Below are 105784 nucleotides of genomic sequence, written 5' to 3'. Positions count from 1 at the left end.
CAAACAAATCACCAACTAAGTTAAACACAGCAGAAAATAAATTTGACATAGATAATTTGTTTATAAATGGGGAAAACCACCGAGACAAAACCCCACTGGGTGATTTTAAGGTCACCACTCCCGAAAATCCACTATTATTACAATAAGCATTTACAAGTAAAGGAATCTCAGTACCTTATATCAACCTACAGTTGAACACTTACCCCAATACCTAATTAGACTTATTATGTAGTGACAATCTCTCCTTTCAATGCACAGCTCCCAGCACGTGAATAATCAATCGATGCGCGGATCTCAATATGCGACTTACACACCAACTTGAGAAGGATGTTGATTGCAAAGTTCTTCAGTTTATCAACACGATGAAGATCACAAAACTTCTTGGTTACAAAACCCTATGACGTACAAACGCAGCAGCTTCTTCAAGAGAAAGATGAATCAGAGAAAATTCTGTCTCTGATTACAATTTGCTTGAACAAAAACTTTGTATCAAGTTTCATAAGCTGAGCCCTTAAAATAATCCTTATATATGTTTAGAGTTGTAAGAAAAGAAAACCTAAACAAGTGTACACAGATATATGTGAAATCAGATCTGAAAAACTGATTTTCGTAAATCTTGATAGATAAGTTATCTATCGAGCAGCTATCGAGTATTGGGCTAAAGATCCCTTTTAAACCTCAATAAATACTATTTGTCAAGCTAGCTGTCAAGTTTTAAAGTTCAACACTTTTTCACTTGTTTCTTAGACAAATTTGCATGGCTTCAATAGTTGGACTTGAACTCTTATTTCTTGAAGTATTTAACACATCTTAGATCTATCCAATTGTTTTGTCAAAAGATTAGCCAATTCTAAATGACATATGTGAATCATGTTAGAAATATATGTCATTTAGAATGGTTCACATATGTCCTAATAATTTTCTCTGAAAATGCTCTTTGTATAATTAAGGTAGAAGGCTGCTATATAATAATAATAATAATAACAACTGTAAGGGCAAGAAAATCTTAGAAGCCCACGGCCCATTTAGAATAGTGGTTGAATCATTTCATCTATGGCCCAAAGTAAATATAAAAAAAATTTGTAGAAAGGGAACAACATAACAAAGAACTGGCCCAGTTTGAGGGTTGAATTGGAAAGAAAAAAAGCAAAATACATATATTAGGTGAACCAATCTCCCCTTTACAAGCTTTCCTGAGGAAGTTTAAGCTACAACACCAATGGTATTGTTCACCCCACTTTTCTCCTGATGTTCTTCTTGTTTCACTCCTCTTTTCTAATCTTTTTTCTTGGTCCCTTCTGCAATCTCTCTTTCTCGAATACATACTCCTCCCTTCCTCGCATCTCAACCATCCATTTTCCATCTAACTAGACTCCTCCCTTAACACTTATCCTTTCCTACAGTTTGAAAAAGGTGGTGGAAAGAACTTGCTTAGCTGTGACCTGCACTGTTCAGGTCACTTCCTCATTAATGTAGCTAATAAAGTTGTTGCCCACCATTCAATGCGGCCAAAAGGCCAGATGCAAGGCATTAAATGCGGAGGCCACAAGCTATCCTAGACTTGAAACTTCCCTTCTTGGCCTTTGGTTCCCTCTCTGTAGGCCTTAGAGTGTTTTGGACTCACCTCTACAGCTCCCCAAGCAGCCCTCCTCCTCGGGCCCATGATCCTGGCCTTATCACCCTACATTGCGACTCTTGAGCTTCATCCTTGGTCCTCAAGCTTCCACATACTTCGGCACATAAACTGCATCGTTAGTCCTCGAGCCCCCACAATAATAATAATAATAATAATAATAATAATAATAATAATAATAATAATAGCAGCAAAGCTAGAGAATTTTCTCGGGGGCAATGAATACATTTTTTCTAATTCTTCCAGGGGATATTTGGAGACTAGCAGGAGTTTGCCACACTATATAATTAATTAGCAAGAACTGGGAAGAAACGAGGAACATAACATCTCGAGCCTTAGAGGTTCGAGTTTGGTGAAAAAATCGAGCCTCAAAGACTCGAGTCTTAAATACTCGAGTTCCAAAGAAGAAGACGAACGAAGATGACAATGAAGATGAAGAACCAGAAATGGGAAGAAGAAGAAGCAGAACAGGGGAACCAGAAATGGGAAGAAGAAGTAGAACAGGGGAAGAAGAAGCAGAAGTATGGGCTGATCCGAAAACCTCTTTGGAGAACTCAAATTCCACGAAGAAGAATCCCAAGCTGATCCGACAAAGAAGAATGTGGGCTGAAGGAAAGAAGAACAGGGGAAGAAGAAGCAACACAGGAAAGTAAATGGTGGAACTCGAGTCTTAAAAACTCAAGTTCCACGTGGATTTTTTTCACGTCTACTCCCACCGCTTACAACTCGAGTTTTAAAAACTCGATTTCTATCTTGGAATTCGAGTTTTAGACACTTGAGATGTTAATTTGCTGAATAATTTGCAAACTAGACAACTAACTAAAATATTATAAAAATAAAGCTAAATGGAAAAAAAATTCTTCCACTCCCTTTTTTTTTACCCAGACCATAAAACTGCGTGCGTTCCACACTGTCTTGTATTTTGCAGCATGAATATTTTGGGCCTTTCATTAATCAAAAGTCAGTAGAATTTGCGCCATATATGAAACAATGCCTTCAAGATTCAAGGGAGCTGAAAAGAAGTATGGAGATTCAATATAAGAAAAAAAAAATATGAAGAAGTTTGTTGATAAAAAGCATTTTGGTGTGTTCGATCAGTTTACATACTACTATTTGTAATAGAATATGTTGTCAGTTGAATTATTTTGATTATGTAGCACGTAGGGATTTACTTGTGATTGTCTATTTGGCATCTTAATTATTTTGAAAGCAGAACATGCTTATTTTAGAATTGTGGTAATCGTAGACTATTTTATCGATTATGTAATTGGTTTACACAATATGCATGTTATGAACTATATAAGAAATGTTGTTAATTTTTTGGTATGTTCCAAACCCTACAATATATTTTCTAGCTCATTTTCAAGGTCACTATGAAACACAAGAAAAAGTCTAACAATTGTTGTTTAAGGAGTTTGGAGATAGATTTGATACTAACCAAAATCAGAGAATTTGATGTCTCTATGCAGGACAAGATTAACTCTATTACAGATCCATCTGACAAATTATAGTACCTTGACACAAAGAAATTACTGCACTTATTAGTAACTTAATTAATTATTTCTAATTATTCACCCAAAATCAAATGATAAACCTAGCTATTCTTATCATGAAACAATTATTTTTCAATCAAAATTCTGTTTTTATATGTTAGATTAAAATATAATTTTATTAGTTGATGCAACAATTGAAAATAGAATTGAACGATATTCTCAGTTCTCAACCCCAATTTTTCTCTCTGCTTGATTTTCTGATTGTTAGTTGAGTTCCCAAGATTTTGGAATACTCCAGCCGATACCGAATGATAATGCTTGTTTGAAAGATTGTACGAGCTAGTGCGTTAAAGAAACTCTCATCAGAAAGTAGCTTGTTGTATGTCGTAGAATTAAGACGAGATATGGATAATGTTCCCCAGTACGTGGTGGCAGTACTTGTTGAGTTCTTGAATGGGAAAGCTGTTGAAGTACTCCATGATCAAAGTGTTAACAGAACCAAATCTCTGTATGCGAGAGAGAGCGTACGTGGGTTAGGGTTGATAAAAAGAAACAAACAAGGTGAAAATTGAAAAGCCAGCTTTGTGGTTTTGCAAATAATGCCGTTGGAAGTTGAAACTAGAAAATAAACCAGAGGGTGTTATCCTTTCCCTCGATTTACAGGGAGTAGGAGGAGGCGGTGGTAATACAACTCACTTTTCTTTTTTGTGAATTGCAAATTAAATTTCTGAAGTTTAAGAATGTTTAGGTTTTACACTATAAAGTTTTAGAATTTAAATTTTACCCCTTGAAATGTGGGGTGTTTAGATTTTATACTTTGATGTTTTAGAATTTAAATTTTGTTTCCTAAAGTTTAGAGGTGTTTGGATTTTACAATCCAAATTCTGAAATGTTAGGGTGTAAAATCTAAACACCCTCAAATTTTAAGGGGTAAAATCCAAATCCTAAAACTTCATGGTGTAAAATCCAAACACTCACACCCCAAAATTTTAGGGATTAAAATCCAAATTCTAAAACTTCATTGTGTAAAATCTAAACACTCCCAAACTTTAAGGATGTAATTTGCAATTTACATTTTTTTTAATGGTTTCCTCTGAGACTAATTTCCTCCTAGAAAATAATTATTAAAAATCCATAGTAAAAAAATGTTCATTTTGGGAGCTAGGTTTTCTTTCTTTTTTTTGATAAAAGGTTAGAAGGGATTTCACTTTTTATACCCTTCAAAATTAGTAAATAGAAAGAAAAAAGAAAAGAAAAAAGCTTTTGTGGTACTTTTGAGTTCTGATATAACATAATTTCAACTAATTTAAAATTTGACTTTTTTCCACAATATAAAAATCTCAAATTCCAATAATTTCAATTTGCTAGAAACAGAGTAGGATTTGGGAAATTTGTTATAGCTAGATTCGAGGTTAGCTGGGCTTCCTGTGATTAGAGAATTGACAAAGGAGAGAATTAAGAAAGGAAACAAACTTGTACATTCTTGTATACAGCTTATACATTCTCTTTTATACTCTTCCTTCACTATCTGTGACTAACTTCTACAACTGCAATGTCAACCACTACCTAACTTGCTAGCTGACCATAACTACCAACTGACTTAACTGCTGACTTGGTTGCTCTTGCTGACTTGCTGGCTTAGCTACTGTGATGATCCCAACACAATTAAGCCCAATTATCAAAATCAAATAGAACTAACACTAAAATGACAAAAAACCTCAAAACTATTGGCCATTACCACAACAGAAAATAATAATAATAATAATAATAATAATAATAATAATAATAATGATAATAATAATAATAATACTCCCTTCGTCCTAATTTATTTGTCATGTTTCAAAAACTCAACTTTTTAAGAAAAAATCATTTATTATCTTGTATGTTGTATAAAAATGTATAAGTTTTTGTAACTACCCTCATTAATTTAAATTATTGAAAAAGAATGGTATTGACTTTTTAAATAAAGTAAAGGATAAGATAGAAATTTTATTTAATAATTTTAGAAAGAAGACATCATTTTGGAACATCCCAAAATAGAATAGAGGACCAACAAATTGGGACAGAGGGAGTAAAAAAATTCATATTTCCCCAATTGAACTTGACGAGGAATGAAGTACTCCAGATCGTCCACGGTCATCCACACCAGCAGCCGTCCAAAAGAAAGTATCAAGACGGGAGCTAACGCCATAGTCGTCCATGGACGAAGTTAAGGCCACATCTTTCGTCCTGAAGGCGACCACTCGTCCTGACTAGACTCGTCCACACGAGAACCCCTAGACGAGGATGTACACTGAGGAATTATTAAAGTACACTTCACCATTCCGCAATACACGCATAACTTCCGATGACCGTTGTATGAAAAAATGCAACTGTCAGGTGGTTATGGGAGTTATCCAAGAACCTCGGACCCCCTAATATTCAGGAGAGGTTACAATCTCAATAACTATCCTTAGGACACTATATAAACAGCCACTCAAACCAATGGAAGGTACGTTGAACTTTTCCCAAGAAATTGGAACTCCAAAGATATAGAGGGAAAACTGACTTTACCATCGGAGGGTTCTTGGCCGGCGATCCCAATCACCTTTGATCGTTTTCCTTTGTTTTTCAGGCCATAAAAGAGCGAGTGGTCCTTTCAAATCCGGAGCATCTAGCCTACTGATTTTTCTTGCATCATCAGTTGGCGCCGTTTGTGGGAAAAAACAGAGCAAACAAACACTATTCATTGTGCTTTTATTCGACTGTGTTTTTGTTGTCAAGGATTGCTCTGTCTTAGACAAAAGGCTGAATGGTTCGAACAAGATCAAGGGCTACCAACCTCGGCCACCAGGAGAGTAGGGATGCATCTAGTAATCCCCCTTCGTGATCGCAGGTCAGCGCCTGTCATGCAACCGCCGTCTATTCAACACATACAATCCATGGCTGCCACTATGGCAGAACTGACGCGTTAGAATCAAGAGTTGAATAGGGAGATTAACCTTAGGAGGCAGCGCCAGGATGGGCACACAGAAGGACGGGCACTTAGTCAGGAAGGAGGAGGAGAAAATGTCGAGTCCGAGAATTAGACAAAGGGTACCACTTCAAGAAGAATGCCGCACTTAGAGAAAGAGATGGACCAGATGAGGAAAGCCATGGATGAGATGAGGGAGAATATAAGACGGGTAAACCCAGTGGATGATATGGTTCATCGAACGGACTCCCCTTTCACAGCTTCTATCAACAATCATCCTCTACCTCCGAAATTCAAAATGCCTTCTCTGGACTTGTATAATGGAAATTGCGACCTTTGCGATCATATTGCAACTTTCAAGATGACCATGCACCTTCAAGGGGTCCTGGACGAAATCATGTGCAGAGCTTTTCCCACCACACTTAAGAGACCAGCGCGAGTGTGGTTCAGTAAGATACCCCCAAACTCAGTGGGGTCGTTTGAAGAGTTGAGTAAGTTGTTTGTCAATAACTTCATTGGAGGACAGTGCCACAAGCACTCATCTTCTAGCTTGTTGGCAATAGAGCAAGGGGAAAATGAGAGTCTACAATCCTTTATTACCCGATTTAATAGGGAAGCCTTAACGGTGGATGAAATGGACGACAAGTTGCTGCTGGCTGCCTTCCACAACGAGGTCAATTCTGACTTGTTCATTCACAAGCTCTATAAGCAGGAACCCTAGACTATGGCCGAACTCGTCCATTTGGCCCAGAATTTCATGAATGCTGAGGACGCTATCATAGCCAAGAAAAGAAAAAGGGCTGAGCGCTCGGAAGCAGGCCACCATCGTTACTCGGATTAGGGACCTCATCTTAAGAAAGCTCGGGTAGACGAGAGGAAAGACAAGGATGGGAAAAAGGCAAGTTCCTCCGCAAGGAATCAGCAATATACGCCCCTGACCATGCCACTAGAGTAGGTTCTTATGCAGATCAAAGATGACCCGTCCTTGAAATGGTCGGATGAGATGAAGGGCGATCCCAACAAGCGCAATAGAAGCAAGTATTGCCGCTTTCATAAGGATCACGGGCATGACACGGACGAGTGCCTTGATTTGAAACAGCAAATTGAGAATCTTATTAGACAAGGAAAGCTAAGGAACTTCCTTGGACGAGACCAAAGAGATGAGAAATTAAAAGCCAAGGTGGAAGAATCATCACGTCCCCTGCTAGGAGAAATAAGGGTAATTATAGGAGGAAACTCGACAGCGCAGTCATCCAAGTCAAGGAAGACATATCTGAAGGTGGTACAGAACGTCCAGCTGTCTGGACGGCCTTGTGAGACGAGGAAAGTAGACGAGGAAGCAGGACGACTTCATCACCCACATGATGTCGCGATAGTCATCACCCTACTAATTTCTGACTACATGACCAGAAGGGTTTTGATAGACAATGGCAGTTCTGCAGACATTCTTTATCACCCCGCCTTCCAGCAAATGAGGTTAGGACGAGATCAGCTTCGACCAGTGAGTTCACCATTGGTGGGATTCGGAGGAATGAAGGTGCAACCAGTGGGCACCATCACATTACTAGTGGTCGTTGGAACACATCCACAGCAAATAACCAAGGAGGTAAATTTCCTCGTTGTTGATTGTGCATCGTCATATAATGCAATCATTGGAAAACCAACTCTGAATAGCTAGAAGGCGGTAACCTCTACCTACCACTTGTCCATCAAATTTCCAACTGAGTATGGAGTAGGCCAAGTACAAGGAGATCAGTTGGCCGCCAGAGAATGCTACTTGGCTATGCTAGCGATGGACGAACATGTACAGGCAATGAGTATAGATGGGAGAAGGATCGCGGCAGAACCCACTGAAGTGTTGGAAGATGTCCCTTTGGACGAGGACTATCCCGAGAAGGTTACTAGAATTGGGGCGAGCATGGAAGAGGGGGCAAAGCACGCTTTAGTCCAGTTTCTGAAGAAAAGCCTCGAAGTCTTTGCATGGAATCATGAGGACATGCCTGGCATTGATCCGAGTGTCATTACCCATACCCTGAACGTGTGTCCCTATTCAAAACCAGTACTTCAGAAGAAAAGGATTTTCGCTCCTGAGCGAGACAATGCCATTAAGGAAGAAGTATAGAAGTTGCTCATCGCAGAGTTCATCCGAGAAGTTTATTATCCAGATTGGTTAGTGAACGTGGTCATGGTTAAGAAAGCTAACGGAAAATGGCAAATGTGCGTGGACTTCACTGATCTAAACAAAGCTTGCCCCAAGGATAGTTACCCATTACCGCGCATTGACCAGCTAGTGGACTCAACGGCAGGGCATAGAGTGCTTAGCTTCATGAACGCTTTCTCAGGTTACAACCAGATACAGATGCACGAAGCAGATCAAGAGAAGAACTCATTCGTTACAAGCCAAGGGTTGTATTGCTACAAGGTAATGCCTTTTGGTTTGAAGAACGTAGGGGCAACTTACCAAAGGCTGGTTAACCATATGTTTCGTCCTCAAATCGGGCAAAATGTAGAAGTTTATGTAGACGACATGCTGGTAAAAAGTCAGGATGAGAATAATTATCTAGACGACCTTCAAGAGACTTTTGATACATTGCGGCAGTACAACATGAAATTAAATCCCAGCAAGTGTGCTTTCGGAGTTTCGTCGGGGAAATTTTGGGGTTCATGGTTTTGAACAGAGGAATTGAAGCAAATCTGGATAAAATCCAGGCGATACTGAACATGGAGCCGCCAAAAAATATCAAGGAAGTCCAGTCTCTTACCAGACGAGTCGCCGCCCTCAACAGGTTTGTATCAAAAGCTACTGACAAATGTTTATCATTCTTTAAAGTCCTCAGAAAGGCTTTTGAATGGATGGACGAGTGTCAAAGGGCCTTCCAAGACTTGAAAACATATCTCATGACAACACCGCCGTTGAGTCCGTCTGTAGCTGGGGAAGTGTTGTATTTGTATTTGCCAGTGTCCCTACACGCAGTTAGCTCAACATTGGTCAGAGAAGAGTGGAGAGTCTAGAAACCGGTTTATTATACAAGCCATGCAATGAGAGGGGCAGAAGGATGATACCCAATGATGGAGAAGCTAGCCTTCGCATTGATCACAACTTCTAGGAAGCTGAGGCATTATTTCCAAGCTCACATCATCAACGTCTTGATAGACCACCCCATAAAGAAAGCAATGAACAAGTTGGAAGCTGCTGGACGGCTGGTACAGTGGGTTATTGAATTTAGCGAGTTCAATATCAGATACATTCCAAGGAGTGCGATAAAAGCGCAAGCATTAGCAGATTTCATCGCAGAGTTCACTCCCAGCCATGACGACCTGGACAAAGACGAAGGAATAAAAAAGTGGGTGATTGATGTAGACGGATCGTCCACACTATATGCAGGAGGGATTGGAGTTATATTGAAGTCCCCTGAGGGTGACAAGCTGGAGTACGCAGCCCATATGTAGTATCAAACCACCACCAACGAGGCTGAGTATGAAGCACTACTCAAGGGATTGGAATTGGCTAAGTCCTTAGGGGCGGAGTCGATAACAATCAGAGGAGATTCTCAGCTGATCATCAACCAGATAAATGGAATGTGTGATACTAAAGAGGACCGGATGAAGAAATACCTCAGTAGAGTGAAACGACTCGCACGAAAGTTTTTGGCGATAAGTTTTGTTCAACTCCCCAGGGAGGAAAATATGGAAGCGGACGCCTTAGCGAAAGCAGCATCGTCAGGAGTTACGGATGAGTACGACGATGTCCAGTATATGCCAAGCATAGACATTCTAGACATACAGCAGATAAGAGGAGGAGAGAATTGGATGAGTCCAATAGTGATTTATCTTAAAGATGGACGGCTTCCAGAGGACAGAGATGAAGCTAGAAAGTTGAGAGTCAGGGCAGCCAAGTACGTCCTCATAAATGAAGTACTGTACAAGCGAGGCTTTTCTCAACCTTATTTAAGGTGCTTAGCTCCTGACGAGTCGAATTATGTTCTAAGGGAAGTCCATGAAGGAGCATGTGAAAACCATTCAAGGGCAAGGTCACTAGTCCATAATATCATTCATGCCGGCTACTATTGGCTTACAATGCAGGTAGATGCTAAAGTTTATGTCAAGGTATGTGACCAGTGTCAGTGTTACAGCAATGTACCTAGACGGCCGTCGGAATACCAGCCCCCAATGATGGCCCCATGGCCCTTTGCACAATGGGGACTGAATATCCTAGGTTCCTTCCCCATAGGAACCAGACAAATGAAGTTTTTGATGGTAGGAATTGATTACTTTACCAAGTGGGTAGAAGTCAAGCCTCTTGCAGCAATCACTCAGCAAAACATGAAAAATTTTGTATGGAAGAATATTCTATGTAGGTTCGAAGTACCCAAGGTATTGGTATCGGACAACGGACATCAATTCGACAACACACCCTTCAGGGACTTTTGCAATCATTTTGGAATCAAGAATCATTATTCCTCGCCCTTCCATCCACAGGCAAACGGACAAGCAGAAATAGCAAACCGATCCCTGCTGAAAATCATCAAGACTCAGCCCGAGGGGGCAAAAGGGATATGGCCAGACAAGTTACCAGGTGTTCTTTGGGCTTATAGGACGACTGTTCGAACTCCGACGGGAGAGACCCCCTTTAAACTAGCCTATGGAAGTGAAGCTATCATACCAGCAGAAGTTCATATGACTAGTCACCGAGTAATGAAATATCAAGAGAAAGAGAATGGGGAACAACTTCGTCTTGACCTCGATCTTATTGACGAGGTAAGAATGGATGCGGAGCAAAGGACAGCAAGGTACAAAAATCTTATGGCGAGACGGCATGATGCCATGGTGAAACCCAAAAGGTTCATTGTGGGGGACCTTGTCCTCAAAAGAGTCTCCTTGGCAACTAAGAACCTGGCTCATGGAAAGTTAGAACCCAATTGGAAAGGGCTCTACAGGGTAGTCAACTGCAAAAGGCAAGGGTCTTACTACCTGGAAGCTCTGGATGGGAGGAAGTTAGAGCATCCCTGGAACATAGAGCACTTGAGGAGGTACTATCAGTGATAAGCAGGGACAAGGGAAGTTGGTGGCAATTACAGCTATGATTTGCGTGTTCGCTTATATTTACTGTTGTGTTCTTACTATGGTGTGTATTAAGAATAAAAAGTGCATTAGTTCTTAAACTCTTGCACCATTTTACAGGCTAGCTTACGAAAGACAAGGCTATGTATTTCCTAAAGTATTTTAATAAGGCGCTAGCTTACAAGCATGTGCCACGATTGTGAACAATGTTCATATAATAATATGGTTTGGATTTCTTATGTACTTGATGCATAAACCTAGTTCCCATAATAATGCTCACGGAAGGGGCAAAAGCCTAAGACAAATAGAAATCCTTGGACACAAAAATATTCGTCCAAGCTTTCCTTTAAATAAGGATAAAGCAAAAAGGAAAAAAGCCAAGGCATACTCGTCTAAGCTTTCCTTTAAATAAGGATAAAGAAAAAAGGAAAAAGCCAAGGCATACTCGTCTAAACATTCCTTTAAATAAGGATAAAGTAAAAAGAAAAAGCCAAGGTATACTCATCCAAGCATTTCTCCAAATAAGGATAAAGCAAAAGAGGAGGCCGAGGCAAACTCGTCCAAGACATCCTTTAAACGAGTGTAAAATAAAAGAGAAGGACCGCTCGTCTAAGAAAGAAAGTAGGCGCTAAAGCATACCATTCCAAAGACGAGCGGCTAGTCAAGACGAGTAAACATCTTGCGAGAGAACGAATAAAAAGTGCCTAAGGGGCAAGCAAAAGTACTGGTCAATATTACCGTCCTAAATGGGTCTTCCATAAAGAAATCTTGTAGACGATCATTCAACACTTAAAAAATTGTTTAAAAAGACAATAGCATGGGTGGTAAAAACAATGTATAAGCTCATCCATACAATAGGTAACAGATAAGGTCTAGAGAGGGTAGACGACCACCGTCCAAAAACCCTTATAAAATAAGCTTTAAAAAGCAATTGTTAATAAACTCGTCCAGAACACTCTAGACGAGGTAATTGTACTCGAATACATTTTTTTTTTTTTTTAAAAGAGAGAGAGAACAATAACACTAATTTAACAAATCGTCTTCAAGAGGAAGGGGCATCAACGTTAGGGTCGTCCTGAGCTGGCTTGGTGGAAGCGTTGTCCTCAATATTGACATCGTCTGAGCCTGTCTAAAGAAGAGAACTTGCAGCAACGCCAAGGTTGAGTTTGATGGTGCTAAAGTCAACCCCAGGGAAGTTGTCTATAGCGTCCATCCTAAAATCTTCAAACCCTGCTACATAGTTCGTATCCAGCAGGTCAGTAAACTCCTTTGACACTTTGAACTCCTCCACTGCCTCATCCTTAGCTTCCTTAAGGAGGACACTCAACTCGTCATTCTTCTTTTGAAGAAGGCCAAGACGGTCGTCCTTCCTAGCAGCCTTGGATTTCAGCTCTTCCACCGAAGCCCTCAACTCCTCAGCCTCGTCCTTGGCCTTGTTCGCCACCTCGGCTTACGTCCTGCAGTCGTTCTTGATCTCTTCTATTCTTTTCTCTAGAAGGATCCTCGTCCTGTCCATCTCTGTGGCCTACCTGGACGCAGCTATGAACTTTGACATTGCCTACATGGAAGAACAGAAAGTTCAAAAGATAGAAATAACATTGGGTAACATGGTTAAACCAAGACGAGGCAAAAATGGTCACCTTAAAGAGATCGTGGACACCAGAGTGCTCGAACTCCTTCAAAGACATGTCGTAGCACGCAGCCACGTCTTCGCCTTTCACAACCTCTTGGAATCGTTCCCAAGCCAGATCCTCATTCTCCAACAAATTAGTAGAAATCCTTTGAGGAGGCTGGGACGAATTAGGAGCAGGGGACTTGGACGGAGTGACGCTGACAGGCGTGGACGAGTCTATATCGACGACTAGGACGGGCGGCTGGAAAGGAGGATCAGGCCTAGCAGTTTCAGGCCTGGACGACCCATGCTTGGCCTTCTTCCCCCGACGACTGGGCAAGCATGGATCTAGCTGCCTCGTCGATCACTTCCTTCCCTTTATTTCCCTTCACGGTTGCCATTCCTAAAAAAAAAAATGCGAACATATATACATACAAATAAATAATAATAAAATAAAAATGAAAAATACATATATCTTTAAGAGGAGCACTCACGTCTACGGATGGTTTGTTCGTGTGCTAAAGCTTCAACGAAAGGTTCGAGGCCAAGTCCCCACCTGTGTAGACGTTGAAGGGTCACTAACAAATGAAAGTCTCTCTCGGAATGTAGACGGGCCCTGTGGACGCGATCACGGTGGAACTTGCTCAAAGAAGGGCGTCCAACAGCTGGAAAAGGAAGAAGGAAATTAAGGTTAGACCACTGCTCAAAGATAAAGTATAACAAAAAAAAAAGCATAACATACCTTCTGGACGAAGGTTCCCTAAGTCTCCAGTATAAGGAGCAAACGAGTCTCTACCAACCTCAACAGAATGCCCCGCCCAGAAACCAGAGACAGAAAAATTCTGTCTTCCAGTTTCTGTCAGACGAGGGCAAAGACTTAATCAATCTACAGTCATTGCCCCTAGTTGTAAACTGATGGAAGCCTAGAGATTGACTTATCTCGGAGGGTTTATAGCAATACAAGAACTCATCCACGGTGATAGGACGGTTCCCGTCAAATACCTCCCTCCATAAGACTTGCATAGAGACAATTAGTCTCCATGCGTTGGGGTTAAGTTGACACACTCCCAAGCCCAACCTAGTGAGTAATTCCCTAGCAAAGGCATTCAAAGGAAGTCTAAGCCCCCCTAACAAGTAAGCTTCATAAACACATATTCCAAAACGAGGCTGGCAACACCATTCACCTCGGACAGCTAACCTAGGGTTTAGGTCGTCAGGAATTTGAAACCAACTCCTAAGAGCATCTAACCTCCTCTCGTCCGTCCTAGAAGGAACCTCTATAGCACAACTATATATAGTTTCCTCTTCGTCCAAAGGGGAGGACGGCGGTAAGCTCATCGGGGTGTCAGCCCCAGAAGCTGCCTTCGTCCTAACATTTTCTTGTAAGGTCTCGAGGGGAATTCCTGGGACGCCAGAGGTATATTCCTCTGTTGTGTGACCATTACTACTGCTATTGTTACTGGAAGTATCATAACTAGAAGAGTCGTGATACTCGTCTATGGCTTTGACTATACTGTCGCTAGACGAACAAGAAGCCATTTAGGATGTCCTAGCACTTAAAAAGGAAAGTTTGAAAGTTGAAGTAAAGAGAATACCTGGCTCTAAACGGAAGACACTAAGGATGCTGAGAACACTCCTAGACGAGGTGATGGACGAGGATGTCAAAACAGAAAATCTGAAAAAGTGAAAAGGGCACGAGAGGGAAACCACTATTTATAGGTAGAAAAGTCTCGATATCCACAACGACGAGACCAATGAAAAAACGACACGTGGCACCTGCCTCGAAGGAATGAATCGACGCGGCCAACCACCTATGAAAGTATGACACGTGGTACCCAAAAAAAAAAAAAAAACTCTCATCCTAAAATCTGGTGATACACTGAATGACCCTTGGACAAGGGGCAACTAATGAGGAATGAAGTACTCCAAATCGTCCACGGTCATCCACACCAGCAGCCATCCAGAAGAAAGCATCAAGACGGGAGCTAATGCCATAGCCGTCCATGGACGAAGTTAAGGCCACATCTTTCGTCCTGAATGTGACCACTCGTCCTGACTAGACTCGTCCACACGAGAACCCCTGGACGAGGACTTACACTGAGGAATTATTAAAGTACACTTCACCATTCCGCAATACACACATAATTTCTGATGACCGTTGTATGAAAAAATGCAACTGTCAGGTGGTTATGGGAGTTATCTAAGAACCCCAGACCCCCTGATATCTAGGAGAGGTTACAATCTCAATAACTGTCCCCAGGACACTATATAAATAGCCACTCAGACCAATGAAAGGTACGTTGAACTTTTCCCAAGAAATTGGAACTCCAAAGATATAGAGGGAAAACTGACTTTACCATTGGAGGGTTCTTGGCCGGCGATCCCGGTTACCTTTGATCGTTTTCCTTTGTTTTTCAGGCCATAAGAGAGCGAGTGGTCCTTTCAAATCCAGAGCACCCAGCCTACTGATTTTCCTTGCATCATCAGAACTCAATTATGATTTCAATAAAGATAACATGAAAACAACAAAAAAATCTAAAAATTCTTTGAAATTTTTTTAATTCTGCTCACATAAAGGTGGGCTTCACTTTTAAGCCTCACACATGACTTTTATTTATGTGAGAGAGAAAGAGATGTAATGAGCTATGTGTATTGAATAATTTCTCCAAATTTCTAACAATTCATAGTAATCAAATAAAAAAAAAAGTGCATAAAACTCTCATTTTTGCAGGATCAGAAATGAGTGACTAGTAGCCATCCTTAACCTCATATAGTTTCATTTTAGGAGAGATTGATTATTGAATTTTCAGATCTTTGGCATGGCATGCATTTCTATTTATCAAATCAAAAAGAGTCTAAAAGATTCAAGCATTATGCAAAGTATTCTTGTGAATGATAATATTTTTTTTTGAGTGAGTTTCAACCTATGGTGTTCGCTCTATGAATGATAATTTTAAATTACTGTTTTTTATTTACTTACAAGGAATGAGTTTGATTTATAGAGATGTATACTATATAGAATTGTTATGCATATATAAAAGTATTCGGTTTGATTTTCAATTGTTTGTCAATTTTATTGAGATTTGAGATTCTAAATATTAAATTCAATATATTGCTTAAAAGAATAACTAAATAAAAGAGATTTAATTTTACCGATCATAATATGCTTGAAGAAATGTGGGAGATTTAAATTAATGATATTTTTTTTGTTGGTGTTTTGAATACAGAATTAAAAAAAATAAACTCAATTTTGTTCTAATAAAATATTATCGTTAAAGCATAATATAACGTAGATGGAAGATGCTAATTTTTTTTTTTGGTGTATTTTTGGCATGTATCTATATTTATTGTACTTCTTAAAGTTTAGAAGATGATAAATAACAGTTCTTTAAATATAGCATATTTGACTAAAATAAACTAAAATAGTTTTACCCCATTATTAAAATAATTTGGATTTCATAAAAAAAAATAAACCAAAAAAGGAGAAGAAAAAAATGAGTCCACCGCATTCTAATTTAATAATAATTTTCCCACCATATCTTGAAACCACGCGCGCAGCCACGCCTCTATGAGTTGCCGTAACGACCCAAAACTGCAAAAAATTCAACCCTCTCCCAATTTCAAACAAAACCCTAAAATTGACCCCCCAAAAAAGCCCCAATCATATTACACTTTCCCCGTTTGATCCAATCTCCCATATCTAAACCCTAATTTTATTCCGACCCATTTCGAAACCCTCAAATCCCATTTTGAAAAACCAAAAATTTTCAAATTTTGGCGTGGAATACAGATTCAATATCTTGGTCGAATCTGAAGGATGGGACTCAAGGTTTTGATCTTTGTTCTTCTATTGACAGTGATATCTTCTTCTTTGATTGGCTGTCTCTCTGACTCAGCAATCACAGAGACCTCTCTCTCCACTCGAAATCTCAAAGCTTTGCATTCTCCCACTCTGTAAGTTCCCTTGATTTTCTTGTATTTATGTAATTGGATTTTTAAGGTTTCGGAAATGTGTGTACGAGGTTTCTAATTCTATGTTTGTGTTTGGTTTAAGTGAGAGTGAGCTAGTGGTAGTGGCGGATTTGGATGGAAGAATATATTTAGTGGACACTGGATCAATGAAAATTATGTGGTCTTTTGCGTCTGGACAGCCCATTTACTCGTCGTATCGGGCGGTTCTTAACAGTGACAAAGATAAAAGTAATGGCTCTGAATTGAGTAATAGTGATAATGACTTCTATATAGATTGCGGCGATGATTGGTCACTTTATCTGCATAAAAAGAGCTTCAAGAAAGTGGTACGCAAACTCGCCTTTGTACATGTATCATGTGTTTCATAAGTTGTTCAAATGTTGCAATTATTGATGTTAGTGTTGTTTGTGGAACTTCATAGTGGGACTTCATAAGTTGTTCAATCTCACTTTGAATATTATTGACTACAATAATTCCTTTATGTCAAGAAAGTCCCACATCAAAACAAGACCACATATTTTTTATCTTTTCATATTTAATCTTTTTTTTCTTCTCCTTGAAATCTTTATTGTTCTTCTTGTTTATGTGGAAGTTTTTTGTTTGTTTGTTGCGGCATGGTTGAGTTATTAATTCACAGTAATTCTTTGCACCAGAAAATTGGAATGAGTGCTGGAGATTATTTGAAAAATGCTCCATACATTTCAGAGGATGGAGGAGTCACGGTAGGATCAAAGAAAACCACTGTTTATCTTGTTGATGCCAAGTCTGGTAGATTAGTTAATACTTATAAGTTGGATGGTTATCCTTCCGGATTGGCACCTCAAGGTGCTGAAGAAAACCCAGTTTTATCGGATGAAGATGGTGAGGAATTGGTAGAGTTTGGTGCTTTGAACTTGGAAACAGTTGAGCAGCCACTGTACATTATGAGGACAGATTATTTACTCCAACATTATTCAGCAGACAATAGAAAAGTTTTATGGAATGTGACTTTTTCTGAATTTGATGCTCATTTTAAAAATAAAAAACTAGAGAGTTCTTTTGGTGGGATTTCTCCCAAATCAGAGAATGAATTTAGTTTAGAGTATGGGGGTGATGCTGACTCACAATTGCTATATCTTTCAAAGCCTAGTGTCCTCCGAATACGTGATCATATATGGTTGGAATCTCTTCCTGCATTCAATAGATTAGTAACTGGTCTTTCTGGAGGCAGCCCACTCTCTCTGCCTGCTGCTGAACGCAAGTCTTCCTCAGGGGCTGCTGACCTGTTACAACTGGCTCCTCCCAGAAATGAAGGCAGACAAGTGCTTGCTTTGCCCGCTTCTGAGGATGAGAACCCTGAGGTCTTGATTAGGCAAGGTTCCCAAATAAGGACTTTTATCCCTTTTCTTTCATCTCTTCTGTGCATTATGGGTGTTATCTTTTACCCCTTTTTAAGATTTGGAGAATGGCTTAAGTTGAATAGGCATAGAGAGGAACTCAATATACAAGCTGGGACTCCCAAAAAGAAGAAAACTCGGAGATCGGGAAACAATAAGAGAAGTTCCAATAATCAGAGAATGCCAGATGATATCTTGCCTGAGAATAAAGTTGGCGACACTAAAGGAATTCCACACATTGAAGGAAATGAATTAAAATATCTTTTTGATCGTGTAGATGTTCATGTTGATGGACGTAGGATTGGTAAGTTACTTGTTTCTAACAAAGAAATTGCTAAGGGAAGCAATGGTACCATTGTACTTGAGGGAATTTATGATGGTCGTCCTGTAGCCGTTAAACGTCTTGTGAAGACCCATCATGATGTGGCTTTGAAAGAGATTCAGAATCTTATTGCTTCTGATCAGCATCCAAATATTGTTCGTTGGTATGGAGTGGAAGATGATCAAAATTTTGTTTATCTTGCTTTGGAGCGTTGTACTTGTAACTTAAATGACTTTATTTTCTTATGCTCTGAATCTTTTCAAAGTGAAATAATTAGCAAGGATCAATTCTCGAACTTCTTGGATGAGCATACTGCTCAATTACAGTCAATAAAGGAAAATAACAAGGTTGTTAAATTGTGGAAGGAGAATGGATACCCGACACCCCAGTTGCTAAAATTGATGAGGTTAGTATGATGCCTGTCCATACCTCCCATTTTTTCTTCTCCCAAATTATTGTGTTTTAATTGGTTAAATTCACTAGCAATTGCATGTAGTACCTATCTTTCTGCTATGATTGGCGTGCAAGGTATGGTATCCTACCAATCTGAAGTGTCTCCTGCCAATATGAAGGTTCTAACATAATTTAGTGAAGTTACTTCATACACACGGTGAAAAATAAGCCTCAGAAGAAAATAGTGATATCATTGAACTTTTACATGATATTCAATTAGAATCAACTTGCTCCATTAACTTATTTCCAATTCATATACAACCATGCATTCAACAATATTCCAAAATCTATCTTTGATTTTGATGGTGCCATCTCTTTAAACATTTCTATACAGCTATGTATGTGCTTGATGTTGCATCATTTTATTATCAATGATGACATACAGTTTGTTAGGGTGGGATTGAAAGAAATTTAATGAAAGAATTATCTCTTTTATCATCTGTAATGAAATCAATTAGGATCTCATAAAATTTAATGACATTCGAACATCAACAAGTCCCTGACAACAGTAGCTGTAACTGACTTCTTGTTATATTATTTATCAGATTTCCCTAAATTTCTTAGCTGACTAGCTGGTGAGGTAGGATTGTGCTCTAAGCTTTCTGGAATACTGATAATAGGGTGATGAAAACAGTAAAACACAGCTCCTTACTAGCAGCACCTCTTTTGACAACAACTAGAGTTAATTATGGAATGAAGATGACACTGATAATATTTTATGACTGTTGCCCTCCATTTTTATAGGGCATGGGAGGGAAAATTACCAACTACATCTGATACAAGAGTGATGAACTGTAACATGAGTTTTTAGAGGGTTTAGTTCTTAAAAGAATGTCAACTTTGGTGGCCTTTTCTGATTCTATAAAAATTTGTGACACCAACAAGGGATTGTAGAGAACATATAACAGGTCTTGACATCTTTAATTATTAGGTGACAAATTGATTTGCTTAAAATTGGACTTTGAATTAAGTGGTTCATGTGGGTGATGGTCATTATGTGTTAGCTGTGTCCTGCTTCACAAGACTACCTTTTCCAAATATGATTTTCTTCTTGGACACCCTCCTTTTTGACTTAATTGTAATTCTCCTTAATCAGATGAAAGTATAACAAATTACATGTGAAACATCTTGAAATTTGACAGAATAATCATTTATGCAGAGATGTGGTTTCTGGGCTTGCTCATTTGCATGAGCTTGGAATTATACACCGGGACCTAAAGCCTCAAAATGTTTTAACAATAAAGGAGAGATATCTGTGTGCAAAGATTTCAGATATGGGTATTAGCAAACGTCTTAGCGGAAACATGTCTGCTTTCAGCCAGCATGCTACTGGTATGTACTTTTAACTAGTTCAATTGGTCATGTTTTATAGCACTTGAAAGTTGAAACACACGCATAGATGAAATGGTTGTTTAGGTCAACTATTAGATGAGCATTGGTGACAAATGGAGAGTTAAGAAAAAAAAATTGAAGTTTTTGATGATCCAACCAATCAGCTTTCTATTTCTTATTGCATTTTATATTTGACACACTTTCAGATTAAAATTGTATCATTTGATTAAGAATGGGGACAAGCCCCTTTATTCCACGTTTATTCTTTGCATGCACCAACAGTGTAGGCTTTAACCGTTACTGAATTTTCTGTCTAATTTATCCAGGTTGTGGGAGCTCAGGTTGGCAAGCACCCGAACAACTTCTCCATAGGCGCCAAACGCGTGCTGTGGATTTGTTCAGTTTAGGTTGTGTTCTCTTTTTCTGTGTCACGGGGGGTAAACACCCATATGGGGACAGTATTGAACGTGATGTGAATATTGTGAATGACCGCAAGGACCTGTTCTTAGTAGAGAATATACCAGAAGCTGTTGATCTTTTCTCTAATCTTTTGGATCCCAACCCAGATATTAGGTAAGGCTTTGTCTCTGGATTTCCAATTTTGAAAGTTCTAATGGTTCTATTATTAGCCATCAACTTCAAAATTCTGTGTAGCTTTATAGCTTTGTATATCAGCAGGCCATTGTTTATGTCTTGCGCTCTCTGACTCTCTCACACACACACCATATCTTACCAGAAGAATAAATCTTGGTGGTGAACCAATAATAGTGTGTAATCCTCTGGTTGTATTTTTTAGTGTACTGCAAGAGCCTGCTTATTGATTTTCGGTCTGTAGTACAAGCACAAGTATTGGTGATTGCATAGTAGTTACTCCCCATTGCTAATTGCCAAAAGTATTCACTGGAATTTGAAATGTATCTTCAGTCCTTATATGATGACTTGGCCACTTTATTTTGTAGGCCGAAGGCTACTGATGTATTGCATCATCCTTTCTTTTGGGATTCTGAGATGAGACTCTCATTTCTTCGAGATGCCAGTGATCGGGTTGAATTGGAAGACAGGGAGAATGAATCTGAGCTCTTAAATGCATTAGAAAGCATTGCAGCAGTGGCATTGAATGGGAAATGGGATGAAAAGATGGAAGCCACATTTCTCAGTAACATTGGTCACTACAGGCGATATAAGTTTGACAGCATTCGCGACTTACTACGTGTCATACGGAACAAATTGAATCATTATAGGGAGCTTCCTCAAGAAATCAAGGAATTATTGGGGCCAGTCCCTGAGGGATTTGACAGTTATTTTTCAAGTCGATTTCCAAAACTCTTAATTGAGGTTTATAATGTGATTTGCAGGTACTGTAAAGAGGAAAAATTCTTTCGTAAATATATAAACAGCAGCCCAATTTAATTTACTCCCGCTCCCTTCTTGTTCCTCCCAAACTGTTGTATCCTAGAATCTAAATTTTCCACAGTTATGTAAATATAGATTATATTATATCTCAAACACTTGTGTACATCTGGTAATAAAAAAAAGTGTATGCTAATGTGTGGTGTGTACTGCAGTATCTTTCGATGGTTTCTTGTTGTTAGCGCTATAAAACAGAGCAGTTAGCTCCAGTTGAATTTTTCAGTCAGACCAGCTGGGGCTGGAGGTTATCACAACGGAACAAAGCGTTTGGAAGTACATAAGATCAATCAGACGTACCATCTTATTTTGGTATTAGACCTTCAAGCATTGCTGATGCTTTTTCTTCTTTTTTGGGTAAGATCTTGCTATTTGGTTTTGTGCTACTTAATCAAGAGTTGTTTAGGCTCCAACAGTAACCACATGATGAATTGAGGCACCTTACCTGTTGTGAGAAAGGAGAATGTGAGTTTTTTTCCCCACTGCATTTGAATTACTTGTTGAAGAAAAAAATTGGATCAGGATTCCATTAATTACTTAACTGGAGACTTGTTGAAGCAGTACATTGGCAGTCTAGTGTAAAATCTTTAAATTTCTCAAATGGGTTTTTAGTTTGATTAGCACCAACTTCGACTCACCTTTCCCCGTCATCCCCCAAAAAGCATCCAAAAAAAAGTAGAAAACTTTAATTTCAGAACATGTGAGAACTAGGACCCAAAACCTGAATCAAAGCTGGACTGCCTCAAGTTTTCAAAGTTATTAGACCTTTAATTGTTTTTTTTACAAATGTCCAATAATTATGTCTGAATTTTGAACGTGCTAACATCTGTAGGAAAAGAAGTTTTCGGCTACTACTCTTTCCAGAGTAATGTAATTTTTGTTTTTCCATGTGGTCTTAATATAAGTCGAAAATACTGAATTGGATACCTCTGAATGCAAAATAATCTGCCTTAAAAAAAAAAAAGGGTCTGCATTTTGACATTAAACATTGTCAATATTAATAATTAAAGGAATGGAAATGAAGGTATCTTATCCTTTTTTATCTCTCTCTCTTGAAGAAAGGGTGGGTTTGGTATTTGGGAATTGGGAAGCAGTCAAGCTCACACATTTGGGAAGCCTGACTGTGTAAAAAGATTCCTGACTATCGTACCTCTTTGTCTCTGACTGTTTCTGTTAAAATATCATGCTTTTTCTATGATTTGAGATTTCCCACTCGCAGGCATCATCATCAGAATTTTGGCCATACTGACCCTGCTTTGGCTTCATACCATGGAAATGCCATACTTGTTTATCTTCTTCAATTGTTTAGATGAGAGATCCTTTTATTTCTTCCATGGTTTAATGATTAATATGCTCTTGTAATTGTATTATAAAGAAGAAGTAAAATGGTAGAAGCTTCATTATAGTAGTAGTATCAGTATGTTCTTAATCAAGTTTTGAACTTCTCTTTCTTTGGCCAAACAGGAAAACTCCACCCTGTTGGGTATCGATTGAGGTTCTCAAAAATTTTCAAAAAATGAAAAAGATTCCAACGTTTGCCTCAAACCCCTTCTTTGATAGATAATCCTACAAATGAATTGAACTAATTGTTGGATAATGTTAAAAAAAACTTATACTTTTTTTGCTAAAAAAAAATAAATACAAAAACAAAAAACAAAAAAACAAAAAAGAACATATACTTAAGAACTAGTGAGTAGTGATTAATGATTATACTTTGGACAGCTTTTAGTAAAACAAATAATAATAATAATACATGGGAGAACAAAACGCTGGACCAATGTTGGAACGCGTTTTATTATCTCAAAGAAAACCAAGGCTACAAAGAGCAGCTTTTTGGACTTTTGTCTTCTCCTTTTCCAAAATCAATATAGTTGGATCCCAATGAACCCAACACATCAAATCAACTTTCAGCCGTATCACTGTGGCCTTTGATCTGGATTTTGAATGAGTATTATAGTAGGACATTAGGAGTATTACTATTATCGGACAAAGAAAAACTGTTTGTCCTTTCTAGCTCGTCCACTAATTAAGGCCTGAATCCTATACTATCCTATGCCACATTATTCTTCTCCCAAAAAAAAAAACTAGTGGTATGTTTGTAATTTTCTTTTCTTTAGAACATAATTAAAGATGCGAACGAAAGAAATGGGAAACAAAATTAAAACAAACCAAAAAAAAGGCAAAGTGATATGGATTTGTATAATTGTTGAACTATTATAATTTCTTTTAGGAAAAGAGATATAAATTTTACTTTGAATTTGTTTATCAAGTAAATAGATAATTGGATTGTAGTTCATAAGCATAAACTCTAAACTCAAGCGTTTTAAAATTATTCAACGAACTTATAAACTCACTTCTTTACCCAATTTCAAACGTCATTGTATCTCTATCAATTAAAAAAAAAAAACCCTTAGAAATTTAATTGGGTCAAAATCTCTTAAGTATAGGAAAAGATGACTGAGTTTTTCTTGATAGATTTCTGGCATACATGCAGGAATCTTATTAGCAAGTGTTAAAACAGTTTAGGCCACTCATAAAAGGGCTGTGATTGTTTAACTTCCAACAATATTTACCTAATTTTATATTATATTCACACTCATATCACTGCACATCCTTGGTGCTATAATTACTCCAGAAATATAAATGCTTATAAGATATAAGAAGCAAGAGTCGGATTATAAGTCTCTAAGAGGTAGCTTTATACACTCGTTTACATCACGTGTAAAATATAGACATAATATGAAAATGTGATATTATATGTGAAATTTCAGAAACAATAATAAGCTCTCATATGTATAATAGTCTCAATCATGTAATTCTCAAAAACACCACTGGCATTCACTATCAAAATAGTGGTACAAATAGCTAGCCTTACATATATGATATATCCCATTCTCCTACACCAAAATTTCACTTTGACAGACACCCAACACAACCCAAGCCACAAAGCCAAATCAACCATGGCCATTACCAACCTCCCTCTTCTCCTCCTACTAACCCTTCTCGTGAACCCATTGCAAAACGTTTCGAGTGTAGGCATAAACTATGGCACTCTTGGCAACAATCTCCCATCTCCAAAGAAAGTAGCCCAACTCCTCCAATCCACACTTATAGACAAGGTCAAAATCTATGACACCAACCCAGAAATCCTCCAAGCCTTTTCCAACACCGGCATCGATCTCATCGTTGCCGTCGAAAACTCCCACGTGTCAAACATCAGCACCGAGATTTCCTCAGCAGACGAGTGGTTGTCCACACGTGTCATTCCCTTCATTCCAGCCACTTCCGTTGTAGCCATTGCTGTAGGTAACGAGTACTTAACAACCAATGACAACAAACTCGAACCTAAAGCCTTAGTCCAAGCCATGCAAAATTTACATGCAGCACTTGTAGCTCGAGGTCTAGACCGTAAAATCAAAGTCACAACCCCACATAGCATGGCTATTCTAGCTTCTTCTTTTCCTCCTTCAGCTTCAACTTTTGCTTTAAATCTTATGCCAACAATGACAGCCATTGTTGGGTTCTTAGCTGACACTGGTGCACCCTTTATGGTCAATGCTTATCCATATTTTGCTTACCGTGATAACCCTGGTTCGGTTAATTTAGAGTATGCATTACTAGGAAATGCTACTGGGGTACGTGACCCTAAAGGGTATGTGTATAACAACATGTTAGATGCACAAATTGATTCTACAAGGTCAGCTATCAATGCTTTAGGCTTTGGAAACATGACCATTGAGATTACTGTATCAGAATCTGGATGGCCTTCTAAAGGTGACCATGGTGACAAAGCAGCTACACCACAAAATGCAAAGACTTATAACACTAGGTTGATTGAACGTGCCCAAGCCTATAAAGGTACACCCATGAAGCCTAAAGATAAGATTGAGATATTTGTGTTTGCTTTGTTTAATGAAAACAAAAAAGAAGGAGATGAGACTGAGAGAAATTTTGGGATGTTTAATGGGGATGGATCTAAGGTATATGATGTGGATTTGAGCTGCCAGTTTTGTAGCAATGGAGGGACATTGGGGTTTGGTGAGAAAGTATCTGGTGCAGCCAGGGGTCCATCAGTTTGGTGTATAGCTAAGCCACATTCAGATGACAAAGTGCTTCAAGCTGTGTTGGATTTTTGCTGTGGACCTGGTGGTGTGGACTGCAGAGAGATTTATGAAAGTGGGGATTGCTTTGAGCCTAACAAGCTTCTTGCTCATGCATCATATGCCATGAATGCTTATTATCAGATGCATGGAAGGAACTATTGGAACTGTGACTTCAAAGGCACTGGCCTTGTTGCCTTCAGTGATCCAAGTAAGCACATTACATTTCACATTTTCTCCTAGTCACCTTCATTTTTTTTTTTCCTTGTGCTATTTTGGTTCAATGACATGGAATTTTTCATAATTTTCTTCACAATTATTGGCATATTAATTTGTAATGTGAAAATACAAAAATGATATGCCCCTAACATTGCTTATTTTGGCTCCACCACAAGATCTGATCTCCAAAATAAATGCTTAACTTTTAGTGAGTATATATGGTTCTTTCTGCTTCTATATGTTTTTGTTTTTCTTCTGTCATGCAACTATATAGATGACTAGATGAGTGAAAAAGCATCTCCTTGAATTGAATTGAATTTTTTCCCCAATATTTGCTTGTGGTTCTGAGTACTGACTGTGTTCCGGTTTGTTTTATTATGAATGATTAGGTTATGGGACATGCCGGTACCCTCAACAGTGATTCATGATCAAGAAATGACAGAGGTCTTAATGTGGTTGACAGCTCTCTTGTGTTGTTTGTTAGTACTATCAGTTAAAAGTAAGATGTGAAATTTCGAATATGCTTATTACTAGGAACATTGGATTGATTTTGTCCCTACCATTTTATCAAAAGAAAGAAAAAATATTTGGTCACTACCATAAGTCAAAAAAGTCTGATGCTACTGTGAGAGATTTTGAATATTTTGCTACTTTGTCTGAGAAAAGATGGGCAAAAAGAGTCTTTTTTCATTGGGAGAAGATAAAGATCGGTGCACATGGTTGAAGTAAAAAAAATTCCACGATCAAAGGCTTTTTGGTTGGAAAAACAGTCACATTTTCTGGTCATGATCTCTCTTTTCTTTCGAGGGGTAGCTAGTTTCCACTTTTTTTCCATTTTGACTCATCTGGGCCTGTTCTAAAACTAACAATGACGCATCAAGCCAGACATCCCCTAGCCATGGCTCAAATACTGTAGACCAATAGATTAGCATACTAATAGCATTTGCATCATATTATGAAAATTTTGTGGTGTAAATTGCAAATTACACTTCTAAAGTTTGGGAGTGATTAGATTTTATACTCTGAAATTTCAAAATTTGGATTTTATCCTAAATTTTGGTAATGTTTAGATTTTACACCTTGACATTTCAGAATTTGAATTTTACCCCTATAGTTTAGGAGTGTTTGGATTTTACTCCCTAAAGTTTTGAAGTGTTTAAATTTTACACCCTAAAGTTTCAGAATTTGGGAGTGTAAAATCCAAACAACCCTAAACGTTATGGAGTAAAATTCAAGTTCTAAAACGTTAGAGTGTAAATCAAAGCACCCCAAATTTTAGGGGGTAAAATCCAAATTCTGAAACTTCAGAGTGTAAAATCCAATCACCTCCAAACTTTAGGGGTATAATTTGCAATTTACCCAAATTCGTGTATATTTTAGGCGTAAATGCACTTTTGGTCCCTACATTTTGGGGTCATTTCTATTTTGGTCCCTACATTTTATTTTTACCACTTTTAGTCCCTAATCCAATTAACGCGTGACATTTAAGTCCTTACCATCACCCAACTAACAGAAAATGTTGACGTGGCTAACGGCACAGTAAAATAATAATTAAAAAATCTATTTTGGTATTAAAAATTGCCACGTCAGCGTATAAATTAATTTTAAATTAAATAAAAAAATTTAAAAAAAAATTAAAAGCAAAATTAAAAACAAAAAATTGAATATGAACCTCAGTAACAACAAACCTAGAATAAGAACATGAACATCAAACCCAAAATCAAGAATATGAACCCCAAAGAACAACACCACAACAAATAAAAACAAACCTCTAAAACTCCACACCCAAAACACACAACACCACAAACATCAATTCACAAACCCAAACTTCAAAAACAAAATTTAGCAATGAAAACAAACCCAGAATCAAGAAATGAGTACTTTGAAGAAAAGTGATGTTGAGGTCACGGACTGGGATCATGAGGACGGTGCGAGAGAGATCGGCGCCGGGAGGGAAGTGGAGAGAGCCGGCGTGGTGGTTGAGCTTGGCGAGGCGAGATCCGAAGGGGGTGCCGGAGATGTTGTACTGGATGAGACGGTAAACGTCGACGACGGTGGCGGCGTCGCAGAGCTCAACGCAGGTCACAAGGAAGAAGACAACGGCCCTCTCTGCGTCGTCACTCTCAAGGCCAAAGCCGTCATCGTCGATGGCGTCAGCCGCGTCGAGGAGGACGAGGAACCGTTGGACCCGTCGATCGGAAGAGACTGCGTGGCCGAGCCGGAGAAGATTCTTTTGAGCGCGGCGGAGTCTAGGGTTTTGAGGAGGGCGAAGGAGGAGTTTGGGGCGCTAGGGTTTGTGGGGTTAAGAGGGTTTCAGAATGTGAGGGAGGTGTATGAGTGGAAAGGTTTGAAATTGAAGGTGGATGAGACTGATTTCGGGTTTGGGACTCTATATGAGATTGAATATGGGTTACTGTGAGTGAATTTTTGTTTTGTGAATTTCAGGTGAGTGAATGAGATTGATTTCAGGTGAGTGAATTTTTGTTTTGTTACTGTGTTTGTTTGAGTTCTGGATATGGGTTTTTTGTTGATGAAGTTTTTAGTTGGATATTTCCTTGATTCTGGGTTTGTTTTCATTGCTAAATTTTTTTCCTGAAGTTGGGTTTGTGAATTGTTGTTTGTGGTGTTGTGCGTTTTAGGTGTCGAATTTTAGAGGTTTGTTTTTATTTGTTGTGGTGTTGTTCTTTGGTGTTCATGTTCTTGATTCTGGGTTTTAGGTGTCGAATTTTAGAGGTTTGTTTTTATTTGTTGTGGTGTTGTTCTTTGGTGTTCATGTTCTTGATTCTGGGTTTGATGTTCATGTTCTTGATTCTGGTTTGTTGTTAATGATGTTCATATTCAATTTTTTGTTTTTAATTTTGTTTTTAAATTTTTTTTATTTAATATAAAATTAATTTATACGCTGACGTGGCAATTTTTTAATACCAAAATAGATTTTTTAATTATTATTTTACTGTGCCGTTAGCCACATCAGCATTTTCTGTTAGTTGGGTGACGGTAAGGACTTAAATGTCACGCATTAATTGGATTAGGGACTAAAAGTGGTAAAAATAAAATATAGGGACCAAAATAGAAATGACCCCAAAATATAGGGACCAAAAGTACATTTACGCCTATATTTTAGTATAAGAACGGACTTGTTCTATTTCCCTTACTTTCTTTTTAAAACAGTTTAAGTCAGATTATTTATTTTTACACTAAATTTTATTAAAATATCAAATTTTCTTTATTTTTTATTATTATTTTTTCACTCACAACAATTATCATTTACTCTTTTTCTCCATCCTCGAGATATGTAAACAAAGAATAAAAAACTAAATACAAAATGAATAGTGTCAATATGTATTTTTACGTAACTTTGCAAGACTTGACATGAATGAATTTTGGGTTTGAGTGGCCAAAATGTAATATATTTTCTATTATACAAGCACTGATGCGAGTGCTCTAATGCAGCGTCTAGAAGCCACAAATAAAACATGTCCTAACTTAACTTAGGGGTACACCATGATTTCTAGTCAGGTTCTATGCTTATGCTATCAAGGGCTCCAACTTCTCAAGTCCAAATATCATGAGAAGTTTAGTAGTTTCCAAATCTCATGGGACAGAAAACACAGGTCCCTTATTTTTAGACCAACAAATGAACTTTCGAGAAGATAATGCAACTCAAGAATTATGTTTTGAGCATCACCCAATGAGCGGCAACGGAACAAGTCGATCGTGTTTTACAAATGATCTTCGGATGTTTAATTGAATTTTCAGCAGCAAGACTACTAAGGTTTTTAAAAAAGAAGAAAAATCAAATATGCCACCAAATACACACCATATGAATTTACAAATTGAGGATGAAAAATATACCCAAATGGCACGCTCTAGTACTTCTAAAGTTTTCTTTGATACTAATTATCTCAACTGAATGCAATATTGTTTTCCATATTAACCTTCTAATCTAAATCTATATAATCTCAAAGGCTAAATATGCTCAGCAATGTCAAAGTAGCATTTTGGTCTACTTCGATCTATTCGGTCCACTTTGTCCATTTTGGTCTATTTCGGTTGTATTCAATCTAATTATGTCCACTTCAGTCCATTTGGTTCATTTCGGTTCATTCTGTCTAATTGATTTTTATTTGACTTTATTGCCTTTTCAGTTTTTGGCTCAAAATTTTTTTTTTTTTTCTTCTTAATTTTTGGGTTGAAAAATATGAAATTTTATTATGGGTGCTCGAGGACCGAGGAAGGATAAAACCATTGTGACCATCGTTCGTTCCTCAGGTGAAAGCACTTTAAGCCTAAGGAGTGGGGTCGCCTGTGGAGAGGAGGGGAAGAGACAAAATACCTCCTAGATATCTGGGCGGAGAGAATGGTGTTTAGAGAGAGAGAGAGTTAACGTAGTTGAAAGAAGTTTCCTATGAAAGCTCACCTACTACCTCCGCATTAAATGGTTGGCAACAACTTTATCAACTGCATTGATGATGAAATGACCTCTGAACAATAGGTTCACAGCTAAGCAGCCCCTTTTACCACCTTCAATAGGAGTCTAATGGGACAAGTGTCCTAAGGAAGACCTAAAAGATTGCAAATGGAGGGCTATGATGTAAGAAGTATAGGAGTATATAAAGGAAGAGAACTTCCAGATGAAGGGGGACGGAAAAAATCAAGAAAAAGATATTAGAACAAGAACGGTAAAGAGAGAGAAAGAGAGAGACAGAGACAGAGAACAGTGTGCATCCTTGCATAAGAACATCGTCCTCGGGCGAGTTTGTAAAGAACCATCAATATACTTGTTTTTAACTTCTATTCATTCCCTTCCAGTTTGAATCTTCGGACTTAAGCCCAACTTATTTTATCCACTCTTTAAACAAATACTTATCTGTTTAGGCCTAGTTGGGTGGTCTAGGCTTCACTATTCTAGGTGGGTTTGAGCCCCTAATTTTCGTGTCCCTACAATTGGCGCCGTCTGTGGGAAAGACAAGGTTTTGTTTTGGGTTTGTTTTGATGAGCCATGGCTAACCTAGAGCAGAATAGGGAAGAATTTTTTCGTTCACAGAGGGAAAACCATTTCGTTAACCTGGAACGAAGGAGAGACAGACACCATAAACCTAGTGTTATGGTAAAGTCATACCAAAACATACCAAAAGGAGTCACTCAAAGACTGGGAGCCATCTTTCACACAAATAGGAAACGCGAAAGCTGAAACTCAAGATAGATCACTTGAGTAAGAAGTTGCGGAGAAGGGAGCGTGACAGAAGGAATTCATCACCCCCATCGAGTGATGGATTAGTGAAGAGTAAGGATCGCTCATATCGCCATAGGTCCAGAACCTCATCCAGTGAATCCTTCTCAGCATCTTCTCATCTGGATAAACTGGATAGAGGCAAGTTCAAGCATGGGCAAGGGTCATCTCATCATAGCATGGGGAATAATGCAAGAGTAAGGCACTTCGTCAAATCTCAAAGTCACCTTTTGTTAGGAGTAAGGCTAGGCTTCCCTACCGTTTTTCACAACCAATGTTCACCATCTACAATGGAAGGTCTGATCCAGTAGAGTATGTGACCCACTTCAATCAAAAAATGGCATTTCATCCTAGCAATGAAACCCTCATGTGTAAGGTATTCCCCTCTAGCCTCGGGCCTGTGACTATATGGTGGTTTGATGCTTTAGAAGAGGGGTCAATAAGGTCCTTTGAAGAGTTGACAAGGGCATTTGGTGCTAGATTTGTGACGTGCAGTAGGGTTCCCAAGCCTTTAGACTCTCTATTGTCTATGGTGATGAGGGAAGGCGAAACTCTTAAGACCTATTCGGACAGATATTAGGAAACGTTCAATGAAATAGTTGGGTTTTCGAGGACGTAGCAGTAAGAACTTTTAAATTAGGGCTTCCAACGGAGCACGAGTTGAGGAAGTCATTAACAATAAAGTCTGCTCGTAGTATGCGTTAACTTATGGATCGCATTGATAAGCATAAACGAGTAGAGAGATATCAGACCCAAGGAAAGGGCAAGGCAAAAGCTTTTCCTAAAAGGAGGGATCCCCAGGGAGGAGGATATCACAATAACTGGCCTAGGAGAGATTTCCCCAACCAGACACCATCGGCGGGTGCTCAAATGGTTAGTTCGTTGTTTAAAGAGCCAATTTATCAGATACTGGAAAAGATAAAAAAAAAAATGAACCGTATTTCAAATGGCCTAATAAAATGGGCAGAGACCCGTCCAAGAGAAATCAAAGCCTTTATTACCATTATCATCAGGAAAAAGGACATACAGCAGAAGATTGTAGGACTTTGCGTGATCATCTCGGTCAACTGGTGAGAGCAGGGAAATTGAGGCAATTCTCGCACCAGCTTGCGAGTCAACTTAGGCAACCTGAAGCTAGGTATCAGAGGGATGGAGCTCCTCGGCCAGCCCTAGGCACAATTACTGTCATTTTTGCTAGGCCTAGAGGCGAAGCTGGGACCTACTCGGGGGTTATGTCTGTGGTTTCTAGTCCCGACTTGGAAGACAGGAGTCAGGCTTTCAAAAATGCCAAAAGGGTGGCTATGCCCACTTTGGGTTTCTCAGAAGAGGATAAGGAGGGAACAATCTAGCCACACGATGATGCCTTGGTGGTAACCACTTGAATCGGCGGGTATGATGTAAAAAGGGTCTTGGTAGACATACCCGAATTTGTATAAAGGCTTAAATCTCAAGCCTAGAGACTTGGAAAAGTATGATTCACCACTGGTGGGCTTTGATGGAAGATTGGTAATCTCCCGCAAGATGATAAGGTTACCTATGCAGGCTGGGAACGAAGAGGTGCAAGTTAATTTCATTGTAGTCAAAGCCTATTCCCTTTACACAGCTATCCTGGACAGACTGTGGCTTCATGCTATGGAGCCAATATTATCAACTTTACATTTGAAAGTTAAGTATCCCACATAGGGAAGAGTAGGGGAATTGGTGGAAAGTTAGGCAATGGCTAGGCAATGTCTAGTGGCGGCCATTACACAACATCTCGTGGATCAAGCTGTGGTGGAAGAGGAACGAATCCCATAGCAACTAAAGAGTCCTGAAGTTGGACTTAGGACCGAGTAGCAAGGGATGTTTTTTGAGGAATTGGAAAGAGTTTTGATCGGTCAAGATGAGGAGAGATACTTTCAAGTAGGGTCTCAGTTGCCACCCTTAGAGAAAGTAGCGTTGGTGAAGTTTTTGGAACATAATATAGATGTGTTCGCCTGGAGCACTTATAACGTACCCTGGATTGATCCTGAGTTTATATGTCACCCGTTGAATGTGAATTCAGATACAGTCCCACGAAGGCAACCACCTCGGCGTTCATCAAAAGAACATGTTGAGGCAATAGGGGTTGAGGTGAATAAACTTATTCAGGCAGGGGCAATTAAGGAAATATTTATCCTAAATGGCTGGCCAACACTGTGGTGGTAAAGAAGAAAAACGGGAAATGGCGTGTGTGTGTGGATTTTACGGATTTGAATAAAGTTGCCTGAAGGATCCTTTTCCCGTTCCTCGAATTGAACAATTGGTGGATGCAACAGTTGGACATCCTTGGATTAGTTTCTTGGATGCTTTCCAAGGGTATCATCAGATACCTTTAGCATTACCTGACCAGGAGAAGACTGCTTTTCGAACTCCCACTGGCAATTATCGTTATCGGGTGATGCCCTTTGGCCTTAAAAATGCAGGATCCACGTATTAAAGAATAGTGACGCGAATGTTTGAGTCACAAATTGGGAGGAATGTGGAGGCATATATTGATGACATGGTGATAAAGAGTAAACAAGTTACGGAACACTTGGCAGGCTTGGGGGAGGTGTTTTCAGTATCGCGGGAACATAGACTAAGCTTAAATGCATCTAAATGTTCTTTCGGGGTTAGCTTAGGAAGGTTCCTATGCTACATGATCACGCACCAAGGAATTGAAGTCAATCCCGATTAAATTAAAGCCATTAATAGTTTACATCCTCCTTGGAATCCTAAGGAGGTACATAAATTGACGGGAATGGCAGCAGCTCTAAATAGATTTATCTCTCGGTCAGCAAATAGGTGTTGTCCATTTTTACAACTTCTCCATAAGTGGAAGAATTTTCAATGGGCAGAGGAGTGTGTGTTGCCATTTGAGGAGCTTAAACAGTATTTGTCAATCGTCACACCCCTCTATCCTTTCTAGGCCCGAGAAGGAAAAGGTATTATATGCATACCTGGCAGTCACAGATTATGCAATCAATTTGGTTCTGGTCAGGAATGAGAATAGAATACAAAAACCCGTCTACTATGTTAGTAAATCTTTACTTGAAGCTGAGACACGTTATTTACCCTTAGAAAATGCGATATTGGCCATTGTACATGCCACGAGGAAGCTCACATATTGTGGTTGTGCTCACTCAGCTTCCCTTGCAAGCACTTTTACGAAAATCAGATTACACTGGCAGGATCGCTAAATGGAACCATGCTGGGGGCCTATGACGTTAGGTATATGCCTCGTACTGCCATAAAGGGACAAGTCTTGGCGGAGTTTACAGAGAGTATGGCAGATGATGGGAAAAGGATAGTAGATGTTTTGATGGTCACGGCCTTTATTGTTGCCACCTGGGAGGTGTACACGGACGAAGCAGCTAACCGAAAAGGATTAGGAGTAGGAATTGTATTGATAACCCCTAAGAAGCCGGTGATGGAAAAATCATTATGTTTGGGTTTTCTAGCTACAAACAACGAAGCTGAATATGAAGCTTTGTTAGCTAGAATGGCAATGGTTAATAAGTGAGGAGGAGAAGTCGTAAAGGTGCATTCAGATTCGCAATTGGTTGTAGGACAACTCAATGGCGAGTTTGAAGCTAGAGATGAACGCATGCAAGGATACCTTGTTAAGGTCAGACAAGCTCAAACCCGTTTTAAGAGCTTCACTTTAAAGCAAATCCCGAGGGAATAAAACTCTCATGCAGATTTTTTAGCTATGCTGGCAACATCTTTGGGGTCAAATCTGCCTCGAGTTGTCATTGTTGAAGACATGGTCAATCCCAGCCTTGTGGAGAAACCCTCGGTCGAGGTGCATAGTATCCAAGTTGGGCCAAGTTAGATGGACCCCTTGGTTACTTTCTTAAAGTAAGGTCTGTTACCCGAGGATAGGGGTGAGGCAGAAAAGACATGGAGGAAGGCCCCACGTTAGCAGAAGTTGTATAAACTTTCTCACTCGAGACCATATCTACTGTGCATGCATCCCGAGGCAGTGGAGCCCTTGTTAAAGGAGTAACACGAGGGGATTTGTGAGAGTCATAAAGGTGGGACATCTTTGGCCCATAGAGCCCTCACCCAAGGATACTAGTGGCCAAGCATGTAGAAAACTTCCTAGGATTATGTTAAGAAGTGCAACTAGTGCCAGAGATACGCCCCAAATATTCATCAACCGGGAGGGGCTCTAAACCCACTTTCCCTTAGCCGTTTGCTCAATGGGGCTTGGACATTGTGGGGCCATTTTCTTAAGCCACAAGAAACCGAAGATGGCTCCTCGTTGAGACAAATTATTTTACTAAGTGAGTGGAGGTTGAACCTTTTTCCAATATTAGGGATGTGGATGCTAAGAGATTTATTTGGAGAAACATCATCACCAGGTTTGGGGTCCTATACACATTAATATCAAACAATAGGTTTCAATTTGATAGTAATGCCTTTCGAAGGTACTGCGGAGAATTAGGAATCAAGAATAGATATTCAACTCTTGCCTATCCACAAGGGAACAGGCAGGTTGAGGCTACAAATAAGGCCACAGTGTCTGGACTGAAGAAAAGACTAGATGATGCAAAAAGAAGGTGGGTGGATAAATTGCCCCATGTATTATAGACTTATCGCACTACACCCCAAAAATCAACCGAATAGACTCCTTTTTCAATGAATTATGGAGCTGAAGCAGTAATCCCTATTAAATCTGGGCTCCCAACCTTAAGAACTGATCAGTTCAGCGTCAAGGAGAATAATCACTTGCTGTCACCCAGCTTGGAGTTGGTTGAGGAAAGAAGAGAAATGGCTACGGTGAAAATGGCGCATTATCAGCAAAAACTTAAACAAGGGTATGACAAAGGAGTGAAGTTAAGGCCACTAACCCCGGGGGACTTAATTCTGAGAAAGGTAGTAGGAACAACAAGGAACCCAACTTGGGGGAAGCTAGGCCCCAATTAGGAAGGCCCATACCGAATAACATCAGTGATGGGTATTGGGGCTTATTACTTGGAAGACTTAGACGAGAATGTGATTTTGCGCCCTTGGAATGTAAATAATCTACAACGTTATTATTATTATTAATATGAAGTTCTTTTTGTTCATTTTTGGTTCATTTATGTATTACTGTGGCTGCAAGTTACATCGTAATCACTTAATGCAAAAGTTTCTAAGTATTAAACAGAACCTCGGTCTTATTCGACTCCTCGGGTCACAAGCCTTGGGTAAATTAACCTTTGGGTAAAAGTTTCTAGGTGTTAAACAGAACATCGGTCTTGTTTGACTCCTTGGGTCACAAGTCTTAGGTAAATTAACCTTTGGGTAAAGGTTTCTAAGTGTTAAACAGAACCTCGGTCTTGTTTGACTCCTCAGGTCACAAGCCTTGGGTAAATTAACCCTTGGGTAAAAGTTTCTAAGTGTTGAATAAAATCACAGTCTTGTCCGACTCCTTGGGTCACAAGCCTTAAGCAGATTGGCCTTTAAGCACCATAAGTCCAAGATAAGTTAAGTTTTATTTGAAATTTTGACTAAGTGTTAGAATATTATTATGGATTGCATTAGGTATCAATTCAATAACTACCTTAAGATTCATTCAAGCTTGAAAGGTACAATATTAAAAATAAATTGAGTTAAAGATGATTTGGCACATTTCAGTTAGTACTGGAAAGGGAAGGAACACAAGTTAGGCTTAGACAAATGAAAGGAGACAAAATAAAAGTTGAATATATTCATTCAATTTAGAAGTCTGATTACATTCAGAGAAAGGCTAGGGCATCAGCTAAACCTGGCCCGAGTACAAAATTAACTTATAATTTTTTACCTATACTCTATGGCTAAGTTACACCGAGGCCTCTTTCTCTTTCTCCTTTTTCTTCCTCTTCAGCTGCTCGGCTTCAGCAACCTCCTCTGATTCCACCTCCACTATGGGAATAGGAGTTGGTTGATCTTGCTCTTTTTCAGCAGTAGGTGTAACAACTGAAGTGGTGGTAGCCTGGGCCAAGGCGGATGCAGAGCTTGGATCAGCTTAGGGTTGAGTACAGCTAAAAGCAATGCTTAGAGCTGGAGGATAGTATACCGTATCAGTAGCCCGAAGCTCTAAATCAACACTGACTCCAGCAACATTATGGGCTTCACCCCAGACCTCAAGGCAGAAAGCTCGAGCAATGTCCCTGAGCTGGGCTGTCAGACTTTGGGTAGTTTTAGTCATGCCCGCATCATAGGCAACCTACTCTGCCTTAGCTTTCTCAGCATCCTTGGCCTCCAGCTATTTTTGTTGCTGCTTAGTCTTTTTGATGGCCAAGGCCAGCTAAGTTTTGGCCTTCTTCAAAGCAACCCTAGACTCTTCAAAGCCAACCAAGGTAGACTTAGCGTTTTTGCGTGATTTTTCCACCTCAGCTAGGTGGAATAGGGTGTCCTTAAGCCTCATCTCAAAGTTAACATAGGCCTTCTCAGCTGACTCCAGCTTGCCCTCAACTTCACAGGCGTGGCCCAAGGCGTGATCCACCCACTCCTCAACAACAAAAGCTGCTTGTACAGACTGCAAGATCATTAAGTGTAAGTACTTGAACAAGTTTTATATAAATTTATAAAGGTAAAAGGTTGAGTATATACCTTAGCGAGGTCTCTCTTAAGTGATTGGAAAACCTCACGCTTTCGCAAAGACTGAAGCTCGAGCATGTCTTTAAGAAGGAGAAGGGCCTTTTTTAGGCATTCAAATAAAATACCCGACCTGCCCTTCTAAGGATCCCTAAGAGTGGCATCGTCCATCAATGGGTCCCCCGAGCTCAACACAAATAAGGGCTTCCATATGGAGGCCTTTGCATGTTGTCCTCCCTCAGAACTTTGTGAGGTCCCAAAGGGGGCGCTCTTTTTTTGTTGAGCCCTTATTGTTCGGAGCTCCTTCATCGGTGGTTGTTGCGTCGGGCGAATGATTTCTCCCTCTTCAGCGACTTCAGACCCCTTGCCCCTTTTTCTTTTCTTGTCAACAGCGTCACCAGAGTACGCATGAGTAGGGGAAGGAGTTGGTGGTCCGGGCACCACAGGGACTGCTAGGGAAGCACCCCCAGCATGGGTGGTGAGCAACGCCAGCAAGTCCGGGGTTTTCTCCTGCAGCACCATGCCTTTAGAGATGTTAGTTGTCTCTTGGCTGGTGCTAACTTGGGCAAGTGGTAGACAACGATGAGAGGGGCCGGAGGGGTCTTCAAGATCCTCTTGCGGATAGAAGACTTCAAAGTCTTTATCTGTAACCACCTGAGTGGGTTCAGGTGTGTGCTCCTTGGCCTCATCGTCAGAAGGTATGGGTTGCTCCTGGGAGTTGAGTAACTTGGTTATGAGTGGGGCTGGCAGTTATGCGTCCTGAGTTCCAAATGGAAGGGGAGTTGTTAAAAACCGGGGGCCGCTACGTCAATTAATGCTAGCCTCAGATCCTTAGCTTTAATTACGAGCTTGGGGCTTTGAAAACGTTTGGAAATGGGTTCAAACCCAAGGATTACATGCACCACCCGAAGTTAGCCGTCTTTGTGAAGGAAAATCTCTGACCTAAGGATTCAGTTTAGATCGGGAAAGTTCACTAAACTCTTGACCAAGGCGATGTGAAATTCGTCTGCAAAGGAACATAAAACACAAATTATAGGTTAGTAAAATTCCTTATAAAAGCTTTCTTTTAATAAGTATAAAAGCCTTAAGCTCATCTACGGTCTGTGGGAACCTTACTTGGTTCCCTATCTTGGGTGGGACAGTGTAATCCCTCATGCCAGCCTCTTAAGACGACGAGAAAGTCCTCGTCCATGCCCTTATTTGACTCAGGCATATAAGAAATTAACCTAACGGCAGGGACCCTACATTTGACGTAGCAATTGGTATCCTTCTTTTTTTGACAATTGTACACCCAATTCACGTCATGCCAGGTGAGATTGGTCCCCATCTTTCGGTTTATCATGTCTACACTACCGAGGACCCTAAAGACGTTGGGGGAACATTGCGTAAGGGACAACCTATAGTTAATAAGGAAATCTCTAGTAACACTACCCATGGGAATTTCCATCCCGCCTTCTATAAAAACAATCATCGAAATCATTATTGAACCAGGAGGTCTGTTCATGATCAGCCATTCGTCTAGCTCACAGTGTTGGAGTTCAACACTGTCAGGGATCCTATATTGAGCCCTAAAGGCAGCCACACCTTCGGGGGTATCCACTAGCCTAGCAAATCTACCCATGGAAATTTATGGTGTAGGTAATAAAGAATCTATGTATAATAATAAATAAATCCAGACGCACCTACAAGCGATAGAAGAACCTCTCCTCGGACTGCTGCTTCAACGAAAAAATTGCAAGATGAATAAATGGAGCAAAGTCAGCAACAACCTCTCCTTATATAGAGGTGAAAAAATGAGCAGTAAATTTCCCGCTCATAAATCAGGATAAACAAAAACTGTATGATCACCATCACACCATAGAACGTGGGGGGACAAGTAGTCGTCTAACACAATAAATGTGAAATCATGGATACCGAAACGTCAAGAATGTGTTGAAGACAAATGAAGAGATGTTACCACGTGGGAACGCATTTAGTACGTATCAATTGAAGTGGCGCTACTAAAACCTAACTTTTTACCTCAGGGCTAATAGCAAGGTTTTAGGGGGCTCTTGTGGAGGCCCGAGGACCGAGGTAGGATAAAACCACTGTAACCATCGTTCGTTTCTCGGGTGAAAGCACTTTAAGCTCGAGGAGTGGGGTCGCCCGTGGAAAGGGGGGAAGAGACAAAGTACCTCCTAGAAATTTAGGTGGAGAGAATGGCGTTTAGAGAGAGAGTCAAGGTAGTTGAAAGAAGTTTCCTATGAAAGCTCACCTACTACCTCCACATTAAATGGTTGGCAACAACTTTATCAGTTGCATTGATAAGGAAACGACCTCTGAATAGTAGGTTCACAGCTAAGCAGCTTCTTCTACCACCTTCAATAGGAGTCTAATGGGACAAGTGTCCTAAGGAGGACCTAGAGGATTGCAGATGAAGGGTTAGGATGTAAGAAGCATAGGAGTATACAAATGAAGAGAACTTCTAGATGAAGGAGGCTGGAAAAAATCAAGAAAAATAGATTAGAACAAAAATAGTAAGAAGAGAGAGAGAGAGAGAGAGAGAACAGTGTGTATCCTTGCAAAAGAACATCATCCTCGGGCGAGTTTGTAAAGAACCATCAATATACTTGTTCTTAACTTCTCTTCATTCCCTTCCTATTTGAATCTTCGGACTTAAGCCCGACTTATTTTATCCACTCTCTAAACAAATATTTATCTGTTTGGGCCTAGTTAGGTGGTACAGGCTTCACTATTCTAGATGGGTTTTGGCCCCTAATTTTCGTGTCCTTACATTTATTTTATTTGGGTCAAATGCTTTAGTTTTGGGTTAAAAAATACAAAAAATTAGGCATTAGAAATTAAAATATGTGCCCTAAAAAAGTAATAAAAATGATAAATATTCAACAAAAAAAATTACATTTAAATTCAAGTTTCAATAATATAGGCATTATACCTTTTTTTTTAAAATGCTACAATTATAAACTTATATAATAATTAAAACTTAATGTAACATGTTACATGTGTTCCATGGATTATAGGTGTGCTTTTTTTTCTTTTCTTTTTTATATTTTTAGATATGTTCAAATTAGTCAACCGGGTATGGTATATTTGGAAAGAAAAAATATATATTTTGGTAACATCTTCTCTATATAAAACAATATTATAATTATGTAATTTAAATCTTTTTATTAAATTATGTTTCAATCACACATGTGAAACGTAAATAATTACATTACACTTTTCCACGTATTGCATGAATTTGACTAGTTCTAGCTTCAGTTTGGGCCAGATTTTCAATTGTGGAAGGTAGAATTGATGCCAAACCCCAATGATTAGGAGTTAGACCACACATACACAACACCTGAGAGGAAGGGCATAAATAAAGGAAGTTGCAATGTCCTCAGCATTTGAACATCTACTGCAACAAATACGGTGGCTATATGTATACATGTATGCGTGTGTGTATATATATATATATTCATGTCTGTATGTATAATGTTGGGAGATCTGAGACCAAAATTGACAAAGTCAGTAAAATATGGTATATTTCAACATTAGCATTGTAGAAAAAAAGGAATGGCATTCAAATTTCAAATCCTTTGACATGTATAAAACAAGATCTTTGAAAGCAAAATGCTTCCATATACACATATTCCTATAATAAAGTACCTATTTTTTTCATGGGTTCCAGACAAAAATAAATTATACAAGCACGTATGAACATTTATAATGATTTAGAGTAGGATCTAGATTCAATTTAGTTAATCACCAGCTTGTAATGATACAATTAGGACTGTAAAATGAATAAGTGAGTTAACTGCTCGAGTTAATGTTGCTCCCAGCAGTAATCTCTGTTTGTCTCCTGGTAATACTCCCCAACTCACTCTCCTTAGAATTGTCAGATAATGATCTTTCCACTTTCCTTCTTTTACTTCCCTGATTTGAGAGGTCTTCCTTCTCATCTAGCAATGAAAACAATCTCCGGACACCCACTGAAAGTGAGCTATTTGAACCCTCTGAAACAGAGTCAGGGGGGGTACGGCATAACCGTAACATAATCTGCACAAAATATATGAAGAGAGCAGAGAAGCAAGCTACTCCACAAATAAGAAAGAGTCCCCAAAAGCTTTTAAGTTGAAGCTGATCTGATTCAATTTCAGTGGAGTCTGAACTGCAAGCGCTATGCAACAGCCACTTATCATGAATCCGCTGGAGATCACCATTTTCAGACAGTTGTAGAATGGTAGTTGACAAGTCAATTGCTAATGGAGAGTCCCGTGGAAAAGCCTATCATACGAAAGACAAAAGAAAAAAAGGGTCAAACAATTGCATTTCTCATTTACAATAGGCTAAAATCTAAATAGAAATCAGATAAAGTAGGTTAATTACTAAAGTACTTCCAACCTCAATCGAGTAATTAACATGTACTGTATCAGTTACCATGCAAAGGAGAATTTCATTGTTCTTTTTTTTTTTTTTCAATAGATCCATTTATATCTAATAAAAATATGCATTTTATCTAAATTCTTGTTAAGAATGCTCCTGGAAAACAGATACTCACAAAACCCCAGCCACTTTTGGTGAACTCTTGACCTACAACCCTGTATTTGCACTGGCTTGAGAGGAAGAGTTCTATATATGGGAGTTCGTCAACAATAGCTACAACACCTCCTTTCTTAGGACCATTCTGGAGCGCCTGAGCATATGCTTCAGGTGATCCAAGTTCAACAAGCCTAGATTTGGATATGCCAAGTTCTTCTAAATAATGTTCAGCAAAAGAACCCACTTGGTACCCAATTGGCTCGTCACCTTCCTTCAAGCTTTCAATCCCTTTAATAGGAGATGACAGCTGCTGCACTGTGAGGATTGATGTCAGGCTCGCAGTGTAGCTTGAGTTAATTATCAAAACCACAAAGAGCCATATGATTAGCACCATACGACCAAGGGTGCTCACAGTGTTCTCTCCTGCAAAAGAGAGAGAGAGAGAGAGAGATCAACTCAATAAAATTAAAAATGCTGCATTCAGCCCTGCCGTTTGCATAATGTGTATGAAAAGGGCCTGAATTTTACTTACTATGGGCAAAAAACATGGTTGATAGGCTAAACCTGCAAGGTTAGGCAGACATAAGATGGATCAGAAACCAATTATTTAGATACTTGGAAGATGATCTACAGCCTTCGAAGGTGACTAATCTAAATAATCTATTAAAATATGTAACATGGTTTAGAGGCCCCATAATAAACTTCTGAATGGTACTAAGAGATAAATGACTAGCAATTTAGCAGTACAGCAGAAGGCGGGGAAAAGAAAAGAAAAACCAGCAAACCACTTTGATGATACTGGAACCTTTCTATGTATTAAACCCCTCCTCCTTCTAATTGCTATGAAAAATAAAAATTATATATTAATTTTTACACATTGCCCCCCCCCCCCCCAAAAAAAAGAAAATAGTCTGGCTTCGTCATTGATTGGACCCACTGTAACTTGAAAGTTTTCAATTTAATGAGCAATTCGGAATCCTGTTTGTCTATGTTTTCAGAAAAAAGTAGGCTGGATGATCTTAACTGAGGTTGCAGTGAGAAAATGTTTTCACAATAGAAACTTGAATGCATAGTCAAACAAGCTTTTAACATAGAGTAAGGTCAAAGCTCAGTAGGCATCTACATTCTACAAGAATGCGTCCACCCAGGCTCATCCACCCAATTGACGTCTGTATCTTATTATATATTACTCACTAATCCCAAAAATTTTACTATTAAAAAAAATCTTATCCAGCAGATACGTTACATATAGACTTCCTTATGCCCTATGTGCAACAGTCAAAATATTCTGCCACCATCAATCCCCTCTATACCACTATCAACAACCATAATTATCCTAATTTGTTATAGCTTTCGTGTGCATGTGTGTGAGGACATCAAGTAAAAGTGGCAACTGAATAACTCACCATAGAATGGTTATAAGCTGTCGTTTAGGAGGGCCCCTGAATTCATCATTTATCCTATGCTCCAGAATCCACACAACTATTCCAATAACAAGGAAGAAACAGGCAGTGATAGTCCACATACGTGCGTTAAATGGCCGCAGGAAAGCCCAAGCACCAGAGTTCAATTTTTTAAATGGAGCCACAACAACAAGTCCTGATGCAGCAAATGGTTGTGTAAAATCCACAATCTTTGTCCGATTTGTGACAATTGTAATATCACCAACAGCAGCATCAAATTGCTGTAACAGGGAAATGTGAGAATTAGCCAAAAATAAAAAAATAAATAACTTCATATAATTTTGAATTTGAAAATCTAATTTATAATGTAGTACTCACACCCGTTGTGATCGAATGCACAAGCTCTGCATAGCTTGGGTTTTTATGACCATCTCCAAAGGGTATGAATTGGTATGGAACAGCATAAGGTAACAAGCTTACAGCAGCTGTGAATACATCTATGCAGAAACCCTTAAAGTTCTCAGTCCCTTGTATTTTAGATACAAATTCCCGGTAACTGGCCCTGTTAGGAACACCAATTCTTAATAGCTTCCCGTTGTTTGGGAAAACCCATCCACGGGGCTTTGTTAATGTCTCTCCTGGCCAGATTACACTGTATAGTTTCTGGTTTGTGCTTGACCGATTAGGTGGCCTTTCATACAGCGTTTCAGGAGGCACAACTGATAAACCAGAATAGTTTGACCAGTAACCAATCCGTCGAGACCCAGTTCCAATCACATTAATAATATCATATGCAGGAAGAATAAGAGACCTATCTGAGTTAAATTTAATAGGACCTGTCAAACCAACAAGGTTACTCTGCAAGATGTTCTTCAACAGGAGGTTTCCGTCATCAAAAATGCTCATTGCTTCAAGGTGAAGATTACCGCCTCCTAAAGAATGTATCCTGGAATCATTCGAAAATGAAATAACCCCACCTTGTTCAAAAAATGCCTCAAGAGCATGAGCAAGCAGCCAAACAGAATCATAAGCATAAAGCCCATACGAATGCAAACCCAGAGAGCCACCAGTTAATTTTTTCCACCTAGAGAAAAAGGCTCTTTTTCTATCTGATTCTGGTGTATGTTGGCGCAAAACAAGAACTCCTTGCATTGAATCCATGTTGTTCTCTAAAGGAAGAGGGGCAGCAGAATCTAAAAAATATGAGAGCCAGTCTGTTGCTATCCACACATAGCCATTGCCCATCATTCCAAGATATTGTGCCACAGATAAAACCAAGAATCCTGAATCAGGATTTACATGCAGAACAATAATCCGAGATTCCATTAATGCAACCTTAATCAGAAGATCCATAATATCACCCCGATTAACTCCAGACCCTGGGCTAATTCCTGCCTTGTAGGAAATTCTACAGCGCCTCTCAGCAAGCTTATCCTCTAATGCTAACATGCCATTCCGCCCATAGTCATCGTCAATGAATATGGCAATCACAGCCTTCCACCCATAATGATCAACAATATCAGCCACTGCTGTCATTTCGTACAAATCACTCTGTGTTGTTCTAACAAAAAAGGGGAACTGAAGGGAAGAAAGAGTGGGATCAGTCGCCCCAAATGATAATAGAGGGACTTTGAGTTCATTCGCAACTTGGGATATAATATGGGCAACTACAGAAGATTGAGGGCCTATGATAGCAACTGTATCAGTCTCCATAAATTCCAAAGCTGTAATTCCACACAGTAGTCAGTGCACATGATTGGGGCTATTAGATTCTTTTTAGAACAGATTCTTGCCTAATAATAAAAATAAGTAAATCAAGCGAGAAACTTGACAGTAAATTGAGGGAAAATATAGTACCTTCAACCATTCCAAAAAATCCACTGCAATTGGAATCTTGCATAGTGAGATTAAGTTTTGTTCCAGGGAGAATGCTGGAATTGAAATTGACATCTTTCACAGCTTCCTCCATAGCTATCTTGGCAACTCTTCCAATGGTAGAGTTAAATGTAAAAATAGCTCCAATTTTCACAATAGCAGGTCTTGAAACATTCTTACTAAAACCATATGGGAACACCCCCACATAGAGTAGTAGCGACAAAATAAACCAAGTATGATTCATTTTGAACAAGCAGAACAATTTCTTCCCCTGCCTCAAGAATAAACTGACCCAAGGTTTCCGCAAGATAATTAGCGCAGAATTGAGAACAAAGACTTACCCATCAGAGCTCAGGATAAAGAATTTTCATCTGGGAAACAAAAAAAAACAAAAAAAAGTTGCAAAATCCATTTTTCAAAGAAAGAAAGGTCTAAGGTCAGTCCTGACAAGAGATGGTAAAACAATCAGAACTAACGTAAAGGAAACTAAATTCAAACTAATATTAACTGATTTCTAAAAGACATTAAAGAGAAAAAGAAGTTCAGATTAAAAAACTAGAAAGCAAACAATCAAAAATCAAAGTTTTTATCTCTAGGGACCCAACAAAAATACCTTAACACTTGGTTGTTTAAGGTTGCATAGGACAAAATGACCCTTATGCTTCAATCATTTCATTTCTTTCCCTCAGTTTTATCATCAATAATTTTATAATTAACAACAAACAAAAAGTAACAATCGCTTAAAATAAAAGCTACCATGTTTGCATAGACCAGAATCAGATTCTATCTTCAAAATTAAAGCCCCCATATTAAAAAATATTTTTTTTATGCCACTCAATTAAATATTATAAAATGTCATCCATGATGGCTGGAGCTAAGTATTGGTTCTATGAAACCCAGGTTGTCTCCTGATTCCATACACATTTACATGTCCTCAGAAAAAAAAATTACACCAAAACAAGTAGAGGTGGTGTAAATGAAAAAGTTGAAGAACCCAGATGAGAAACTTACCTGAAAAGGCAAATTTTCCCTCTTTGTTTCCTTCTTTCTTCCTTTATTAGTTTCTTGTTTTTGTGGAGTTGGTAGAGAGGACCAACCAACCACTAAAAGAGAGAAATAAGGTATGTGGATTTTTACATTTAACAGCAACAAAAGCAGTATGAAGCATAAAAGGACAAGCAGAATTGAAGCTCACGTGGGAAAGAAGTAAAATGTGGGAATCTAGTTTTAGAGAACACACAAGTCGAGACCTTTGTTGACCGAACCATTACTTTTCAGGACCGTCACAGTCTCAGACATACTGGTTAATGTTTGCAAAGACATTCCAGAATACACTTGAGTTCCGTGACCCTTTGTGTATTCTGCCCTGCACGTGCGAATTTACGCTAGCTCGAATGCACCAAGCCACCAAGGATTCAAGTTCTTCTTTTCTTTTTCTTTTTCTTTTTTTTAGTAAATAGGAATTAGATTAAAAGAAAAGTAAGTCTTATAACAATTTTTTTTTTTTTTAAGTAAAGAGGTTTTTTCTTAGAAGAAAGAGATCGAACTTTATTAAGACAAACGATCAAATCAGCTCAAATAATTGAGTAAACTTGTAGAGAAACATCTGTCATCCACACTAGACAGTCTCGATAATTAACTACTTATCTAGCTACTTTATTACTCTCTCTTTGTATGAGAGTAAATTTTTTAAGTAAAGAGGTATTAGATTAAAAGAAAATTAAGCCATATAACAACGTCTAGGTACATAATGCCCTGAGTATTTTTTATAACTTTTTTTATAACAAACATTTTTTTTATAAATAGATGATACATAATGCCCCAAGTACGTAATTTTTATAGATTATATTTTTCTTATAAAAAATATCAATTAAGGTATACACAAGTTTTTAACAAAAATAAATAAATGAGTGCACAATAAGTCTACCGTCGGACACATTTTCACAACACAATTCATAACCATTGAAATGAGAAGTTGTCAATGATAGATTTTTAAGTGATTTTTATTTATGGATCTATATGAGAATTAATAATAATCGGTAAAATTATGGTTGTGAAATTTACTATAAAAAAATATTGTATATAACATTACTCATTTGTACATGCAAATTAATGAATTAACAAGTTTTTCTTTAAAAAAAAAAGATATATATATATATTACACCTTATAATTTATTATTTATTACTTCTTAAGTTATGTTCTTAAAATACTTGTTAATGTACCTTTATTTTCCATATCATCTAATGTGTGTGTGTATATATATATATATATTGATAATGATGTATATTATTCTCAGCAAAAAGAAGAAGAAAAAAGATAATGATGTATATTATTATATGTATTCAATGATCATATTATATGTCTTAAATTTGGAGTCATGTTTAAATTTTAACTCCAATTTTTTCCTTACCTTGACTTTTGCTAAAACACTATAGGATTTAGTTCCTTTGAGCATGTGGAGGATCACATAGACCAATCTATTATATCTAGATCTAGATCTATACAATAACATCAAATTAAAACTTTTGAAATTTGTTGACAACACTTTATTATATTGTCACACAAACTTCTAAAAATCAACATTTTTTTCATGTTATTATTTTATTATATATCTTTAAATATAGTTTTTGGAAATGCCAATAATGCTAAATTATATTAGTATAATTAATTAAAATGCATAATTGTTTTTGGTCAAAGAATCCAACGCTATACAAATTCGAACAAAATTAGATTTAAGAGTAAAACTTTTATTTTTTGTATTTTTTATAAAGTTATAACCTATAGCATTTGCTCTTGATTATAACTCTTAATTATAGTTCTTTATTATCAAACTTTTTACCATCAGATCAAGACACCAATCGGTTTTTGATGTAAGCGAGGATTGAACTTCAAGTATCTTATTCTTCCATCAGAGACTTACCAGTTGAGCTAACTGAAACTCACGTATTTTCTAGTGTTTGGATACTTTGGAATGATAAAAATTGAAATTGAATAATGGAAAATTTTTTCCACAATCAAGAGCAATAAAGTGGAAAATATTTTAAAGAACGTTGCGTATACGAACAAACCATCACAAGTAAAACTTTAGGGTATGTTAGGTTGGGGTAAAAACAGGGAGGATGAAAAATAGAGAGAGGAAAATATGGTGAAAAATGACATTTTTCACTGTTTGGTTGAGAGGGGAGGGGAAGAGAAAAGTGGTGGGGCCTACAAGTTTTCTCTCCTTCCCCTTCAAAATACAATTTCTCCAAATTTGAGAGAAAATTTGAGTGAAAAGTGGGAGAAATAATTGGACAAAACTGCCCCATCTCTAATTAACATTATTGGCTCTCTTTTTTTTCTTTTTTCTTTGTTTGACTTTTCCAGTTTCCTTTGTAACGTTGGCTTGCTTCTTTTTTCTTTTTCTTTTTTTTCTTTTGTGGTTTTGTCAGGTGGTGGGTTCTTCTTCTTCTTCTTTTCTTAATTTTTATTTTTATTTTTTAAAGAAAACACTTGTGGATGATTTTTTATGTTATTTTTGAAAATGTCCACTTTCATCTATACACAATTTTTTTTAAAAGTATAATGTTTTACTTTTTGTTTAATTTAAGAGGGACATGATGATAAATTTATACAAACCTTATTTTCAACTAAACTAAAAAGTTTTTCATCCTTCCACTTTTCCACCCTCTCAACCAAACACAAATGGGGAAAACTAAAACTTTTCTATTCTCTCACTTTTCCATCATCCCTCTATTTTCTATCCTCTCACTTTTCCATCCTCCCAACCAAACGGACCCTTACGGTTTATACCCAAAAAACCATCCAATCTTTTTTTTTGTTTTTTGAGAATAAAAATCATCCAATCTGATATCACAATAATACTATTTCATACCTGCTTTAAGGTGGACAAGTGAGCAGAACTTCTTAAGATGTTGACACCACTTTAGATAATGGGTTTTAATTTATTAACTAGAGTTTCACAAGGTGGGACATAAGTTTTGAAGTTGGTCAAATGGCTCTTCTCTCTTTTTCTTTTTTTCTTTCTTTTTATAGGTTCGGTTAATATATATCTCATATTAATCATCAATTTTAAAAAATAATTTTATGAAAAATTGAAAATTTTGTCAAAGAGTTAGTCACTTTTTTTTCATAATTTTTTTTTAATTGTTTAATAATATACAGTGATGGAGCTAGGATCTGACTTGAGGAGGGCGAAAATTACATTTGATATCACATTTACGCACATGCAAGCGAACACACACACACACACATATAGTAGTTGAGATAAATTTGAAAAATAAAAATTCATTCATGTGTATATTAAGAAATATTTGAACGTAAGAAAATTCAAAATAAAATAACATATTCATTATATTATTTATCTATTAGGGATTTATTTACAAAAAAAAAAAAATCATTTTGAAATTGTAATTATAAAAATGTTATATAGGAGGGTTTTGGTTTTGGTTTAATAAATCATCCTATTAATTAACCATTTATTTATATAATTTTTAAATGCATTTATAGTATTATATAATATAATAGAAGAAATATTAATAGATTTTTTGGGTGGTACCAGGGGGGCAAGTGCCCCCCTCGACCTCCCTGGCTCCACCCCTGATAATATATGTTCTAAGAGCGTACATTAGTAAAACATTTATTATTTTTATTTTATATTATTTTTGTATCGTCAACTAAAGTAAAGTCTTGAAATAAACTTCGGTATTAAAGTTAACTTCAAAATTTTGATGTTTCTCCCAAAAAAAATCAAATTTTGATTCTATATAATAAAAATAAATGTTCCTAGCATCTCATGCTTAAGTCCTTACCTATATGATAGTGGTGGCTTGCCTATGGTCTCCTATATTGGAGGCAAGGGTTGAGCCAGCACCCCCAATTTTTATACTTTGATTTTTTTTTTTTTCTTCTCGTTTATTTTTTTTTATATTTTTATGTATTTTATTTTTATATATCTCTCTTAAATGCAAGGCTTCATTGAAAAAAAAATATATTTTATACTTTATCAATGGGTTTTAAGGTTCAAAAGTTATAAAAGAAAAACAGAGTAACAATTTTAATCAAAGAGAAGAAAAAAAATTCCAAAAAAAAAAAAAAATACCTTTCAAAGGAGTTAAAATTTAAAATTCTTGATGTAATAATTTATTGTATATATCAAAATAATAAATATATGATTAATAAAATTTGGGAATAATTATATAATAAACTCCATAATAATTTGATTTTCTAAAGGTTTAGATTCACAAATGGTTACTGTATGGTTTAAAATTATTATAATTTAATCATTTTATGAGTTTAACAAGACTAGCATAAGTTATACTTAAAGTTTTTTTTTAATTACTAAAAAATCATTACATATAAGTGAAATTAAAAAAAAAAAGGATTATTCATATTATAAATGGAATTTTAAATGTAACAAATACGTACAGTGTAATGGATGATTCATTTTCTTTAATGGGTTTTCTAGCATTAAAACACTATCTAGTATTTACATGTGTTACATTTTATTGTCTAGATTGAGTTAAGTGTGCGTGTATGTTTATATATAAGTACATGAAAGTTATAGATGTTTTTATTTCTAGGTATCTTTGCAACGACATATATGTTAGTTATAAATTTTGCCTCTAAGTTGAATATTTTATTCCGGTTCGAGGTCTACCTAACGAGAGGGTATATCCTGTACCCGGCATATATGCCGGGTACAGGATATAATTTTCGCTACCTAACAGGTAGGGTTAGGGATTGAATATCTTTATTTTTTTTCTTTTTTTGAGAAGAAAAGGAAAAGGAAGGAAAACATTAAGGGTAAAGGATCTAGATTTTAATATCAAATACATGCTTTACGTTTTGCAATTGCATGCAGCAGCCATAGGTAGGCTTTTCCAAATTCCAGTCCCTTTCGTGTCTTCGCAATAATATATGCTTGGTGTTAGAGATATATTAGCCCATTAGTATAAGCCCAAGCCTAATTCTACTTTGTGTGCAAACCAAGTTTCCTACTTGTACTAGAAGTCTATTAGTTTAGGGTTTAGTCTACTATATATACACATGTTATGGTTCATTGTAATACAGGATTTGTACTACACTCTAATATATTATTAATGTAGCCCTTTAGGGTTTCCTCCCTGGATGTAGGCCGTTAGGCTGAACCACGTAACCCTCGTGTGTTATTGTGTTCTATACTTGCTTCTGCATCTATACTAGCATATTCAACATGGTGTATCAATGCTAATATTTAACATGGTATCAGAGCCACCTTCCTATGGCCATGGTTTTCTGTCCTTACGGTGTATTAAGAGCAATCTTTGTCTTTCTCAGTGTTCATTCGCTGCGTTCATCTTCTTTGGCTTTCCACTGTTACCGCCAAATCTCTGCGGTATAGTCATGCCACTAATAGAAGTCGCATGAACACTGCAAGACCATTACCTTCCTCAAACTACCGTCACAGAGCCAAACTTCATTCAAGGAATCTTCTCAACCTTATCAAATCTCAAGGTTTCATCAAATTTCCATCTTGAATTTGATAGGGGGTGTTAGAGATATATTAGCCCATTAGCATAAACCCAAGCTTAATTCTACTTTGTATGCAAGTCAAGTCTCCTACTTGTACTAGAATTCTATTAGTTTAGGGTTTAGTCTACTATATATACACATGTTATGGTTCATTGTAATATAGGATTTGTATTACACTCTAATATATTATTGATATAGCCCTTTAGGGTTTCCTCCGTGGATGTAGGCCGTTAGGCTGAACCACGTAACCCTCGTGTGTTATTGTGTTCTATACTTGCTTCCGCATCTATACTAGCATATTCAACATGGTGTATCAATGCTAATATTTAACACTTGGGAATTTTGGAAAAGTAACTAAAAAAAAAAAAAAGAAGGGGAGAAGATAAAAGAAAAAAGCTTTTCTTATAGCAAAGAGTAAACCATGTCCAGTAAAATCCAGAGCAAATTAAGAGTGAACCATATCCATAAAAAAGCTTCTCGATCTTATGGCAAAGACTAAAGAGTAAGCCATATCCACTAAAATCCAGAACAAAGAGTTAACCATATCGATAAAAAAGCTTCTCTTATGGCAAAGGAAAAAAGGTCAAATGTGAATATCATGTTGGGATGACAAAGAGATGATCGAGGAGAATCCAAAATGACATTGTCACGTGGAAGAGATAAGAACGACATAGACGTAGCTAGGCGATTGCATATTTAATTTGCATGTTTAAAAGGGGCCACCGTGGTAGTGAAGGAAGGAATAAAGTGGACAATATTGTGACATTTACTTGATTTGGTTTTTTGTGACAAACGGCCCAGCACAGCAAGCAGCCGTGCAAGTAATAATCAAAACAATAGCCTCTTTTGTTTTCTTTAATTATAGCCACAAGTTCAAGCTGCCTTTGATGATAATATGAACAACTCATTCAGAGTAAAATTTATAAATTTGTTGTGACGGGTAATAAATTTTGAACATGGTTTTATTATCTATGAGATGAGAATAAGTTAATTAAGTAGTTCGTAGAGCTTGTTCGATAAGAAAATGAATGAAGTTTGAATATGTACGCTCTGTTTGTTTCAGCATCAACATTTTCTGGAAAATAGTTTATTTTTCAAAGAGCATTTTTTAGAAAACTATATCATTTTTCAGTGTTTGGTAACGACCTTGAAAATGAGCTTGAGAATGTTTTCTGGTGTTTGGTATGCAAATTTTTATTTTTATTTTTTATATTTCTTGTGTAATTTAAAACATGCGTATTATGTAAACTAACTAATGTAATCAATATTAAAAAAAAAAACCAAGGATGAATTTGGTTTTCATACTAAAATTTTGACAATAGATACAATAAAAATTAGTTGTCAAATTTTCATAATCTATACCACTCATTTTACTAATACATATGAACAGGAACGTCCACACACACATACATTTATATATATATATATATTAACCATTTGTCTATATACATAAAATTGACAGGAGAATACATCTTTAATAAGTACAAAATAACAATAACTTTTCATTTTCTACTCTTTTTGCTAGTACACTAATTGTCTACTATGGTCAACCAGAAGTCTTTAATATTACTCAAAATTATGTATTTATATAATGTATCTACATAATATATCATCACTACATAATATCTGCATAATTTATCTATCAACAAAAAAAATTATGCTATGTAAAAGTAATTTAGAGCCATATAGGCACTATGTTTAAAATTTTCGTCTTTTACTTCATTCATTCTTTCTTTCTTCTTATTTATTTTTTTTATATATTTTTTAGCACTTTTATGTGCAAAAAAAAAAAACTTATACATGGAATCCATCAAACCAAAAGTTTCTTAGAGAAAAAAATAAAATTAAGTTTGAAATTCAAAGTAAAGAATTGAGATTTTGGTAGAGAGGAATGAATAATTACCGCTACAAATATATTCTCTTTTGCAAGTTGGTAGAAAGGAATGAAATAATTACTGAGCAATGAAGGAAAAAAAATATACTCAAAAAACTGTGTTATAAAGGGGAAGAGAAATATAGAGAGAGAGTGAGGGAGAGAGATCTATAGAAGAGGAGAGACCAGAGTGAGTGATAGTGAGGGTGTGAGGAAAGAAAAAAGAAAAGGGTAAAGAGAAAGAGTGAGAGAGCGTACTCTGAGATAGAGATTGTTTTCCAGAAATTTTTTTTGAAAAACAAGCTATAAAAAATAAACCTTATTTTTATTAGGATTTTTTATTGACTAAAGATAGTTTTCCGTTGACTAATTTTTTTTGTGCTACCAAACACTGGAAAATGTGGAAAACTATCTTTACAGAAAGTTTTCCAGCAAAACAAACAGAGCGGTAATTTTATTTAGTAAGGAGTGCAAGCTCAACTTTGTGTTCAAAATAAAATTAAATGAACAATTATAAATTTTTTATACCAACTCAACTCTGTATACAATCTTATAGGTAACTATAGACTCATAAATGACCCAATTTATATTAATGGAAACTTTGAGAGTGGGAGATTCTTTTTTTATTTGGCCGACACTCATTACTATATATGTTCCAACTCTTTTGCTTGAAAGGAATAAAGGAGTTCGATAGGTATTGAGAAAGTTTGCGCACAATTGCACGTATCATTAAGTTGTGGCAAATTTGTAGTTCTAGATATTTTGTGACCTCTTGTATGATCCCCATCTCAATTGCACTTGGTTTGATTTTTTTTTTTTCCCTCACTTTAATTTTCTGGAATCTCACCCCTACGGTGGATTAAACATTGAATCTCTAAGAAAAAAAATGAGGAAAAATGCCATTAGTTATAAAATAATTGATGACATTAACAAGTTTTTTTCTTTCTTTTTGACATTGACATGCACAGTGGCGGTTCTAGGATTTTTTTCCTAGGGGCAAATTAATAAAATTAGTTTTTTTTTTACATGTGTAACTTGCATATTATATATTTTATACAATAATTTAAAATAGTATTCTAAATATAATTTAGTATAAATATCGGTAAGAAAACAACCATTGAATGCATAAATAAATATAATTAAATAACTAATAATACACGTGGTCAGTCTCTTAGAGTCTAATTAACGGTAAATGTGAAACTAAGGCTGCATTTGTTTCACATGAAAACTAGTTTCGGAAAGTATTTTACACCATTGTGTGTGTTTGACACCAACTAAAAATATAGTCAAACTGAAAATGTTTTACACTTTGACCGTAAAATACCCCTTCTCACTCGTAAAACCATTTCAATAGTTGTTTTACCTTCAAACCACATTTTACATACTGAAAAAGTGGAGAGAGAGAGAGAGAGAGAGAGAGAGAGAGAGATATGAGTGTGAAACCCCAAAGAGAGAGAGAAAGATCGGAGTCGCCATCATAGTCGTTGCTAGAAGCTCATCGGCGCCGCCATCTAGATCATCACCACCCAAGACCGATCCACCCAAAACCAATCTCGTTCTCGACCCACCCAAGACCAAGCTCGTTCTCGACACACCGATCTCGTTCTCCCTCTTGCTCAACGTCGCCGATCTGGCCACCACCGACCACCAGCCCCCTCCACTCCACCCCCAAACCCACCCGATTTGACCGTCGCCGTCCTCCATCCACTCTGATCTCTCTCTTTCCCGATCTATATCTCTTTCCCTCAATCTGTCACTCTTTCTCCCTCCGATCTCCTTCTTTCTTCCTCTTGCTCAATGTTTTTATTTTGATTTTTGGTTGTGTTAAAGTGTATATTTGGAAATTTTCTATTATAAAATTTATTTGGAAGCTGAGAAAATGTGAAAATTTGTAAGAAAATAGCATTTTCAGAATGTTATTAAACACGAGAAAGAGTTTTCCAGACTATTTTTCATTGTAGAACCAAACACTTGGATTTCATTTCCTTAAGAGAATTCATTTTCCCCTGCATTCATTTTACACTCGGAATTCGATTTACATAGAGCCAAACGCAACCTAAGAAGAAAAAAAATAGTAACTAATATAAGTTTTAACTTTTGAGATGTATGACTTCTTAACCATACACGTGGTTAGTTTCTTGAAATTGAAGCAAGCACTAAAAGACATTTTGGATTTGGAAATCTATAGAGCATTTATCAAATTACTTGATCAAATAAAGAAATAAACTAAGAAAACATAGAAGGGAAAAAGAAAGATTGAGAGAATGAGGAAAGAATCACAAATATAGATACAGATCTATTGGTTTTAACTTTTAACAAAGGTGTACTTTTTTGTTGATGAAGAAGAAAAGTGCAAAGAAAAACAACTTTTTTCTGTTGTCAATATAAAAAGCCAAAGTTTTGGAATTTTTTTTTTTTTTTTAACGTATGAGCAAAAATTTGAAACATTTTAGGAGTAGTGCTATTAACACAACACTTTCATAACAAAACCTATGTGGTAAGTTGTTAAAGGTAGGAAAAAAGTGATATTAGTTGTGGATCTTGATAAAAACCAGTTACAACTTGTCACTTAACCTTTATTGTTAAATTATCATGAAAATATTGTGAAAGAAGCATTAAGATGATCATATTCAAACTTATAGTAGCCGGGTTTAAACAAAATTTAGAGTCAGGGGGTTCAAAATTTTATTTTAGGAGTTAAAAAAAATTATTAAAAATTATATGTGTAGGGGTATTGGGCCCAATAGCATATGAAGGATGGCCCAACGAAGTATTTTGGGCTGGAAACCCAAAATCCGAAGACATCAAAATGGTCGTGGACTATTTACATATCCAAACACGTCCGAGGAGTAGATTTGTCCTCGGATTTCAAGGCCGAGGACATAGAAAGAGAAGTTTGGTATCCCTGGGTTATATTATAATGAGTCCTACAATTATGGGGATGCACGGTATACGTGGAGGGCGAGAGAAAGAACGGTGGAATGTCTAAAAATAAAGGCCTACAGCCATTACATTAAAAGCTACTAAATTGATACACGGCGTATAGATGGAAGGATGGGACACGAACATCGAGCTTGGAACTTGGTCCCTAATCCCGGCGGGCTTTAGGGAAGAATGGATGGGACAAGTATCCAAAAAGGGGGATTGCAACCAGAAAAGTGGATGGTGATGTAGGGAAAGGAAAGGATATAAATAGGAGGAAATGCATACGAAGAAGGGAGGGACTTTTCTGAGTAAAAGAGATAGAGCCAATAGTAAATGATAATCAACACTTGTATCCAAACTTGAGAAATATCATTAGAAACCATCCTCGGACACAATCAGGGACGATTTCTCGGTCTTACTCTTTGCAAACGATTCTTTGTTCTTCTATTGGGCACGAAAGCCCGTTCTTTTTGTAATTGTCTAAACCATCCTTGAAATCTAAATTACAAGCCCATCCTCTACAAATTCATTGTAAAGAAAGGTCTTTCAAGCCCATTTTTCTCCCCGGTCGTAGTTTGGGAACTTGAATTGTGTCCTTACAATTGGCGCCGTACGTAGAATTTAGTCTTTAAGGAAGTTTAGGACATCATGGTAGGATCGGGACCACGACGCGGTGCGGAGTCCGTGGGCTCTCGAGCGTGAAGATCTCTCCTTGCATCCTGATCACGGAGAGAGGCAGGGAGGAAGTGTACATACTACACATACCATCAGAAGTGCAAGTCATTCGCAAGGAGGAAGCGAGCTCCTTATGAAAGAAATGCCGGGGCCATGCGAGAAGGAGATTGACGGCCTAAAGAGGAGATTGCGCCACGAGAGGCGAAGGAGAACTCCTCGGAGCCTCGACCCCTCTTCGGAAGGATCCGAGGATGACAATTACGGGCAAAGATCCAGAACTCCCCCGAGGTGAATATGCCTCTTCCGAAGAAGACAATGCATGGGAGACGTGGCGGAGACTACCCCACAGGGGCTTAGGAAATGACGCAATGGGAAGAGCATTGCACCAAATCTCCAGGTCACCCTTCGCGCGCGAGATTGGAAGAAGGAAGGTTGCCTCGGCGCTTCACACAGCGGCCTTCACTCTTTACAATGGTCGGACGGATCTGCAGAGCACGTAAGCCACTTCAGCCGAGAGAATGGCGGTGCATTCCGGGAATGAAACTTTGTTATGCAAGATTTTTCCTTCTAGCCTAGGGCCGTAGCCATGAGATGGTTTGACGGCTAAGGGCGAGGCTCCATTGATTCTTTCAAAGAGCTTACTAGGGCATTTGGTTCTCGCTTTATCACGTGCGGTAGAGTTCCTCGTCCATTGGATTCTTTACTATCCATGGCCATGAGGGAAGGGGAAACCACGAAAACATATTCGGACCGGTGCGGGAAATGTTCAACGAAATTGACGGAGACTTTGACGATGTAGCAATAAGGACCTTCAAGGTCGGCCTACCAACGAGCATGACTTGAGGAAATCCTTAACGAAGAGCACTGTCGAGAAGCGTACGTCGGCCCGATGGATCGCATCGACGAGTACAAAAGGGTTGAGGAAGATCGGCAGGGAAAGGGGCAAGGCGAAGGTTATCCCACGAAGAAAGGAGGGATTTCGGGTCGGACCGATACAACAACAATAGGCCTACGCGGGATTTTCCGGCGGGGCTGGCCCATGCCCCCACAAGTGGTCAACACCGTCTTCGGGGAGCCGGTGCGGCGTGGAAAAATAAGGCATGAGCCTTTTTTCAAATGGCCAAAATAAAATGGCGGGGGACCACTTTGAGACGCAACACCAAATCTCCTTTGCCATTATCACCGGGAGAGGAGATCGTCCAGCAAGGGGCTGTCGCACTTTGTGGAATCATCGGAACAATTGGTTAAGAGGAAAGCTGAAGCGAGTTGCTACCAACCCGACGGGCGAGGAAACCAATCGGGAGTGGCAAAGCCACGGCGGTCCTTCATCCAGGACCTCCTGCAGGCACTATCGACGTCATTTTTGCGGCACACAGTAGGGCCCAGCTCGGCTCCTTTCGGGGTAATGTCGGTTGCTCGAACATTGGCCGAGAGTCACGGGATCGGCGAAGAGGATCAAGGCAAGTATCTGCCGTCTAAGTTTCTGCGAAGAGGACAAGATGGGGACCATCAGGCCTCGTGATGATGCCTTAGTGGTAACCTCCAGTGGGAACTATGATGTAAAGAGGGTAATGGTTGATCAAGGTAGTGGTGCAGGATATCATGTACACGACCTATTTAGAGGCTTGAAGTTAAGAGTTGAAGATCTTATGCCATATGACTCACCCTTGATAAGCTTCGAAGGGAGAGAGTTTGTCGTTCCAAAGGACGGATTGGCTGCTGTGCAATCGGAGTCGGAGGTAGTAGACGTAGATTTCATCGTGGTCGATGCCTACTCTCCCTATACGGCTATTGTGGCGAGACCTTGGCTGCATGCGTTAGGGGGCGTTTCCTCGACCTTGCATGTCAAAATCAAATTTCATGCTGGAGATCGGGTGGTGGAGTTACTTGGGAGTCGATCTGTGGCTCGACAGTGTGTCACGAGCTGCAATTCACACGTCCCAGAACCGGACTCCCCGTCCTCGGCTAACGGTGAAGCATGGCAATTCAAAGTCTCTTCCCAACCGAGGTAGATGAAGCAACGTGTGAAGAATTGGAGAAAATTATCATAGACAATGATCTGAAAAGTTCTTCCGGGTTGGAGTTCAATTGCCGCGGGAAGGAAGAGAACGAGGCGATTTTATTTTTAAAGAAAAATATGGATGTATTTGCTTGGAACGCGTATGAGGCCCACAGGGTTGATCGAACTTCATATGTCATCATTTAAGGGTCGATCCAAATGTAGTGCCGAGGAGGCAACCACCTCGGAGGGTCCTCAAAGGAACATTCGGAAGCCGTCAAGAGGGAAGTGCTCAAACTCAAAGCGGCGGGGGCTATCAAAGAAGTGTTTTATCTGAATGGTTAGCCCATCTGTGGTGGTGAAAAAGAAGAATGGGAAGTGGAGAGTATGTGTAGATTTCACGATTTAAACAAGGCTTGCCCAAAGGACTCATTCCGTCCTCGGATTGATCAGGCGGTTGACGCTCTTTGTTGGACATCCTCGGATGAGTTTTCTTGATGCTTTCCAAGGTTATCACCGGATACCTTTAGCCGTTGAGGACCGGAGAGACCGGCATTCGTCTTCCCTACGGGAAATTATCATTATAAGGTAATGCCTTTTGGCTTGAAAAACGCAGGGGCTACCTACCAAAGGATGATGACGAGGATGTTTGAGGCACGGCTAGGAAAAAATATTGAGGTATACGTGGACGATATGGTAGTAAAGAGTAAAGTTTACTGCACATCTGGAAGATGCGAGCAACACTTTTCGAAGCTAAGAGAGTATAAATTGCGGCTCGATGCCTCTAAATGCTCTTTCGGTGTGGGGTCGGGCAAGTTTCTAGGATATATGGTGACTCAGAGGAATTGAAGTGAATCTTTGCTCGAGGTTAAGGCAATAAGCGGCTTACACCCACCTCGGAATCCTAAAGAGGTGCAAAGACTAACAGTATTGGCTAGCTGCTCTCAGCCGATTTATATCTCGGTCCGCGGACGGATGCGAGGCCTTTCTTTCGGTTATTAAATAAATGGAAGGGTTTTGAATGGACCGAGGAGTGTGCAACGGCTTTCCAACGGCTAAAGAATATCTCTCGCGACCACCGGTTATGTCTCGACCGGAGGTTGATGAGATTGTTTGTTTGCATATATTGCGGTGGCTAAACATGCGATTAGTTACGGTTCTTATCCGAGATGACAATAACATCCGAGAGGCAGGTGTACTATGTAAGCAAATCTGCGCATGAGGCCGAGCGGAGTTATTTGCCTTTGGAAAAAGCTATCTTGGCATGTGGTACATGCTACACGAAGACTTCCATTACTTCCAGGTCTCGTACGGTTGTTGTTCTTACACGAGCTCCCTCTCGAATCAATTTTGCGAAGTGCGAGATTATATGGGAAGAATTGCCAAATGGGGAAGCTGTCCTAGGAGCCTTCGATATCAAGTATATGCCTCGCACCTCTATAAAGGGGCGGGTCATCGCGGACCTTGTGGCGAGTTTGCGAGCCTTCGTTAGAAGACTATCAAGAAGGCATGGGTAAAAAATCGGTAGGCATGATTTCGTGTGAAGGGCCTCCGTTATGGAAAGTCCATGTTGATGGAGCGGCAAATCGAGAGGGGATCGGGTATCGGATTAGTTTTGATATCCCCGAGAGGGTATTACTTTTGAGAAATCACGAGATTAGGATTCTCGGCCACCAACAACGAAGCGAGTATGAAGCGGTCCTCGCGAGGGGATGAACATGGTTCATAAAATGGGAGGAAAGGCGGTGCAGATGTTCTCGGACTCACTTATTGGTGGTAGGCCAAGTAGAAGGGAAGCTAGAAGCAAGGGATTCCGGAATGCGAGAATACCTAACCCGAGGTCGAGGTTTATGCAATCTAAATTTGAGTCTTTTCTACTATTGCATGTATCCGGATGTGGCAATACCCATGCCGACTCATTAGCCACGCTCGCGACGTCCTCGGCACAAAGTCTACCACGAGTTATCCTCGTTGAAGATACGTTGAAGCCCAGTTGACGGATGGTAACTCCACTCAAATTCTTCAAATTAGGACGGGACCTAGTTGGATGGATCAAATAGTAACATTTCTCGAAATGACATCCTACGGAGAAAAAGCTGAAGCGGATAAGGTTCGCGAGAAAAGCCACTCGTTTACAGTTGTCAGGGACCAAAATTGTACAAACGTTCCTTTTCGGGACCATATTTGCTATGCATACACCCAGGAGGCAACGGAGCTACTTTTGGAAGAGCTACACGAAGGGATTTGCGGAAGTCACACGGGGAAGGTCTTTAGCTCACGGGGCCCTTACTCGGGGCTATTGGTGGCCAAATATGCGAGAGAGAAGCGCAAGATTATGCAAAGAAAAGTGACCAATGTCAAAGGTTCGCTCCAAACATACATCAACCGGGTGGAGTCCTAAATCCTCTCTAGCCCATGGCCTTTTGCCCGATGGGGCTTGGACATTGTTGGACCCTTCCCAAAGCAACGGGAAGCGAAGCGGTGGCTTCTCGTGGGATCATATTACTTTACCTCAGGGGGTGAAGCTTAGCCATTATCAAACATAAGAGACACGGTTGCAAATTAGTTTGTATGGAAGAATATCGTTACCGGAGTTCGGCATCCCTCAATACTCTCATTTCGGATAACGGTTTACAATTTGATAGCAAAGCCTTTCGGAAATCCTGCTTGTGATTCTGGGCATTACGAATAGATATTCCACTCCGGCTTATCCCCAAGGAAATGGGCAAGCCGGCTGTCAACAAAGTAATAGTGAGCGGACTCAAAAGAGGTTGGGTGACGCCAAGGGGAGGTGGGTGGAAGAAGCTGCCACATGTCTTGTGGACGTATAGAACTACACCACGAAGATCCACGAATTGAAACACCCTTCGCCATGACTTATGGAGCCGAGGCGGTAATCCCTGAAGCTGGGTTCCAACTGCGAAGAAAAGCTCCTTTATTTCGGATAGCAATGATGATCTATTAATGAGAAACTTAGACTTAGTTGAGGAACGGCGAGAAAGCGCCATGGTTCAACTAGCTTATTATCAACATAAGCTCGAGCGGGGATATGATTCTCATGTGAAACTTCGACCTCTTGGACCGGGTGACTTAGTATTAAGGAAAGTTTTGGGCACGATGAAGAATCCTGCGTGGGGAAAATTGGGGCCCGGCGGGAAGGACCTTATCGTATTACTTCGGTCGCGGGGAATAGGGGCCTACAATGCTGGAAGATTTGGACGAGAATGTTGTACAACGTCACGGAATGTAAATAATCTACGAAGGTACTATTACTAAATAAAGGGCACTTCGGCCGTTCTTTGTTGTAAACTACATTATATTCGTTATCTTCATTCGTCTAAGTATCAGGCTGAAACTTGGTATGCCTGGATCCTCGGACCACGTACCTCGTCTAAATTGATATTCTTTACTAAGTGTTAAACGGAGAACCTAAGTTACGTACGGTCCTCGGATCATCTACTTTGGGAAAATTAACACTTTAAATTTATTCATCTAAGTATCAAGCTGAAACTTGGTATGCACGGATCCTCGGACCACATACCTCGTCTAAATTGATATTCTTTACTAAGTGTTAAACGAACCTAAGTTACGTACGGTCCTCGGATCATCTACTTTGGGAAAATTAACATTTTAAATTTATTCAACTAAGTGTCAAATTTGAAACTTGGTATGCACGGATCCTCGGACCACATACCTCGTCTAAATTGATATTCTTTACTAAGTGTTAAAACGGAGAACCTAAGTTACGTACGGTCCTCGGATCATCTACTTTGGGAAAATTAACATTTTTAAATTTATTCATCTAAGTATCAAGCTGAAACTTGGTATGCACGGATCCTCGGACCACATACCTCGTCTAAATTGATATTCTTTACTAAGTGTTAAAACGAGAACCTAAGTTACGTACGGTCCTCGGATCATCTACTTTGGGAAAATTAACACTTTAAATTTATTCATCTAAGTATCAAGTGAAACTTGGTATGCACGGATCCTCGGACCACATTACCTCGTCTAAATTGATATTCTTTACTAAAGTGTTAAAGCAGAACCTAAGTTACGTATGGTCCTCGGATCATCTACTTTGGGAAAATTAACACTTTAAATTTATTCATCTAAGTATCAAGCTGAAACTTGGTATGCCTGGATCCTCGGACCACGTACCTCGTCTAAATTGATATTCTTTACTAAGTGTTAAACGAGAACCTAAGTTACGTCTAGTCCTCGGATCATCTACTTTGTGAACATTAACATTTTAAATTTATTCAACTAAGTGTGCTTGAAACTTGGTATGCACTGGATCCTCGGACCACGTACCTCGTCTAAATTGATATTCTTTACTAAGTGTTAAACGAGAACCTAAGTTACGTCTGGTCCTCGGATCATCTACTTTGGGAAAATTAACATTTTTAAATTTATTCATCTAAGTGTCAAGCTGAAACTTGGTATGCACTGGATCCTCGGACCACATACCTCGTCTAAATTGATATTCTTTACTAAGTGTTAAACGAACCTAAGTTACGTGGTCCTCGGATCATCTACTTTGGGAAAATTAACATTTTTAAATTTATTCATCTAAGTGTCAAAATTTGAAACTTGGTATGCCTCGATCCTCGGATCAATTACTTGGGAAAAATTAATACTTGTTCTTTTTTTTTTTTTTTTTTTTTTTGACATAAACATCGGATATTTGCATAGACCATATGCCTTATCTTTACATAGTTCAAACTAGAGATCCAAAATGAAGAATCAAATACTCAAAAAAAAAAAAAAAAAAAAAAAACATCACTTAAATGAGGTTCCGGCATAATTAAACCCTCACTGGAGTATCAAATTTCAATTCAAGTTGTTGCTAGTAACTTTGGTAAAAGACAAGAAGATGATATTTATGGAATGATATGATCGGCATAAAAACAAAAAAAATATATTTATAAGAATCAACTACAAACAAACATTCATTCTTGTATTAAATTCCAAAAAAGTACTTTTGCACCTATACTTAGGTATTACACTTGGAGACAAAATAAAAATAAAGAAAGGAAAGACAACAAGCAAGTCAACTGTTTCGAAGCTTAATCTTGAGAGGGCCTTTGGAGTCTTGAGGAGATGGAAGGCCCAGGCGAGGACTCGACGGCAATTCCTTTGCCTTTGGGATCATCTATCAAGGTTATTGGGTTAGCTTGATCACCCAACTCATCCTTTGAAGATTCCCGATGATCACTTGAAGGCTGTACGTCTTCAATTGCCTTTTCTTGTGCGGGGGTCAAGTTGTTCGGGGCATCTTCGGGAAGAGTTGAGTCTTCGGGAAATCACCCCGCTTATCCTCGGATGATCCACAGGCGGCTTCTTGTGCGAGTGTCGGGAATGGAAGAAGCGCGAATTGCGGGAGGATAGTAGACACTCTCTGCTTTCCAAAGAGTGGAAGAGGCATCAACCCCGGCAGGAAAGTGCCTCGTTCCACACTTGGAGGCGGTGGTGCCTACGTACCTCGGGAACACCGAGCCTTGAAGGTTTCGAGTGACCTCCTTCACGCCTATATCATAGCCGTCTTGTTCGGCTTGGTCCCTCGAGTTCTCGGCCTCTTCCTTTGCTTTCTCGACCTTTTTCTTCTCCTCGATGGCTTCTTCTTTGCCCTTGATGGCTTCTTCTTTGGCCTTCTCGGACTCGTGCGGATCTTTCTTAAGATCCTGCGAGCCTTCGTGCTCTTGGGGTTATCCTCGGCTTGGCGAAGCATTAGACGCGATCCTCGGCTTTGTTTAGTCGTCGTTTCGAGATCGGCCTCTAAGCCCGCCTTGGCACTCTCAACCTTAGCCAATTTTGCTGTGACCTCTGCACGAGTTTCTTCTTATGAAGGTCCGAGATCTTTTGAGCGGTTTCACGCACGGACTCCTCGGCCCTCGAGGCTTATAGGAATTAATGGCAATCTCTTCCGCCCTATGGGCGGATTGAACGGCCTACAAACAAAACATATAAACCTTAGACGTATAGATATATATAGGAAATAAAAACAAAAGTCAAGGTTTTAGAGAAAACTCACCATTGCAAGCTCCTTCTTCAAAGTCATGAAGACGGTGTGGTCCCTTTTCTTTCTCGGCTCAATCATATCCTCGGGGAGTAACGGTGCTTGCTCCAAAGCATGCGACGCATGCTTGTCCCTTCATCGGAATTTCTAATGGACGCATCCACGGTAATGACCTCATCGTCCATAGAAAGGTCGGGAAGCCATACGAGGGGCGCGTACGACCGTTGGTCGGTTCTTCTTTCCGACCTAGTACGTATGGTGCGGGCTTGCTTTGCACCCTTTTCAACCTCGGGCTCCTTGGATACGAGAACCCTTTCCTACCTCCACAACTTCCTTCCCTTTCGGCTGATCCCTTTTTCTTTTGAGATCGGCTATGTTGGCACGTTGAGTTTGGGAGGATGGAGGAGGAGGAGGAAGCCTAGCTTCGGGCGTTTGTCGGCACCCTTTTCTTGAGTCGAGGGCGCACCTCTTTTGGAGGTTCTTGGACTCTAGGGTCCTTGTCGGCGCCCTCGAGGACATCTTTCGAAGCTGAGTTTAATCTTTCGTTGAATGCCCATAACGTCAAGTTCTTCGGTAGTAACCTTTGAGATTTGGGTAGAAGTGCGGGGATGGAAGTTGAGTCTTCGGGAGAGTAGAGTTGATTAAAAACCTCGAACTCGTCCTCGGAATGCAGTACGTCAACTTCTTCTTCTTCTTCTTCCTTTACGGTAAGGTAGGAAGATGCGGCTTCACCGAGTTAAAATTGTGGAGAAAGGAGCTGGGGGAATCCCAGCTGGAACAAATGGTGGCGGTTGGATTGGTTGGGTGACCAAGGTACCTTGAGGAATGGTAGTCCCCAGGTAGCAAAAAACCCTCCACGGCAAGCAACGCTGTCAGAGGAAGACGAGGATCGCGGGCTTTAATCACGCACTTCGGCGCACGAAAGGCTTTTGATATTGGAGTGTAGCCGAGGGATCGAGATGAGCCGCACGGAGTTGACCGTCGGTGTGCACGAAGATCTCGGCTTGTAGGATCCTATCCAATCGCCAGAAATCCACAAGGTTAGGATGACGATCCATTGCGTGTGGATCTGAAGTTGTCCAAGTAAAAGTGGGTAAGAGTAAGTAAAAAGACGAAAGATAAAAGTATGTAAAAGAAACTTCTTTGGAGTCCCTTCCCTTGTCGGACGGGGGAGGCCGTCGTGCCAATTTCTGATATGATCGGGAAGTCATTTTAGGCCCTTATTTGATTCGGGCGGACATTGAATTAGCGACTTCGGGTGTCTAGACTTTAGGTAATATTCATCTTTTTTGCTTAGGTGATGGAGGTTATAAACCCGAGTTCACGTCGTGGTGAGTGAGCCCTAGGTTCATCTTCTCATTTAAAGCGTCTATGGAACCTAAGATCCTAAAGACATTTGGGGCACACTTTGGGTGGGAGCCAACCTAAAAGCCCTAAGATAATCCCTAGTCACGAGTTCCCATGGGGATTTTCATTCCCCGCTTCGATGAACGCAATCATCGGGATTACAACTTCCCCCGTTTTTCTTTTTGTATAAAACTCTTCCTCGTTACGGTATTACCTAATGGATACATCGAGGGAATTTTGTACTTAACCTTAAGGCTGTTCTATTTTTTCGTTTGAATCCACCGGGGACGCAAATCTACCCATTCTTTTTGAAAAAAAGGCGGGGTGTGGAGAAAAAATAACTATGCCGAGGATGAAAGACAGTGAAAAAAGAGAAGATGGGAAAGAAAAGAAACAAAAGAAACAAAAAAGGCTGATAAGGAGGGGCGAGTATTGAAGAACTTACTTTTAAAAAGGAAGAAAGCACGGTCACCTCGGACGGGTACTTGATAGACGAGAGAGAGAGTACGGGGGAGATGAAAAGTGTGGCGGGTACGTTATGAGGTTTACGTAGTGTGAAGAATTTTGAAGAAAATTAGTATTTATATGTCGAGAAGATGTTTTAAAGCGGGCGAATTCCCGCCTCGGCCCAAGAATCGCTCTCGGCAGATTGGATATGTGTCATATTAATGAAACGTGGGGGGACATAGAAGCGCCAACAATCAATTCGGGGGCGTTTCGCATCCGAAGCATTGGGAACACGCGATGGGTGATTCGAAGTTATCTGTCAACAATGTTGCCAAAAGTCTGCGGGTAACGGGGTCTTTTTAAGTCGAGATTCTATTTTTCTCCCGAGGTGAAAAAATAAAGAAACTCGAGGGGCTATTGTAGGGGTATTGGGCCCGATAGCATATGAAGGATGGCCCAGACGAAGTATTTTGGGCTGAAACCCAAAATCAGAAGACATCAAAATGGTCGTGGACTATTTACATATCCAAACACGTCAGGAGTAGATTTGTCCTCGGATTTCAAGGCCGAGGACATAGAAAGAGAAGTTTGGTATCACACAGGTTATATTATAATGAGTCCTACAATTATGGGGATGCACGGTATACGTGGAGGGCGAGAGAAAGAACGGTGGAATGTCTAAAAATGAAGCTGCTACCACCGCCCATACATTAAAAGCTACGTAAATTGATACCGTATTTGTATAGATGGAAGGATGGGACACGAACATCGAGCTTGGAACTTGGTCCCTAATCCCGGCGGGCTTTAGGGAAGAATGGATGGGACAAGTATCCAAAAAGGGGGATTGCAACCAGGAAAAGTGGAAGGTGATGAAGGGAAAGGAAAGGATATAAATAGGAGGAAAGGCATACGAAGAAGGGAGGGACTTTTTCGAGTAAAAGAGATAGAGCCAATAGTAAATGATAATCAACACTTGTATCCAAACTTGAGAAATATCATTAGAAACCATCCTCGGACACAATCCGAGGACGATTCTCGCATGCTACTCTTCTGCAAACGATTCTTTGTTGTTCTATTGGGCCCAAAGCCGTTAACTTTGTAATTGTCTAAACCATCCTTGAAATCTAAATTACAAGCCCATCCTCTACAAATTCATTGTAAAGAAAGGTCTTTCAAGCCCATTTTTCTCCCAGTCGTAGTTTGGGAACTTGAATTGTGTCCTTACAATATGCATATATATATATATATATATAATATTATGGCGTGATTAGGGGGTTCATTAGAACCCCCTCGGCTTAAGGTAAAGCCGCCCCTGCATTGACAAGTTGAATGACTGCACCTAACCTAATGACATATAAAAGAGTAGGAGTTGGACTCTATATAAAAATAAAAATAAAAATAAAAGAGTAGGAGTGGAACTTAAATAGTTAAAGCTAATGATTATTTGCTTTGAAGTCAAGACATCTATAAAAAGTATCATGTCAAATTTTGGATCTTTTTTTTTTTTTCTTTTAGCCGATTTGCTGGTCTTATGGATTTATCTAAATAATTACAGTCCGTGTAGAATGGAAGAATTTTAGTGAAAAATAGTCAAGTGTTTAGAGTTCAAAAAGTCATAAATTGATCAATAAGACGAGGAAAAATAGAAGGTAAAGAGGAAGAGAGAGAGAGAGTGAAGGGGCAAGCGTTTTGGATCTATTTTGGGCCTTGGGCATGCAGATTCTCTTGTTGGGTTTGGTCGACTATGATCTAATCTAACCATATCTACTGTATGTCTGTGTCTTTGATAGCTTGCTCTCATTTTTTATTTTTCCGCAAGCCCAGAGAACAATTATAATCCAAAGTACACACAATGACAACTTATTTTAGAACAAGAAAGTTAAAAAATTGAGGGCTTGAACTTTGATTCATTTTATAAAAAGAGAACATGTAATGTCACTAAATTATAAGGCTATTGGTGAACTATAAGGCTATTGGCCGAAGGACACCAACTTTAATAAAAATAAAAATAAAGACTAAATATTTATTGAGCTACTTGGCGTAAGGATGTTTTGTATTATGTTATGTGTAAATTTTATTATATTAAAATTAAAAATTATGACGGATGATCGAGATAATTAAGATAATTTAAATTTAAATTTTATTATAAAATTTTTGAAATACAATTTTAGTTTTATTAGAGTTTTGAATTTCTTGAAATTTAATTAATAGAGTTATTGTTTGAGTAGAATTTTATATTTATTGAAACGTAGTTAATAAAATTTTAATTAAACAGAACTGTCTTAATTAATGAGAATTTAACTACTGATTTCATTAAGTAAATGGTCACTTGGCGCAATCACATCTCAACTTTTATTATATAGTATGTACATTCTCAAACTCTTTTTTATTAAACTTCTTTCTCGTTCCTTTGTACCGCCTATAATTTGTAATGATTTTAAATACATTTTTATTAAGGAGTTAATGTAAAATTCAAGTTTATAGAAGTCAAACCTAATTCCCTAAAATTGAAAAATTCTTTCACACATGTATGTTTTTGTTTGATGATAAGTCAACTACTACGGGTACAACAAAATCTCACTATATTTGTACACCACCCTTATTTCAAGTTGTAGTCAATTAAAATATGGATATAAATTTTTGAGAAGTATTACATCTACAATATTTTCACAGCAAATCTTAAGTAATAAGTTGTTACTGGTTCTAATTTAAAACCACCATTGAAATTACTTTTTTACCATCATTAACAACTAATGACAATCTGTTATTTATAATTTATTGTTAAAATGTCATGAACATAACATTATTTTATTTTGATCTATAATAATAACTTTAAACCTCAGTTTGTTATGAAAATATTGTTGGATTTTGTTATGTCCTTGCATTGGATGCCTTGGGTCAGATTGTTCGATTGGTTCATCTTTTGTTAAAAGAGATATGCTACATGACTACATCTACAATATTTTCATAATAAATTATAAGTAACGAGTTGTTATAAGTTATTATTAGTGGAAAAAAAAGTAACTTAAAAATGTTGTTGTTGACGTAATAATTCTCTCTTTGGTCAAAATCTAAATTAATCTTCATCTAATTTAACGGTATCTTAGGCGGATTCAAGGAGCGCAAATGTAGTCGTACACGCTCCCAATCATTTCCCAATATCCAATCAGACGTGAAGTGGCGAACTGGTAAAGTGAAAAAAAGCCAGAGCGGAAATGTCCCATCTTAGCCGAGAAAACAACTCGAATCCAATCAAAAACCGCCACGTGTACCCTGAGAATCCGAGGCAAACTCGCTTTTAACGAACCTAACCTCTCAGACTCCCGAAAGGCCATCCCCGACCGTCAATATTTACCGCCTTCGGAGATCCAACGGTTGGGAGTGAATCCGGTCAGTCAGACCATCCTCCAACCAAATTTCGCCACGTGCCGGTTCCCCCACCCCTTCCCAGACACCAAAGAGATCTACTGATTACCTGTGTTACCCGGTTGCCAACCTCATAATCCAACTCTCTCGCTTTCTCTCTCTCTACATCGTCGCCCATTTTCTCTTACAAAAAGCTTTTGATTCTCTCTCTTTCTCTCTCTCTCTCTCTCTTTCATCTGAGAGATATCTACCTCTTTGGGTTTCTTGGATTATCAAAAAAGCGAAGAGAAAAGGCAAAGCATCATCGTCATCGTCATCGCCATCGTCATCGTCATCGTCATATGTGAGAATTTTTTTACAACTTTTCCTCGGATTCTGTGTTCAATTATTGTCCAAGATTTTTACTTTCTGTTTTTGTCCAACTAAGTTTTGCTCTGAATTTTTCGAAGACAATCTTTGGTAAAATTATTGGGGTTAGTTTAGTTTAGCTCGTATACCTTGTGACCGTGAACTATTATTGCTTAAAAAGGGCACTCTTTTTTGTTTTTTTTGTTGGTGAAGTTTGTGACATTGAGGATTGATCTGGGTGTTTCCGGAGTTTTTGATGTTTGATATTTATGAAAGTTGAGTTGCTTCGAAAGTGGTTAGTCTGATCTACTCGTTGATTTTGGGGTTCTGGGTGTGTTGGAGATTTGGGAATTTTAGTGGGACTTGAAGATTGAATTTTTATAATTTGATGGTTGCTTTTGTGGATTGTTTTAAAATTATTTTTTTGTTATACCTAAAGGAACAGTTTTCTGATAAGATATTATTACCCATTTCGTGAAGCGAAGCCTTTGCTTTGCTTGCTAGGTTTGCGTCTTTAGACAGCTGATTGATACTTGGAAATTTTGGACTGTTTGTTAAGCTTCAATTCTGGATAGATTTAACTGATTTTAAGCTGATTGGTTTGGAATTTGGATCCCGCAACAATTTTGAAGTATATTTTGCTTTTGAGTCATCTGATGATGCTCGAGTATTAGAGGATTCTTGAAAAGGGGTTGATCGAGGGGGTTGTGTTGAGGTACTTTATTGTTAGAGGATTCTTGAAAGGGGATTGTTTGAGTTAAGGGAGTTTTGTTGAGGTAATTGATTTATGAATTGGAGAGGATTATGGCTGCGGGTATGGATTTATCGCCTCCATTTACCATCCTAGAAGGTGGTTATAATAAGGATAATGTCTCAATCACGGAAGATCAGAGCTCAGAGAATTTGAATAAGTTGAAGCAAATGACAAATGGGAAACCTCCACGGCATCTATCTATTGCCCGCCAGAGCATTAGCTCTATGAGGCTGCTGGGCTCACCTGATTTAGTAAGTTTATTTCGACTTTTCATTTATGACCTTTCTTTAGGAAGGTGTATGCTAAAATCTTTACTTCATGATTTTTAGTCCTTGACTTAGTTTCACAAATCAATATGGTCCTGAAGCATATAAATGTCAAATTAAAGTTTAATACCAATTTAAACCTATCCTTGATGTTAGTTTTCTTATAAATATAAAAATAGCTTTATATTTTGCTAGTGAATGAGTTTTGTTTTTTGGGGTGAACTGTGAGACATCTATCAAGGCCCACTAATTTCACCCACTTCTTTAAGATCATCTTATCCCGAGGTCAAAGTTGGAAACCTCATGATATTTTTGTTATTCAGCAGGAAGTCATGCCTTCGATGAAATTGCTGTGATGTATCAATTGGCTAAAGATTGCAATGCTCATCTTATGTGCATTATTATAGAATGTTGATGTGTTGTTGAACCTAATGATAGGAAAATAAAATCTGGATCTTTCATGCCACTGCAATATATATTTTTCTTTGTCACAGCATTTTGCCAAATACACTTTAATTAACTCTTCATTTTTATGCTTCTCCAGGATTTGGACGTCAGTATTGTTGCCAGTAAATCACCTTCTGATGAAAAGTCAGATTTTTTACCTGTGTTCCGCTCAGGAAGCTGTGCAGAAAGAGGACCGAAACAGTACATGGAGGATGAACACCTATGTTTAGATAATCTTATTGAACATCTAGGTGCCACAGCAGGCTTCCCTTCTCCTGGGGCTTTCTATGGGGTAAGCATGTTGCATAACTACCTTACCTTGTTACACCTGTTCATTGATTAGAGGAATAGCTTATCAATGGATCTACTCTTCCATGAAAGGCTAGCCAATGGGAGACGTGTTAACAATTGGGCATATATCTATGCAATTTCCTTTAGATCGTAGGGCCAAATTGTTAGTCGATATGCAAAAGCATGTGATCCACTTGATAGGCATTTTACTTGTATTAAGCGGTTAAAAGTTAAAATTTAGGACAATAATGGATTGTTAAAATAAAGCGGCTGACTGAAGGGAGGTCTATATTATATTTACACTGGGTTGGAACTTGGGAGCTTGTATATTACCACCTTAAAAGCTGGCCATGTTCAGTGAATTGATTTTTATTACTTTATGTTGATAGGTATTTGATGGCCATGGAGGTACAGATGCTGCATCATTCATTAGAAATAACATCCTTAGATTCATAGTTGAGGATTCCCATTTTCCAATTTGTGTGGAGAAGGCAATTACAAGTGCTTTTGTGAAAGCTGATTATGCATTTGCTGATGCTAGTTGTCTTGATATTTCCTCTGGCACCACGGCTCTAACTGCCCTGATATTTGGCAGGTAAGTGACCTCTAGAGCTGCTTCTATTTTAATTTTGCCTTGTGTTAGGTTTGAGCATGGCTCAATAGCATCATTAACCCAACCTTTTTTTTGGAAGAATACTAAAGCTACTACTAATTTTACTATAAAACGCTTACAAATTGATGTGGTTGGTGTCACTTCAACAACATAATAAATGAATGTTTTTTTGGGGGGTGATTCATGACACATCATTTTGTAAAGTTATTTTGTAATATCCTTAACATCACTCTCCCCCCCAAAGTTCATCAATTGTACTTGATTATAGTCTAGGAAGCACAAACACTTTATTTGGGATGGCGTACCAGTGTCATACCTACCGTGTAATGTTATAATTTTTTAGAAATTGCTTGTGTCTCCAGCTCCCGTACCCATGTCCGTGCTTCCTAGATTATAGTGTGCTGTTGTGACAGTGCTTCTTTTTATGCATTATGGACAATTTTGTGAGAAAAAAATTTAGAGTTGCTTGAAAATTCCAATTTGCTATGAATTAGTTGGAGGTTTTATTGTGTTAAAAGGAAACAGAATATTTCATCTAAGTTTCCTAGTATCAAATTGGAAACATTATCAAATGCATTATGCTTGTGAGTCAGCAGCATTATCTCAGACAATGTTTTGATGCTCACAGGACGATGATAATTGCCAATGCTGGTGATTGTCGAGCAGTGCTAGGGAGGAGAGGTAGAGCAATTGAGATGTCAAAAGACCATAAACCCAATTGCATATCTGAAAGAATAAGAATTGAGAAACTTGGTGGTGTCATTTATGATGGCTACCTCAATGGCCAATTATCTGTGGCTCGTGCATTAGGAGACTGGCACATGAAGGGCCCCAAAGGTTCTGCCTGCCCTTTAAGTGCAGAGCCAGAGTTGCAGGAGACACTTCTGACTGAGGATGATGAGTTCTTGATAATAGGCTGTGATGGCTTGTGGGATGTAATGAGCAGTCAGGGTGCTGTGTCCATGGCAAGGAAAGAACTTATGCTCCACAATGATCCTGAAAGATGTTCAAGAGAGCTGGTGAGAGAGGCACTCAAGCGCAACACGTGTGATAATTTAACAGTTATTGTGGTTTGTTTTTCTCCAGACCCTCCTCCTCGAATAGAGATACCTCAATCTCGAGTTAGGAGGAGTATATCAGCAGAAGGGCTGAATTTACTCAAGGGTGTATTGGACTGTAATTCAGGAAAAGAAGGGGAATGGCTGAAAGATGGATGTACATACATTGGGTGACAATTGGTTGGCTGCATTTTACCCCCTAAGCTGCCGCTACTTGCGCTTTCTGCTGTCACCTTTTCCACGGCTGACATTGGGCTTCATTCATGGACTTAAGATATTGTAGGATTTGATTTTCATTTCTTCTTTGAGTTTTATATCCTGTACATCTCAGAATAGTTATGAATTCATTGTTTTTGTTGTACCAATAAGTAGAATTCATTGTTTGATTTGGCCCATTCTCCATTTCCTAGTACAAAAACTTGAAATCCTTTGAGCACACCACCGAGCTTTTTAAAGGGGCAGTTTTAAATTGAAAACGCAAATCAGTACACATATCGCACGTTGGTGAAGGTCGGCTTGTATATTATTGATTAGGAAGTGCAAAGTGTTTTTTTTTTGTTTTTGTTTGGCAAAGAGTTCCTGGACACACTTTGAATGATACTTCACATTTGAAAACTTTTTGTGAATGCCTAAAGAATAATGCTAGTTCCATAACATCACTCACAACTTGCCATATGGGCAAGCTGTAGGTTCACACTATAAAGTTTTATTCAAATTTTTATTCAAATTTTATGTCATGTGATTGTGCCAAGTCATACTCTATTTCAACACACAAAGCAACATTTGAAAACTTTTTGTGAATACCTACTGAACAATGCTAGCACGCCACAACATCACTTACAACTTGCTACATGAGCAAGCTGTAGGTTCACACTATAAAGTTTTATTCAAATTTTATGTCTTGTGATTGTGCCAAGTCACACTCTATTTCAACACACAAAGCAACATTTGAAAACTTTTTGTGAATGCCTACTGAATAATGCTAGTACGCCACAACATCACTTACAACTTGCTACATGAGCAAGCTGTAGGTTCACACTATAAAGTTCTATTCAAATTTTATGTCTTGTGATTGTACCAAGTCATACTCTATTTCAACACACAAAGTAACTAAGCAACAATTTGTGTAAAAAAATCAAAGCACAATCAATATATACAAAATTTACAAGAGAATGCTCCCAATTTTTATTCCATCCCAAAAGTATAACTGATAATTGATACCAAGACCTTCCTTGCAGAAAACATTTGTTTGAGATATGTCTTAAGTCAAATTCAGCCACTAAAACTTACAAAACAAATACATAAAATTCTTTTCCGTCTTTCACAAGTTTGACACCACCCCCACCCCCCTCCCACAAAAAAAAAAAAAAAAAAAAAAAAAAAAAAGAAGGTAAAATGCAAAAATGACCCTCTAAGTTTCTTCATATTTTATTTCAGTCATCTAACTTTTCTTTTGTTCATTTCAGTCCTCTAACTTTCAAATTTATTCAATTAAGGTTTTTCCATCAACTTTTATTATATGTTGTAGTAAAATTTTCAATTTTATAAATTTTTCTTCAAAATTTTTAAATTAAAAAAAAATCAATTAATGATTAAAAAATATTTTCCAGATTTTTTTTTCAAAAAATTTTAACAAAAGTTAACAGAAAGGCCTTAATTGAATAAATTTGAAATTTAGAGGACTGAAATGAAAGAAAGAAACATTAGAGAACTAAAATGAAATATGAAAAAAAATTAGAGAGTCAGATTTGCATTTTAGCCACAAATAAAAAAAAAAATGAAAAAAGAGATTCTTTATCCCATCCAAAGAAAAAAGGTTTCCACCCTTTAAGATGTCATTTCAATATATATTGAATATGCTTTGAATAAAAAGTTTCCCCTCACACTTTTTTTTTATTTTTTATTTTTAATACAAGATAGAATTTCTACTCTAGCTTAATCTAAGTGTATATGTATGTGAAGCTCTCTTCTGGAGACTTGAACCCCAACCCTTGCCCCATACCCCACAAGCATTTATACTTGTAGAGTGACCACTACACCAAGGGGAAGCAGTGAGTTTCCCCTCACACCTAAAACAACATTTAACTGCTTATTTTTCACCCTAAATTAATACCTTAATTGGTTATTGTTCAAGCACCGTAGACCAATACCTTAAATGGTTATCATTTAAAATGAATTAATACCTCAATAGGCTCAAGCTCACATGATAGATCTTTTCTAAAGTGAGGCGATGAACGTTTTTTGTCACAAATGTGATGTCATCCTGTAGCATTGATGTTCGCTTACTTTGTAAGTTTCATGAAAATTCACTTTTTAAAGCACTTTTTATACTCACGGGCAAAATAGTAATTTCATATTGATAGAAAATTTCATTATTGGACCCAATATTAAAATTTACATCATATAAGTTCATTATTGTAATAGATGTGAAATGATTTTTTTAAACCAAAAAAAAAAAAAAACCAAATCAGCGGTTTGACCAAGTTATTATGAAAGAACACATTTTGTTGGTCAAGAAACAGCCTTAGGTGATTCATGTTGGTAGGTCATATTTGTGTGGGGACAAAGAAAGGGTCTACTACATGAAGTCATGACTCTACCCTAACTCCACTAGATTAATAATTGTGTCAAAAATTTTCTGTCTTAACATTATTCATTATTAAGTGGGTTGCCCATGCTTAATAAATAATTCATGTTGGATTGACACAAAAATGACATATTTCATCAATTTAATAAACATGTTGTATTAGGTTGACATGGATACAACCTATTTTGAACCATTTGTAAAAATCTAACCCAAAATTATCAATATATTTTTATATTTTATACACATAATTATAATTATATCCAAGTGAATTCTACAACAATTATATTTCATTACCATATCAATTAAAGTCTTAATAGTATACCTTTTAATAGTTCTTATTTCCAGTACAATGAAGTTCCACCCAAATTTATAAATACACAATCTTGAGAGAGAGAGAGAGAGAGAGAGAGAGAGAGAGAGAGAGAGAGAGAGAGAGAGAGAGAGAGAGAGAGAGAGAGAGAGAGAGAGAATAATATGAGGGTATTTATTTTCATTATTTAGGGTAAAAGGGTTAGGAACTTAAGAATTTCAATGATGAATTTATAATACAACCATTAAAATTATTTAAATTAGTTATTTATCTCTTTAAATTTTACATTTATGTTGAATAAAACCAAAATTTATTATATGAGTTAAATACGTTCATGTCAAAACATGTTAACTCATCTTGAGATGAATAATGAACCAAGTCATTTCGGGTTGATTGCAAGTTAAGTAGGTTTACACAAAATTAACCCAACAAACTCATTTACATTGAACATTACTTATAAAAAATTGTATGAGTTGTGTCAACCTTCACGCTGAAAATTTTAATGCATCCCTCAAAAGATACAATAACAATGTTATAATAATATTAGTATTATTTTTTTAGCAATTTATTTATGAGGTATTGAAATTAAATCTTGAAATTGTGATTTCTATAAAATTTGAGGGGTTTTTTTTTTTTTTTTTTAATAAGTAGATAGTGACCGAGGTGGCAATCGAATCACTGATTTTCATTACAGCTAGACTATCATGCTAGAACCCCTAAAACTTGAGTTATGGTATGGAAATTTATTCAAAGAAATGGTGCAAAAGTGTGTTCTAGTGGTTAAAGGGTCATGCGATCAACTTAATTTGGTAGCTTAATTTGGTAGGAGTTTTATTCGGTTAACCAATTAATAAAGATAAAAGAAACAAAATAAAAGCTTGGTTTTCATGGGGAAGCTGCAAAGACGGCAAGAATCTCTGGGTATAGGGCTCATCTTCTTGCCAACGTCACAATAAGTTTTTGCCAGCATATGGTTGAATCCACGTAGAACAATGTTCGGCCAAAACAAAAAAGAAGAAAAAATCAAATTTTGACAAGTGACAGTGCAGCAATTGTTAAATGGAAAATGTCAAAGATAATGCAAGTTTTATTACATAAAAGTATAGAACTTACAAATTTATGTGACAAATCTCAAAATACATAGTATTTTTAGCTCTTCTCTAAACAAAAAAAAATTTATAATTTGAATTACTCCATCACATCAGACATCAACAAGAATATAAATTAAGTCTCAGTTGCCATTTTCATTACAATATTTACCAATAATTAGATTCCCCATTTCATAATAATGTGACAAAGAATATAATTAATTATTGGTTATCATATCACAGAAAAAAGATTAAAAATTAAGTGTTTGTCTTCAAATTTTAAAAAAAATTTTTTTTTTTTTTTGAGGGAAATAAAAGAATGAAGTTTGAAAAATAATACAACCTCTTTTTCTAATTTTTGTGAAACAAAAATAATTCAACCTAAATAGAGGTTAAATTTTGGAAAATACTTATAACTACTAAACATGGGAAAAGCACTTATAAAAAAAAATACCACCCGTTTCTCAAAAAAAAAAAAAAACCACCCAGCATAAGAAGATCCAAGTCTAAGCAATTTAAAAGATTTCAAATGTCCCGATTATTTGGCACATTACAAACAAATTATTAATTTTTAATAGAAATAATAGATTTTCAACTTATAGCATTTGCCCGATTGTTTTTTTATCATTAGATGAAGGCAATAGTTGATTTATGGTGTAAACGGAGTTTCAATTTCAAATTTTTAATTTGACAATATAATTTTTTATGAATTAAGTTAACTAAAACCAACTACAAACTTAGAGATTTTATGCCACAAAGCATATTATGCAATTTTGTTATGGTTTAAGTGATGGTGAAATGAAACAATGACAAATAATGCCATTGTATTTTTCTTTTTTATGAAAAAAATAAAAAAGTATCACATTTTAACCAAATAAGTTTAAAATTCACCTACAGCATGCCATGCAAAATTTTGTAAAAATACATTGTTACTATAGTAACGGTGTAAATATACACTAAAACTATTCATTGTAGATTTAATTTTTATTATTTCTATACATATCTTGACAATCAATGAAAAGAATGGATAATGACTTTTGTATGAGAAGAAAATTAAATAATTAAAAAAAATAATAATAATATTTTAATAAAATATAGTATGTAATAAATAATTTAGTTTAGACCACTTTGAAAAGTAAGAACATAAAATAAAATAAAACAAAACAAAAAGATAGTCAGCAGTGTGATGGGCAAAAGTTACAGTAGTTAATCAAGGTGTTTCAATACCTGTCTGGCCAGTCGTGGATTCGAGAGGACCATTCAAATCTATTTTAACTTAAATTTCCAATTCACAAACATTTAAAAAATGAGGCTGACCACGTAGGCCACGTGACGGGTGGGATTGGTGGGAGCCAAACAACTAAGGACGCGTAGCTCCGTGATCGATGAACACGTGTACGGATGAGATGGCATTGGAATATAATAAATGGACAGCGCGATTCTCAACGCCCCACCTCAACAACCACCATTCCGTATATACGCTCTACCTAATACGTATACTATACTGCTCCTCATTTATTCGACATGTGTATGCTGACGTGGATGTTGCCTTTACTATCCATTTCTTTTTTTTGGATGGAACACCGTTGTCTTTCTTTTTCTTTTTTTTTGATTGAAACGGTGGAATTGTCTTTCTAGAATAATGATTTACTTGCCCAATAAATTTTATGTGGTAAATTGTTATCAGAAATAATCGTTATTTTTTTTTGGTTTATTGGCATAATTTTCTTTTAAAAATAAATTTTTGGATGAGTTTGTTTTGAAGGTATTAATGAGTAGGAGAGTGTTATATTTTGTAGATATTTTAGGTGGAGTTAGATATATATATTTTCACCAGATTACCTTCAAGTTTTTTCTCTATTAAGATAAGATTTATGGGTATTTTTGAATCATATAAAAGTCCAGTTCAAACTCCAAAAATGAGAATTATCTTATAAATAGTATAGATAAAATGTTAAAGACTTAGCATTATCTTTTCTTTTTATATAAAAGAAAAACCCAAACTCTCTAATTTTTTTTTTTTTTTTAAGAATTCAAACTCTTTAATTTAGTTGAAGAAAAACAATACAAAGTAAATTTTCCATAGCAACCATTCATCTTAACTGCACTTTATCCTTAAACTATTGAAACAAATGATTGATCATTAATTTTAGAATATTTATATAATGTACACTTACTGTGTGTTAGTGTTAAATCTAAAAGAATTTAACATTAAAAATCCTAATTTATACATCTTGCTATAAGATCTTTCAATGTTAAAATTTTGTCAAACTTAACAAGAGAAACCAAAATAGACAACATTTGAAACAACCTTACAAATTTAGAGGTCAATTTGATAATTTGAAGATTAAGTGTAACCACAGTAAAAAATTATAGTACAAAAGTATAATATGCTCAAACAATAAATCTAGAAAACACAATATTTACAATATTTTTACAAAAATATATAAGTAGAAAGTTGTTATTGACTATTACAAGCGTGTAAAAAAATAAATTAATTATATATTTAAATTAGAATCAATAACATCTTACGACAGATATTATTTCTCAATTTCTTTTTAAAATGAAGATGAAATAGTGTTATTATGTGGGCCCGTATGATTCTCAATAGGTGATTGTAGGTTGTATAATTAGGTGGGTGTGATTCTCTAGCGCACGAAGAAAATGACGGAAGCATCCAATAATGAAGAAGCACGTGGACAGTTCCCACGTGGAGATTCGGTGGCGACACGTGGGCCATTTTTAAGATCTCATGGTACATGATACGAAATACAATATATATAAATACATGAGCTGGCTACGCAACCTATGCGATTCATTGTGGGTCCCACGTTGTTTGTTTCTGCGTCCACCTACGTGGGACACGTCAGTCTCCGGACCACACGTCCACACCGACATACGCTAAAGCTGGTGGGACCACCCCCAAAGTACCACGTGTATCGTGTATGTGGTGACGTGGATGTTGCCTCCTCCTCCTTCTTCTTCTTCTTCTTCAACGCCATTTCTTTCTCTGTGACTCTTTTTTTGTCTCCGTTTCTAGAGAGAGAGAGAGAGAGAGAGAGAGAGAAATGCTGTGAGAAACTAAGGGTCAATACAATACAATAGCTTTCCTTGCGTTCACGTCTTTGCCATTGAAGATAGTAAAACGAAACCTCTTATATTTTAGAGTTTAAGGTATGTTTGTTTACTCTTTTTTTTTTTATAATTTTTTTTATAGTTTGCTTCGTTCAGTTTTGAAGTTGCAGAATGAGAAAAATTAGAATTTTATCCTGAATTATTTCAATTTAAGGCTTTTTTTGGTTGCTGAGAAAATGGACCAAATTGTAGTAGGAAAGACTAAAGAGCCTATTAGAAATGGAAACAAAAAATATGAACTTTTTTGTGGTTTGGTTTCTACAGTGTGTATGTGAGAGAAAACCTGAAACTCCTGGCAACTTGGAAAAATATATTTATATATAGAAATATCTGTTTTTAGCTTAGTTGAGGATTTTCGTAGGAACTCAATTTTCCTTTAGTTGGTTTCAGACTTTCATGGGTTCAATCCCTCTGGGTCCACCTCACCTCCCATTTAAATTTTCATGTGTCGTGCCCCACTTTATTGTATTAGTAAATTATCAGTTCTAATTTTCAATAACAATATATTCTCATGTTAAATTGTTAATGGAACTTAATTCTGTTGTATCTCGCAAAGCTTGATAGAATTGGTTTTGATCTATCTAAAATTGTGAAACATATTGTTTTTTAGGCTGTTCATTGGGTGCTTTGGAGATTTTTCCTCTGAATTATAGATTGACATGATTACCATTAGTGCAGAAACGCAAAGGATTTTGTTACATAATTCAAATCAAGAGTTTTTAAGTGCTTATCCATGGCAAACAATGAAGAGAGGAAGCCTTCTAAGTCTGAAAAATCACCTTCAGCTGCACAACTGGTAAGCTGAGAAGTGTCAACATTTATGTTGTCGAAACTGGGATATATATATTTATATCTCAATCTTCTTGATATTGGAAAGAAAATCAGGCTAGATGTATATGTAGATATATCTAATCTTTATATTCTTTTACATCTAACCTTTGAAAGTCTGCACATGAGTAATTATCAATCCTTTGTACTAACAGGATCAGACTAATCAGGCCAGTCAGACCAATATTCAAGCCTATCCTGATTGGGCAGCCATGCAGGTTATCTACTTCATGCCTGCACTGAATCTCCTGTATTGCAGAAAAAAACTGTTATATATTAAATAGAAGGTTTGCTTTATAATTTGTTTCAAGAAATGTTAAAGTGTACTTCAAACTAATCCATATATATATTCAGGCATATTATGGTCCCCGAGTAACTATTCCACCATATTACAATTCCACCATGGCTTCAGGTCATCCTCCTCACCCATATATGTGGGGCCCAACACAGGTATAAGACCAGTATCAATTCAAGGCAGTAGAAGTTTCTATATGATTTGCAATAATTATTCTGCTAGCTTTGTGCATTGAAGAACAAAGTTATAAAACATCATTCTATGGTGGTTTGTTAATTTATTAATTCTTACAGCCAATGATGCCACCTTATGGGGCGCCTTATGCAGCAATCTATCCACATGGAGGGGTTTATGCACATCCTGGAGTTCCTCTTGTAAGCATACATCCTTTTTTTTTTTTTTGCTTAGATTCTGTTTATTCATAGTTATTATGGAGTCTTTCTACATTTGCGTTTTGAAGGATGACTAGTTATCTTTTTCCGTGTCCAAGACTCGAGTTTTGTAGACCATTATAGCTGTCTTTGATGTCTTGCAACCTGAAACTTGTATTTTGAATTATGGCCTAGTTCAGTAGCGTTATGCTCCAAGTTATCTTAGTATGATCAAAATATTTACTTACATTTGGCGGACATCCTATTGGTGCTGACTGCCCTGTCTAGGTGGCGTGAATTAAGCACAGTTCCCATTTCTTTATAGAAGTTGTAGCTCTCAATCAAATAGTTCTAAATGCCCCTTCCCATTTCTTCCTGTCTGATAGAACTTGAAAAAAAAATGATAATAACTTTCTCATGTATTTCTGTTTTGTTTTTTTTGTAAACTAGGGGTCACATGCACTTGGTCAAGGGGTTCCATTGTCACCTGCCGTAAGTGAAGCTTTGCTGCTATGATTTCTTTTGAATTTTTGCAATTCTTTTGTTTTCACTGTTGATGAAGCAATATGCCAATAAAGACTTCTTTAGCCCCCCACCCCCAAAAAAACAAAAAAGCAGAGTTAGAAATACATCAATGAGGATAGACTAAAAATTGTCTGTGTTAGGTGCCCCTTAATAATTTTGGGTTTAATTATGGTGCAATGAAGCAGGCTGTAACTCCTTTGAGCATTGAAACACCCACGAAGTTGGGAAATACAGATCAAGGTTTTATGAAGAAGTTGAAAGAGTTTGATGGGCTAGCAATGTCAATAGGCAATGGTAGTGCTGAGAGCACTGAGGGTGGGGCTGAACATAGGATGTCACAGAGGTTTGCTGATCTTTTTTATAATTCCTCCAATTCTCTAACCTTGTCTTCTTTGAATCTGGCACTCTTTGGTAGGCTAGAACACTCCACCTATTCCCATGTAAATATGTCTACTTGTATGAATTCTTCCTAGTAGACCTCTTGTTAGGCTAACTTAGTTTCTTTGGCCATGTGAACAGTGCGGAGACTGAAGATTCCAATGATGGAAGTGACGGGAATACTGCTAAGGTGAGGACTACATGCTTGGCTTCTAGGCATTCTCTTGCAACAGCTTTGCACTTAGCTTCTGTTGATTTTACTCATATATACATATTATGGACAAAATTGTTAATTTGATTGTAATCTCCCCCATCTTATGTTCAGGGAAATCAATCCCGAAGGAAAAGAAGCCGTGAGGGAACACCAACCACTGGTATGACTCTGTTCATCACCAAGTATTAAATCTTGATGAACAATAGAGTTGGCCTGGTATTCAATAGTGTAGGATCACCTCTCTCTGTATACATGGCATGGCCAAATGTATCTTATTTTTTAGTCACTTTGCCCCCTTTCTTTTTCAAGCATTAGAAGAATCCCTTAATCCCAAAAATCCAGCACCCACAAGACCATCCCACTAGGAAGGAGAAGTACCATTAAGCTAAAAGGCCATTGGTGGCTAGTGTATCAATTAATGGGATGACTGGATTTACTGCGTTGGAATTGCATAGTGCCTTCTTAGTTGTGTTGAGAACCTGCTCCTCTTAATGACATCTGGTAGGTAAGTATGCAGTGACATGTTGGATTTGGTTCTGGCATGCAAAAGAAGTCGGCAGTGACAGAGGGCTAGGGAGGGACTGAGACTTGGGGTGTTTATTAAGGGGAAGACCACTGAATGTTGGCGGTGATTTTAGGAAAAATTATCAAGGGAACCAATTACAAAGATGTCAGTTAGCTGTGGAATTATGGAGTACAGTCTTGCTAGTAGTATTAGCTAACCAGTCTATTTCCTTTTGGTTACTGCGATTATTACGTAATCCCTTTCAATGTTCAAAAGATTAGGCCTGAACAGTGACACCACTCATTCATATATGGGGTTCTCACACCAGAATGGTTTAGAATGATGACATATGATCATTTTGAGATATTCTTCTTTACATTTTATCATACTTTAATGTTGTATTTAGGCTCTAGTTTCTTTCCTATCTGAATGATGGATACTAATCACATGGGGTGCTTATTGACTTAATCGGGGAAGAGCACTGAACGTTGGTGGTGATTAGGGAACATATTATCAAGGGAACCAATTATCTGTTCTGCAGTTAGTTTTGGCTAACCAGTTTGTTTCCTTCTGGTTATCATGTAATAATCCCTTTTCAACATCATAAGATAAATAGGCCTGAGTGATCACTCCTGTGTGGGGTTCTCATGTCACTCCTGTATATGGCTCTCATTTTGATAAGTTCCTCTTTGCAATATCTTACGGTGTTGTCTTTAGGCTGTAGTTTCTTTCATATCTGATTGGTCTCTCTAAATGGTGGATGTCTAAATTGTTCTTGCTTCAAACATAGAAGAAATGGTATCTTTTAAACTATTTCAAAAAGATTTTTCCACTTAATACTACTACATGAAATTATCAATGAAATAGAGATGTACCAAGTGATCCATTGTAATGAAACATATTGCTTGCAGAAAAATTGCCTGTGGTAAAGAAGAAACTGAGATATTGAGTTGAATTCTTGTTTTGATTTTTCTGTTTACTCTATCTGTATTTGGACAGTCATTGGTGGCAAGACAGAGACACATGCCGGTACAGTTTCTGCCAAGGAGGTAAATGCCACTACCAGTAAGGTATTGGGTGCATTTGAGCTCAGGAACACTCATAGTGTGAACACCATGACAACACCTACTAGTGTCCCTCAATCTTGTTCGGTACTGCCTTCTGAAGGGTGGACACAGGTATAATTTGCAAATTAAGCTCTTTAGTTCTTCGGATTTCTTCCCTCCCATATTAGTCCAGTATATGCTTCATTTTGTCAAAAGTTTGAATTATTTTGCTGTTCAATGTCTACTGATTCATTGTCTAAAGCCTTTTCTGACCTAGTTGTACATTCTGGTGATGGTTTATTTTATATTGCTCAGAATGAAAGGGAGCTGAAACGAGAGCGGAGGAAACAGTCTAATCGAGAATCTGCTAGGAGGTCAAGGCTGAGGAAGCAGGTATAGGAATCTGTGTATTTTAGTACTTAGAAATTCTCAACTCTTGTGTTGTTGGTCTGAACGACCAATTTGCATTCATCGAGGTCTGGCTAATGATTTGCAACCCTCCACACAGGCTGAAACTGAAGAACTTGCACGTAAAGTTGAATCAATGGTCGCTGAGAATGAGGCAATAAAGTCTGAAATAAATGGATTGACTGATAACTCGGAGAAACTAAGGCTAGAGAATGCTACATTAATGGTACATCCATATGCCATCCCTATAATTCCTTCTTGCATGGGGAATCAATTAGTTTTTAACTTCTTTTGAGCCTGTTACTCTTGCTTCAACTTATAAATTGGATTTTATATAATTATACAGGAGAAACTGAAAAATGCACAACGAGGACTACAACAGAGAGAGGAGATAATTTTGAACAGCATTGATGACAAAAGAACCCTACCCGTTAGTACAGAAAACCTGCTGTCGAGAGTTAATAATTTGGGTTCGGGTTCAATTGGTAAGAGCATTGAGGAAAAGAGTGGCATGTATGATAAGAACTCAAGTTCTGGTGCCAAGCTGCATCAACTCTTAGATGCAAGTCCCAGGGCTGATGCCGTGGCTGCTGGCTGTTCATGATCATCATGGAAACAGCAATATTGCAGTTTTTTTAGTCATGTGGTTTTGGCAATATTAAAAGCCCAGAATTACTGCTAACAATAAGCAGAAGAATGAATCAAACAACTGAATAGGACTGGTATCCCCGAAAATGCAGACTCTAATTTTTACTTGTTTATAAGTTAGCTTATTCATGTATGAAATAATTTAACTTTTTTAGTATTCAGAGTGCATGGACAACCACAGAAAAGTAATGTACATTGAGGAGATTTAGTTAGGGTTCGCCTGTGCTGTGAGACGTGTCTGCTTGTGAAATTTTATGAACTAGTGATTTGGTCCTTTTGTGGTACGTGAGTGAGAAGAGTTGGATGTTTTTAACCTTTTTAATTCCCACTGGTTTGGCCTAAAACACACATTGAATAATGATTGCAAATTTTTAACAGAAGTTCAAATACAAGTTTTTTTTTTTTTTTTTTTACAATTTTTTGTCACAATTTTGACGTGGTAGATTATGAGCGATCATCTATCACTTATACATGAATTCATTATTTTTTCTTTATCACTTGCATTTTAAAAAAACATAGTTGTGGCAAAGAAGTTGTGTATTTTTGGTTCCCCCTCAAAGACAACACTAGATCAAACTGCCACTGGTACTCAACTACCAAAAAAAAAAAAAACATCTACGAATGAATCAAATCACAACCACCTGTAAATAATAAATTAATAATTCATCAATCAAACAAACCACCCACAGAAAACAAAATGTATTACAAAGTCCAAATTGAATGCATAAAATTTAGTAGGTAGCATTGAGCTCAATTTTTTCATTTTTAGAGAAATTGATTTCCAGATTCAAACTTAGGATATGTCGTTTACGGGAGGCTACTTGTCATCTAATGGCCTGACTTCTACCGCTCGGTCTTACTTTCAAATTTTAGGTAGCTTAAATCAAGCTTTATTTTATTTTAGGTAGTTAAAATAATAAAAAGTCAATAATGGTAGGATTTAATTAAATAAGTGACATTTGACAAGTTTTTATTTGTGGACTTTGAATCTTCTATTTGATTGTGGACCAACAAGGATGTGATCATAAATCATAATCATGGGTTTAGGTCCATCGATTCACGTGAATTAACATATACTAGTAAATGGCTTACTTATATGCTGTTTGTTCTACCATTTTCTTTTCCTGTTATACACTGGTCTGAAATCCATGTGAGAAGAAAACAAAATCAATGGTAGATTTCGGCTAGTACAAATAGGTGCTTTGTGTTGATACAGCAGCAACTCAATCTTCATGAGAGGTCTCTGAGTAATAATACAAAATCTCAATTAGCACAATGGCGATATGTGGTTCTTTTTTCTTTTTTTTTTGAAAAGGATAGGTGGTTCTTTTGTTCTTAGTAACCTTTGTCAATGTAATATAATACTAGCTCAAGTCGTAGAAAGAGTGCAATACTACACAACTGATGAATGGCTGCCCAACAAAGGTGGGTATCAATTGTTCCATTTATAATCTTGCTATCTCATGCAATTTTCTCTTTTCTACCTCCAATCAAAACCATAATTGTGAAGGATTAAATTCAATTTACCACCAAAAAAAAAAAAGGGATTAAATTCTTGGTTCAAACCTCAAATTTTGTGCAAAAATAGGCTACAAATTTCAAGAGCATGACGGCCTTTAGTTTATGTGGTTCTTTTGTTCTTGTTCTGCCCAAATCTAGCCCAAGCCTTAAGCCCAAAGCCCCAAACCTTGGTTAAGGCATTGCCTTTAAAAAATTGAATCGGAAGCCGCTCTTTTATCAGAGCCAGGTTTCGATCCTGGGACCTGTGGGTTATGGGCCCACCACGCTTCCGCTGCGCCACTCTGATTGTTGATTAAACAGTGGAAAATATAATATTTATTTAATATCAAAAGGGGCTTTGGCCACTACGCCCGTGCATATTTTCTTTTTGAAGAATAAACAAAGTTTCTCTTCAAACTTCTTATATATTTCATTTTTGGGTGTGAATTTTGAGAATCTAATCGTTAAATTTCACGTTCCTTATGTTCTTAACTTACGTATCAAATTTCGTTCAAATTGGATATTATTTACTATTTGATCAATTAACTTATTTTTTACATACAACTTTAAATCACAAAAACTTGAAATTATAATATTTATTTGATGACATAGCAATTGATCTTTGATCTTCTTGAAATTTTGTAAGCATTAAGAATGTAATAAGAACATGTAATTTAACGGTTAGATTTTTAAAATTCACACTCAATATAAAGATATATGATGAGTTTGTAGGGTTTCTCTCCAAACTAGTTTAGAGAGAAACTTTGTTCTTGAAGAATTATGATGCCTTCTAAGCTAGCCTTGTTGGATTCAAACCGTGCAAAAGAAATTTCAAATTGGAAAAAGTTTCTCTCCAAACTAGTTTGGAGAGAAACCCTTCAAACTTATCAAATATTTTTATAGTGAGTGTAAAATTTGAAAATCTAACTGTTGGATGCCATGTTCTTATTATATTATTCATGCTTGCAAAATTTCAAGAAAATAAAAAATCAATTGCTATGTCATCAAACAAATGTTAAAATTTCAAGTTTTTGTAATCTAAAATTGTGTATAAAAAATAAGTTCATTAATCAAATAGTAAATAAAATCTGATTTTAACGAAATTCGATATGCATGTTAAGAACATAAGAAACATGAAATTCAATAGTTAGATTTTCAAAATTCACACTTAAAAAAAAAGATATGATAAGTTTGAAGGATTTCTCTCCAAACTAGTTTGAAGAGAAACTTTGTTCTTTCAGATTTGGGATAGGATAGTGACGCCATCGCATGGCTTTACTAGCCATGTTGCTCATGAAAATAGCTATTTTCAAATTTAGACGTTTTATAGTTCTTGGAATAACTCAATCATAGAATTCTTAAAAACTATGCATGTTTGGTTGGATGAGTTTTAAGTTATATAATTTAGTTTTCATTATCCAAAATTCAAAAAATGTGGGCCCCATTAAAATGTAAGTTGTTTGGCTTGGTTTTTGAGTTGTGTTTCCATAACTCAAAACTTTGAGTTAGAGTCATGAAAATTGAGTTCAGCATTTAGGATGTTTCCAAAATTTTGAGTTATGATTTATGAGTGTGTGAGCTCCACCAATTTGAGTTAAAGTGTGAGACATGCAATTGAGATTTGGAACCAAACAAAAAGTAGAGAGAGTTTTGAGTTGTAGTAGAGATAGAGATATGGGATATGGGATATGAGTTGTGATGAGAGATAAGTGATGGGTTTTGAGTTAGGAGCAAACCAAACACCTTTAAAATAAGGGGATTGAATTTTGTTATATCATCAATAATTTAAATAAATACGAAAAATAGTGATAATTAGCCCCTTTTTTTATTTTTAGAAACAAGAAAAGCATTTGCTATTATCATGGTTTTAAAAATAGAATCGAACCGGCCAATTCAACTAAGAACCAAACCCTAAACCAATCAAATAAAAACAATCAAAATCTGTGGTTCAACTAGGAAAAATCAAGAATTGGACATTTTTTCCGATTCTTTGATTGTCCTAGTTTTTAAAACCATGGTAAGAATAGTTGCAACCATATTAATTCAAATATCATAATGTTTATCTTCTCCTATTTTTTTCTCCTTACAATCACCTAAGTACTTTTTTTTGTTGCTTAAACACATAAATACTATATTAAATAATCTCATCTATATCACAAGCCTCTTAAACGTTGTGAGGAAGGAAGGAGATGTATATTGTTCCCAAAGCTATACAACTAGATGCCTAAGAGGCAACAAGATTCTCGTATTTCAATGATAGCTTAGTATTTCCAATAAAAATATCTAGAGTTCGACTCCCCTTTCCTAAAAATGTATTCAAAAAAGGTAAATTGCATAGACTCAATAATAGCAAGTAAATCAGTTTGGAACAAGGAAAAGAGAAGGGAAGGGAAGGGGGTTTTTTCTCTATTTGTTTGATAGGAGAGATGAGAAAAAGAACAAAAGTGGAGGAATATAAATCAATCCGGCTTAATTTGGGGGGAAATAGAGAGAGAACTCCACTAAAAAAGTGTAGCCACAAATATTGACTTTTAAATTTTTAATGGCTCCAAACCTACTTTTTTGCCCAAATTTTCATTTCTCTCTCTAATAAACATATTTTTCTCTTTTCTTTTCTCCTTAGTCCTTATTTCCAAACATGTACGAGAGACTTTTCCCTTTCTTTTTCTTTTCATTTCCCTCACTCAGCTGCAACTGAACACAAAGTAATAGAACTTTAGAAGGGTTGATATTGTCCCAAGATGTTTTGTGTGTAGCAATATGTTGCTTATCTGTCCTAATGCTTATCTAGCCTCATCAAAGATTCCATTTACTCCCATTTAGACGTGGATTTCATATCTAAAAAAAGCATGGGGCAACAAAACGATTAGGAATGGTAAGCTCACAAAAAATGAAAAAGGAAAAAGGAAAAATAAATCTAGCCTCATCAAAGATTCCATTCACTCCCATTTAGACGTGGATTTCATATCTCAAAAAAGCATGGGGCAACAAAACGATTAGGAATGGTAAGCTCACAAAAAATGAAAAAGGAAAAAGGAAAAATAAAAATCATGACAAAAGCATAAACAAATGCCACATATAATGAATATAATAGTCAATCAATTATGACACAAGAAGCCCCTCAAAAAAAAAATTATGACACAAGAAATACATAAAGTAAGTCCAAAGTGAAAAAAGGTTATAAGTTTTTTTGTTTTTATTTTTTTTTTAGAAAGAGTTCAACCTATGAAATCTGCTCCTGATTGTAGCTCTTTATTATCAGACTAAAACATTAATCAGTTTTTAGTAAGCAGGAATTGAATCTCAAATCTCTTATTTAACCATCAGAAACTTTACCATTTGAGTTAGCAGGAACCCACTAAAAAGAGTTATAAGTTAAATAGGGCATATTTAAGTGGCATCAATTGTGGTTTACTTTATATATTTAATTGGATGTGGGTTAACTTTGGTTTGGTGATTGAGAAACCCCAACTTCTTTGTCAAAATGACTAGCAATTATGTTTGTCATTACCTATATTAAAGCACAAGAAATTCTATTAAAGTATTTTGTCTAAATTAGTGTCAGGGATTTTATCAGGAGAGAAGCTTAATATATCGTGATTAGTGTTCTTAACACTTCTTTCTCAAAGAAGAAATTTTCGAGTTGTGCAATCTCGACACTTATACTGTCATATTCAATCTTTGCTCCATAAAAACAACATAATCATGGTATTCTCTCTAAGGTTGTAAAAATCATTTGAGCTGTTTGAACATCTTGACTGAGCTCAACTTGGGAAAAATATTTGTGAAGCTGTCAAATGACCATTGATGATAATAAAGAAGGTAAAGTATATAAATATTAAAATTGATGAACTGTATATACCATCAATATCTTAAATAAAGTTTTATAAGATATTAAGTATTCGTAATCTATTAATAATCTAAATAGTCTATTTAGTAGTAAAAATCATGTATTATTATTATTATTTTTTTTGAGGAAAAGATAGAAAAATCATGTATAATTTTTAACAATACAAAAGTTGGTGAATCTAATTTTATAAGTCATAAAAAAAAATTCAGTAGGTCTAATTAACTTTAATATTATAGTTTCAATTGTAATTTAGTTATTAATTATTAGCATGGAAATGAGTAAAAATTGCAACACTAAATTGGTTACCCATCAGGGGTGAATGCCCCTAGATTATCTAGCAACTAATTCTGATGGGTTGGGTCAATTAGTCATAGGCCTTACTGACTTATTGACCCAAAAATAAAGTCTCTCACACAGTGACTCAAGCTATTGTATGTTCTTCAAAGTTCAAGCCTTTTTTTTCTTTTTCTTTTTCTTTTTTTGGGGATAGATAATAAGGTAAGTTCGACTCGTATGAAGTAAAACACATTGGTTCATCCTGCCAGCAGAACAATTGGAAGCAAAATTTGGGGGGTTACAAGCATAACTTAATACTTTGATTAATGATACCTATCTAAAGTTTTAGACTGCCAGAACTTTTATTTTGCGAGTGAATCAGAGCTCTCCATCTAATCCATGATCATTGTCATCCACCTGCTGGGAACCACTGCAATAAACATGAAATTTAATCATTTATGTCTCTCTGGAAGTCTCGCTACCACACATTTGATTTCTAATAATAGGTTCTGGAGTTATAAAGAACAATAGAATGGGTAAATCATCAAAAGCTGGAATGATTGGAAAATTCTCTAATGTGTGTGGAAGTTTATAAGAGAAGAAATGGAAAAAATAGAAATATATAATTATTATACCCTTCACTCTTTAGTTTTTATTCGTCTTTTCTTGGAATAGGTATATAATCAATATTTCAGCTCCATTCCATTAATGGAATGTGTATTTTCACCTAAGCATTCCCTTCCTTCTAACTAAAGTCACCATTTCATTACTTCCTCCTAAATTCCTAAAAAAATGAAAATGGATTGACTGTTCCTTAAAAAATCCATCTCATTCCATTTTCCCCCCTCCCAAACAAGTTATAGTTGGTAATAGGAACAAACTACAGGTGGCTTTGGAATACGGCTCAAAGCTCTTGCTACTTTTTTATTGGTGGCTTTTCTCCCCCCCACCTCCCCCCCCCCTCGGCGGGGCCCCCAAAAAAAAGAAGTAGGTTAAATTACAGATTTGAGGTTTAAAATTACCTCGTCTGACTGCAGTGCTTGCTTAAATCTTGACAAAGAACCTTGCTTACATCTCCTACTTTAACAGATCCTTTCTTTATCAATTCCGCCAACTGCAAGAGTATTTGGCATCATCAGTAAAACCGAAATAAACATACATAGAGCATAAACAAAAACGACTTTGAATTAAGGTTGAAATTGATAAGCAGAACATCTAAACTTACATCATCTTCTGTTTCCTCAATTAACCTGTCCCATTTTAAACACAAATGATCAGACTCAGTGAATCAACATACTAAAATAGTTAATAGTTCGTTCGGAATAAGTTATTTTCATTGGTAATTTTTTTTTTTAAAGCTGAGCAAAAGTACAGTTGCATTTAAAAAAAACAAAAACAAAAAATGAAGCTTTAAAAAGCTGTAAATAACCCCCCTACTCCCACACCAAAAAAATAGGCTCAACTTTACAGAAGAAGGAGCATAATGCCCTCATTTGTAATGGGAGCAAAAAGGCAACAGGCATTTTTTGTTTTTTTTTTGATAGGTAAAACTGAGATACAAATAACAAAGTGGCAACAGGCCACAAGAGGAGGTATACCAGAACTGTTTGATGTCTCACCTTCCACAATAAGATGATATAGCTTTTGAATATGCTCGAGCTTCTTGTTTATCTACCACAAAAGAAAACAAACAATTGTTAAAAGGCATCACAGTTTTTCAAAACGCAAATAAATTTTGGGCAATACAAAAAGGCAGATTTTCTGGAGTGTTTGTAAGTGCTCTTTCAGTAAAAAAAAATAAAAAATAAAAGCATCACAGAAAAATTCCATATTCTCCCTTCTCCAACTTAATTATTTTCTAAAACCTTTGCATTGTAAAAAAGATTAATAGAATATCAAGTCATTTAAGCACATCAAGATTCAAATGACAATATGTCAAGTGAAGATGTTAGCATAAATTAACATTTTGCCATCTTGTATAATTGAGGTCATAAAGTTTGTCTTAGATTGAAGAGTAATAATCATCACAAATTTCTCAAGAAGATAGAACATATGTCAGAATCTAAAAAGTCTTGCGTCCCCTATTTTGCTACAAGAACTATAAAGACAATAAGCTATGTTCTATTTTAACTAAAGGAGAACAGGACAAGACAATTATCCTATTCTTTCTAAACTAGCCGGCAAATAACTTATTTGATTCAAATATCAATCTTGATTAAAAGAAAATCACCATGACAACCTAAGCACAAACTGTGGCTAGCATTATTTGCAAGAGTGAAATTTGAGCTTAACTAATCCAAGTCATTGTAAAATAATACTTACTTGTTGTGACGTTATTCCAATCATCCACTCTGACCCACTCTTGCGTGGTTGAATCTATCTGCAAAATGAAGAGATGAATTTAAATATACCCACAGCAGCATATCTAAACATGTCATAATGCCACAAGATATTGACCGGCCATAGAATGGCTGCCACAGAAGATGAACATTGTGATTCAGCCACCACACCACAATACCAATGCATTTGACAAAAGTCCTGAATACAGGGTTGGTCCCTAAACTCTAGCTCATGACTGATAGGGACAAAAATCAATCACTTTAAGCTTTTTAGGGTCTACAAGCGGTCACTTTAAGTATGTTAGGGACTAAAAGCAATCACTTTAAATTTCAAGGACTAAAATTGCTCATGAGCTAAAAGTTTAGGGACCAACAGAACAGAATTATTTAAGCCCCCAAAAAACATGGGACAGTGACACTATAAAGAGATCAAATCAAAGTGGAAACTACCTGCTCAAGAGTGTAATCTTGCATCTTGTCGCAAAGCCCATCAAGAAGTTCAACGACTCTGAGCTCACTGACTCTATTGGAAAGAATTGCACAACCATGAAATCAGCCACTCGTAAACCAAACTACAAAACAACAATTACTTTCGAAAATGATCATATACGCCGCAGATATATGTACAGCACTTACTTAATAACCATAGATATATCACCCATTACATCAGAATATATATTAAAACCTCTCAAAACCCCCCATCTGATTAGCTTGAACATCTTAATCTAGATCTAATAGTACATTGCTTTCCAATCCCCCCCCAATTCTGATATAACGTACATTATAATCTAACTCACACTAAAACCCGAAAAAAAAGGTAAAATTTCTTATTTTTTGAGTTATACGAAATCCAAATGACTAAATATGAATATACCTATAACCTATATGATACTAACAATCCAACCAACAAAAAGAGAGGAGATAATTGAGGCAATACCTGTAATCAATTACCTTTCCTTTACGTTGACCTCTAGAGTCAAGTCGGTGTCTCATATCTAAATGATTCCTTGGTTTTTCCTGTCAAATTTAACATTTTAAGCTTAACAGAGATGATAATAATTATTAACTCCAAAATTTTTGTTTAATTAAAAAAAAAAAAAATCATTCTTACATTGGAAAGTCCATACTCTAGCTCTTCCTGCAAAACAATTTGGCTATTGTATCAGATCGCATAAGAATAGGATCAAATTGATGTATTGGAAAAAAAAAAATACCGCGACGGCATTGCAGGCTGCGCATTTGTCATCGATGCAGTAAGCAACAGAGAAGACGGCGAAAATCGTCAGAACCAGCCACGCCGCCGACCTTCCCATCTTCCGATTTCGTCTCTCTCTCTCTCAAGTCTCAAGTCAAAACTCAGAACAACTCCGTCAGTATTGGCGACCATTTTTTCTCACTTGCCTGTATTTTTCTCTTTCTTTTTTTCCTGTACTGGGCCTTGGACTCGACGCCGGCCCATTTCCAAATAAGAACCCCACTCCTTTTTATTTTTTTGGAATTTGGATCCGACACTGTGCAATTACCCCTAATCAATGTGAGAGAGAGTTTCAAAAAGTGAAAAAGGTAAAAAGTAAAAACATACAAAGTTGAATTTTTTTATCCAACGCCTAGATTAAATTCGAAATTTTGAAATTCGATCTCAATTATTTAAAAAAGCAATAGCTACTTAAGGACAATTTTTTTTTTAAATTTTTTTTTTTTTGGTGTAGTATCTATATGATTATTATGCTATGGGCTGAGACTATTGTTGCAGAGGTTATAAAGTGGATGGTGAGTTTATTGGCCTACAGTGTAACATAAACTCATAAATTATAAAGTTGTTATCGTCCAGGTGGATTCTTTCTTAGTTCAACATTATTTATATAAAGAGCTTACGACCGCACTATGAGTATATATACTTATTGTATATACTTATCGTTGATTGTATGAAGTTATTCGTATAGTCTTATAAACTGGAAAGTCGAGAGTAATTATTTGTTCAAGATGCCAACTTTTGTGTAGACCAACTAGCGACATATGAAGTAGACTATGAAGAATTATACTTTTATAAAAAGCCTACCAATTTTGTTGTATAATATCTATTGTGAGATATTATGCACATGATATCCTCAAGACCTATACATACATTGACGCTCAAAAAGGGGAAGACGGGTTTTATGGCCATAAAAATAGATTTGGAGAAAGCCTATGATAGACTCGAGTGGCACTTTATTAGAGATGTTCTTGAGTTGTACCGGCTGCCCCCCTCTCTTATCAAACTCATTATGAGTTGTGTCTCTAGCTCATCGATTGTTGTGCTGCTCAATGGTGGTAAACTTGAGCCTTTCCTACCTTCAAGGGGAATCAGACAAGGGGAATCAAACAAGGGGATCCTCTCTCCCCCTATTTATTCATCATGTGTATGGAAGTGCTTGGTTTCCTTATTTCACGGCGTTGTGAAGAGTAGTTGTGGGATCTGGTCCGGGCCTCAAGAGGTGGGCAAGCCTTTTCCCATCTGTTCTTTGTCGACGACCTTGTTCTTTTTGCTAAAGCTGACTTGAGGAATTGTATCAGTGTGAGAGAAACTTTGGATACATTTTGTGAATTATCAGGTCAAAAAGTCAGCCTGAATAAGTCTAAAGTTTTCTTTTCCCCTAATACCAATCCTGATACTCGAGAGGAGTTGTGTGAGGTGCTTGGCATTCACTCGACCCCAAATTTAGGAAAGTATTTGGGTTTCCCGATTAAGCATCTGGGATCAACATCGCAAGATTTCAATTATGTGGTAGAGTGGGTGCAAACTAAGCTGCAAGGCTGGAAATCAAAGTTGTTGTCAATGGTAGGTAGGGTAGTGGTTGCCCAATCTGTCCTCTCGGCTATTCCTGCCTATGTGATGCAGGGGTGCATGCTCCCTACTCGAATTCTCAATAATCTTGATAAGGTTAGTAGGAATTTTGTATGGGGATCGACGGAGGAGAAACAAAAAATGCACATGGTTGGCTGGGAGAAAATTACTAAACCAAAGTACCGGGGGGGGCTGGGCATTCAGGAAGCCAGAGGAAGAAATATAATTCTAGCTGCAAAGCTGTGCTGGCGTATGGAGAACTCAAAAAATGGAGGTTGGGCTGATGTGTTGAGGAAAAAGTATATGGCTGGAACCTTTAGGAAGCCCAAGGCGCATACTAGAGCTTGGAAGGCAGTGCAGATTGGCAGAGACATTTGTGGGAAGGGTTCTAAGTGGACGGTGGGTGGTAACAGTTCTCTTAGCTTCTGGAATGACAAGTGGCTGAACATTGGCACTATCAGGTCTCTCATTGAAGGCCCTTTGAATCGAGGTAGGGGGAGGTTCGCATTAAGGATGTGACTATGAATAATGGATGGGATTTAGCTAACCTCTCATTTTCTTTCCCTATTCACATTCTAAAGGCAGTGAGAGCCACCCCTTTAAGAAGATTTGCTATGAGGGAGGATCATAGGAGCTGGATTTCCAGCTTAAATGGGGACTTTGACTCGAGAAATGCGTATTTGTTGGCTATTAATGAAAATCTTGAGGCTCTGGATTTCCATGGCAAGTGGATATGGAAGCTCCAAACTCTGCCCAAGATCAAGTTGTTTCTTTGGAAATGCTTACACATGAGCTTGCCGGTGAAAGACATTTTGACGCAGCGTGGTATTGGTGGTTTGGGGGGTTGCGACAGTTGCACAGAAATGGAGGAGAGTATTAACCATGTTTTGAGGGACTGCCCGATAGCAAAAATCTTTTGGGAGCATTCTAGCTGTCCTGACAACCTCAAGCACTCCTTTTCGGATGACCTTGTGTCTTGGATCAAAATAAATGCCTTAGAATCAGCAAAGGCAACTGGTAAGGACTACGACTGGTGCAATTTTTTCCTACTGGGTTTGTGGAATCTGTGGCTGCAACGAAATAGAAAGGCCTTCAAACAGCAGCCCTCTAATCCGAATCTGGTCCAGGCAGTGGAAATGCAAACGCGTGAGTTAATGTATTGCGTTTTGGACCCCAACAAGAGAACGGATAGGCTTTTGAAGCAAGTCAAATGGCTGAAGCCAGCTGAAGGATGGCATAAACTTAATACCGATGGCTCCTTTGTCTACACTAGTGGATTGTCAGGGTGTGGTGGCTTGCTGAGAGATTGTGTGGGTCAGTGGGTGGTGGGATTTGCTAAGACCATCAGTGTGAGCTCAAGTATCGCAGTGGAGTTGTGGGCTTTGAGGGACGGGTTGGAGCTGTGTTTAGATAGGGGAATTTCTGCAGTGGAAATTGAGCTTGATGCTTCTGCTGCAATTTCCTTAGTGTCTAGCAATGTCAATACTAATGGTGCCTTGTTTGGTCTTGTTGATGATTGCAGGGAATTGTTGCTGCGGCTGCCTCAGTTTAAATTATCACACTGCTTCAGGGAAGCAAATTTTTGTGCTAATGTTTTAGCAAAAATGGGGTCGAATTCTGATGTTTTGTCTTTAGTTTTTGCCTTTCCCCCTCTGCTATTTCTAAGCTGCTGTATGATGATATGAATGGCGTGTACCGCCCCAGACTTTGTACAAATGTTGCTGCTGGCAATAGTTCTTAATTAATATTAATTCTAGGTTTACCAAAAAGATATCCTCAAAACCCACAAGCTAGTGCCTGAAAATAATATTTTACCTTCTTGTTTTAGAGAAAAAAAAAAATGTTAGTACGTGCTATCATAAACAATACGAGTATAATATAAAGAGTTTTGTAACTCAATAATATCAAATGGCCTCATTTACATAAAGAACATGAGATTGAATCCCCCCGAGGATAATTATATTATATATATGTATATAAAATATAAGAGAATAAAATAATAGATGAATAATAAGTGAGGAAGATCTAGGTTTTTCTCATAAGAAGAATTAGACAATATCACTAAATCATGTAATTGTTGGCAATACAACATATAGTTACAATATCATTATCCTATCTTAAACATTATTGACTAAATTCTATGAATTAGAAGAAATTAAATTTATTTCTTAAACAGTCAAACTATATCAACATAGTTATATATGAAGGTTTATTATATCATTTCACATGTAGTGCAAAAATGTAAATACAGTAAAAAAAATCACATGTACCCATCTTATACATAATGGTATAAATATTTTATACAGATTGACGAATTTTTTTTTTTTTTTTTTTTTTGAGAATCAAAGGAAAGAGAGATGGACGAATTTGCTATTAAGAAGGACACACTAATTACTCAAAATAAAAAAATAAAAAGAAAAGGCACACAATTAGACTATAGTATATGATAGTTTTGGACCAAACCATACTCAAATCCATAATTAAAGATCATGTGGTCCGAACCAAAGTTATCCATCATTCTCTTAATTAAGCTAAGATTCTTTGCTCCTAATTTCATAATGTATTCACATGCGACCTTTTTCTCATACTCTAATCTCTTTTGGAATTTCATGATGATTGTCTGGTTATTCTTCTCTCCATCCTCTACTTGAAAAATCAAAATATATGTTAGACATGGTTTTTTATTTTTATTATTTTATTATTATAGGCCTATGAAGATAATCAATGAATCAGCAATTCATCACTGTTAAAGGTAGGTTCCAGCGAGACTTCCTCAAGGTTGGTGAAGCAATAAATCCACCAATAAATTCCCCTTGCATTATTCAACCCTCTAAATTTAAATCCTTACCTCATCAAAAAAAAAAAAAAAAAAATTTAAATCCTTACATTATTGTAAGTTAAAAGCAAGGGAAATCAATGCCACTGGTTATGATGATGGGGATAAACAAAGGTCTCGTTGGAAAGAAAAGTCTATGCAAAATAGCTCAAATTGTACGGTATATGTCCTTTAAAGTGGTAGTCTTAACGATTCAAACAAAATTAAAATTAAAATTAAAATGATGGCCTTAATCTTGGAAAATGCACATATTAATTGACACCTGCATTATTTTTATTTGTGATATATATAGTGTAAAATCATCAAGAGTCTTATGGTTTAGTAATTAATTTGCTTTTATGATAAGTAAATGAATAAAAAATTAAGCATCATTTCTTTCATTCACTTATTTAATATTTTGTTTGAAAACACAACCAAAAATTAAGGAAATATACTAAATATATCCAATACTTAATTATTTGGTTTCTATTATATGACTTAATGAGATTATACTAAGATTACTTAAATATGTTACTAAATTGAAATATAATAAAACCAGTCAATTTGGTTTAATGTTTTAAATTTTTGGCTTAAAAGACATAAATAAACGTACATGTGTGTGTGTATATATATATTTTTTCTTTTTATCTCAAACATTAAACCAAATTAAATGTATACATAATGCATATTGCATATATTCCATCTCGTATATTACTAACATTGATTTAGATATTCTTTAAAGCTATTGGTGATTTGGTGTGATGATGACCAATACTTATTTTTATACTTGAACATCCTTGGTTTTTGTTTGTTTTGTTTTGTTCATTTTTGCTGTTGTTATTGGGTTTAAAATCCCAAATTGATATGTTACATTATTTCATCTAGAAAAACACTCTTTTAAGCAAACTGGTCATAAAGAAAATTTAAAATTCAACATCCTCTTTTTGATATTTTGTTCATTTCAATTATAATTAGCATAAGGTAAAAAAAACAAATGTAGTTTTTTTTTTCAATTGTTTATCATACCATACAATGACATTAATATTTTTTTTATTAGCTCAATATTATAGTCTCCTCTATTTTACTAGAAGAAGTGAAGAACCATATATAGTTCAACTTATTCTTTCTTCATTATTATATCTATGGAATCATTAAAAAAAAATGAAACTAATAAAATTATATTAGCTAGTGGTCTGTTATAAAAACATATATATGCGGCGGTCACAGGGTTCTCATTGGTTTTGGCTCCTCAAATAGGAGCCAAGAGCAAGTAAAATACGTTCACGCATGCGCTACACCATCATCATCATCTCCTCATCGTTGTATATGAGTTTTAAATGATTTATTTGGAAATGAAATACATTGGCTCTCGTTTATCAGTTTATGATTTAAATGAACAGCAATGGAGATCAAGTTTTGGTGAAATCTCAATGCATAATGATTACGAAAATTGTAATGTCAAATTTAATCATCATGATTTTTGCTAGGGGGAAAAAAATTCTATGCAACTGCATGGGTTTTATATATGTCCAAACTCCAAACTATTACATAGTACATATATAGTACTAAACTTGAAGAATTTTAACTACTGCGACAACCCCTCCAATATCTACGCCTCTTGGATAATGATTTGTGTACAATTTCCAAGGTGTTGATCAAGTTGAAGGTCTATTTTCTAAGAAGATGTATGAATTCTTTGGGATAGATGCAGTCAAACAAAAACGAGTAAGATTTTAGTTGTTGAAATTGAAAGAAATTAGGCACAAAAAGCCAATTATATCTATTATCTAGTCTAGCATGCATTTATGGTTTTAGGACCACGACCATCCCATATAGGCCCATAATTAAAGGTAATGTGGTCCATTCCTTAACCTAAGGGAAACATTTTTTGCTCTTGTTTGATGTGTGTGTGTCCGAAATTGATCATATATTCACATGTCTTATTAATTTCCATCATGTACTCCAAGGGCCATATAGAGTGTTATTCGGGTGTTCCATCAATCCCATGAAATGCGGTTGACATCTTTTTGGGGTTTTAGATTTAGTTTAATTTCTTTATTTTTATTCATTATAATATTTTGAGATTTAGTTTTGATAAAATTAAAATATTAGACCCAATTATGTAAATTGTAGTATTCATTGAATAATGAGTTTAGACAGTTGAATCAAAACTCAAATTTTTTTTAATTAGACTTGATAAAACCCAACAATCCAAAAATACCTCAAACTTAATTGAAATCAATTTATACAATCTCAGGTGAAATGTATGTAGCACTAGTTCAGAATATCTATTTTTATTATCTATTTATCATTGTTATTTTCTATTTATCATTGTTATTATCAACTTTTTTGAAGGTACATTTGATACACGAAATGAAGATTACATTAGGAAAATTATTCTTTATTATTGAAAATAAAACATGTTGTAATAGAATAATTATTACTATTCAACAAGTTTAGTTGTTACATATAATAAAATGCGACTAAATAACTGAATAATTATTAGTCTATAAAACATGAAATAACTTTTCTATTACAATAGCTGTTACAACATATCAAACATACCCTAAATATTTTTAGTTAAATCCAAAAGAAAGAAAGAAAGATAAGGAAGGGTTGAAAAACTTATCTATAATAATACTATATATATAACCAAAAATGTTTGGTCTTTTGTTGACCATCCATACTTTAACACATCAACTTTGTAGCTTTCACAGTAGGTTATAAACTTGAAAATCATATTAATTAAATTCTTTATGTTATTAGTCTAATTTTAAAAAAATTAAGATAAAAATAACAATTGAAAAAAGAAAAAGAAAAAAATAGAAGGAATAATTCTAAGACTACATTTTTTTCACACTTTAATGCAACTATCATCTCTAGTAGATTGTAAAATGGTAAAGAAAATATAATAAATATATGTGAAGAGGGATGATAGTTGGAACTACACATCATATGTTATACAAACATGACCAATTATAGCAAAAAGCTGTAAAGTTTTGTCACGGTCTTAAAACTAACACGGGCGAGCGAGAAGTACTCCACCGCAAAAGACTGTGGAAACAGTTAACCAATCTGAAATAAAAGTAGTTGGATTGCATAATCGTACCCCTGGACTCGTACACAGTCAATGGCCCCACCCCCCACCGTTCCTAACTACCCCCAAAGAAAATTTCACCGCCACTATTGCCATTGCCAACCATTTCGGATTCATTTCTCATCTCAACACTCTCACTCACTCCGGCAATCTTCACACGTGTACCCCACTCGTGCCAACAAAAGCACTAAATTTATGCAAAAAAAGAAACAAAAAGTTCGTCGAGACCTGAGCCCCACATTTGAAAAACGTGACCGCACCCTCGAGATCATCAAACCAAAATCCAACGGCTACAAAACAAAGATACCAAAATAAGCTTTAAGATTACGCTCGCATCGAATAAAAAACCAAGTGGGAAAAAAAAAAAAAAAAAAACAAAGTGAGAAAAAACAAACAATAATGCCCAAATGTTTTTTAAAAATGGAAAAAAGAAAAGTAAGTGAAGCTGATGGGTCGCTTTTTAATCAGTGCTTCAATCGCTTTACTAAAAATTCCAGCCTCGAAATACAAGCTGAGCCTGAGTGAGAGACCAACCAAACCCACAAAATTTTTGTATTTATTTTATTTATATAAAAAAATAAAATAAATTTAAAAAGAACTTTCAGGTCTTTATGTTCGATCTATGTTTGGCTTTCTATATTTAATTTAATCCCAGGAAAAAAAAAACACAAAACGCTCACCCATTCTTCTTTCTCAGCTCAAAATGATCAAATCTCATCTCAGATTTGCACACATTATGGATTTTCTCAGCTCAGCTTCACATTTTCCTAACTTGTAAGCTCTTTTTACCTTTTCCATTTTTTTTTTCCAGTTAATTTTGTGTTTGTTTACTGAGGATTTCTAGTTGAAGCTCGTTTTCCTTGATTTCTCAACAAACCAAACGGCGCGTTATCATTTTTCTCTTCTTTTTTTTATTTTTGAGCTTAAGGTTAGATTGATATATATAGGGGAAATGAATTTCTGAGCTCTATTTTCTATATTTATATTCTTGAATATTGCTTTTTTTAAAATTAACTGTATTCGAAAATTGAGTGATTTAGGATTAGTAGTTTAATATAAACGGTCATGACTGTCTCTTAAATAACGGATTTTGCGCTTTAACTATAACTTAATTTTTGTGGATCTGGTGAATGGTAAAAGTAATTAATTTGATAAGCCTTTCCGATTTTTTTAATTAGCTTTGTAAATATATATATAAATCAATGGTCCATTCTGCTAGTAAATTGTTGTAACAGACTTTCGTTTTTGTAACTTTTTTTTTTGTTTTTTTGCTTGAGTTTTCTTGAAATATGGTGAAATTGTTGACTCTATGTTTTCGCGGTTTTGGTGAAAATTGTGAATAGAAAATGATGAATTTTGAAGGAATTTCAATTCAATTTGGACTGGTTAGTTTTGCTTTGAAGACAAGGTTTTGACTTTGCTTGCATTTTAGCATAAAGTAGAAATGTGGTTTGGTATGCGTGAAGATGTTAATTTTTAGGTAATGTTTTCAACATGTAGCTTCATGTTTATATGTTTTTTTATTTATTTTATATGTTTGTTTTGCGTTTTGTCGTTCGGGGTTAATGTGTTTTGGTTGCTTTGTTTTATAGATGAATGATGGAAGAGGAGTTTTGGGGATGAGGATTAGTGTGATTTGCGCGATTGTGATTAGGTACGTGATTTTGCTGGTGAAAAAGTAGAGAACACATAATGTTTTCTGAGAGACTGACTGGAGAACAATCACTTGGTCAAGATTTAGAGGCTTTGAGTGTGTCGAAACGTCTCGTCAGAAGTGTGAGCCAGAAGTTGAAGAAGAAGTACAAAGGTGGCAGGGGAGAGGAAGTGGATGATACACGAGGGGTTTCTCTGAGGTGTCTTACTTTGTATGGTAGAGGTGGAGGTTGCAAAGTGGGCGCCGATACTAGTGATGAATTTGGGGATCCAAGTAGTAGAAGGAGGTCGAGTTCCAGCGAAGAAGGCAAAGGGTACAAAATGATTTGCGGCACTGAAGAAACTGCGGTGGATTGCTTCTCACATGGGGTGAAGGAGAGGTTTTGGAGGAAGCATAATAAGAAGGATTTTGAGCTTGAAGAATCAGTAAGAAACAGTAGAATGCACATATTTCTTCCGGATGACATTCTGGAAATGTGCTTGGTGAAACTCCCGATGACTAGTCTTATGACCGCCCGGCTTGTCTGCAAGAAATGGCGACACTTGACTACCACTTCTCGGTTTCTACAGATGAGACGGGATGGTCCACATCAGAAACCATGGGCGTTTCTGTTT

General features: G+C 37.0%; 7 protein-coding genes and 1 non-coding gene across 13 annotated transcripts in view; 5 read left to right on the top strand and 3 right to left on the bottom strand.

Moving 5' to 3' along the window:
• The first annotated feature begins 16319 nt into the window (after positions 1-16319).
• On the top strand, positions 16320-21753 carry LOC142622041 (serine/threonine-protein kinase/endoribonuclease IRE1b-like). The gene is made up of 6 exons (XM_075795450.1): positions 16320-16706; positions 16807-17050; positions 17378-18828; positions 20035-20207; positions 20534-20780; positions 21167-21753. Exons 1-6 carry the CDS (start codon positions 16570-16572, stop codon positions 21615-21617), a joined length of 2703 nt encoding a protein of 900 aa, XP_075651565.1. The 5' UTR covers positions 16320-16569; the 3' UTR covers positions 21618-21753.
• Positions 21754-24465: 2712 nt separating this feature from the next.
• LOC142632977 (glucan endo-1,3-beta-D-glucosidase-like) lies at positions 24466-26475 on the top strand. Its single transcript, XM_075807285.1, has 2 exons — positions 24466-25925; positions 26323-26475. The coding sequence occupies exons 1-2, from the start codon at positions 24494-24496 to the stop codon at positions 26352-26354; spliced, it is 1464 nt and encodes a 487-aa protein (XP_075663400.1). The 5' UTR covers positions 24466-24493; the 3' UTR covers positions 26355-26475.
• A 14822-nt stretch (positions 26476-41297) lies between these two features.
• Positions 41298-46832, bottom strand: LOC142620521 (glutamate receptor 3.3). Of its 2 annotated transcripts, none has more exons than XM_075793886.1 (7): positions 46547-46832; positions 45518-45906; positions 44039-45384; positions 43664-43941; positions 42790-42821; positions 42277-42680; positions 41298-42002 (listed from the first exon to the last, which is right to left on the bottom strand). In XM_075793886.1, the coding sequence occupies exons 2-7, from the start codon at positions 45777-45779 to the stop codon at positions 41529-41531; spliced, it is 2796 nt and encodes a 931-aa protein (XP_075650001.1). In that variant the 5' UTR covers positions 45780-45906; positions 46547-46832; the 3' UTR covers positions 41298-41528. The 2 variants fall into 2 exon arrangements, with proteins under 2 accessions (XP_075650001.1, XP_075650006.1); XM_075793891.1 differs by lacking the exon at positions 46547-46832 and adding an exon at positions 46149-46524.
• A 24028-nt stretch (positions 46833-70860) lies between these two features.
• On the top strand, positions 70861-74872 carry LOC142615879 (putative protein phosphatase 2C 27). Of its 2 annotated transcripts, XM_075788805.1 has the most exons (5): positions 70861-71043; positions 71534-72053; positions 72613-72807; positions 73196-73401; positions 74048-74872. In XM_075788805.1, the coding sequence occupies exons 2-5, from the start codon at positions 71853-71855 to the stop codon at positions 74649-74651; spliced, it is 1206 nt and encodes a 401-aa protein (XP_075644920.1). In that variant the 5' UTR covers positions 70861-71043; positions 71534-71852; the 3' UTR covers positions 74652-74872. The 2 variants fall into 2 exon arrangements, with proteins under 2 accessions (XP_075644920.1, XP_075644914.1); XM_075788799.1 differs by having other exon boundaries at positions 70861-72053.
• A 6599-nt stretch (positions 74873-81471) lies between these two features.
• LOC142622667 (G-box-binding factor 3-like) lies at positions 81472-87134 on the top strand. Of its 3 annotated transcripts, none has more exons than XM_075796193.1 (13): positions 81472-81636; positions 82276-82393; positions 82581-82643; positions 82780-82875; positions 83014-83094; positions 83542-83583; positions 83802-83959; positions 84136-84184; positions 84320-84368; positions 85713-85891; positions 86075-86152; positions 86268-86393; positions 86514-87134. In XM_075796193.1, exons 2-13 carry the CDS (start codon positions 82331-82333, stop codon positions 86769-86771), a joined length of 1242 nt encoding a protein of 413 aa, XP_075652308.1. In that variant the 5' UTR covers positions 81472-81636; positions 82276-82330; the 3' UTR covers positions 86772-87134. The 3 variants fall into 3 exon arrangements, with proteins under 3 accessions (XP_075652308.1, XP_075652306.1, XP_075652307.1); XM_075796191.1 differs by having other exon boundaries at positions 83799-83959; XM_075796192.1 differs by having other exon boundaries at positions 81482-81636; positions 82271-82393; positions 83799-83959.
• A 1416-nt stretch (positions 87135-88550) lies between these two features.
• Positions 88551-88622, bottom strand: TRNAM-CAU (transfer RNA methionine (anticodon CAU)). The gene has a single exon. It is a non-coding gene; the product is annotated as a tRNA-Met (tRNA).
• Positions 88623-92520: 3898 nt separating this feature from the next.
• On the bottom strand, positions 92521-96171 carry LOC142627989 (uncharacterized). The gene is made up of 9 exons (XM_075801908.1): positions 95995-96171; positions 95892-95918; positions 95718-95797; positions 95231-95303; positions 94764-94821; positions 94061-94112; positions 93667-93691; positions 93464-93555; positions 92521-92871 (listed from the first exon to the last, which is right to left on the bottom strand). Exons 1-9 carry the CDS (start codon positions 96091-96093, stop codon positions 92820-92822), a joined length of 558 nt encoding a protein of 185 aa, XP_075658023.1. The 5' UTR covers positions 96094-96171; the 3' UTR covers positions 92521-92819.
• A 7889-nt stretch (positions 96172-104060) lies between these two features.
• LOC142638607 (F-box/kelch-repeat protein At5g42350-like) overlaps positions 104061-105784 on the top strand; it is a 3289-nt gene continuing 1565 nt past the window's right edge. The window contains exons 1-2 of one of the 2 annotated variants that reach the window (XM_075812656.1): positions 104061-104290; positions 105109-105784. The exon at positions 105109-105784 is cut by the window's right edge and continues 1565 nt beyond it. In XM_075812656.1, coding sequence (XP_075668771.1) covers positions 105209-105784 — 576 coding nt within the window. In that variant the 5' untranslated portion in view covers positions 104061-104290; positions 105109-105208. Of the gene's footprint in view, positions 104291-104859; positions 104997-105108 lie in introns of those variants that run through there. The other variant, XM_075812663.1, reaches the window with a different exon arrangement.

Source organism: Castanea sativa, chromosome 1, assembly GCF_040712315.1.
Source record: "Castanea sativa cultivar Marrone di Chiusa Pesio chromosome 1, ASM4071231v1".
Classification (NCBI taxonomy): Eukaryota; Viridiplantae; Streptophyta; class Magnoliopsida; order Fagales; family Fagaceae; genus Castanea; species Castanea sativa.
The sequence above is the reverse complement of the archived record's forward strand: the minus strand, read 5'-3'. Positions and strand labels throughout refer to the sequence as shown.

Bases quoted from the DNA above. Each gene is read 5' to 3' on its own strand.
- LOC142622041 (XM_075795450.1), top strand. From the start codon at position 16,570: ATGGGACTCAAGGTTTTGATCTTTGTTCTTCTATTGACAGTGATATCT. The intron at 17,051-17,377 runs GTACGCAAACTC...TCTTTGCACCAG, and splicing joins AAAAGAGCTTCAAGAAAGTG to AAAATTGGAATGAGTGCTGG. The intron at 20,208-20,533 runs GTATGTACTTTT...TAATTTATCCAG, and splicing joins TTTCAGCCAGCATGCTACTG to GTTGTGGGAGCTCAGGTTGG.
- LOC142632977 (XM_075807285.1), top strand. From the start codon at position 24,494: ATGATATATCCCATTCTCCTACACCAAAATTTCACTTTGACAGACACC. The intron at 25,926-26,322 runs GTAAGCACATTA...ATGAATGATTAG, and splicing joins TGTTGCCTTCAGTGATCCAA to GTTATGGGACATGCCGGTAC.
- LOC142620521 (XM_075793886.1), bottom strand. From the start codon at position 45,779: ATGAATCATACTTGGTTTATTTTGTCGCTACTACTCTATGTGGGGGTG. The intron at 42,822-43,663 runs GTGAGTTATTCA...CTAACCTTGCAG, and splicing joins CAGCTTATAACCATTCTATG to GTTTAGCCTATCAACCATGT. The intron at 42,681-42,789 runs GTAAGTAAAATT...TCTCTTTTGCAG, and splicing joins AACCATGTTTTTTGCCCATA to GAGAGAACACTGTGAGCACC.
- LOC142615879 (XM_075788805.1), top strand. From the start codon at position 71,853: ATGGCTGCGGGTATGGATTTATCGCCTCCATTTACCATCCTAGAAGGT. The intron at 72,054-72,612 runs GTAAGTTTATTT...ATGCTTCTCCAG, and splicing joins TGCTGGGCTCACCTGATTTA to GATTTGGACGTCAGTATTGT. The intron at 73,402-74,047 runs GTAAGTGACCTC...TGATGCTCACAG, and splicing joins ACTGCCCTGATATTTGGCAG to GACGATGATAATTGCCAATG.
- LOC142622667 (XM_075796191.1), top strand. From the start codon at position 82,331: ATGGCAAACAATGAAGAGAGGAAGCCTTCTAAGTCTGAAAAATCACCT. The intron at 83,095-83,541 runs GTAAGCATACAT...TTTGTAAACTAG, and splicing joins CACATCCTGGAGTTCCTCTT to GGGTCACATGCACTTGGTCA. The intron at 84,369-85,712 runs GTATGACTCTGT...GTATTTGGACAG, and splicing joins TGAGGGAACACCAACCACTG to TCATTGGTGGCAAGACAGAG.
- LOC142627989 (XM_075801908.1), bottom strand. From the start codon at position 96,093: ATGGGAAGGTCGGCGGCGTGGCTGGTTCTGACGATTTTCGCCGTCTTC. The intron at 93,692-94,060 runs GTGAGACATCAA...AAAATGGGACAG, and splicing joins ATATCATCTTATTGTGGAAG to GTTAATTGAGGAAACAGAAG. The intron at 93,556-93,666 runs GTAAGTTTAGAT...ATACTCTTGCAG, and splicing joins TTGAGGAAACAGAAGATGAT to TTGGCGGAATTGATAAAGAA.